The sequence below is a fragment of the Lissotriton helveticus genome, chromosome 8, assembly GCF_964261635.1.
Source record: "Lissotriton helveticus chromosome 8, aLisHel1.1, whole genome shotgun sequence".
Classification (NCBI taxonomy): domain Eukaryota; kingdom Metazoa; phylum Chordata; class Amphibia; order Caudata; family Salamandridae; genus Lissotriton; species Lissotriton helveticus.
The window spans coordinates 456,325,870-456,470,048 of NC_136069.1; positions in this window are offsets into that span (position 1 = coordinate 456,325,870).

Sequence of the window (144,179 nt, forward strand, 5' to 3'; positions counted from 1 at the left end):
AGTAAGGAACAGAAATCCGAAATCTGGGAAGTTGAGGGTAATTGAAGAAGAGGAGGAAGACGAATTACCGAGTACCAGTGATGGAAAACAAAGTGAAGTTCCTGAAGGAGTGAAATTGCTGAATAGAGAAGTTCCTGAGTCAATTGAAATTTCAGACTACGAAACTGAAGAAAGTGACGTGGATGGTGAAAGTGAAAACAGAAAGAAAAGGACTTGGAAGTCAGAATCAAATAATTCTGAACCAAAGAAGAAGTACGTGAGAAAAGCAGACTACTGGCCTGGTGGAAGATTGAGAGTCAGATTGATCAAGAAACCAAAAGAACAAGTTGAAGAAATCAGTAGTCAAAAGAGTCCTGGAAAAGAAGTTGGAGTTGGAAGAAAAATTGAAGTGATATCGAGAAAAGGGAAGAGAATAGTAAGACCAAACCAAAAATACAAGTCTCCTGAGTGGACTTACTTAGTAATTCCACCTGTTATTGACATATATGATAGTAGTGAAGAAGAAAACGAAATCCAAGAAATTAGTGACAATGATTGAAGTACAGAAATATTAAATTGGCAAAAGGCTGAAGAAAATTTGTTAGTTGACACAAGGTCGAAGAAAAACTGTTTAGTTGAAGAAAACTTATGTATGACATAAGGTGGAAGAAATCTTGTTTAGGGTTTTAAAAAAAAAAAAAAAAAAAAAAAAATATTTTAAAAGGGGGGTGTAAATATAAATTTAGAATTTTAAAATTTATTTTTATTTTATTTTGAGGCTAAACTAACCAAAAATGCCTTATGTTAAGGAGAGCACTTCAAAGTGTTCTGTTTTTAAGAGATGCTGTAAGATGACTCTGGTGTGTCTGCTCATTTTAGTTCTGCTCTGGTTGGTTTTAGCTGTGATTATCCCTTTGGAGATGAATAGAGAATTACACAAAGTTAACATAACAAGCAAAGCTCTGGTTAGCCAAACTAAACATAGTGCGTTCTCAAAAGTTATTGATCATCAGCCTAACATTCATCAAGATAAATCAATTAGTGATTTTTCAAGTAATACATTCACAAAGCTACTGAGTGAATATGTTAAGGTAATGGATGCAAAAGACTGCTACGTCTGCGTTAAGTTACCTGCTTCTGTTTCTGAGGGAGTAACATATAATATGCTTCCTCTCACTTATGCTGTAACATGTAGTGTGTTAACTAGTTTATTTTATCAAACTGGACGTTTAGAATATTACTATTCAAATTATGATGAAATTTTTGCAAATATTAAGATTGAAAATGCTTTAAATAAGCACAAGAAAGCAAAGCAAATGAGAGAATTTTTCCTTGTTACTAACGAACTTACTTATGAGTATGCTTATAAAAATAATCTAACTTGCAAATTAAGTGCTGAAGGAAAGAAATTTTTGAATATGGTTGAGGAGAGAAGAGCAATTTATAAGAGGAATGAATTAGTCAAGCAGACTAAGTCTAATTTCTGGCAGAAAGAGGATGAGAAGTTAAATGGCAAAATGCTTGAAAATATTGCAATTCACATAGACAAACCAGTTAGTGGAAAGCTTTGTATTAGAAGAGATAATACACTTTTTGATAATTACTTTGTAGGTGCAAGTAACTGTGAAGATACTTATCAGATTTTGGGAGGTTGGGGATTCAAAGGTGGAAAGGATCCAATCTTTCCTGGGATTTATTTTGTTTGTGGTGACAAAGCCTACTACAACCTTCCAGACCACTGGTATGGAACTTGTTATGTGGGAATTGTTTTTCCTAAAGTGTTTCATGTTGACAGAAATTCAGAAGGATTGTTTAAAATTCATAATTATGTAAATAGAGTTAAAAGAGAAACTTTTACTGAAGTTCTGGGAGATATTTTTCAAGCAGTAATACCTTTTGTTGGTATAACCTTAAATGCAGGGAGAATTAGAAAATTATCCACTATAGTTGATAGATTATCAACTGATACAGCTGATGGGTTTCAATTAGTGAATGTTGAAGTTATTGCAATTAGATCCATGGTAATTCAAGATCGCCTTGCTTTAGACATACTCCTAGCAAAAGAGGGAGGAGTCTGTGGCATTTTACATGTACAACATTGTTGCACATATATACCTGACGAAAGTAAGAATATTGAAATGTACATTAAGAATATTACACAAATGCATTCAGAGATAATTCCTTTAGAAGAAGATGATTTTACAGGGAAACTTTCAAAAAGGTTCCAAGCAATTAAAAACTGGTTTCACGATATTGGAAGTTCAATTCTTGGCAAGATTTTGGCACCTTTGATTATAATAATATTCATTTTTATTTTGACCAAAATAGGTTGTTTGTTACATAAAAGAAAGAAGCAGTTGAAGGAAAAGAAAAGAATCTATAAACTTAGAAAAGAAGAAGAAAGGGAGATCGAATTACAGGAGTTACATAGAGAGCGTTATGCTAATTCCAAAGATTATGCAGAAACAGACTTTTAGGTTTACTGATACAAATGAATTTGAATCGATTTCTCAGAAATTTAAATTACCAAAATTTTGGGTGCTGGTGTGGTGATTTGTTAATCACCAGATGAGGGAGTTGATGGAGCGAGATAGAAAACAAAATTTTGTTTAAACTCGTGAAGTCACATTTCCATAACATGAATAATAATATTAATGATTTGTGATATGTCGTGCTAATACAACTTAGATTAAACTTTACACATGGGGGGACTAACATGTGTGCTCATAAACGTGCATAATTGTTGCATCTTTTTGTTCGTGCAAAATAATAAAATAATTTATTGTTTTCGTTTTTGTCATTACTAACTGCTGCAAACTTAAAAGAAGCATGTGCTTGTTTTGCTTTTCCTTGTCTGTGTGATGTCATTTCTACTATTCTAGGTGCACATAAGTCTCATGGATTAATGAAGACTGGTAGATATAAACGCTGCTTTATTTGTTTGCATTGGCTAGGTAACATTTGATTAATCGGGTGGGTTAATTAATTAGTAAATCTTGGGGTGAATACAGAATCTACATTATTTCTTACATTAATACTTTTCTTGTGTTTGTTTTATACTAGAAAGCATAAGTTGCCTGCTTTTGGGCCTAGTTTGCTCGAGTTACAAAAAGGATGAATTTTACTTCTGCAAAAGTCACGAGACGCCCATTCTGAAATAAAATGTTCGTCAAAAGCTGCGTTCACAAAGCAAAAACTGACGTGCTATCATCATTCTGTCGGACATGGCCAAGGTCGAAAAAGAACATTTTGTCAGCCCTTAACTTGGCATCCGCGGAAGTCAATTGGAAGCAATGAGACATTTGTTGCAAACCTAGGAAGCTCCTGGTTGCATACAGAAAAGACAATGGTCCTTAAGAAAAGTGACCTAATGGAACTTTTGAAATGTGGGTGACATGTCACTTGTCACTCTCAGCCAATGGGACGTCGAAGATTTCTGAAAACTTTCCTTTGCGTAGTTTAGTTAGCGTAGAAAGGTATAAAAAGTCATGCCCCTAGGGATGGGCTGGCTGCTGCTTTCTGACTTTCCGATGAGGGTGAAGTGCTGTCGGACATTGCGTGGAGCACGTAAGAATCCTCAAAGAACTTTACTTTAATTTCTATCTATTTAGCTCAGTTAGGGACTTAGGTTAAAAAAAAAAGATGCTAAACTTTAAATATTTACTTTAATTTTGATTCACTTGCTTAAATTGTATTTTTCTCACGTTTCTCTACAATCATGCTTGCTTCAATGCTAATAAATTACTTTTATGAAACTATCAATTAAAATACCATAATTTAGTAAATAAAATCTTACTTTTGACAAACAAGCTGGTCTTGGTTATTCAGAAGTGCAGGTTACTATTAGCTAGATCACGTCGCCAATGGTGGTCGTTTAAATGGTTAGATTTTATTCTAATGACAATATTCTTTCCGCAGATGTATAAAATTGTATATAGTTTGTAGATAATGTGTATATAGATTTAATCTGACCACCTGATTCAGTAGGCCCAAAATATGTCAGGTTTATAAATGGGTCCATAATTTAGTATATAATTTTGTTTATAGGTTATGAAGTTGGGTAGCGTTGTTTATGATATATTTTCTATAGGCCGCTGGATCACTAGTCCCAGGTCTTGTATCTATTTCTTCTGCCTGGTTACTTAGCTGCCCTTGTTCAGGTGTATTTTGTGTTTCGCTTTCAACTGTCTTTGTTTCTATGTCCTGAACATGTTCTCCTAGTTCTGTCTGATCCTGCTCAAGCCCTTCGATCCCTTGATTTTCTTCTGCTCGAACTATTACACTATGTCTAGTCTGTCCCTTTTCGATATCAGGAGTCTGTGGAGGAGTATCAATCACTTGTTCTGTCCCTGTCTGACCTTCTTCTTCGTCCTCAGTTTTGATGTGAATCTCAATGATCTGAGGGTCTTCGCCTGTGCCTTGCTCGACCTCTCTATTCCACTCTCTATCTTCTCTTATTCGGTCTCTTGTTCTCAGTGGATCTCCAGTAAGATCGATTATGGGTATCCAATCCTCTGGCCAAATCCTTTGCAGCTCGTCATCAGCTACTTTTGGACCAACGTCTGTGGGCTCCTCGGCAGTACTGGTGCTTGGCCATACGTCATCGGCTGCCTCTGGACCAACGCCTAAAGGACCCTCAACGGGACTGGTGCTCGGCCGTCTGATATCAGCTACTTCAGGACCAACGTCTGTAGACCCCTCAGCAGGACGACCTTCAGCTCCAGGCTCCTCGTCTGCTATCACCTTCTGGGTATGGCTGGCATGGATCCACTTGGGAACACCTGCACACTTCACTGCTGTCGTCGTTACCAGGATTACTTGGCGCTTTTTTCCCCACCTTGGCGCAAGGCAACTTGAACGAGTATGCTTCTTTATCTTAACCCAGTCACCAGGAACCAATTTGTGAACTGGAGTTGTCGGGTTGGCGACGGCGTCTGCCCCAATCTGGCGAGAGATAGAACGCACTTGGTCACCCAGTTGCTTGCAGTATTCAAGTACCAAATCATCAGAAATGCTTAACAGTTTGTATCCTGGTACCCATGCTTGTCTCATCACTCTTCCCATCAATATTTCATGGGGGCTCAGGCCTGTTCTTCGATCTGGAATGCTTCTGAGTCCCATCAGAACAAGAGGCAAGGCATTTATCCAGTTCAAGCCAGTAGAGTCACACATTTTTGCCAATCTATTTTTTATAGTGCCATTTATTTGTTCTACCACTCCAGAAGCCTCTGGATGATATGCACAGTGTAGCTTTTGTGTGATCCCGAATGCTTTGCAAAGCTGGGCCAAAATTTCATTCTGAAAATGAGTGCCTCTATCTGAGTCAATAAAGACTGGAACCCCGAATCTAGGTATCAACTCTTTTAGTAGGAGCTTAGCTACTGTTATGGCGTCATTCTGTGTGGCAGGGTAAGCTTCCACCCATTTTGAAAATAAGCAGACAATGACAAGGACATATCTTTTTCCCTCACAACGAGGCATGGTAATGAAATCAATTCGTATTCTCACAAAGGGACCCCCTGATCTCCCAATTTTCATCAGTTCAACTTCTGTTTTCTTGCCAGCGTTGAACTGCTGACATGTCAAGCACCTCTGGCAAAGGGACTCTGCTACCTTCCTGAATTTCTTGTTGTACCAAGTCTGTTGAAATACCAGAACCATGGCGTCCCTCCCAAAGTGTGATCCCTCATGTATCAATTGAGCCATTGGGGCAAGCAGGTGTCTTGGTAACACAGGCATACCATTTGGGCCCACCATGACACCATCCTCACGTCTCGGTTTACAACCTTGTTCTTTCCATTTCTCTTTCTCTTCCCAGGGCGTCACATGCTGCCATTCTCTCACTTCATCCCAAGTAGGCACTTCTTCAAACATTCTAAGTTGGCAGCTGTTTCCAACCCCACCCCGATTGGGATTTATTCTCAGTCGATCCTTAGCACATTGTTTTGCCACCCGATCAGCGAAATCATTTCCCAAAGATACGGGGTCAAGGCCCTTCTTATGAGCAACACATTTGACCACTGCCAATTCTTTTGGTAATTGGATTGCCTCTAAAAGGTCTTGGACAACTTTTCCATTCCGAATGGGGGTACCTGAAGAAGTCAGGAATTCTCTTTGTAGCCATAATTGGCCAAAATCATGCACAACCCCGTAACAGTACTGACTATCAGTATACACTGTTACTTTTTTGTCTTTTCCCAATTTGCAAGCTCTTATCATGGCGATCAATTCAGCTATTTGTGCAGACTTTACTCCAAATAGATAAGATGCTTCTTCAATTTTGCTTAACGTGACCACAGCGTAGGCAGCACTTAGGCCTCCTAGTTCATGTCTTAGGCAGGAACCATCCACGAACCATTCCACATCATGTACAGGCAAAGGAGTTTCTTTAATGTCTGGGCGAGGTTTGGTACTGAACTCTGTCAGGTTAATGCAGTCATGCTCATTATCTCCCTTATCTTCCATTACCATTGAGTCAGGGAGTAGAGTGGCAGGGTTTAAAATGTTACATCGGGTATTAACGATATTTGCAGCACCCATGAGAATCCTCTCATATTTAGTCAGCCGACTAGGGGTGAGATACTGAGTTTTTGTACGAGTCAATAGGATCACAACTGCATGTGGAACATATACAGTTACAGGATGTCCCATAATGATAGACTCACTTTGTTCTAAACTGGTGCAAGTTGCAGCTACTGCTTTTAGACATCCAGGTAGTCCAGCAGCCACTGGATCCAAAGTGGCAGAAAAATATGCCACAGGCCTTCTGGTCAACCCATGCTCCTGAGTCAGGACTGACAATGCACAATTGTCACGAGTGTCACAGAATAAGCCAAACTCCTTGGAGTAGTCAGGCATTCCTAGAGCAGGAGCTGTACATAGGCAATTTCGCAACTGTGTGAAAGCTGTTAGGCTCTCGTCATTCCATTCAACTGGGTCCTTTGCTCCTTTCTTTGTCATTTGTATCAAAGGCTTTGCAAGAACTGCAAATCCCACAATCCATTGCCTGCAATAACCTACAACTCCGAGGAACATTCTGATTTCTTTCTGAGTACGGGGTAACTGCATATTTTGAATTATTCTGACTCTCTCTGAGGTGACTTTTCTGATACCTTTTTCTATCTGGTGTCCCAGATATTTCACTGATTTCGAACAGAACTGTAATTTTTCAGGGGCCACTTTATGTCCCTTTTCACTCAGGTGATTCAGTAGGGCAATGGTGTCAACCACGCAATCCCTATGGCTTTTAGACGCCACCAATAGGTCGTCAATGTACTGTACCAGAACAGATTTTCCAGGTAAGACTAAAGTTTCAAGGCATTTTTTCAAGATCTGATTAAAGATAGAGGGGCTTTCTGTGTACCCCTGGGGGACCCTGTTCCAGACATACACGTTACTGTTGAAAGCAAATGAGAAAAGAAATTTGCTATCTGGATGCAATGGGATCGAAAAGAAAGCATGACATAGGTCTATCACAGTGAACCATTAGGCATCCCAGGGAATCTGATACAGGATGACTGCTGGGTTTGGGACAATGGGACAGCAAGGGACCACAACTTTGTTTACCTTTCTCAGGTACTGCACTACTCGGTACTTGCCACTAGGCTTCTTAATGCCCATAATGGGTGAATTACACGGGCTACTCCTTACTTCCTGTATGATGTTAGCTTCTAGCAATTTCTGTACTTCAATGGCAACACCTGCTCTCACTTCGGCACTCATTTTGTAAGGCTTAGTGTTAGGGTAAACTGCATTTTCTTTCATTGTTATTTGTATGGGATCCACGTTTTTCATCAACCCTACATCCTTTCCAGTAAAGTCCCACACTTCTGACTTCACTGTCTGCTGGAGTTCTTCAGGTAAGTCCTGTATAGTCATTCGTTTTATTTCTGAGTCAGGTCTAATTAACATTAGCTTGTAGATACCGTCTTCATCTGGGGTTTGAATTTCGACGCCCTTTGGTGTGCAAAAGATGGTACAATTCATTTTGCACAGCAAATCACGTCCCAGTAAATTTAACGGACTGGTATCACAGACAACAAATCTGTGCATTTGTTTAAAGTTTCCAATTGAGATCTCCATGGGTTCGGTAACAGGTGTACTAATCAATTGATTAGATACTCCTACTACTTGGATTGCTTCTCTCGAGAGGGGTAGGTTTGGAACGTCCACTGTTCTCACAGTAGAACGGGTAGCGCCAGTGTCCAATAGAAAGGTGACATCATTTCCATCAACCTTTCCTTCAATGTATGGCCCTGACTGGTCTACCGGCAAAGAGGCGCCAAGTACGCACTCCTCGTCCTCCCCTCTCAGGCCCCGTCAGTATTGGTCATCACAGAAAAAGGTGTCGTTCAACAAATACTGCGAAGTTGCTGTATTTCTATCCTCATTGCCTCCCCAGACTTCTACATCATCACCCTGTGGTGACTTCCCTTTAAATATAGGCTTTGGCGCTCGAGGCACTTGAATCGTTTTTACCTGTTGCTGGGTCTTTCTTTGCTTTTCATTCTGCGTCTGTGGAATTAAATCAGGTGTTTGGGCATTATCAACTTGTAAATACGGACACTCGTCTCGCCAATGTCCAATTTCTCCGCACTGATGGCAAGGAAATTTCTTTTTGGCTTCCTCTCTACTCATTTTAGGTCGGGGCTTTCCTCCATTCCCTCCCCCAGGACCTTGGTTCTGAGCAACTTTATTTAATTTACTCAGCTGCTTTTCCTGTTGTTCTGCGAGCTTTACTTGAGCCCACATCAGCTTCTCCTTCAGGGCCTTTTTCTTTTCTGCCATTTCGTCCTCACAGTACTTGGCGTACCGTAGGACCTCATCTATCTTTTTGGTATGCCAACAGATTTTATTATCCTTTATCCACTGACAAATTTCGGGTCTTAAACCGTTTACAAACCTGTAAATGAAGTGGGTCATGTCCTTCATCTCGATGTTATCTATACCACTGTATGTCTTGAACACCTGCAACAGCCTTTCATAAAACGAGTGTACTGTCTCGTCCCTTTCCTGCGTGGTTCTATCTATCTTGGGCCAATCAGTTTCCTTTGCAGGTACCTTTATTTTCAAATGTTGAATTACCTGTTCATACTTCCTCATCACTTCCTTTGATGGTTCCCCTGTCTTGTCATCTCTCGGGTATTCCTCACTAGGCCAGGCGATGGCTATTTTACACTCAGTCCACAGATCTACAGGGACCACTATGTCGAAGAACCCATCCAGGTCTTTCCATAGGCATTTCTGCACTTTTACAAATCTCTCTACCTGCCGGTACCAGTCGACTGGTTTTTCTCGTAATTTTGGGAAGTCATTGGTGAAAGACACAATATCCTGACGGGACCATGGGACATGTACATATTTTCCCCCTGGTACTTCACGCATAGGGCATAACTGTTCTGGCTTTTCTGCTTCCTTTAGGACAAATTCGGGAGTTACCTGCCTAGACCTGGCCTCATCTTTCTTCCTAGCCCATCTGGCTTTCCATTTTTCCACGTCTCCCCATTTCTGCAATACTGTCAATAGTTCCTTGACCTGTGCCTTTTTCCCTGACACATTCAGGTTTTCCAAATCTTTGTCTGAAAATTCTGCTCGTAGGGTTTCTGCAAGGGTTTTGATTTTGAAATGTCTATTCCCATACTAGCAGCAGTATCGGTCAATTTTTCATGAAGTACTCGGACCTTGCGGGTAAGACTTTTGCACATAAACAACAGTTCTTCTTCAGAGTAGGTATTTAATCTGTCTAATCCTACGTTTCCTGCCATTAATTCTTCTATTTCTACTCTCAGTTTGTAGAGGTCTAAAGGTTTCATTTGTGAAGTTTGTTTCTCTAATTCTTGACTCCATCTTTCAATTTCTTCAGGTGTGACCAAAGTGACACTTCTAGTACCCGAAGTCGATTCCATTTGAATCTCCCTCGCATTGAAAGGATTATGTCTTTTCTGCATTCTCTTCCCTGTATTTCTAATGGGCAGATCCATCAGTGAGACTTCAGGCTCACACTCACTCGTCTGTTCATCTACAATTAAGGGTTCTGGTCTGGACTGTGCTCTTACGGGAGTAATGACTGGAGGTTTTGGACTTTCATGCCGATCCCCGTACAATGAAACTACGGGTCCGATTGTTACTGGGATTGTCAATGCTTCAGGACTGGTATTTAACTGGGTCATTTTCTGAATGATCTCAGCTCTCTGTTTTGCTAGAACCTCCCGCTTCTTTTCTTCCAGTAATCTCTCTATAGATTGGTCATGTAACACCTGCGGGGTTAGTGTGGGAGCATAACTTGGGGCAGTAGGATGAGTCTCACTAGGTCCTTCACCATAATTTGGTCTTGGGAATAAACTTCCTGTACCTAGGGATCTTCTTTCTTCCTCATACTGTGACTGTAATAACGGCATTCCTGAACTTGAGGGTCTCATCTCGCCTCCGTAGGGAGGTCGAGAACAAAAATCTCCTTCACGGGAATATCCTGTCTCCCCACTAACTGACATCCTGGGGTAAATGTTTCTTGTATCCACTGGTCCTAGACTCTCGGTATAGGGAGGAATGTGGTAACCCCCTCCTACACTTGCGGACCTAACTTCTTCCTGAGGAGGAAGTCTTCGGGAAATATCTCCTGTACTGGAAGGTCGATGTCCCTCATTATAAGGAGGCGGTCTTCTTGTACATAGGTCATCTAATAATTCATCATCCGACTCTCCAATGGGTACCCAATGTTTAGATTTTTCCAACCGTTTCTGTCCCCCAGTAGGATCATCTGCTGGCATCATGGGAAACAATCCCTCCACTATCATATTCTGCCTCCACTGTTTCATCTTTTTAGCTCGTGCTTCCTGCTTCAACTTTGGATAAAATTTAGTTAACCCTTTGTCCATCCGTGGCTTATCCCTTTCGAAAGCCTCGATTTCCCATTCCTCTAGCGCTTCATACTGCGTTAATCTAGGTCTGGGATGTAAATCATTCATTCGGGTTCTCAAATTAAATAGAATTCTGCTGTTAAATGTTCCATCTAACGGAAAAGCCAATACTCCGTCATCTTTCGTGTATTTCACCCAATTCTCCAACCATACACATGTGTTGTACCCTTTATCGAACATCATGAAAGATGCGGGAGTGTTGGGTTGCGGTATGACAACACCTTCTCTAGTTTTAATCGGCTTGTCCTTTTTGAAATAATTCTTCACCTTATTTACAAGAGATACTTTTCTCTTATTTCCGTACATAATGTCGTTTTTAACTCCTTTCCACTGATCGTTCTCAAATCCCATATAACGTGGATCAGGTCTGGTATGCGGTCTATACGAATGCCACATATGATTTTACGAGTGATTTTGTTTACAAAATCACTTCCAATCCGAGTGCGTCTATTATTTTCGTGCGACCAATGAAATGCACGGGTTCAAATAATCTCGACCAATGGGTGCGCAGCCCTTTCGTGAGACAGTTCTCACGCTCCGGCGCTTGCCCCTCCTTTACAATTCCAGCTCCGCTACCAGCCCGCTGCGTCTACCAATCCCAGCGCGGCACGGAGTGACTCCCTCCTTCACAAGGTAACGGAAACTTTCTTTCTTTCTAAAGTGCTTAGTGCTTGGTTATTTTACAACGAATACACATTCGCCACTGTGCTCAAGTGTCTAGACAAGAAAGATTTGTTTTACTGCAAGTAAACTACTTCCATTTACTTTTCACTTACTACGAGTAGATCTCTTCTGCCTACCCTTCACACTAGCATTGGAGAACCTGTTACTCCCCTAGACTCATCCACCTTTCCGGGATTTATCCGAGCCTAAAGTTTCCCTAGCGAACCCCTTTGCTTTCACTCGAGCTCCGATGAACCTGCTACTCTTCCGGTGTGACCCTCACTAGGTTATGCCACAGTAGGAATTTTGCCAATGAACCTCGTTACTAACATTTATTCAATCATACATTCAGAAAAACCCTAGTTAGTGCTTCCAGTTCTGCCTAACCTGCATCAACTTTCCTTGGGCCAGTGACCTCAAAGCAAGTGGATTCTATTCACCACTCGCTATTCAATTCCCCGGGGATTCTTAACAACATGCAAGACGTTTTACGTACGAATGGATTAATACATATAACAGTATGATAAGAAGAATAACAATTTTAAAACATTTCATAATTTTTCAAAGTAAACGATTTTCAAGTGAGTGATCAATTTCCCTTGAAGCGCCTACTCTTATAGCAGCATCCGACTTAGCTAGACTAACTAGTCCTACCTAACCTTTAACTATTCCCTAACCATCCTCTTCGCTACCAGAAAATTACTGCTAGAGATCGCGGGTCACCCGACCAATAATTTCGCCACTTCTGGCTTCGGGCCCATATATTTACTTTATCATATACATTGATCAGGTGCCCACACAATCTACTACCAATAATTGTGAGTTCCCTTTCGATTACTTCTAGTGTACCCAACTTACCATCCATCGTTATGGGTACCTATGACCACGATGGGTCAGGGAGCTAGCTGTAAAAGGAAAGGCAGCAAAATACAAACCCAACTTTTATACTTTATTTTATGAAATGACCACGGACAACTGGAAATTTTGAAAGCTTTATCTTAAATTCAAATAAGGGCAGTCATACAGCTTTATCAATAGAATACAAGTGCGACAGGGAACCCGCTAAGTGAGAGGAAAACTAAGATAAGGGGCAAGGTGAACACGCTATAAATCTGAGTTACTTAGTCAGTTTTTGAGAGAAAAACCAAGACCATATCAGGAAGTTGCAAACTGCAATACAGAAAATGATTTCTAAAAGGTAGGGTAACATAGGAACACGCTATGAAATCAAATGCAAATGACTTTATGAAATACAATGGTTGCAGGAGAAAGCATGGAAAATTATTCACGTGCAAAGGTATGTCTTTATTGAAGCAAAGACAGAAAAAATAGAAAGGTGCAGTTTTAAGAATTTCAGAGCAATATTTACCTAGACTGGTGTGAAAACCAACCCTGGCCACGGGTCAGTTAAGGACAGGAAAACCCTCAAGGAAGGATAACCCTCAGTAGGACAGCAGGTGCAGAATGGACACCCCAGGACAGGACTGGAAACCCAGATTCGGATCAGGACAGGACCACCAGGATACGACCAGCACCCGCAGTTCGGAAGCAACGCCTGCGCTCCACCCTCTCTGCAGCTATCAGTCAGGACCCCGATTGGGTCAGCGAATTCCCCAGCAAAGTGCTCCGCTAGCACTTAAGGTTCAGTAAAACCTTCAGAGTCTATGGTCAAATTTCGGACAGAGCGCTCCGCAGCACCTCTGTATCAAGTCACCTATTGAGTGCGTTGGGTCAGTGACAGGTCAGCTATTCAGACAAGTCGGACAAATTCTCTAGCTAAACCTAGGCTAGTTATACTGTTTTGGGACAGGGTACCACCCCCCAAATGTTGCAAAGTGTCAGAATCCCCAATTTGGATTGGTCCTAAGGTAGGCTTTGGTTAACACACCAATCAGAACAGACTATTCTAAGGCCAAATTTGCATCCTAAGGTGCCGCCTAGCAAGATTTGGGTTCCCACGAGAAGTCGCACGGAATACAATGAAAACGTATACATTTGTTACAATATAGGGACATTTGCTCCATCCTCTTGGGTCAGAGGTAATTCTCCCAGGAGCATCTTGACTGTGGCTGCCAGCTGGCTGAGTTCCACGGTCCAAGGTTGTCTTTGGCCTCGCATTTTGAGCATGCGCAGAAAGGACCTTCAAAATGGCTCACGACCCATTCGGACCCCCATTTCCCGTGATACATGAAAAGTAAGCGAAAACGAATTAGTACATAAAAATAAATGAATGTATTACATGTCATAATTTCACATTTTAGGTTCATCATTATAAAAATATACTATGCATTATTGATAAGTGCAACAAACAATTTCACAAGAGCAGCAGCACAAAGCTTCACCACGTTATCAGCGCATAGCCATCTTATTGCTTATTACGCATGTGCACCCTTTCCCTCCAAAACTATTTCTACACGAAGTCACGTGAGTGTGACTGACGCATGCGCAGAAGTGGAAAGTCAAGCAGCGGCCATTTTAGAAACACGGATTAATCATATTAGTAAAACACATAAGCAAGCTTCTCTATCATACATATATATCGGAAATAAAAGATATTAGTAAATCGTACAATCCGTTACGAGGTTACAACGGTTTCGAGGTTCATGAATCGAGCAAGTCGCGATGCGAAATCTTGCTCTATCACACTCCAATCCCAGTGCACCACGGGGAATGCGGGGCCTGTGTTAGTCCCTGTCTAATGCCCCAGCAATGGGCCGTATCTTGGAAACAGTTCTACGTCGGCAGTATCTGAAGTTGTTGGCAGTAATGTCTATATCATGCAAACAAGTTTTTGTAGTAAAATGTGTTAGTGTCCATTTACATTTTTGAACGGCAGAATGTGCAGTTAGTTCCATTCTCTGGCGGCTATTAGCAAGAAGGCTCTATAACACACGTGTTGTCAGTGATAGAAATAAGATTTTACACAGCAAATCTAAACACAATCAACAGCTCTTCCTGCTTCACAAATAAAAACTTGCCAATGGGCAAGGCCACTGACAAATTCAAATATCGCGAACAGAAAACTGTCTTTCTCTTTTGAGCACCTGTCTTAATTAGACATTTGCAACGCATTTACATTTCATAAAGTGGTCCAGGCTAGCACGTAGTTCCGGACTGAGGCTACGTCACTCATGCCTGCCGCCCAGTGCCCCAGAACCTCGTCCGACAGACAGCATGCTGTCCAGTTTGTCACAGTATCTCCGGTGTCCATCTTGTGATAGATGAGCCGGGCTTCTCACGCACAGCCATAATTGACGCTTCCTCTGCAGGTTCCTCGAGCACGGCGTGCTATCATCTTTCTGTCATAAAGTGCTTGGAGGAGAAGTAATTAGAGTTTGCAGAGAGCTAAATGTCATCATGCTGACCCGCCACGGATACTCAGGCTGGGAGAGGGCTAAGAAAAGGAGGCAGGTTGTCTCAAGCGGCCCCAGCTCTTGAAGTGAGATGACAAATTCGGCACTGCATGCTATTGGCCTACTTCCAAGCCCAGGCATTTGTCCGTGATGACCTCCAACATATTTCGAACCATTATAAAAGCACCGAGCAGATTCCAGATTTGTCTAACGCATTCGTTCCATACGTGTTCCGGGCATTGACTGGAGAGCCAAAGGTACTGTCAATGACATAAACTGTCTGACAGAAATTCCCAGTGCCAGGGTATGACTGACAAGGAAATTAGGTAGTTGTGAGATACTGAATATGTTTTCTGCTTCTCCGCTGACACTGATGTATTTCGCTCAGCAGGACCCGTCTTACTCACTCTGCACCCTGGTGGCTTGTAAATCACAGAATCTGTGGCAACGGCTTCACCGGAATCACTTTCCGTATCAGTGAGAAATGCTTCTTCCAAATTCGATTTGAGCACATTAGGAGATTAGGAATCTCTTGAGTCTAGGGACCAAGCCGGAACCTGCGTCAGACTTTAATCATGAAATGATGGAGCCTCGAGGAACACTGCACGATCTATTGCTATAGTACAGTTTGTCACTACTGTGGGTAGGGTTGTTGTATTGGCATCACAAAATAACCTTAGAGTCTGAGATCAGAATTACAAGAATGTGGCAAAGGCAAATTCAGTGTGTTGTAAAGGAGTAAATTATTCAGGTCAAATTGGGGATAAAAGTATCCACACAAAAGGTGATGGAAACCAGTAGGTGTTTTGGGGTGGAAAGTAGCCCTAAGGAGCAGAAAGAATGAATTTGTGCTCTTTCGCGGTACTTTGCTTCATGGAGGCGTACCATGTTTGGTAGGTATGTGGACGTTCCCATGCCACCACCCATGGGTTTTGAAACTGAGAGAGCGCAAACTGACTTAAATGTATGAGTGCACCACACTTACCTGTAGTAAGCACAAATCATGAAGAGAAATGCCATGAGTGCTAATAGTATCTGCAATTATATTCTAAATGTATAGCTAATGTAGAGATTTAAGTAGAAGTGGAACTAATACAGAAATGTGTGACACTATATGATTTTATTAGACGTGATTATTTTTGAATCTATGTCGTGTAGCTGTTAAAATGTAAGATGGTATGCGGTTAAACGCAGAATGTGGTAGGCCTCAGGGCCAGAGCTGGAGCTAAAAGGGAAGGTGGTTCTTTTCACGACACAGATTGTTTTAATGTTTGGTCATTGCATTAAATGGGCCATGATTTATAAAATGTTTATTAAATAATAGAATAAGAGTATTAACATGCTTTAATTAAATGAAGAAGTTGAATGCTATAATCATAATGAGAAATATTGTAGGCCTGAAATGTTTTAGCATTGATTTACACGTACATGTCTGGGCTGAGAAATGTTGCAAGCCTTTTTAGAAGTCTATGAGAGTTGGGTTCTTGGCGGCAGATATCTGTCTGCAACAGGAAAGGGGGGATCCAATTATAAATGAATGAATAGAGGTCTGTTCAGTAGACGGCCCAGACATGGAGGAGGGTTTTGGAATGTTTAAGGGGTATCAGCGGGCCGGAGAAGAGCCTGAGAAGCAAGGTCAACTCTAACGTCTGAGGCCCAATACAAAGCATCATGGAAAAAGCCTGAAGCTACACCACGTGAGAGGCGTTTCGCAAGGGGCGTCTCAAATGTTGTTGACTGTTTTGTATTAGGGACAGCACCCCTGGGTGGAGTTAGAGCAGATACCTGAGGACCCTTTAGAGAGCGGATGGGTAGGCAGTGAGGGGTCATGACTGGAGAACTATAGGTTTTCACCAAGAAACTTAGAGTGGGTGACTTCCCTTGGGGGTCATTCACTGCTGACACCTTTGTTAGGTTGGGATTTGGTTAAGTAGGGATACCATCTAGAACAGGGTAGGGACGCCTAACCTGTGTGTGTTTTCCTCCAACCTAAATGAAGGAGAGATATGCGTCTATGCTGATAGCTTTATTATTCTTAGAACTTGTGTTAGTGATTTCTGTTGCTCGTTTGAGGGCTTTTCGAGAGCACATGTATGTAATTGGACCTGTGTATCTCGTTAATCTCATTCTGAGATGCTTGTATTTGCAGCTTATCATTTCCTTACAATAAACTTTTGAAAGCTAGAAGTTGTCCGTGGTTTTTGGGAGTAGAGTCCTTTATTGGGTGAACTAACTTGCAGATGGGTGTACTGTTTTCCTCCAAGACAGGCAACAAAGGTTCAGTCGACCAGATCGAGGTTTAGATCAATAGATATAAGGTATCGATCAAAATCTCGCCCTTTCAGTTGGTAGCTATAGAGGATGGTTGCCTTCTTGAGGACGGTGACCTAGGCCAGGTTAGCTTACCCCAAGGCCCCTAGAATTCGATGATTGGAAGAACAGCCCGCCGAAGAAGATCCGGATGACGTGAGACAGAGAAAAAGCAGCAGTATCGGTCGAGAGTGAGTATAAAGGGTTATGCGTGTTAGATTGCGGTGTTTTTTGTATTGTACCTATGTTGTAATGTTTGGCGGAGTTGAATGTCTGTAGAGTGACTGTGGAACAGGTTGTGAGCGCGCGCAACCGGTGGAAATCTTAAGTTCAAGGAGAGCTTAAGTGGTTCGGGTGTATCGGACACCCAGAGTAATTGTCAACTAGTGTGAAGGGGGTCATGAGGTACCATTGATCACCCGAAAGACCGAGATAGGGGGAACGTAAGAGTGAGTGCGTGAGTAACGGACGCTGGTCGGAAGTTACTGTGTGTGTAAGCAACCTATCAGAAAGACGATAGACATCTCGTCAGTTGTGTTGACAATTACAGATAGACTGTGGACGTACAGTCGAGAGAAGTGACCGCTTGGTCGGAAGTAGTCATTTTTCGGTGTATGAATGGGACGCATGCATAACCGGGAGACGAGTTGAGAAAGGAGGGGTGCTGCTGCGAAGCGGAGAAAAGTGACGTCAGGTAGTGTCGCGCAGAGATTGGCCGACCGGAGAAAGACCGCGCTGTGATAGGCCAGCTAGCAAACACGTCAGACAGGGTCGCGACGTGATTGGCCGACCGGAGAAAGACCGCGCTGCGATAGGCCAAGCTAGCAAAGCCGCGACAGGATTGGTGGATTGTCATCAGGAAGTAAACAGAGTAGCGAGGCTGGATTTTGTGCGCATAATTATGAAGTGTTTTAAGTGGCTGAAAGCGGTGTTTAAAAAAGAGAAGCGGGGATCGTATGAAGGGGAAGAAGCCCCGCCGGAGGGTACGCCAGCTCGTTACATGGCAGTGAATGTTGGGCTGCATACGATCCTTTGGATATCAGAGTGGAGTAAGATTACTGAAGGAAATGAGGAACTGACGTTCCCGAAGTACGGGACGTTCAGATTAGAGGTGTTACATCGATTGAAATCAGTCATGACCTCAAAGAGACCCTTGCCTAGACCAACCCAGTTTGAAGCTCTTGATGCATGGATTAGGGCAGCGCATGAAAAGAATATGAACAGACGACAAGAAAGGGTGAAACGATCGGTAAGGGCAGTGCAGGATGCCAGGTGGGATGCGGATGCTAAAAGATGGAGAGTGCATAACATGGAAGTAAATAAACTGTACCCAGTGTTAGAGGCGCCAGTAAATAAAAGTCCCCTAGAAGAAGATGAAGAGAGCGAAACAGAGGACAGCCTGATAAACAGATTATTGACAGACAGGCCACCCCCGTATAATAGAGCAGGGGGGGAGGTCGAGAATACTGAAGGAGAAAAGGGGGGCAATGCAGGAGAGCACAGACCGCTTCCCAGTTCAGAGTGGGATCCTGAGCCAAAGAAAGAGCTGTCCCAGCCTAGTCAGGTGCAACAGGTGGTCGGGAGGTTTGTGGTACAAAGAGCGCCGGAAACAGAAAGCGCCACATCCTACCCATTACCAGATGCACTACAGGTACCTGTTACCATAGGTCCTATAATATCGATATATGACCAAGAAAGAGCAAGAGGGGAAGAACGGAAAAGGAAAGACAGAGAAAGAGCAGAGCAGGCAAGGAGGAACGATACCACTAATTCCCCAAGTCAGATGCCGATACCCAGAGAGTGGAGCACACCGATGCACACAGTAGGGGACCCAGGAGGAGATCCTGGGGGCCCTAGATGGCCAATGGAACTGAGGGGATCTGGACGAAAATCCTTTCAAGAGCTAAATGAGTACATGAAGCAGTGGGATGAGGCAGTGAAGGCTCAAAAGAGCATCAATGCTGCGGAAGCGGAAAGAGAAAGTCAGGACAGCAGAGCACGGACTCACTGCGGGGCTGGGGAGAGTAGCCCGGAGTGGGACTGTAGAGGGAGTAGGGGAGTCACCCATTGGGCCCGGAGTGGAGGTAGAACAGACCTGGAGAACGGGGGCCCCGAGAGTGGAGGGGTGGCGCGCCCAATACTCAGTGAAGGGGAGAGGAGAGCGCAAGAGTACAGGAACAGCTTTAGGTGTCCACACTGTGTACCCGGCACCAGAGAACTGAATGGGAGTTGTGAGAGGTCGCACCATAGTCCCTGTGATGACAGAAATGAGCGCAGCCCAGGGAATATGGGGAACCAGGAAGGATCGTATCGGATACTGAGCGATACGAGGCAAAGGGAGAGTAGCGACCAGAGGGAAAATAACAGAGAGGTGTGCAGTGAGAGGAGAGAAGAAGAAGAGAATGGGCAGAGCCAGAGTAGGGATAACAGGCCCGTGTTCCATCACCTTCCAAGATCGGATGGCCGAGCATGGGACCTGGAGAGATGGGAGCAAGGGAGACAACCCATTAACTCTCCCGAGCCCAAACGCAGAGCTCGAAGTTGGGATGGTAGGGAGACCAGTGAGCCCCCTTCGAAAGACATATTGCGAGCTGAGATAAAAGCCAAGAGACTTGATGTCTCCAGCTTAAGGTCAGATCTGGATGACATGGTAGATGGTACCCTGCCTTTAGAAAGAATGGAAATGTATGAACAGGATGAAATACTGTATATGGCAAAGGACATTACTCGAAAAGCGAGAGCAGTCCATGAGAAGTTAGTCGAACTAGCAGGCAAATATATGGTGGACTTGTCAAGAACCAAAGCATTACAGGGTAACCACAGGCTACATTATACAGACCGAGACCTAGATGAGAGGAGAACGATTGGGCTGAAAACGCACATAAGGGAACTGATTACTGGAATAAGGACATGGAGAGCACTAGATAAGTGGGAAGAGAGGTGGTCCAAGAAAGGGACCGGCAGGAGAAGCATGATTGGTATGACACCAGGACAGCAGGGAATAGAAGCTTACCCTTTGCGTGAAGTCGCAAATGGGAACTATGTACATGTCCCTTGGAGTAGGGGAGATTTAGCTGCTTTCACCACCTCCTTCCCCAAACTACGGGAAAACCCTGTGGAGTGGTACAAGCAAGTCGAGAGGTTTGTAAAAATCTCAAAGGTCCTATGGATAGATCTGAACACGCTGTTTGACATTGTAGTACCAGGAGATCTGTGGACAGCATGCAAGGTTAGCGCTGAGTGGCCCACAACGGAGCCAGAGAGAGATGCCAAGACTAATGGGCCGTCCGAGATTGTGATGGCAAAATTCGAGAGAGTGATGACTTGGCTGAAAGAGAAAGTGCCAATGCAAGACATAGATTGGGTCAGAATAGACCGAACGAGACAGGAACCCAAAGAGACAGTTCACGAATATTACGAGAGATTGCTGAAGGCGTTTAAACAGTATAGCGGCTTGGATGTAATGGATCCAAAAGACATAGGGCAATTTGTGTCCAAGTTCGTCCTGGGACTGAGACCGGATATTAGTTTAATGATTCAGCAACACTCGATTTGTTGGCAAACTAAACCTCTAGACGAAATACTGAGATATGCCAGGTACTGCTGTGATGAGATAGACTCTAAGGCTAAGAAACTAAAAGAAAAGTTGATGGTGGTACAGATGCAGGCAGCAGGGAAAGGGGGACAACAGCAACAGCAGCAGGGAACAGGTACAGGAGGAAAGAAGCAGTACAGTCAGAACAAGGGTAATGAGGAGAGTTCCACCTTTAGACCCAGAATAGACATAGCTACCTTGAAGAAAACGACTAGGTGCCACCAGTGTAACGAGCTGGGGCATTGGAAACGCGAGTGCCCCTACAATGTAGAGATAGGAGAGCAAGAGATAGAGGAGGAAGAGGTTCAGAGCGCGCCTACAAGAGGGGTAACGCCATACCAAGGAAAGGTGCTCAAAGGGGGGGGGGCTCCTCCCCGAGCCCAGTTCCCGCAACCTCCTCGAGTAGGGAGTATGGGTAAGACCTATAGACAAATGCCCCTGTTTGTAGAAGGAGAAGAGTGCTATTATGTGGACCCATTAACCGGACAGAGAGTGGAAAGAGAAGACTGCACCCTTGGGGCAGCCTTAGAGGTGGATCAGAGGGGACCCTATGTCGAAGCAGAAGTAGCAGGGTGCCCTACGACATTTCTGGTGGACACAGGAGCCACTAGATCCACGATCAGATCAGCTGCAGTTCCAGACCTGCCCATGTCTGGAGAGACCATACAAGTGGTAGGGGTCGCAAACAGGAGAATAACCAGCCAATTGACAGAACCGGTACAGGTGAAAATAGGGAAGTACAGCGATGAGCACCAGTTTGTGGTTTGCGATTCAAGCCCTGTGTGTCTGCTAGGAAGAGACCTGTTGTGTAAATTGAATTGTACTATATATTGTACACCTCAGGGAGTGGAGGTATTGACCAATGATGATGACGCAGATTTCAAAGTTGCAAACTCCAGAATATGCGTGGAGCTGTACCCTACTTTGACAGTAGATGAGCTCCCCTGGGACTTGAGAGAGACAGTGGCATCAGAAGTATGGGATTTCACTGGGGAAGAGATTGGATTGGTCAAAGGGGTGGACCCAGTGAAAATTGTAGTGAAACCGCATGCTGAGTTCCCAAGAACACCCCAATATAAATTGACTCCAGAAACGATTGCAGGCATAAAACCCGTGATCGAGTCCATGATTAAACAGGGAATACTGAAAGAAATCGTGGGTAGTCCATGCAACTCCCCGATTATGGGTCTGCAGAAACCAAATGGGAAATTTCGGATAGTACAGGACCTTCGAAAGATTAATAACATAGTCGTTTCGTGTTGTCCAGTGGTACCGAATCCATCAGTGATACTGTTTCAGATTCCATTCCAAGCAGAGTGGTTCACTGTGATCGATCTTTGTCAGGCTTTCTTTTCGATCCCTCTGGACGAGGAAAGCCATTTTCTTTTCGCATTTAAGCTGGAAAATCGCGTCCTAACATGGTGTCGTATCCCTCAAGGGTATACAGAGAGTCCATCGATCTTTAACCAGCTTTTGAAGAAAAATCTTGAAAGTCTAGTGCTGCCCCAGAAGTCAGTTCTGGTCCAGTACATAGACGACCTTCTTGTGGCGTCAGAAACAGAAGAAGCTTGCAGGGAAGACTCCATTGCTTTGTTAAATCACCTAGCTGCCAATGGGCACAAGGTGTCCCCGGGAAAATTGCAGTACTGCCTGACAGAGGTGCAGTACTTGGGACACAGAATAGAGAAAGGCAAACGAAAAGTGTCACCAGACAGGATAGAGGCGATCATGAAAATGAATGCGCCTAGGACACAGAGAGAGGTCAGGATGTTCCTAGGGATGGTGGGTTATTGCCGACAGTGGATCGTAAACTTTTCACTGAAAGCAAAACCCTTGCAAAAACTGACGCACAAGGAGGTGAGTGATCCGGTACCATGGGACAAAGACTGTTTGATGGCGTTCTTACAGCTGCGAGAGGACCTGTGTCGTGCTCCGGCATTGGGAATGCCTGATTACAATAAACAATTTTTTCTTTACTGTTGTGAGAGAGAAGGTTGCGCGTTGTCTGTGTTGGTCCAAATCCATGGGAATGCCCGTAGACCAGTTGCTTATTTCTCGGCTACTTTAGACCCAGTAGCCGCAGCGTTGCCCGGATGTCTCAAATCCGTTGCTGCAACGGGTGTCAGCATTGAGAGATGTGAAAATATCGTCATGGGGCACCCGTTAGAGGTGTGCGTGCCCCATTCTGTTGAACTGTTGATGACCAGGACCAAAACCCAGCATCTGACCAACAGCAGGCTCACGCGCTATGAGCAAGTTATTCTTGCTGCAGAGAACGTGACCCTCAAGAGATGCTCTGTTTTGAACCCTGCCACCTTAATGCCACTTCCAAATGATATCGATGATGATGATGAATGTACAGACCATGACTGCCTCGATGTGACTGAACTATGCACCAAACCCAGACCCGACATCGTAGATGAGCCACTGACTGACCCAGACGAAGTTTTCTTTGTCGATGGCTCATGTGTAAGAGACGAAGTTGGGCAGTTGAGAGCAGCTTATGCTGTTTGTACAATTGAAGGAGTTGTGGAAGCTGGGTGCCTGGAAGGAGTACACTCCGCTCAGGTAGCCGAGATTATTGCCCTGACACGTGCTTGCTTAGCAGGCAATCAAATTCGAGTTACCATATACACCGACAGCCAGTATGGGTATGGGGTAGTTCATGATTACGGGCAGTTATGGTCTCAAAGAGGGTTCATGACCTCTTCAGGCTCTCCCATTCGCAATGGAGAGTTTGTGCGCCTGTTGTTAGAAGCATTGCAGTGCCCAGCAAGTATCGCAGTTGTAAAGTGCACCGCACATACCAGAAGTGAGGACTTTGTTTCGAAAGGCAATAGATATGCTGATGAAGTTGCGCGGTATTGCGCGGAACAAGGGTATTCTTTCACAGAGGTGGATGTGGGTGGAATAAATGTAAGAACTGAATTAGCCATGATACTGGAAACTGTTGATACTTGGGATGAACTGTCAACCATGCAAGAAAATGCTCCTGATTCTGAAAAAGAAACATGGGAAAAGGCAGGATGTGTAATGGGTGAGACCCATTTTTGGGTCTCAGCAGACGGCAGAGCAGTGTTGCCCAATGAGATGGTGAGTCCAATGGCTAGACTCATACATGGTCCCGTACACTTAGGGAGAGATGCTATGCTGAGAGTGTTTAGACAGACTTGGTACAATCCTAAGTTTAGAATAGCAGCAGAAGCAGTGTGTCAGCGTTGTGTGACCTGTCAGCAGCTGAACGTAGGGAAAAGAACACCAGTTGCACTAAGTCACATAGGAAGGTCTGGAGGTCCATTCAATCGAATGCAGATAGATTTCATTGAAATGCCAAGGTGCAACCGCCTCCGCTATGTCCTGGTGGTTGTTTGTGTGTTCTCCAGATGGGTTGAGGCATACCCTACACGTAGGTGCGACACCCTCACAGTGGCCAAGTTACTGCTTAGAGAACTCATTCCTCGCTTCGGGGTGCCGGCCTTTTTGGAATCAGATAGGGGAACACATTTTAACAGCGAGCTTGTGAAGATGATTTGTGTTGCGCTAAATATCGACCAAAAGCTGCATTGCAGTTACCGACCAGAAGCCTCAGGGATTGTGGAGCAGATCAATGGCACGATCAAGAGCAGAATAGCCAAAGTTTGTTCCTCAACGACCCTGAGTTGGCCTGATGCCCTGCCATTGGTCCTCATGAGCCTTCGTAGTACCCCAGACAGAAGAACAGGGTTGTCACCACATGAGGTGTTAATGGGGAGAGCAATGAGGCTGCCATCTATTCCAGCTACTGCACTGTTAAATATCACAGATGATATGATCCTGGACTATTGTAAGGGGCTGTCTGACGCCATGCGTTCTGTGTCCCTTCAGGTGCAGGCTGCCGAGGTTCCAGCGTGCCAGGGCCCGTGCCATGACCTGTATCCTGGGGACTGGGTCCTGGTAAGAAAACACGTGAGAAGAAGCTGTCTGGATATTCGTTGGCGTGGACCCTTCCAGGTCATCCTGATCACGAACACAGCTGTAAAGGTGGGAGGCCTGCCCAACTGGATCCACGCGTCACATACGCGAAGGGTTCCAGCACCTCTGGAAACAGCTCCTCTCTCGGATAGACGTCCAGCTGAGGACCGAGAAGCCATAGAGGGGGCTAGTCAAGCTGTAGAGGTGCCAGCGGAAGCAGGGAACGAGTCTGACCCAGCTGAGGACGGTCAGTACAACAGTGAAACTGAAGACGCTACAGAAGGAGAAAGTAGCTGGGAGTACGAGTCAGACCCTGACAGGTCTGAGAGAGAGCGGGAACAGACAAGAAGAAGAAGGAGTAGAAGGGCACGTGGAGAAGCAAATTGGCCGCAAAGAAGGAGCTCTAGCCTGAGGTCAACTCCAGAAGCAACCCTTCCTCCGATATCAGAAGACTCAGACCCCGAAGAAGGTGCTCAGGGCGCTGAAGCACCCGACCGAAGAAGGTCAAGAAGAGTGCGAGTGCCTAACAGAAGATACTCCACACCTGAGTGGACATATCTGGCGACAAATGTCTGTGAAACCGGAGACAGGGAGGATCCGAGCGGTGGTGGTGTCCAGTTCTGAGCCCATTATCACCGTGGAAATACGACTGTTGGTACCCGGTGTCGAACAAGAAGGGTCACTAACATTCATGCTCCCCAGACCTCCCCGCCTCAGCAAGTTAAAACACATGTTTCTTACAGAATTGCAATTCCCCGACTTTGGTACAACGATAACAGCACATGAAGAGCACAATCTTCGTTTGGAAATACTGAACTATGCTATTGAAGCTGCAACCACAAATCTGATAGTAGACTGTTAAAGGACTTTGTAAATAAAGCAAGCAGAAAAAAGAAGATTACCTAGCGCCCAGGAAGCAGAGAATTTTAGGGAACTTCCCTTGAGTTGATGGAGAAGGGCTAAGGTTGTCTTTTTTGAACTGTTAAAGGACTTTTGCGAAGAAGGCTGTCAGCCTCCAGTTGTGTGGACTCTAAAGACAAAAGGATTGAAAAGAGACTGTAAAGGAACGAGAGGAAAAGAACTTTTTGCAAAGATAAAGAGAGAGCTATATTGTCTGACGAAATGGAGGCCGGCACCCCGAACCGCAGAGCTAAATGTATAATAGGTACACTAATAGTAGGAGTAATAATATTAATAGCTTTAGTGGTAACAATTTCTTATGTAAAGGGACATGAGGAAGAGGCAAAGGTAACTGATGTGAAATCTATAGAAACGCTTACACCTACTGTTGCTGGTGAGAAAAGGGAAAACACTCAAGAGAAAGCGTTATTAGCTGCAGAAGCCCGCAGGTTACATGTAGACGAGTCCCAAGGAGACTTTAGGTCAAATGCTTATGCTAAACTTTTATATGAATACGTGGATGCCATGGAGGTTAAGGATTGCTACGTCTGCATGCAGTTGCCGGCGTCTGTAGATGAGGGTATTAGATACCATCACCTCCCTCTGACATATGGCATTACATGTAGCTTATTGCTTAGTATATTTTATGAGAGAGATAGTTTTGAATACTATTTCTCAAATTATGATTCAGTGTTGCCAGAAGTCCCAAATTATAAGCAGATGAACAAATGGGATTACTGGAAGAGTGAAGACAGATTGGCCAAGTTCTTCATTCCTTGGATTACCTTAGATACTTCACATGCCCGTAGAAATAATCTGACATGCAAGGTGTCAGAAGTCGAGAAGAAGTTCATAGGGCAGGTGGATGGTCGTTACAGGAGACAAAAGATTTTGAAAAAATCAGGACAAGGGAAAACAGATTGGACCGAGGAAGAGAAGTCACACCAGAGAAAGGGTAGTAGTGGTCCAATAGCTTTAGATAAAGCGCAGAGAGGAAAGTTATGTCTTCACAGAGCCAAAACGTATTATGAAAATGTATACGTTGGAGAAGTGGACTGTGAACATGCTTTTAATTTAGAGTACTACACTAAGGATTTCCTGAAGGGAATGCAAGTGATTCCAAATGTGTATTTTGTATGTGGAAGAAATGCTTACGTGAGACTACCTGACAACTGGTATGGATCATGTTACCTAGCAATTGTCTTCCCCAAAATATATCATGCACAAGACTTAGTGATCATTGAGGGTCAGACATCATCGAGGGGAAGGAGAGATGTAGGTGATGCCGAAATGGTTGGAGATGTCTTTGGAGCTATGTTCCCTCTTTTGGGAATAATCCTTAATGATGTTAAAATTAGACGACTGGCAACAGTTGTCGACAGGTTGTCTGCCAGCACTGCTCAGTCCTTAATGCTGGTAGAAGGAGAGATGCAATCGATAAGGGCTATGGTTCTTCAAAATCGTCTTGCATTAGATGTCCTACTAGCAAAAGAGGGCGGAGTCTGTAAGGCTTTGAAGGTCCAGGAATGTTGCACTTACATTCCAGACAATTCAAAACCCCTTGAGAAGGTTATTAGGAACATAACTGATATTCACAAGGAGATCGAAGACTTGAGTAGAGAAAATGTTTGGGAAAAGGTGGGCCACGGAATGAGTACAGTTGGAGGGTGGTTTTCCACCTTAGGCAAAAGCTTTGTTTGGTATATCCTAAAGCCTATCATCATAATATTGATCTGTGGGATCATATTGTGGGGATTGGTGAGGGTATTCAAATGGTACAGAGCAAGAAGGTCAGAAAGGGCCCAAAGAGAACAGCTGCAGAGATTGGCTGCCATACAAGATAATCAGTACAGGAGTCTGAGGGCTCTGGAAGCGCAGAGAATGCCAGCAATAACGTCAGTTTAAATGTTAGTGATGACCCCGAGAGGTCATCAAAGGGGGGAACTGAGAGAGCGCAAACTGACTTAAATGTATGAGTGCACCACACTTACCTGTAGTAAGCACAAATCATGAAGAGAAATGCCATGAGTGCTAATAGTATCTGCAATTATATTCTAAATGTATAGCTAATGTAGAGATTTAAGTAGAAGTGGAACTAATACAGAAATGTGTGACACTATATGATTTTATTAGACGTGATTATTTTTGAATCTATGTCGTGTAGCTGTTAAAATGTAAGATGGTATGCGGTTAAACGCAGAATGTGGTAGGCCTCAGGGCCAGAGCTGGAGCTAAAAGGGAAGGTGGTTCTTTTCACGACACAGATTGTTTTAATGTTTGGTCATTGCATTAAATGGGCCATGATTTATAAAATGTTTATTAAATAATAGAATAAGAGTATTAACATGCTTTAATTAAATGAAGAAGTTGAATGCTATAATCATAATGAGAAATATTGTAGGCCTGAAATGTTTTAGCATTGATTTACACGTACATGTCTGGGCTGAGAAATGTTGCAAGCCTTTTTAGAAGTCTATGAGAGTTGGGTTCTTGGCGGCAGATATCTGTCTGCAACAGGAAAGGGGGGATCCAATTATAAATGAATGAATAGAGGTCTGTTCAGTAGACGGCCCAGACATGGAGGAGGGTTTTGGAATGTTTAAGGGGTATCAGCGGGCCGGAGAAGAGCCTGAGAAGCAAGGTCAACTCTAACGTCTGAGGCCCAATACAAAGCATCATGGAAAAAGCCTGAAGCTACACCACGTGAGAGGCGTTTCGCAAGGGGCGTCTCAAATGTTGTTGACTGTTTTGTATTAGGGACAGCACCCCTGGGTGGAGTTAGAGCAGATACCTGAGGACCCTTTAGAGAGCGGATGGGTAGGCAGTGAGGGGTCATGACTGGAGAACTATAGGTTTTCACCAAGAAACTTAGAGTGGGTGACTTCCCTTGGGGGTCATTCACTGCTGACACCTTTGTTAGGTTGGGATTTGGTTAAGTAGGGATACCATCTAGAACAGGGTAGGGACGCCTAACCTGTGTGTGTTTTCCTCCAACCTAAATGAAGGAGAGATATGCGTCTATGCTGATAGCTTTATTATTCTTAGAACTTGTGTTAGTGATTTCTGTTGCTCGTTTGAGGGCTTTTCGAGAGCACATGTATGTAATTGGACCTGTGTATCTCGTTAATCTCATTCTGAGATGCTTGTATTTGCAGCTTATCATTTCCTTACAATAAACTTTTGAAAGCTAGAAGTTGTCCGTGGTTTTTGGGAGTAGAGTCCTTTATTGGGTGAACTAACTTGCAGATGGGTGTACTGTTTTCCTCCAAGACAGGCAACAAAGGTTCAGTCGACCAGATCGAGGTTTAGATCAATAGATATAAGGTATCGATCAAAATCTCGCCCTTTCAACACAAATTCCTATCTACTAATGCTGGTAGGCAAGGGTTTGAGCCAAAGGTATGCGCCTCCTTGAAATAGTCATAACATTGGAGAAAAGTTTTCTTTTCTCAGAACTTGTATACCTTTGCATGAGCATGGTGCAAGGGCGTTTTCATGATACATGGCAGCTTAAAATGCGCTCACACAGGCAGAGAAATAAGCAGCCACATAACTCAGCAAATAATGGTGCAGCTCCGTGCTCTCCCTTTGATGCAAAGCCACGCAAGGCAGCCACTTTGGTTGGTATGCTGCATAAAATCTGAGTGAATTTAGCCAGTTTTCTATCATTAGCATGCCGGGTTTGAGATAAGATACTTGTTGGGCACAGCAATAATTAATCCAACATTTCTCTGAATCATTCTTGAGGCCATTCATATGCGGGGAAATCCCTGTTACTGAGTTCCTGAAGCCCCTGGTGAATGGTGCCTTCATGCATGGAGGCTGGACCGCTGGCTGTCTCAGTGTCACAGGCCCTTGGTTTCAGCAAACAAAACTACCTTCTGCAACAGAAATTAAGGATCAGCTAGTCGTAGGTTGCAAATTCCTGGAGCCTGTGGATCTGAGGATTGTATCTCAGTCCATATGCTTCCTATGTGCCATATTATGATCTATCACTCGCTGGGGGTGTACTTTGTTGTTTTCTATGGCTCTGTATGCTCTTGCAGTAGGATTCCATTTGCTGCCCTTGCCATTCTCTTTCTTTGGTGGGGCATCCATGTGGATGGGCACCATCTCTGCAGTATCAGCAGCTGCATAAACTCACAAAGGTCTGCAGCTTTTGAGGTTTATTGGGTTTACCCTCTGCTTTTAAATTTCGTTGGCATGTTCTATAGCCTTTTCCTTGGAATCCGCCATGACTGAAGCCTAAACATGTCCTGATATAAGGTGGCACCTCAGTCTAGTGGAAGCGTGGCTGCTAGCTTTATTCGAGGATCTGGTGCTGCAGTTGGGTCGACCTCCACCACATCAGAGAACGCAGTCTCATCTGTTCCTCAGAATCACCTATGGTGCGTCTGGTCACTACTTTCTGCAAGTGTGCATGAAACGCATCCTTGGTTCATCGGGCGCTTGGCATTCCAAGCAGAACATAAATATCTGGAGTCTGGGTTCACCTATGACACAACATAGTGTTTGAATGGAAGTTATCACCTTTTGTTAATTAACATCACACATATTTTCAGCTCATCTTCTCCAGCCGTGGTCCGTGCAGGTAATGGCGATGGGGCTGTGGGGCCGGGTAAGGAGGGATATCGAGGGAAAATGCTGAGGGAAAATTAATGATGTATTTATTTAATTTTCCCTCGGCATTGTCCCTCAAAATTAAACCTTACCCGACCTCACCACTGTTATCTGCACGGACAGCGGCCATCTTCCTCTCTATATGCAGCAGGAGTGAGTGCTTTGTCGTTTTGTCTGTCTCAGTTGTAGTAGCATGTTGATGAACCTTAGCTTCCATTGAGGCACATTCATGGGAGTTCTGTGTGTGCACAGCAGAGTGTAAAGGGAGGACTGTGGTGCTCACATCTAGGCCTTCACTACAGTACTAGCATCATCAACAATCTTCCCACCAAAACTAGAATGTAAATTAACCTACTAAACTATATCACTGACTTGAAATTGTCCTGAAGGCCCCAATGTATGTCTGTGCAAGCATAAATGCACTAACTTGATGCATTACCCTAACACATCGGCCACCTAGAAACTGGTGACAGACACCAGCCTGCATTATAAAGCAAGACCAAACAAACGTGAGTTCAGAGATATGAACACAACCTACTGCACGGCTCTTCTAGATAGAGAGAGGGAAAGTAAAGAATTACAAGATCATAAATAAGTATTTATCGGAGGAACTAGTTGTCCAGATATATAGGTCGTTTGGCAAAACACATATGCGCAGAAACAGAGGACAGGGATGTAAAGAATTAGCATGACCATATACATTAGGGCTGAGGTACTGTCTGTCTAAACATAGAGCTTAACTCCATTTAAGACTAACATTTCTTGCAATGATGACTCCAAACCAGCGTCGACTAGTGGTAGCTAAATGAACTCCATACACACAGTTGCAACCTTGTTTAGAAAACTGGGTCAATGTACCATTATGTGGATTACCATTTGAACAACAAATAAAATAAATGCTTGCAAAGATCAGACATGGAGTAGCCATATGGAAACCAGCCTTGCCCTTCTCCAGTAGGAACAGTCCAGTCCGACCTTCCAGGCCACGTCCTCTTGGAACAGGAACAGAAAAATTGCAGACAGGTTTCAGCCCTGTTGGGCTTCAACAGAGAGTTGCAGTTTGGATCCTTTGTCAAGTCGAGCATAGGACCGACGTCTGGGCATACGGTTCACACTCAGGATGTCACATTAAAACTGCAAAAAATGATAGGTGGAATGTGTGAAAAACCTCAGCCACTGGCAAATGCTCAAGTCACATTCAAGTCCATTGTGGATTACTAGTTGCATGTATTTATTTTAAATTGCCTTACAAGAATGAACTGAATGAGTCTGTAAAGCAGTAGCAGTACATTTGATAAGTGCATGGTCTAAGTGCAGGCACTTAAATTACATTACGTAATATAATGGCCAAGGTGAAAAATTGTGTATGAGCATAAATAAGGTATACCAGAAAGTGATGGATGGAATGCTTGAATTAATCTCAGCCACTGGTAATTACTCGATGTGCATCCCAAACCATCATGATTTTACACATCATGGCATTTCAGTTTTGTCCTAGCTATGTGCAAATCAGTCGTAGCCCTGCTCCAGTCGGAACAGTCTAGCCCAAACTGCTAAGCAATTTCAGGGTGGACTGTTCCCATGAGAAAAGGGATCAACACTGATTTGAATATAGCTGGGTACAAACGGAGGTGGCACGGTGAGCAAAAGAACAATGGGTTGGAGTGGTTCCCCGAATGATTGCAAGTGACTTATTGCAAGCAGCCTTCTATCACCTTTTGTGTTAGCATAAATAAGAGCAACAGGAGAATTATGAGTTAAAAAGAAAATCGAGTGGCAGCTCAGCATAATTACCTTTACCATAACTAAGATAAGGAGGGACAACCCCAGTACTACTAAGGAGAGTGGCAGGCACTAACGAGTTGAATTCGAAGAGGCAGAACTCCAGGTGACTAGTGGTGAAGGAGGAGGCACAGCTTTTTAGGTGCCTGCTAGCAGGGATAAGCATCAGGTACAGGGTCAGAAAGTGGAAAGGTATCACGGATAAAGTCAATGTACCTTGAACCATTCCATGTGATAGGGACGATGTGAGAAAAATTAACAATGGCCTGAAATGGCTGGTGCAGGATTCTATATCAATGCACTAGCGTGAGTCACAGGAGGTGGCAACTCTCCATGGCTGACCCAGGACTGACACTCAGGCCGTGGAAGAGGAAGACCTTAATCACCCTAAACATAAACATAGCCTTAACGCTACTTCTAATTTTAGCACTAACTGAACTATCCGAAAGGAGTGGAGATTGGTGTGATATCAGAGCTTCAAGAATGTGAGTGTAACAGTCACCATCACCAGTCACCAGTTGAATTCTCCCAAATGACGTCATGTCCAGATGCATACACAGAATCCGAATTGCAGGTGGCAAAAACAAGATGCACACTAATGAAAGTGATCTTGATGACACTGCATCATCTCCAGACAAACAACCTTTACAGAGAGAATACAAACTAGAGATCTTGCATTCACCTGCATCCCTTAGCCAAGTCCTCGCAGGACATTTTGAGGCACATATAAGTTGGGTATTCACTTTATTCTTCACACAGGAGAACACATGAAACTCTATGGATGAAGACATGCCTGCACACTTACCCTTAGGTACTGTTGGGACTTAAGCCATTGCAAAATATATTTGGTAACTCTCACTTCTAAGACACACTACCGGTCAAGACACAGGATGACACTTGCAACTCTGACAAGGAAGACACAAATGTGCACAAAGCCTCAAGAATAGCTGTATTGAGAGCTTAGTCAAAGTAAAATACATATCTATGTTCACTCACCTCAAATCCTAAAAGGAGGCTTTCTAACATTGTTCAGCAGCAGAACAGATTTTACACCAGTTTGCAAATTTCACACTCCATTAGTAGTAAAGAAGTACACTTTCCTTCAAGAGTTATTCCCATATTTTTTGGAAGGAAATCTAGAGTGACCAAGACCCAGATATGTGACCTTTTCCATTTAGGAACTCGTAAATTGCGATTTTTAGAGAATCGCAATTGGCGAGTTGCAAAAGGATATGTATTAATGTGTCTCAGACACATTTAGCAATTCCTAATGGGGTCGACAATTGACTTGCCTCATTAATAAGTAAACAACAAGGGGGACAATGAGGGCTTGATAAAGGTCCACCGTACTTGCCCTGGGTAGAACTAGAGGACAAAAGAGGTACGGTGTTCCTGAGTGGCAAGTTGGCCACCTGGTGAGTACTCAGAGTGGTGGTGAGATGGGGAATACCTCCTTTTGGAACTAGGACCCTCACACACCCAGCAAGCTAGGTGTCATGCTTCATCATATGGGTCTGCTCCTCATCGAGCTGGCGCTGCGATGCTTGACGGGCACCCATAAAGGGACTCTTTATCGGAGATCTTTTGTTCCTTGCCATATAGGTGTCGTGGGTGTGAGGGGCCTGGTAAGATGTAGATGTGGTGTGTGGGTTAAAACAGGTAAGGGAATCCTCTATAATTATATTTATTCTGGAGAGGTCACAACCTGATTAAAAAGTAAAAAGAAGAAGGAGGGCGACCATTTTGTTTTAAAGTGACACAAATTACGCTCTACCCCTTAGTGGTCTATGTCTATGTTCGCTCCCCTCAAATCCTAAAAGGAGGCTTTCTATCATTGTTCAGCAGCAGAAAAGATTTTACACCAGTTTGCAAAGTTCACACTCCATTAGTAGTAAAGAAGTACATTTACACTCAAGAGTTATTCCCATACTTTTTGAAAGGAAATTTAGAGTGACCGAGACCCAGATATATGACCTTTTCGATTTAGAAACTCGTAAATTGCCATTTTTAGTGAATCACAATTAGCGAGTTGCAAAACGATATGTACTAAGGTGTCTCAGACACATTTAGCAATTCCTAATGGGGTCGACAAATGACTTGCCTCATTAATATTCATGAGGTTGGTGGCAATATGCGACTCTTTGGGAATGGCCTGTAATCACAGCGATGGTGGCCTGCTGGGGTCTGCAGACCACCATGTCTGTGATTGCTTTTTAAATCAAGCAATTTTTTTTCTGAAATGCATCCTGTTTTCCTTAAAGGAAAACAGGATGCACTTAAAAAAGAAAAATTAAAACTTTCTTTTTCCTTTTTTAAGAGTAGGCCGTGGTCCGTGGAACCACTGCCTGTTCTTAAAAAATTTTGATGCCGACATTTGTAAAAGGGAAGGGGTCCCTTGGGGACGACTTCCTGTTTGTGAACAGGTTATGACCTCCTTCATGGAGTCAGTAAAACATGAATGTTTTGCGACCGCATTCCAGTTGCAAAACATTCATATATGCCACTGCAACTCCCTCTTAGGAAGGAATGCCCTTGAATTGCCCCTTCCTATTAGCGACTCATAAACCCTCTTTTGCGAGTCGGTAATAGGTTACCAATTTGCAAAATAGGATTGGTACATGCTGACAGAATTGTTAGCGGTTGCAAATGGCCTGATTCTCCATTTGCGACTGTTAGAAACGGTCATACATCTGACCCCAAGCCTTTTAACTAGGACAGAAGACCATTGAGGAGCTACACATGGAGAACGGCTGCATCCACAAGCCGCAACTCAAGAACCATGAGCTGTAGATATGCCTAAGGGACTGAGAAGATAAAAGACAGAGTCAGAGAGACCCACTGATTGGAACAATTAAAATACAACAGGCAAAAAGCAGAACAAATTTGGCCCTTGATCACTATGATGAAGCCCAGAACCTGAAATGCGCCAACGTCACTACCAAAGCCAGTTCAAAGACATCTGCTAAATGTCCAGCCACAAAAGAGTTGAAGTGGCAAATACTGATAGTGGATGTTCATCCATCCTATTTGGGGAGTAAAAATGCCTGTACATGATGAATAGGGTGCTCTGGACAGTCATTGTTTTTTGAAGGATACCACACAGGAGACAAACTCTAAATCACACCTATATCGGATCAAAGGCTAATAAAACAAGCATTTGCACTGCAATCGGTCCCGCATTTTTGAAAGTTAGAGCTATTGATGCTGTAAATTATATTGTTTTTTACTAGAAGAGTCTAGAGGACCTAGAATGTGGAATTCCCACTGGGAAGAGTGAGACAGTTTCAGCACTGCCTAGAGGACTTAGAATGAGGAATTACAACTCGGACCAGAGTAGCAGCTACGAGCACTGTCAATAAGTGGGAGGAGTTATCGATGGTCCAGAGTAGCAGGTATCAGCACTGTGTAGAATACTTAGAATGAGGAATTACCAATGGGAACATAGACATGAGTGTAGTACTGGCTAGAGGACTTAGAATGAGACAGTACTGCCGGGATGAGAGAAACAGCTAGCAGCACTGTCTAGAGGACTAAGAATGAGGAATTACTACTGGGACCATAGAAGGAACTGCAGCACGGTCTAGATGACTAAGAATGAGGAATTACCACTGGGACCAGCCAAGCAGCTAGCAGCTTTGGCTAAAGACTTAGGGCCCGATGTAAGTAATCCCACATTACCAATTCTTAAATACCGAATCATACCAATTCGGTATTTAAGAACTGGCAATCGGGATGTAGGTAATTTTACCGAATTAATTACCGAATCGGTATGATTCGGTAATTAATGAATCGGTATTTACCGAGTCTGTAATTGCCATTGATTCCTATGGGCCAGATTCGGTAAAATTACCGAATTTGCAAGGGGGACAGGGTGTCACTTTGACACCCATTTGCTCCCCTGATTCTGGCTTGTGTGCCATGTGGCACACATACATGCCCTAAGGACATGTATGTGTGCCACATGGCACAGGTGTACTAGCACAGATGTACACAGGAATTCGTTATTTACCATGACATAGTATGTCATGGTAAATAACGAATTCTTAAGGGCCGGTGGCACTGTTTTCAGTGCCACCTACATCACAAATTTGAGATTCTGTAAATTTACAGATTCGGTAATTTACAGAATCTGTAAATTTACCGATTCTGTAAAATACCGAATCTGTAAATTTAAGGCCCCCTACATCTCAATCACCAAATACCAGTCGGTAACGGCCGAAATCGGTGAAAGCTAAGGTGCGAAGGGGAGAACAAACTGTGAGTGGGAGGGGAAAGCAGTAGCTCTGGTTAGCTGTTCATATTTGCAACACTAGGCAGGCAATCAGAAAAAGTAGTTCGGGGAAACAAACTGAAATGGACCGAATCGAAATATGCCTTGCAACAGGGCCAGTCACTATGGGAGGGAACTACAGTACAAAAGGGGGGACAAATGGGCACAGTTTACTATTGAAAAGTAAGGAATTTAGAAATGCACCCAGAACAACCCATGACAAGCGATAGGCCGGATTGAACCCCATGTACTGAATACACCATGCCTCACAGAGCTGCGCATGTGCACTGCAAGGCTCGATCTAAACAACTGGAATTTTCTCTAAAGTAGTTTTTTGAGGGTCCAATACCCCACATGCGATCATGTGGATGCAGGAAGAATCATTTGTAACTGGTCAACTGGGTTTCCCCTATTGGCTTTTCAGTGAGTTTCTGGTCCTCAAGTATCTAAGAATCCCATCGAATTGTGCTTTAGGCAACATAAAATGCAGGCTTTATGGGTAACATTGTAGAAATGGTGCATTTTTAGTGGCATTTCTGAAATCGTGCAGATCTAAAAAAGTGTACAATTAGTGTTTTTTGTGAGTGTACAATAGATAGATAGTGAAAGAAGGTCCGTCCATAACCTGACTAATGGAAGCATGCATTGAAGCACATAAGATTTTTACAAAGGTTGTTGTCTTTATTGAAATTAAAGGTTTCTACTTCCTGGAAAACACCAGTAACGGATTTATTTTTAATTTGACCAGGAAGAAGATAGCATTTTGTGAATAAACATTTCACATTTGGCAATTTAGCAGGTGTAATATATAGATGTATATTGAGAAGATGGAATATCTATTTCCAGCCTCTGGCCTAATCCTTGCAATTTTTGGTTGTAGCCAAGGCACTGTATTTATTCGGCAATCGAGGACCAAATTGTGCGGCAGGCTAGACTAAATTGTGTGACACAAACAGGCTAATTATGCAGCAAGATGCAGCATATTCGATGGCAGAATTATTTAGCTATAATGTCATTTTAACACACATTATTACTGTGTGGGTAATGGATTCACGCTACTGATGCCAGTTTAACACTGGAACACAGAAATTAGCAAGTGAAAGCTGACCAGTTATCCTTTACACAGGGTCTGCCACTGCTCAGCACCACCTTTCACTCTTTTTTTTAGTAAAATTTGATTTATTGAAGCAAGAATTATTTTTTTGAAATCTGCAAATTATGCAGCAGATGGTGAATTATGTATCAAATTCTTAATTATAAGGAAAACACAGCGGCTGTAGAATCACTTATCGGTGGCTCCGAGTATAGTTTTGGGATATAAACAGGAATGCATTTGATATTTTTAAATATTCATCAAGGAAAGAGATGGCTTAGTCCTTGCTAGTAAATGGTCTCCTATAAACACTGAACAAAAGCCAAAAACATGTTTTTGCAGCATTGGCATATACACAAGTGGTGGCATGCAAAGAAACTGAGTTTTAAGAGACCTAAAAGTCACAGGAGTTGGGCTTAACCGGGGTGAAATCAGAGGCTAAATTGGGTTTCCAGCTGCCACTGTCAGAAGAATGGCTTTAATTTCCGACATCCATTGTTAGCAGTCAGAATAGTGAGATTTGCCCTAATTGTAAAGTCTTTGAATTCCGTTTGACTGAAGCATAGTGCTTTGTGCAAAGCAGCGCTTGAAATTCAGGTACTCGCTACACCAGAACGCATGTTTCTTACTGGGAAGTTATAACACCCACATGCATCAAAGTCAATTGCATTCGCAAACGGTGCAAATCGCAATTTTCGGCCGTTTGCGAATGCAATTGACTAATTTGGAATGCATCATGCATTTCGCATTTCGCAATTTTAGGAATCATGTTGCGATTTCTAAAATTGCGATTGCATTTAAGAAATCGCAATTTCAGATTTCTTAAATGCAATGCATGGTCATTTTTTAATTGCCAATTCGCAATTTGGAAGTGGTAAAATAGCATGAAGTTGACCTTCATGCTAATTTACCGAAAACGTTCAAATATGCACAAATTGCATTTTTGAAAGTATTAATTTACACACACACATGCCCTTGGGGCATGTGTGTGTGTATATTGCATTTGAAGTTACATTTCAGGGGTGCAGGGAGGGGTTCTTTGGAGCCTCCCCTGCACCCTTGAAATTGCATTCACATTTTGCGAATTGCAATTTGAAATTCGCAAAATGTGAATGCCTTCCCATTCATTCGGCCCATAGGAATCAATGAGAAGGGTTTTCCTTAATTGCGATTCGCAAATTGTGAATCGCAATTAAGGAAAAATACCGAATCGCAAAAAAAAGCGAATTTTTCATGCATTGCAGTTTGCGATTTCTAAATTGCGATTCCTTATTTTCGCAATTTAGGAATCGCAAACTGGTGCAATGATGCATGTGGCCGTAAGACTCTTCCATTAAACGTATTCTAAAGTACTACCTTTGCTCTAGCTTGATGAACTAGTGCAGACTCATAAAGAGCATACATATAAAACTGCCTTCTCTCTTACATTCAAATTCTGAATCCTTCAAACAGGTTTTGAGACTTAACCCCTGTTAAGGGTAGAGCAGTATAACCCACTATATGATATACATTGACTTTTTTCAGTTAATAGTGACTCTTTAACCCTCAGAATCTCCCTTATTCGCAAGAATGGTGCCATTTTAAAACATGTGTCCTAGAGCAGATCTTCCTTCCTTAAAAAGAGATCACCTGAGGCTTAAATGCATTCCCACACTCACCCTGTCTGCCACCTATTCCCTCAAGGGGTCCAGATGTTCTAGAGTACAAGTGGGTGCCAGGCGTAGGGAACACTTGCGCGCATTCCCAGGCTATGAAAGTGGATTATCCAACGCACAGGAGGGAGGGAAAAAGTCTTTGGATATAAACACCCCAAACCTCAAATCTAACACCTTTGTAAAATTTCTGGGAGCATCTCGGCCCCAATACTAAAACAATAACAACCTGCCCTGCCATCTGCCACAGTGACAGTGAGCTTAGCAAAGCCAAGATGGAGGTGACTTATTAAATCCCCCTAGGCCTGAGCTTGTTTATGCAAGGAGAATATTCACCAAAGCAAGTAATGACTGGGGGGCGTTTAAACTGAGGTCCATCACTTCTGCTTGTGCATGGTCATATTCGGTGATTCACAAATATTTCTGGCTATCACTTCTTTATAGTACACACATATGTGCGTGACTGAACAGTCGGCACACTGGTTAGCGAGTTAACGCTCACCTATGACACCTCACCTATGACAACTATTGAGATAGCAAAGGGTAGGGGGTAGGCCCCAGACCATAGGGATACCGGTTCTGAATGGAATTTGTCCGGATCCTTCTTTTGCCACAACAAAATTGAATTGTCACCTTATGCCTCTTAATGATTTTCTTTTCTACTCTCCACATGAGCACTTATCTTCACGCTTTTTCTGTCCCCTTTTGTCAATAACCGTGTCTAATGGTGCATGTTATGCCTGTGCATATATGGTTCACTCTGTGAAAAAATACTTAGCACAAATAAATTGATGTTGGCTATTGAATTAATTTTGTAGTGGCCTCTGTTTTATGATTTGATGTTTCTTGTGAATGTGCCTACATATTCCTATGAACTGGTTGCATAAATAGGATTTAGGTTTGTCTAGGACCCCTTGTTGCGATATCGATCGATACCCAGGCCCTTGGACTTTCCACTGGGTTACCCCATTTATATAATACCATTTCTAATTTAGGCAAATGTGGAATGTTGATGAGATCTTCGAATGCTTTCTTTGCCACCTATACCTGGAGAATTCAAATTTTAAATGTGAAGCTATCTGCACAATGTATGGTGATACCCACTAATTTACCACTGCATGGATGTTCACATTATTTTATATGAAGTTCCCTAAATGCTTCTCAACCGTTCTTACTTCAAAACTACATCTGCAAAGTATCTGTGCCATTACGCACACGCAGATCACGCACACACTTCTTGAAGTGTGTGTGAAGCATTTTGTGAGTTAGCCACATGCTCTATACATACTTGAATACATAGTTAATATTTTGCATCAATGCTCACCCAGGACATTCTCTCTACACCATTTGAAATGTATTTTCAATAGAAGTAATGCAGATTAGACTTTTTGATAGAGTATATCGGGAACTGAATTATCTTCTGGCATCCATCTAATACCTGCAGCATTACCAATCTCTCCAGTAAATTTATATCAACTTCAGAACTTCAGAAGAATGGAAGGCCAAATCAACCATATTAGGATTCTAACCTGCAACATGCTGGATTAATGCTGTTTGCAACACCAGGGGGCCCATTAGGATGGTGGGCGGATCGCCCCTGCCAGGCTGGCAGTATCCACCGCCGGCCTAGCGGGGGCGATCCGCCCCCATCCTACACAGAATGACCCCCCTCCATATTAGTATGGCGGGGGGATGCGGCGGACGGAAAGACCGCCAAAGGTTTAATATGGTGGTGGTGTCTATCAGACACCACCAGCCATGTTAGCATGGGCATTTTCCAATGCCTTTCCATGGCAGGTATGCGGAGACACCCTGCGGGGGCCCGTTGCGGGCCCCCAGGGACTCCGGTGGGGGGTGCACATGGGGGGTACCATAAGTACCCCCCAGCCTTGCAAAGTACAACATGGCAGGCACCGTGCCTGTCACGTTGTGCTTTGTAATGCACAACATGTATTTTTAGCATTGCAGCGGGCGGTGCTTTCAGCACCACTCGCCACAATGCTAAAGATACAGGATGCACCCGCCACTGTGGCGGGCACATCCTAATACCCCCAACGGGACCCCCGCCCTTATGGCGGGCGGTACCTACACACGACAGGATGCCCGTCATCCTAATGGGCCCCCATGCATTCACAGCTACCTCACTTTCTGAACATGGGGCTGGGAAAAGTATCACTGACCTTCAAAGTGCATGAAAGAAAATATGCTCCACATGGCTATGCATATCTGCCACTTCATTCTGAGACTGTTTATTTCCCCCCAAAACCAGACCATCTAACTTTGGTCCCTCCCAGCCTCCGGTGCTGTGCTTCTTCACTCTTCGGGTGCTTCCGCCCACCACGGACAGCGGAGCTGGCTGTACTCCAACACACACACGCAAATGCCGGGGTCACTGAGGGCAAGAGTGCTCCCGACCCCACACTCTGTCTGTCTACTGTGGAACCTGAAGCATGTGCCTGGGCTTTGACACCTACCCTGCAAGGGAGAAACTGAGTGTGCACTGCAAATGTCGACTTAGAGGCCTATTATTAGATCATGCCTTCGACTCTGTAGATATCAGCAGCACAAACGCACTAAACCAGAAACAAACCACAACACATATGTCTGGCTCCTTTCCTTGCCACTTCTCATCCTTCTCATGCATCCCGTCTAGTTCACTCGAGCCAAGTGATGTAGCAAGGGCTCCAAGGGCCCTCAGCAAGCAAACAAACAAAACATGTGACCAGTTACACATTTGTAGTTTTGTGTTGGATAGATCACAAAAGTGTACACTGCGCACACACTGAAAACTGAAGGTAATAAAGGGTGTAGACATCAACTGCAGAGACAGCCTGAGGTGGGAATGTTTATTTATAGCTTGTTAATAGTACTCTGGAGCCTGTTTTCTACAAAGTTACCAAAGAGCAGTGGCATATATTGCGATGCAAAGCTAAGCATTTATTGAAAGTAGATGGTGTTCAGGCAGGCTCGAAGAGGAGGGGCTGTGCGAGACAGAACAAGGCTGTGTTACACAGAAGAGTGGAGGGTCTGTGTAAAACACAAAGCCAGTCTGGCCATGGTGCAAAGTAGAGAGCTGCTGACTTTCGTACTTGGGAACCAGGTTCGAGTCTCGCCTCTCCCATGCCTACAAGAAACCAGCATTTGCAATGCAATAGGTCTCCAATTTACACAAGACCTATTGCATTGCAATTGGTTGGCAAAACGAAAGGGAGAGCGGAGGGGAGAAGGCCCGGACATCGGTAGGGAGGGAGGAGAAGGCACGGACAACGGGAGGGCGAGTGGGGTGGGGGAGTAGAGGAGAAGGCACGGACAATGGGAGGGAGGGCGGGGAGGGGAAAAGACACTCCACATTGACCTGGTCCATCTCCTGCAGCGGGCTCCGGCTCCAGCTGCTCCCTGGGCCTCGGGCCTTGGACTTCCAGAGGAATCACTCCACCGCAATAAAAGAAATAGTACACGCCTGTGTAACAACCAAGTAAAGGGGCCAGTAGCCGTGGGAGGGGAACATCGTTTACGACGCTTTTTTACACCGCAGTGCCTTTACCCCGCAGCTATTACAACGCAAGTCGTTACTACGACTTGCGCTGGATGGCGCTGTGGGATAAGGAATCTTGCAATTTATATTCCAACACCTTCCCTACTGTTACGGGGACTGGTGTTGGAATATAAAATTATAAGATTCCTAAATCCACGCCCTCCAACGCAAGTCGTTGTAACGACTTGCGTTGTAAGACTTGCGTGGTAAAGGCATGCGTTGTTACAACGTGCGTTGCAACTACGTACATCCGCCATGGGAGGATACAAATGATAATGACAAAGAGAGGAGCATGCAGTTCCTACAGAGATTAAAAGTGACTGTAAGTCTTCACAAATCCCAATGTAAGAGACTAGAACGGGCCTGGAGAAAAGATTACTCTACTGCTGCCGGGCTTACGTATAAAGCCGAATTGAAACGATACCACAAGGCCTGTGTTCATACCAGAGCCACCTATGCCACAAATCTGAATACAGAAGCCATGAATAAATCTAATGTTTTATTTAAAGTGGTAAAAGACCTTGCTGGTTCACAGACCGTCGCTATACCTCCTCCTCTTTCGAGTAAGAAATGTGACGAACTTGCTCAGTATTTTACATCTAAAATTGATACAATCTATAGAGATATCAAATCTCTTGATGAATCCACTGCCTGCCCTTGGTCACCCCCTATTACCACTTGCCCTCTCCTGGCCTCTCTGCAGACTTGGCCTGACCTTGTACCTGCCACTCTCTTAGAAATTCTAAACAATATCAAATCTGGTTCACCCATGGATCCGGTACCTATTTCGGTTTTACGCCAGCTTGAATCTTCCCAACTTGAAGTGATCTGTTCTCTACTTAACGCTTCCCTTGCTTCGGCTACGGTCCCCCATTGCTGGAAGCATGCAATGGTTACCCCACTACTCAAGAAACCCACTGCCGATCCTAATGTTGCTGCTAATTTCCGGCCTATTTCATTGCTGCCAGCCTTTTCAAAAATTTTGGAAAGACACATTCATCTTCATCTCTCACGTTTTGTCACTTCCAATAATCTTCTTCACTCATCCCAATCTGGCTTTCGCCAAGGCTTCTCCACAGAAACCACCCTATTAGGTGTTACTGAGAACATTCGCCAATTACTGGATCAGGGTCAAACAGCTGCACTGATTTTGCTTGATCTCAGTGCAGCTTTCGATACTGTCTCCCACAGTATTCTTCTCGATAGCCTTGCCTCTTTTGGCATTTGTGACAAAGCCTTACTCTGGTTTTCGTCCTTTCTTTCTGATAGGACTTTCCAAATCTTCTCCAATACTTCCACTTCCAACATTCACAATTCCCCTCACGGTGTTCCCCAGGGTTCTATCCTTAGCCCTCTCCTCTTTAATCTTTATGTTGTTCCGTTAGCGCATGTTGCACAGCTTTCTGGCCTTAATCTTTTCACTTATGCTGACGACTCTCAGATCGTATTTTCCTTATCTCAAGCTGACCCTTCTTCACCATCTTCTCTGCAATCCGGTCTTAGTGACATTTCTCGCTGGATGAGCCGTAATTTTCTAAAGCTTAACAGCGAAAAGACGGAGGTGCTTGTCTTCGGCAACAAGCCTGACCTTTGGAGTCCGAGACACTGGCCGTCAACCATGGGCGTTCTACCTATTCCATCTGAACGTGCTAGGAACCTCGGTGTTCTCATTGACAGGGATCTGTCGATGAAAGACCAAGTCAATAAAGTCTCAGCCACCTGTTTTACTATTCTCAGATGGCTGAGAAAGATCTTCTGGATTCTGCCATCTGACACCCAAAGATCTGTTGTGACGGCACTGGTGACCTCTAGATTAGATTACAGTAATGTGCTCTATCTGGGGGTTACCAAGGCGATCTTGCGTCGTCTCCAATTGGTTCAGAATGCTGCTGCCCGGCTCCTGTGTGGATGCCGGAAATATGATCCAATCACAAAACACATTAAGCAACTTCACTGGCTTAATATTGAAAATCGTGTAAAATTTAAGGCACTGTGCTTTATGCATAAGATTAAAATTGATGTTGCTCCCATTTACCTTCGAGCACTCGTCAAGCCTTATTTACCCACACGCTCACTCCGCTCTTCTTCCCAACATTTGTTCTGCGTACCTAGGTTCAGGCTTTCCAGAGTGGGAGGCCGTTCCTTTGCTGTACTGGGACCCAAACTGTGGAACTCTCTTCCCATGGATTTACGAATGGAGCAGTGCCATCTCCGTTTTCGAAAAGCTTTAAAGACCTGGCTGTTTGCCCAATAATCCTTCTTTTTTCAGGATCAATCATGTTGTCACTGTCAGTCAGCGCCGGGAAACCCTTACGGGTAGCTGTCGCGCTTTACAAGATTAATAAATAAATAAATAAATAAAATAAGTTAGAGTGCATAAGAGTGGCTTAACCAGAAGGGGAATGAGGAATTCCTCCTTTCGGATAGAGTGCCCTCACACACCCAACCCGCTGGGCATCATGCTTCATCACTGGGCATGCTCCTCGTCGGGTCGGCGGTGCAATACCGGACAGGCACCGTCAGTGGGGGTCTTTGGCGGAGATCTTTTTATCCTTGCCTTATGGTGAGTGTGTGTGATGGGCCCTAAAGTGTAAAAGTGTAGTGTTGTGTAGTGGTTACTAATAAGGACCAAATGAGTTAAAACAGGAAAAGGGGGTCAGCGCCACTAGTTTAATAATCCTGCCTTCCACCCTGATTAAAAGCTAGTAGTGGGGACTGTCTACTGTGATGTTATAGGCAGTTGCTCTGTGTGGTCAACATGTTTCTTGCCTATTAGTCCCAAAACTAGGATCAGGCGGCAATTCTTAAGGACCAAAAATGATATTAGTTTAAATCTACACTGACTCGCTGGTAGTGTGGTGCAATGACCTAAATATTACCAGTCCATAGGCACCAACGGTGTCAGTTGTCCGTAGGTGCGGTAGCCAATCTAAATATTATTCAAGAATGGCCCCATTGGTTGTCGGCAACTGTTAGAAGGGGCGATCCCAGAGGGCCAGGTTGTGTTCACCCGGTCACCCCAAGACCCACCTCTTCCACAGAACTTGCCGAGTCTTGATTGTGAGGTCCTCACCGGGGAGGACTTCGAGTCTAGGATCGTACACTGAGCTCACACCACACTACGAACAGACACCACACCGCTGGATTCTAGTAACAAGTTCTTTATAGAAGCAATAAATGAAGAAGCACTCTTATATACACAGTGGTCGAGGGACCGCAAAGTCTTTGAGGATTCAGGAAGGGGGTAGCGGGACAGTCTTTTAGTCTCTGGGTCAGTACGAGGCGTACCCTGCGCACAGCTCTCAATCCTCGAGCCGGGGGATACGGGATGATAGTCGTACCGACTGTTTCACCTCTGTCGGGTCGGCTCGGTTGTGATGGTGGTCTCGATGGTCCAGCCGGACCAGAGTACTCCTCGAGCCGCGACGAGGTCAGCAGGGCTTCGATGGTTACAGTTCAGCTTGAGCCGCGACAGCGTCAGCAGGGCTCCGATGGTTACAGTTCAGCTTGAGCCGCGACAGCGTCAGCAGGGCTCCGAGGGTTACAGTTCAGCTTGAGCCGCGACAGCGTCAGCAGGGCTCCGATGGTTACAGTTCAGCTTGAGCCGCGACAGCGTCAGCAGGGCTCCGGTGGTTACAGTTCGGCTTGAGCCGCGACACCGTCAGCAGGGCTCCGGTGGTTACAGTTCAGCTTGAGCCGCGACAGCGTCAGCAGGGCTCCGATGGGTACAGTTCAGCTTGAGCCGCGACAGCGTCAGCAGGGCTCAGAGGTTCAGGATGAGTCTTCTTAGGGTCAGCCGCGATCAGATCAGCAGGCTTCAGGTCCAAGATACAACTGCCCGCTAGTTGTCGGGCGGGCCCAGTTATAGTCCTTTTGCCCTTTGATCTCCGGACCCTCGCAGGCAGAGGTCTCCTGCCCGGGGGGCTGGTCATTGGCGGGGTCCGGCGGTCGGCTCTTTGATCCCTTTGAAAGATGGGTCCGGGAATTCCCAGACGCCAGCGGGTCTGGAGCCAGCCCTCGGGGAGGCCAGAGTGGTGATCGAAACTGGCCCACAGGGGAGGGCCAAAGTTGTGACAGAAACCAGCCCCTCAGGGGAGGCCGGAGGTGCCATCGAAACTCCCTGGCTTATCTCACTCGGGGAGCCCTTTACCCCCCAGCCGGGACTGGCGCGCCTTTGGAGTCTGGGGTTCGCTGGGGCCGGGGTCACGCTAGGCTCAGGGAGACAGGGATGGCGGGAAGGGAAGATGGCGTCTGAACCTTGTGGGGCATGCCATGTTAGGCGCTCGGAGCCGGACGTGGAGCAGGAAAGGCAGGCCTAGTCGAGGTTCTAGGGGGATCTAGTCTTAACTGGAGTAGGACGACCAGGCTCGGGGTGTAGGCTACACTAGCGGGGAGGCTGCGCAGGGGACTCGGGGTACAGGCCTACGCTCACAGGGTGTGGAGGGACAGAGAAGGACCACGCCACGAGGCCGGGTCCAACACGCGTCCCCCCCAGCTGAAGGCGGGGAGAACTACCCATCCTCTTGGGGGTTCTCTTCGCTGAGGCGGAAGAATCGGGACAGGCCGTCTGCGTTGGCGTGGTCAGAACCAGGCCGGTGCTCAACAGTGAAGTCCATCCCCTGGAGGGAGATGGACCAGCGCAGCAATTTGGGATTTTCCCCTCTTATCTGCATTAGCCACCGGAGAGGTCGGTGGTCGGTCTGGACCCGGAAGTGAGTACCGAACAGGTAGGGCCTCAGCTTCTTCAGGGCCCAAACCACCGCGAAGGCCTCCCGCTCGATGGTGCTCCACCTTTGTTCTCTAGGGAGTAGCCTCCGGCTAATGAATGCCACTGGTTGGTCTAGGCCGCTCTCGTTCACCTGGGACAGGACGGCTCCGATGCCATGTTCGGACGCGTCTGTCTGGACTACAAACTCTCGGGAGTAGTCGGGGGCCTGTAGGATGGGGGCAGTGCACATGGCGTCTTTTAAAGTTTCGAACGCCTCTTGGCAGGCAGAGGTCCAGCTGACTTTCTTCGGCTGGTTTTTGGCGGTTAACTCCGTGAGGGGGGCTACGATGCTGCCGTACCCCTTGATGACCCGTCGGTAGTACCCCGTGAGCCCTAGAAACGCCCGCACTTCCGTCTGGGTCGTGGGGGCCTCCCAGGCCACGATGGCATCGATCTTGGGCTGGAGGGGGGCTACGAGGCCGCTTCCGACCTGGTGCCCGAGGTAGACTACGGACCCTTGTCCGATCTGGCACTTGCTTGCCTTAATGGTGAGACCGGCCCTTCTCAGGGCCGTCAGTACCGCCCAGAGGTGCTGGAGGTGCTCGGGCCAGTGGGAACTGTACACTGCGATATCGTCCAGATACGCAGCACTGAACTCCTCCAACCCTGCCAGTACCTGGTTCACCAGCCGCTGGAAGGTGGCAGGGGCGTTTTTCATCCCGAAGGGCATCACCCGAAAATGGTAGTGACCATCCGGGGTGGAAAACGCGGATCTTTCCTTTGCTCCCTCGGTGAGGGCGATCTGCCAGTAGCCGCTAGTCAGGTCGAACGTGCTAAGGAAGCGAGCAGCCCCGAGGCGATCAATGAGCTCGTCGGCTCGGGGGATGGGATGCGCATCAGTTCTGGTGACTGCGTTGAGCCCGCGGTAGTCAACGCAGAACCTCAGCTCGGGAACAGCACCGGGGGCGGCCGCCTTCGGAACCAGGACCACGGGGCTAGCCCATGGGCTGTCAGAGGCTTCAACCACCCCGAGGGCTAGCATCTTTGATACCTCGGCCTTGATACAGGCCCGGACTCGGTCAGGGACGCGGTAGGCTCTGTGCCGTACCGGTGGGCTGTCCCCGGTGTCCACGTCGTGGACGCACCAGTTGGTGACGCCTGGGGTGAGGGAGAAGAGGTCCGAGAACTGTCCCAACAACTGGCGACAGTCCTCGCGCTGCTCGGGAGAGAGGGAGGAGGAGAGACTCACCCCCTCTACGGAGCCATCTTTTTCTTTCACGCACAGGAGATCGGGGAGAGGCTCAGTTTCTTCCTCTTCCCCGTCGTCCGTGGCGAGGAGCAAGCTCAACTCGGACCGGGCGAAGTGGGGCTTGAGGCGGTTCACGTGAAGGACCCGCAAGGGGTTCCTGGGGGACTCTACATCGATGAGGTAGGTCACCTGACTCTTGCGCTCCACTACCTTGAAGGGCCCGGTCCACTTGTCTTGCAGGGCACAGGGCTCCACTGGGGCCATCACCCAGACCTGTTGTCCGGGCTGAAACTCGACCAGAGTGGCATTCTGGTCGTACCACCGTTTCATTTCTTCTTGACTGGCCTCGAGGTTGGTTTCGGCCAGTTCTCTGAACTTCCTCGTCTGGTTCCGGAGGGCCAGAATGTATCAAAACACATCGGGAGGGGGCTCTGGGGCCGCCGTCTCCCACCCTTCCTTGACCAGGGTGAGGGGTCCCCTGATGGGGTGCCCATAGAGGAGCTCGAAGGGGCTGAACCCCAGGGACTTCTGGGGGACTTCGCGGTATGCAAAGAGGAGACAGGGAAGGAGGACGTCCCACTTACGCCTCAGGGGCTCTTCGAGACCCATGATCATCCCCTTGAGGGTCCGGTTGAATCGCTCAACCAGACCGTTACCCTGGGGGTGATATGGGGTGGTAAATTTGTACGTCACCCCACATTGCTGCCACAGGGACTTCATGTACTTGGAGATGAAGTTGGTCCCTCGGTCGCTGACGACCTCCCGGGGGAATACCACCCGAGAGAAGATGGCCATGAGGGCCCGCCCCACCACGGGGGTGGTCACCGTTCGGAGGGGAATGGCTTCGGGATATCGGGTGGCATGGTCCACCAAGACAAGGATAAAGCGGTGACCCAAGGAGGTCCGGGGGTCGAGGGGGCCCACGATATCAATTCCCACCCTTTCAAAGGGGGTACTGACCACGGGGAAGGGCTGGAGGGGAGCCTTGCACTTCCCCCCGCTCTTTCCGCTGGACTGACACGTGGGGCAGGACTTACAGTGGGCCTCCACATCGGAGCGCATGCCCGGCCAGTAGAAGTGGGTGACTAGGCGGTGATACGTTTTGTCTTGGCCCAAGTGTCCCGCCAGGGGCACATCGTGGGCCAGGTTCAGGAGAAAGCCGCGGAAGCGTAGGGGTACCACCAGCACTCGGGCTGACCCTAGCTCGGCGGATTTTTGTTCGCTATACAAGAGGCCGTTTTCCCAATAGACAAAGTGGGAGCCGGACTGGTCACCGGCGGCCTGGGCGGCGGCCTGCTGCCGCGGCCCAACCAAGGATGGACAGGAGGTCTGTTCTAGGCAGAATTCTTCTCGGGACGGTCCTCCTTCCTGGCGCCACTGGGCCAGCTCAGGAAGGTCGTCCAGGCTCGGGGTCGGTTCGACGCCGGGGCCGAGGGGCCCTGCGTCGGGGGTCTCAGAGGATTCAGGGACCTCGGGGTCCTCGGGGGTATCCGGTGCTGCCTCTAGGGTCGCCCCTTCGGGGGTGGCCTCTCGGGCGGTCATCGACCGGATGCTCACACAGGCCCACTCGGGCAGGCCCACCATCTCCAAGTGGGTCCTTTTCTCAACCCGCTGCCATGGGGAGCTCTCCAGATCGTTGCCGAGCAGGCAGTCCACGGGCATGTCTGAGCGGACCGCTACTCGTAACTCACCGGAGACGCCCCCCCATTCGAACGGGACTTGAGCTATCCGGCAGGTGCGGACGGAGTTATCAGCTGCGATCACCCTGCAGGAGATGTGGGGAACAATCTGGGCTTCGGTGACTAGGTGCCGTTTGACGGCGGTGATACTGGCTCCAGTGTCTCGGAGCGCCCCTATGTGGTGGCCATTGACAGTCACCTGCTGTCGGTACTTCTCGGTGTTGTCGGGTAGGGGGGCTCCCGGAACCATCTCTCTATCACCCAGGGAGACTAGCATCATAGCTGCTGGATCAGCCCCCTCGAACTCTTCCTCCCCCTCCTCTTCTAGGGCTACAGAGGTAATGTGGCGCACTGGGGGCCCTGTAGCGGCGGGCTTCTTGAGCAAGGGGCAGCGGGGGTCATTGGCATAGTGCCCTGGTTGCTGGCAATGATAGCAGGCTTGGCTGACTCGGGGCCCTGGCTTAGCTGGGGGGAACCCTGCGTGCGCAGTGGGAGGCGAGGTGCCAGGCTGGTTTCTGGGGGGACTGCGCGGGGACCCTACCTGGGATCCCCTCTGTCTATTCTGATTCCCCCCTCCCCTCTGGCGGGATGGTCCTTGTTCGTTTCGGCCAGAGTCTCCCCCGGGCCCCCGGGGTACTCTAGTGCTCACCCAGCGATCGGCCTCGACGGCCAGTTTCCGGGGGTCAGCCAACTTGCTGTCCAGGAGGTGCTGCCGGAGTTCCACAAAGCAATTCAGGGACAAATGTTCATACGCAATGAGGTCGATGAGTCCCTCAAAGGTGGATACTTTGCTGCCCTTGATCCACCCTTCCAGGGCCCGGCTGTAGAAATTGACATATTCTACCCATGTGGTGCCGGGGGTCTTCTTGCATTCTCGGAAGCGTTGGCGGTACATTTCTGGGGTGAGCCCGTACCTTGTGAGGAGGGCCTCTTTCATGTGGCTGTAGGAGGTCTGTTCGGCAGGCGGTAGGTCGAGTAGGGTATCTCTCCCCTCACTCAGGAATCGACCCCACAGCCCGGCTCCCCAATCTTTCTGCGGAACTCGATGGAGGTCATGGCGACCTCGTAGGCCTTGAACCATTGCTGGATGTCATCGTTTATGTAATATTCTTTGACCACATCCTTGGGGATGTGGACCTTGGGTTCCACCGGGGGAACGGACTCCCGGGTAGCTGCTGTTCGGTTGTCTTCGTTCCGGGCCTTTAGTTCTATTTCCAATACGCTGCGCTCGTGCTCCAGCTGGAGCTTCTTTCCGTCATGTTCTCGCTGGAGTTTCTTCTCCTCCAGTTCTCCTTGCAGCCGCAGCTGCTCGATGGCTAGCTTCTTCTCGGCCAGCTTGAGTTCTCCTTCCATTTTCAAACGGGCTAGTTCTAGCTCGTGGTTTCGGTTGCGTTCTCGGTCGGTCATCTCTTCTCGAGACAGCCCTCTCTCGGTGCTGTGAGTCCGCGTCGGGGACTCTGCTCTTTCTTGCTCTGGGGCGTGGGTTTCGATCAGGGGTGCTCCCCCTCCATCGGCTTCTGTCGGTGCTGGAGGTTGGGCTCCGGTCTCCACCCAGGCTGTTAGAGCTTGTTGGAAGTCCTCTTTGGTGTTTAATCCCGTTGACGGGATATGGAGATCTTTGCAGAATTGCTTGAGCTCACGGTGTGAATAGTCTCCCAGAAGCTCCATCTGGAAGGTGGTCTTGTCGCTCGTGATGCTCATTGTGGTTCTTCGTTTGGGTAGTGTGTCAGTGCTGTACGATCCCTAGACGTAGGTTCTTATCGCGACGCTGCCACCAATGTTAGAAGGGGTGATCCCAGAGGGCCAGGTTGTGTTCACCCGGTCACCCCAAGACCCACCTCTTCCACAGAACTTGCCGAGTCTTGATTGTGAGGTCCTCACCGGGGAGGACTTCGAGTCTAGGATCGTACACTGAGCTCACACCACACTACGAACAGACACCACACCGCTGGATTCTAGTAACAAGTTCTTTATAGAAGCAATAAATGAAGAAGCACTCTTATATACACAGTGGTCGAGGGACCGCAAAGTCTTTGAGGATTCGGGAAGGGGGAAGCGGGACAGTCTTTTAGTCTCTGGGTCAGTACGAGGCGTACCCTGCGCACAGCTCTCAATCCTCGAGCCGAGGGATACGGGATGATAGTCGTACCGACAGTTTCACCTCTGTCGGGTCGGCTCGGTTGTGATGGTGGTCTCGATGGTCCAGCCGGACCAGAGTACTCCTCAAGCCGCGACGAGGTCAGCAGGGCTCCGATGGTTACAGTTCAGCTTGAGCCGCGACAGCGTCAGCAGGGCTCCGATGGTTACAGTGCAGCTTGAGCCGCGACAGCGTCAGCAGGGCTCCGAGGGTTACAGTTCAGCTTGAGCCGCGACAGCGTCTGCAGGGCTCCGATGGTTACAGTTCAGCTTGAGCCGCGACAGCGTCAGCAGGGCTCCGGTGGTTACAGTTCGGCTTGAGCCGCGACAGCGTCAGCAGGGCTCCGGTGGTTACAGTTCAGCTTGAGCCGCGACAGCGTCAGCAGGGCTCCGATGGGTACAGTTCAGCTTGAGCCGCGACAGCGTCGGCAGGGCTCAGAGGTTCAGGATGAGTCTTCTTAGGGTCAGCCGCGATCAGATCAGCAGGCTTCAGGTCCAAGATACAACTGCCCGCTAGTTGTCGGGCGGGCCCAGTTATAGTCCTTTTGCCCTTTGATCTCCGGACCCTCGCAGGCAGAGGTCTCCTGCCCGGGGGGCTGGTCGTTGGCGGGGTCCGGCGGTCGGCTCTTTGATCCCTTTGAAAGATGGGTCCGGGAATTCCCAGACGCCAGCGGGTCTGGAGCCAGCCCTCGGGGAGGCCAGAGTGGTGATCGAAACTGGCCCACAGGGGAGGGCCAAAGGTGTGACAGAAACCAGCCCCTCAGGGGAGGCCGGAGGTGCCATCGAAACTCCCTGGCTTATCTCACTCGGGGAGCCCTTTACCCCCCAGCCGGGACTGGCGCGCCTTTGGAGTCTGGGGTTCGCTGGGGCCGGGGTCACGCTAGGCCCAGGGAGACAGGGATGGCGGGAAGGGAAGATGGCGTCTGAACCTTGTGGGGCATGCCATGTTAGGCGCTCGGAGCCGGACGTGGAGCAGGAAAGGCAGGCCTAGTCGAGGTTCTAGGGGGATCTAGTCTTAACTGGAGTAGGACGACCAGGCTCGGGGTGTAGGCTACACTAGCGGGGAGGCTGCGCAGGGGACTCGGGGTACAGGCCTACGCTCACAGGGTGTGGAGGGACAGAGAAGGACCACGCCACGAGGCCGGGTCCAACAGCAACGAATGAGCACGTTTAATCAATGTGGTTTCAGAGACTCGCGCCCAATCGGCGGAGGACCTAACCAGTGCTGCCGGTTCCAGAAGGCTACAAATGATGACATGGCTGTACTAAGGTGAGACTAACAAAACCTCACAATGAATCAGAAGACAGCATTTACAAACGACAAACACACAAGCCAATGAAAAATAAGGGCGTGGGAGTGGGCGGAGCTTCTCTCCGTTTTGAACTACCACTGCTCTTTGCAAAGCAGCATTTGCGCACTGACTCAGGCCCTACCTAAAAAGGAAAGAGAGAATAGCTCCTGAGAAAATGTTTAATTTCGACAAAACCAGTTACCTTAAGTTGAATTATCTGCAATCCAAACATAGCAGGTGTTTGAAGAGCAACTTGACAGAAGTAAGTGTTAATTAGCTTTGCCAAGCCTTCGCTCTTTATATCTTTTAAAAGGTTTCAGAGATTTTTGAGAGAGGAATTTATCTCATAACCTAGGTGGCTTCTTTGGAAAATATTTTTTCATATCTCATGCAGAAAAGGAGAAAGGGTGTTTGTACCAGTGGGCACTTTACCTCCACATGGTAGTGATGTCCCTTTAGCCATTAGTGTCGGCAACGCAGTTATTATGCACACATTGCACATATACTGCAGAACGCATTTTTCCCATCACAATTACCAGCAGGTGAAACCCTCCTAAACCTATTGGGGGAAACAGAAATACAAGTGGAATTTGGTGCAGTAAACTCTAATTTAGCATGGAGGGTTCTGTATTAAAACGTAGGGGTCCATTAGGATGTCACCGCGGTGCTGGCGGGGCGGAAAAACGCCTATTTCTGCCCGCGAGCAGCGGAACTCACGTCCGCCATATTAGTATAGCAAAACATAGGTCATTTCCTGTCCGCCACGGAGCGATGCGCACCGCCATCAAAGTGCACCTGCCACCCCGACGGTGGGAGCCAATGGAGACTCACTGCCATGCATAATGACGTCCGCGCCGTTCCACAAATTAGGATGTCCCAAACAGGCAGACGCACCGCAGCGGAGATACCGCTCACCCAGACACGGCGGAAACTCGATCATGGAGCGCGATAGCAGAGACCCGGTCGTCACCACCCGGTCATGAACGCCATGGACCCAGCCCTACATATTCATCCGGTCATGTACCTGCTACTGCACTACCATCAACAGGGCCGCCGCGGACGACGCCGCAGGTACGCCAATACACAAATACAACACACAATGCATAGGCCGACACAGAGTCCAAGTCCACCAGAGGCACCCTGCTGGGGGTCACAACACATCCACAAGGGCACCCCTATATCACCCACCTGCCAACAAGCCACCCCTCTGCATCCGGGACACACATACACCGGGAACTAGCAGCACCGTCCTGCTCCCAGTCACATCATCGCCGCGGTCAACACATGCGCACAATGCAGAAGGTAGGGCCACTACAAGACATGGGCAGGGCACACAGACCAAAGGGACACACCACCCCAACCACACATCAACACACACCAGCAAGTGACAGGCCAGCTGCCCATCCTGTGCACCCCCATGCACAGCAAGAAGCACAGGAACAAGCAAGCACAATACACACCCTGCACCACACAACAAACAACCAGGGAGACAGACACTGCAGGAGCTGCTGACAAGGAACACACAGCACCAGTGCCACACACACTCAAGGCTGACAATACTTCCCAGCACATACACACACCCTGGGTGTATCCACAAACATAACACACACACAGGGTAGCCTGAACAGATGCCTGCACAAAACTACACACAAACACCACAGGACATCAGGTTATGCACATCAGGCAATGCCAAGCCCACAGACACACAACAATGTATGCACAACAGGCAGTGTGTGCACAACAAGCCCAACTGCTACACACATACATGACTGACACAACCACAACACACACACCACGAATCAGCACAGCACAAAAACAACAGCACACCCAGGAAGTGAAGCTACATCACAGCCAACACACAGACACCCAACACAACAACAACAGGATGCACCACTCTGGGATACAACAGCACAACCTGCTACACCAGAACACTGGGCAGCACACTCAGCACAACTGCACAAGGGCAATCAACACGGATGAATACCACAAGAACATCACACATAAAACAGTGGGGCCATGTCGAGAGTGGAACAGCACCACAAGGCACAATCTCACAAATGAAGGGATGGGGAGCCGCATACCCATGGAAACAAAGGGAACAGCTGACATAAAAATCAACTGATTTGCATGTCAATTCCAGACATGTGAGGTGTGTTCAATACACAAATAGAGTAAATGCAGACCCACCATGGCTAGGCACAAGTGGCACACATAGGGGATGGCATCACACCACATACCATGCCTTACAGGAGGAGCAAAGTCACCATGTGCCTGCAGTGCTAGAGAAAGTCACACACAATGCCAGTGAGGAGCAGCAGGGCCACACAGTCCACACAAACACACACAACACACATTGATGATCAAACAAACACAACACTGATGTGCAAGTCACACACTTTGCACACTTATGAATGACAAAAACAACAAGGAGGAGTCACACTGAACTGCATGGATACACCAACACACTGCACAGTGCACAGCAGACAACTCACACAAAAGCATTACATCATTTACACAGGGCAGGACAATCAAAACAACAGGCACACAAATCCTGGCTGACACATGTGTGTCTATCACAATCCAAGGGCACACACACATCCACACCATCTACAAAATCACACCCTTCACACTGCATACCCCCTCACCACCCAAGAGCACACATCTCATGTATGCCAGGGGACCAGGACTAAGGGCCAACACAGGATGACCATACACATACACAGCTCGGCATATATACAGGAATAACACACATACATCATGACAGTGCCCAGCCTGCATGCAAACCTGTGCACAGCATCACACCCTGTGCTGGCAGTATACCCCAACCTCACATGGCAACAACGTAGACAACAACAGAAAACCACTCAAAAGATAACTGCATGACAGCTAAAAGAGCCAACACAGTTAACACAAGTAGCAGTGTCTGAATGGACCGAAGGCCCTGTCTCCCCTGTTAAAAAATGTGATGCGAAGAAAGAGATTGGCAATGTTGAAGTGACACATAGAGCATGGGGCACAGGCAACCAAATGCACACACAAAAATAACTTTAATCAGCAAGTACACTGACAAAACAGACAACAGGATTAACTCTCTTTTTTCACAGATTACACAGATGGGAAAGGATAATAACTGTACACAAGATCAAGGTACAAAATGCTGATCAAAAGCAAGATATCCTGCACATGCAAAGTACAAACAGGAAGGCCAGTGTCCATGGCACAGGGGAGAATCCAACACAGCAGAGCAACAGGGCCAGTGTCCATGGCACAGGGGAGACTCCAACACAGCAGAGCAACAGGGCCAGTGTCCATGGCACAGGGGAGACTCCTAAACAGCAGAGCAACAGGGCCAGTGTCCAGGGCAGGTGGCCCAGCAAGTACATGAGAGGCTGCACAGGTGAGAGTACAACACAGCAGAGCAACAGGGCCAGTGTCCATGGCACAGGGGAGACTCCTACACAGCAGAGCAACAGGGCCAGTGTCCATGGCACAGGGGAGACTCCAACACAGCAGAGCAACAGGACCAGTGTCCAGGGCAGGTGGCCCAGCAAGCACATGAGAGGCTGCACAGGTGAGAGTACAACACAGCAGAGCAACAGGGCCAGTGTCCAGGGCAGGTGGCCCAGCAAGTACACGAGAGGCTGCACATGTGAGAGTACAACACAGCAGAGCAACAGGGCCAGTGTCCAGGGCAGGTGGCCCACCAAGTACATGAGAGGCTGCACAGGTGAGAGTACAACACAGCAGAGCAACAGGGTCAGTGTCCATGGCACAGGGGAGAGTACAACACAGCAGAGCAACAGGGCCAGTGTCCATGGCACAGGGGAGAGTACAACTTAGCAGAGCAACAGGGACAGTGTCGATGGCACAGGGGAGACTCCAACACAGAAGAGCAACAGGGCCAGTGTCCATGGCACAGGGGAGACTCCAACACAGCAGAGCAACAGGGCCAGTGTCCAGGGCAGGTGGCCCAGCAAGTACATGAGAGGCTGCACGGGTGAGAGTACAACACAGCAGAGTAACAGGGCCAGTGCCCAGGGCAGGTGGCCCAGCAAGTACATGAGAGGCTCTACAGGTGAGACTCCAACACAGCAGAGCAACAGGGCCAGTGTCCAGGGCAGGTGGCCCAGCAAGTGCATGAGAGGCTGCACGGGCAAGGCCAGAACAGCAGTGAATGACAAGGCCAGTGGCCAGGGAGAAGTGCAGAGTCAGGGCATGAGAAGCTGCAAAGGCAAGGCCAGAACAGCAGTGAATGACAAGGCCAGTGGGCATGGCAAAGCGCAGAGTCAGGGCATGAGAAGCTGCACAGGCAAGGCCAGGACAGCAGTGAATGACAAGGCCAGTGGGCATGGCAAAGCGCAGAGTCAGGGCATGAGAAGCTGCACAGGCAAGGCCAGAACAGCAGTGAATGACAAGGCCAGTGGGCATGGCAAAGTGCAGACTCAGGGCATGAGAAGCTGCACAGGCACGAAGAGAGCAGCAGTGAACGACAAGGCCAGTGGCCAGGGAGAAGTGAAGAGTCAGGGCATAAGAAGCTGTACAGGCAAGGCCAGAACAGCAGTGAATGACAAGGCCAGTGGGCATGGCAAAGTGCAGAGTCAGGGATTGAGAAGCTGCACAGGCAAGGCCAGAACAGCAGTGAATGACAAGGCCATTAGGCATGGCAAAGTGCAGAGTCAGGGCATGAGAAGCTGCACAGGCAAGGGGAGAGCAGCAGTGAACAACAAGGCCAGTGGCCAGGGAGAAGTGCAGAGTCAGGGCATGAGAAGCTGCACAGGCAAGGCCAGACAGCAGTAAATGACAAGGCCAGTGGGCATGGCAAAGTGCAGAGTCAGGGCAGGAGAAGCTGCAGAGGCAAGGCCAGATCAGCAGTGAATGACCAGGCCAGTGGCCAGGGAGAAGTGCAGAGTCAGGGCATGAGAAGCTGCACAGGCAAGGCCAGAACAGCAGTGAATGACAAGGCCAGTGGGCATGGCAAAGTGCAGAGTCAGGGCATGGGAAGCTACACAGGCAAGGCCAGAACAGCAGTGAATGACAGGGCCAGTGGGCTTGGCAAAGTGCAGAGTCAGGGCATGAGAAGCTGCACAGGCAAGGGTAGAGCAGCAGTGAACAACAAGGCCAGTGGCCAGGGAGAAGTGCAGAGTCAGGGCATGAGAAGCTGCACAGGAAAGGCCTGAACAGCAGTGAATGACAAGGCAAGTGGGCATGGAAAAGTGCAGAGCCAGGGCATGAGAAGCTGCACAGGCAAGGCCAGAACAAGGCTAAACTTGGAGGCGATGTAAGTTAAGTATTTGCGCACGCACCCCAGCAACAACACCCAAAGGCCCACCACAAAGGAAACTCCACACAAGGTTATATAAAAATAGCCTTTGTATTACACCAAAACACATTAGATAAAACACACTTTACAATGTGCCAGGTCTAACACGTGTCCCCTCCAGCTGAAATGTGGGGGGAACTACCCTTCCCCAGGGAGTTCCACATCACTAAGGCGGAAAAACCTGGACAGACCGTCAGCATTGGCGTGATCTGTGCCAGGGCGATGTTCCACCGTAAAGTCCATACCCTGTAGGGAGATGGACCACCTCAACAGTTTTGGGTTCTCACCCCTCATTTGCATCAACCATCTGAGGGGCCTGTGGTCTGTCTGAACCCGGAAGTGAGACCCAAACAAGTAGGGTCTTAGCTTCTTCAGCGCCCAGACCACAGCAAATGCTTCTCGCTCTATTGCACTCCACCTACTTTCCCGTGGAAGTAACCTCCTACTGATGAAGGCTACGGGTTGGTCCCAGCCCTCCTCAGTCATCTGTGAGAGAACAGCCCCTACACCATGCTCTGAAGCGTCTGTTTGCACTATGAATTCCTTGGAGAAATCAGGAGCCAAGAGCACGGGCGCCATGCACATGGCAGTCTTCAGGGTGTCAAAAGCCTTCTGACAGGTGTCAGTCCAAATCACATTCCTGGGCTGCTTCTTAGAAGTCAGCTCTGTCAAGGGGGTCACAATAGTGCCATAGCCCTTGCCAAACCTCCTGTAATACCCAGTGAGCCCCAGGAAGGCTCTCACTGCAGTCTGGGTCTTGGGGGGTTCCCAAGCCCGGATGGTTGCAATTTTGGGTTGCAAGGGTGCCACCTTGCCACTCCCCACTTGGTGTCCCAAGTACACCACTGAGCCCTGCCCAATCTGGCACTTGCTTGCCTTGATTGTGAGGCCTGCCTTGCGCAGGGCCATCAACACTTCCCAGAGGTGTCGCAGGTGTTCTGGCCAGGTACCACTGAACACTGCGATGTCATCCAGGTAGGCGGCACTGAACTCATCCAGCCCAGCCAACACCTGGTTGACCAACCTCTGAAAGGTGGCAGGGGCATTCTTCATCCCAAATGGCATAACCCGGAACTGGAAATGCCCATCTGGTGTGGAGAATGCTGACCTCTCCTTTGCCCCATCGGTCAAGGCGATCTGCCAGTACCCAGACGTTAAATCAAACGTGCTGAGGAACCGGGCAGCCCCTAGCCGATCAATGAGCTCATCAGCTCTGGGGATAGGGTGCGCGTCAGTCTTGGTGACTGAATTGAGTCCTCTGTAGTCCACACAGAACCGGAGTTCAGGTGTGGCTCCCGGCGCAGCAGCCTTTGGGACCAAGACCATGGGGCTGGACCAAGGACTGCTGGAAGACTCAACCACCCTAAGAGCAAGCATCTTGGAGACCTCCTCCTTGATGCAGGCCCTGACCCTGTCAGTCACTCTGTAAGCTTTATGCTTCACAGGTAAGCTGTCTCCTGTGTCCACATCATGGACGCACCAATCTGTGACACTAGGAACCAGGGAGAACAGATCTGGAAACTGCCCCAGCAATTGGCGGCAGTCTTCCTGTTGCTCAGGGGTCAGGGTGGATGAGAGGTTAACTCCATCCACTGACCCATCTTTCTCACAGGCCACTAAGAGGTCAGGAAGAGGCTCAGACTCCTCTTCTATTCCATCATCAGTGGCCAGCAGCATGCCCACTTCGGACCTTTTCAAGTGGGGCTTGAGGCGGTTAACATGTAGGACCCTTAAAGGATTCCTGGGCGTCTGCATGTCCACCAAGTATGTCACTGGGCTCTTGCGCTCCACAACCTCAAATGGACCTGTCCACTTATCCTGAAGTGCACAGGGTTCCACTGGGGCCAAGACATACACCTCTTGTCCAGGCTGAAGCTCTACCAGAGTGGCATTCTGGTCGTACCACCGCTTCATCTCTTCCTGGCTGGCTTCCAGATTTGCCTCAGCAAGTTGTCTGAAGCGCCTGGTCTGGTTTCTGAAGGCCAGCATGTAACTGTATACATTCTGGGGAGGTTTCCTGGGAGATTGCTCCCAGCCTTCCTTTACCAAACTCAGTGGTCCTCTCACGGGGTGACCATACAGCAGTTCAAAGGGGCTGAACCCTAGGGACTTCTGTGGCACCTCACGGTATGCACAGAGCAGGCATGGCAAGAGGACGTCCCACTTACGCCTCATTGGACCTTCCAGGCCCATGATCATGCCCTTCAGGGTTCGGTTGAATCTCTCAACCAACCCATTTCCTTGGGGATGGTAAGGGGTGGTGAATTTGTAAGTTACACCACACTCTTGCCAAAGGGACTTCATATATTTGGATATAAAGTTGGTCCCCCTGTCGCTCACCACCTCTAGAGGGAATCCCACTCGTGAGAAAATTCCCATCAGTGCACGTCCCACCACGGGGGCCGTCACTGTCCTCAGAGGGATGGCTTCAGGGTACCGGGTGGCATGATCCACCAAGACCAGGATGAACCTGTTGCCCATGGCTGTCTTGGGGTCCAGAGGCCCAACAATGTCAATACCCACTCGTTGGAATGGAGTACTGACCACAGGGAAGGGTTGGAGGGGAGCCTTGTTCTTCCCTCCGCTCTTCCCACTTGCCTGGCAAGTTGGACAGGTCCTACAATGAGCATCTGAGCTCTTGTGCATTTGGGGCCAGTAAAAGTGGGTGACAAGCCTGTCATAGGTCTTGTCCATCCCCAAATGTCCTGCTAACGGCACATCATGAGCCAGTCCCAGTAGGAAGGCTCTCAACTTCTGGGGTACCACCAGCACACGGGCTGACCCAGGTTCAGCAGCCTTAGGCTCCGAATACAGGAGGTCGTTCTCCCAGTACACATAATGTGTTTTGGCCTGAACACCATTGGCCTGGTCTGCAGCCTGCTGCCGCATACCCACGAGAGAAGGGCATTCTTTCTGCTCCCTGCAGAATTCCTCCCTGGAGGGGCCTCCTTCTTGCTGCCAATGGGTCAGCTCAGGCAGGTCCCCCAGTTCAGCAATTTGTTCCCCAGTAGGCTCCAGGGCATCCCCCTCAAGGTCTGCTTCCTCCTGGACCGTGGGAACAACAGGGGCCGGCTTCCCGCGCCCCCTGCGCCTTCTCTCTAAGGCCGGTTCCTGGGCCTCTGCTTCAGGCCCCAGGACCTCTTGATCACCCCTACTGGCTGCCATTGACCGGGTGGTCACGCACGCCCAGTCAGGCAGACCCACCATTTTCAGGTGAGTCGTCTTCTCCACCTTTTCCCAAGGGGAGTCCTCCAAGTCATTCCCTAGCAAACAGTCTACAGGCATGGCTTTCCTCACACAGACCTGCAGAGTACCAGAGACCCCCCCCACTCGAAGGGAACTTGAGCCATCGGACACTGACTCTCTGAATTATCAGCGTTGATAACCCTACAGTAGGCATGGGGTACAACCTGCTCTTGAGACACCAGGTGATGCCTCACTGCAGTCACACTGGCTCCTGTGTCTCTAAGAGCCTCAGCTTTCTTACCATTGATGGTCACCACCTGCCCGTATTTCTTAGTGTTGTTGGGCAGGTAGTTGGTAGGGACCATCTCGCTGTCTCCTAGTGAGACTAGGGTCATCTGAACAGGATCTCCACCCCCCGGGACCATTACTTCTTCTCCTAAGTGAACACTGGTCACTTGTCGGGGCGGAGCACCAGTGGGTGCTGGTTTTCCAAACAGGCGACACTTGGGGTCACTGGCTATGTGCCCCGGGTCACCACATCTGAAACAATTGAAGGGCCCCTTTGGAACAGGTCTACCTGTCGGGGCCCCACTCTGCTTTGGGGGTGGGGGAGGCTGAGAACCTTTTTGCTGGTTCCCTTGGGGATTACTTTGGGGGCCTTTAGGGAACCCTTTCTGTTTACCCCTGTCCCCCCCACTCTTCTGCTGGGGACCCTGCCCACCCTTGGCGGAGTCTCCCACTGGACCCTTGTGGACCCTGGTGCTGAGCCAGCGGTCCGCCTCCTCAGCAAGCTTCCTCGGGTTGGACAGCTTGCTATCAATCAGGTGCTGGCGTAACTCAGGAAAACAGTTATCAGACAAGTGCTCCCATGCAATTAAATCAAAGAGACTTTGAAAATCATTCACCTTGTTACCCTTCCCCCAACCATCCAGGGCTCTGCAAAAAAAATTCACATACTCCACATACGTAGTCCCAGGACGCTTTGCACACCCCCTGAACCTCTGTCTATACATTTCAGGGGTAAGCCCATATCTGGTCATTAAGGCCTCTTTCATGGGGGGATAGGAACTCTGTTCTTCAGTGGGCAAATCTAGCAGGGTGTCCCGCCCTTCGCTAAGGAACCTCCCCCACAACCCCGCTCCCCAATCCTTTTCAGGGACCCGGTGGGAGGACATGGCTACCTCATATGCCCTAAACCACTGTCCTATGTCATCCCCCCTAAAGAACTCCTTAACTACATCTTTGGGGATGTACACCCTGGACTCTACCTGCACCGGCGTTGTGCTGCCACCAGAAGGAGTTGTTCCCAAACCTCTCTGCTCCAACTCCTTCATTCTTAGGTCATGGTCCAGCTGGCGTTGCTGTGCCTCCATGGCCAATCTTTGCTTGTCCATTTCCATTTGTCCAGCCAATTTTGCCATCTCCATTGCATGAGCCCTGTCTGATGCCCTGTCTGCCAGCTCCTCTGGTGACAGGCCTCTGGGGGGCTCCACAGCGCCATCTGGTGGAATGATATCCACTGGGGTCTGGGGATCTCTTGACTCCTTCCAGGCTCTCAGCGCCTTGATGTATTGGGATTTCTTCTTGCACCCAGTGTGTGCAGCTCTGAACTTTATACAGAGGTCTCTCAAATCCTGTGCTCTGTAGCCCTCTAGGCCTCCTTGTTCCCAGTCCACATCATCAATTCCAGAAATGACAGAGGGTGCCCTTCCAGCAGGGAGTGAGCCAGGCATGGCTCCAACAATGGCAGATGTCTCCACAAAATTTAAAAAAATGGAAACCTGTGGCTGCGTTATAGGTCTGCTCTCACTATGTGGTGATCAGTAATTCACTGTGCGTCAACTACAAATGCAAATTCGCAAATCCTCACCGCTGCGTCCAATGTTGGAAATGGGATCCCCGGCTGGCCAGGGCTTTCGCCAAAGTCAGTCAGAGACCACCACCCCCAAGTCAGGGCAAGGGAGTTACACGGCAAGATAACCCCTACTCACCCTCTAGGTAACGTGGCGCGAGCAGCAAGGCTAAACTTGGAGGCGATGTAAGTTAAGTATTTGCGCACGCACCCCAGCAACAACACCCAAAGGCCCACCACAAAGGAAACTCCACACAAGGTTATATAAAAATAGCCTTTGTATTACACCAAAACACATTAGATAAAACACACTTTACAATGTGCCAGGTCTAACACCTTCCATTACCAGCAACACAACCATGTGGCAAACGATGGTCAGGACTAGCACACCCCTATGAGAGACAGGTGTATGAGGGGGACTGCCACTCACATCTGGCTGTCAGGTGGTCTTGGAGCGGGCTGTGTTTCGGGTAAGCAGGAACACCTGACTGGGGAGACAGAGAAACAGGTGATGTAGGGCTAACAGTCGTCTGGTAAGCTGGAGGGCTGTTTGGACCAGGTGGTCTAGTGGCACGTGGAGGTGGAGTCATGCAGACCTGGGACACAGTGTGGGTAGGAGAGGTTGGAGGGGTGCCCTTCCACTTTTTGGGAATGCGAAATGGCTTGCCTGTCTTGGGGTTAATGGGAACAGGTGATGACACAACAGGTACACACACCGACAGGCCTGCATCTGGTTCAGACACTGGCACTCCCTCTGGTGATGTGCTGGATTCAGCAGGACTCTTTGTCTGGCCACGCCTCTGGACCACCTTACTCAGCTTGCCAGGTGTCCCACTTACAGTTCCCTCCTTTGCTTGCTTGCTAGGTGTCCCACTTACAGTGCTCTCCTTTGCTTGCTTGTTAGGTGTCCCACTTACAATGACCTCCTTTGCTTGCTTTCTAGGTGTCCCACTTACAGTGCCCTCCTTTGCTTGATTGCTAGGTGTCCCACTCACAGTGCCCTCCTTTGCCTCTTTGCCTGGGGTGGCCCCTACAGTGCCCTCCTCCACCTGCTTGACTGGGCTTGGAATCGGAGTTGATGAGGCTGATGTTTGCCTCATTGCTTTTTTGGCCTTGCTCTTCCCTGACGGGCTCTTGCCTTTGCATTCTGGGCTGGCTCTGCTCTTCTGGGGGGATGGTGTCTGTGAGCGGGACCGCTTGGGTTGTGTCTGCTTTGTGCTCCTTGTGCTGTATCATGTCTGTGATGCATGTGAACCATGGTCACTGTCCTCTGATGTGGCCACTGACTGAGGGGTGGACAAAGGCACCTGAGCAAGAATGGGAGCAGGTGCTTGTTGAAGGGCACACGTTACTGCGGATGACAACACCTGGACTGTACGGTGGAGCCGACCCACGTCAGAATGTATGCCCTCCATGTAGGCAACCACCTGCCCTAATTTTTTGTCATGGTCACTGAAGGCATTGAGCAGGGCAGTCTGGCCCACTCAAAGCTGGTGCAGGAGCTCTACACACTCAGCATTGATGGCAGCAGGGGGGACAGGTGCAGGCTCAGCAGTGCCAGGTGTGAATGTAACACGTCCCCTCTTACGGACAACAGAGGAAGTTGATGGGAGGCTGGACACTGGCCGTTGAGTGGTAGATGATGTAGCAGACTCCCATCCCCTGTGCTCGACAACATGGATGCATCACTACTCGCATCAGATGAAGTCGTACTCTGTGTCTCTGCCACTGATTCCTCCTGCATACTCCTGTCCCCTTCAGATGCGCTTGTGAGCTCTGTGTCACTGGCTTCCAGTGAAGCTGGAGTGCTACTCTCCCCTCCACTGGTTTCCGGCTCGGTTCCTCCGTGCCCACTGGCGATTTTGCATGTGAGACTGATGCAGGGTTGTATATATGACACCATCAGGACCAAGCTAATTTAACCATGCATCCAGGGGAAACCCACATCAACATGCAGACCACCACACCATGCATGAACATTGCTGCAACACACTACATACACTGCAACAGTGCCTGCAACACTGACTACCTGCCATGACTGAGCCATGTTTAGGCCACACAGCACAACACCTTGCCAGTGAAGTGTACCACATACAACTTAACATGCCCACACCTATCATGTCCCAACACTCAGTGACATAGACATGCCTTCTGGGAACCTGATGGGGGAACACACACACCCATTAGGACATGACAGTCCACAATGCCAAGTAGGCCATACCAAGCACCATGTGGTACTCTGGGGCACCTTGTTGTCAGACGTGTGACCCTCAACAATCATGGTGCATGCAAAGTAGGAATACATGAACTCACACTCAGATAGTGGACCCTTCTGTTCACCCCCTAATACATTTCCCACACCATCACAATGCAGAATGACCACGTGGATCCCAACACACAAGACTATGATAAAGCACAGCAGGGATAATCAACCTTTATAAGAGCTGTTAGGCTACCAATATGCGGCACATCAGTGGTGTTAAGTTTCTCCGTGCCAGACGCCCAGTGCGTGGTTGCAGCCCCAAGGTCATCTCGGCCATGTTTTTTGCCAGACGGCTGATGTTGTCCCACCTCTTGTGGCAGTGGGTGCGTCATCTGTTGGACACCCCCAGGGCCTGTACCTTGGCTGCAATGGCTCTCCACATGGCCTTACGCTGGTGTACCTTGAGCTGCAGGTATGGGAGAAAAGTAGGGTAAGTGACCAGTTACACAGTGTCATGTACCAACATCTATCACTACAGTAGCAATACACAGAGTCAGGACCAATTGGAATCCCACATATTCACAAACTGGGGGACACCTCACAAGGGCACTCTGCATGGGCCAAATAGTCATCATAGCAAGCAAACATGAGGGCGTAAAGGCTACATGCCAAACACACACACATGCAGGATGACTGCACTGAAAGCCCTCTGTGGGTCGCACACATCACCAGACCCAAGCATGTCTGACCCCCCTGCCCAATTGCACCCTCAATGATAACTTACCACTACATTGGAGCCACCATACAGCCTCGGGTACTGTGCCAGCACCTCGTCCACTAGCACCTCCAGCTCCTCCCTTGTGAATGGGCTGGCACGGATCTTCTCAGTTCTTGCCATCTCTGTGGACATGTGACACCTGTGGTTGAAGTGAGTGTTGATGAGTCCCAGGCAGCAGGCCCTTCTGGCAGCAGCAGGAGAGGGTCCCAGGCAGCAGCAGGAGAGGGTCCCAGGCAGAAGGCACTTCTGGCAGCAGCAGGAGAGGGTCCCAGCCAGCAGCAGGAGAGGGTCTCAGGCAGCAGCAGGAGAGGGTCCCAGGCAGCAGCAGGAGAGGGTCCCAGGCAGCAGGCACTACTGGCAGCCGCAGGAGAGGGTCCCAGGCAGCAGCAGGAGAGGGTCCCAGGCAGCAGCAGGAAAGGGTCCCAGGAGGCAGGCACTTCTGGCAGCAGCAGGAGAGGGTCTCAGACAGCAGGCTCTGTGAGCAGTGGAAATGTGTTGCTCACTCCCACAGATTTATAGCCCCCTGTGCTCGATTGTAATGTGCAAAGCATCAATTATTGGTTTTGCAGGACTGCCTCATTCAAACCCATCCAATGACCGGCTCTGCGGTGGTGGAGCACGCCTTCCGCGATTTTCAAACCTGCACCATGCCACCGCAATCATCGCTCCCATTGGCTGTAGGCAATGCCCCGTGGCAGTGATGCACCGGAGGGGCCCGGGGTGTGCTACCGCGATGGTGCATCTTTGAAACCCATCCAATGACCGGCTCTGCGGTGGTGGAGCACACCTTCCGCGATTTTCAAACCTGCATCATGCCACCGCAATCATCGCTCCCATTGGCTGTAGGTAATGCCCCATGGCGGTGATGCACCGCAGGGGCCCAGGGTAAGCTACCGCGATGATGCATCTTTCAAACCCATCCAATGACCGGCTCCGCGGTGATGGAGCAAGCCTATCACGATTTTCAAACCTACATCATGCCACCGCAATCATCGCTCCCATTGGCTGTAGGCAATGCCCCATGGCGGTGTCGCACCGCTGTGGACAGGCGGAAGCTACCGCCTTATGAGTGGCGCAGCATGCCCACCACCAGCAACCCATGTCTCCATGACAATGTCTACCGCAATTGTGTAGGGGGTGGTGCTGATGTCACACCGCCGTGGACAGACGGAAGCTACCGCCATATGTGTGGTGCAGCATGCCCACCGCCAGCAACCCATGTCTCCATGCCAATGTCTACCGCACTTGTGTAGGGGGTGGTGCTGGTGTCACACCGCCGTGGACAGGCGGTAGCTACCACGAATTTGGTCACATGCAATGGCGAATTCCATCGTGAACTCTGCAGCAACATGTTTAATGGCACATCATTGTGCACACAATGCCATTTATTGGTTTCATGTACAGGTGATCGCACGATATGTGTGACGCATATTGGTCTGTGGTCCCTGCAATATCACTGATGCATTTGATGGTTGATGATGCCTGACAGTGTTAAGCTTGTGTTAATAATGTGTAACCATCAATGTGTTGTGGGTCAGTGCTGACCTTGGTAAGGCTTGTCTCACTGTATGGTGTTGTTTAATACTTGTGCTACCATTTCATCCCATGCACACAAGTTTACCATCTACTGTGATCATTGTGCTCTTGATGTGCGCCAGCTTCACATGATACATTGAGGTGTGGCAGGTACAGCAGATGTGCGTGAGGCATTCATGGTCATCTTACACACTGTTGTGGATGGTACGAGATTAGGGGCCCGATGTAGGTCGGTCGGTAACGGCCGAAAATCGGTATTTTCGGCCGTTACCGATCGGTAAATAGGTGATTGGCATGTAGGGGGCTTTATTTTACCGAATCGGTAAAATTACCGATTCGGTAATTTTACCGATTCGGTAAAATAAAAAATCGGTAAATTTACCGATTCTGAGCCACCCATATGTAGGTGGGACTCTTCAGAGTCCCAGGAGCCTTACCGAATCGGTATTTTACCATCAAATCCAATTTGATGGTAAAATACCGATTCCGGTGTGCATGCACATGTGTGCATGCACACCTATGCCATGTGACAGGCAGACCTGCCCTTAGGGCATGTATGCCTGCCACATGGCACCCGAGCCTGTTTTGGGGGTGCCAGAGGGTGTCAAAGTGACACCCCCTGCACCCTTGTGAAAATCGGTATTTACCGATTCGGTAAATACCGAATCGGTAATGCCCATTCATTCCTATGGGCTTCAAAGCCCATAGGAATGCATGGGCATTACCGATCCGGTATTTACCGAATCGGTAAATACCGAAATCATCCGATTCGGTATTCCAGCACATCTGGAATACCTACATGTCGACCCCATAGATTTACCGATTTTTAATTACCGAATCGGTAAAATTCGGTAATTTAAAATCGGTAAATCTATTTCACCTACATCTGGCCCGTGGAGTGTACATATGGAATGTCGTGTTCCGAAACTGTGCATTTGCATTGACATTCGGTTATGATTGCGGCACCTGTGTATTGAAAATGGATTTGTGTGTCGTCTGTGTGTCTCAAATTTGAACACATGTTACCTTGTGTGCCACGCATCTCTCATGGAATTTTAAGGTTTTGCATGACATGCTTAATGGTTTGTGCTGAGTCCACCTCACGATGGTTGTCATTGATATGTGTCCATGTACATCTCAACTAGGAGGAGGCTAAATCTCATACGTCACCTGACAGTGCTGGGGGACATGGAGGATATGGCGATCATCAGAAAATTCCGCCTTGACAGAGCGACCATGAAGACCCTTTGTGATCTGTTCGAGCCCCACCTGCCGCCTCGTCGCCACTACCCAACAGCCTTCACATCCACATACAAAGTGATGGCAGCCCTCCACTTTTTTGCAACAGGTTCCTTCCAGGAGACCGTGGCTGGCACCGCAGGGATGTCGCAACCCATGTTCAGCATGGTGCTGAGGGATGTTTTTGCAGCCATGATGAGATATAAGGATTGTTACATACATTTCCCCAGGAGAGCAGAATTGCCAGGTGCGAAGGGGTACTTCTATGGCCTTGGGCACATCCCCCATGTCGTTGGTGCCATAGATTGCACCCATGTCAGTCTGGTGGCACCACAGGCCACTGAGCATATTTTTAGGAATCGCAAAGATTGCCATTCTGTGAATGTGCAGGTGGTGTGCCTTGCGGACATTACGATTTCACATGTGTGTGCAAGATTCCCCGGCTCTGCCCATGATTCATACCTCATGAGGAACAGCATGGTGCCCCGGATGATGGCTAACCTGCATCCCGATCGTGCTTGCATTGTGGGTGAGTATGCCCTGTGATATGGTGTTCTGTGTGTTTGTGACCTGCTTCCCTCTGCCTGTGCAACATTGCAATGTGTGTTTGTCACTCCTAGGTGACCCTGCATATCCCAGTCGCCCCTGGCTGCTGAGCCCACTGAGAAATCCCAGAACCCCGGCGGACGTCAGGTACAATGTGGCCTAGGGCAGAACCCGACGTGTCATTGAGCGAACTTTTGGGCTATTCAAGTCAAGATTCCGCTGCCTTGACAGGACTGGAGGAGCACTGGCATACTCGCCTGGGAAGGTCTGCAAGATCGTTGTGGCATGCTGTATGCTGCACAATTTGGCCATTCATAAGGGAATTCCCCTGCTCCTGGAAGACGGCGAGGAACCAAGTCCCGCACCTGCCCATGGACCTGAGTCCAGTGATGAGGACAGTGGAGAGGAGGAAGGAGTTGACATTCGTCAACAGCTCATTAACTCCTACTTCACTTGAAGGTGTGTACAGATGTACGAATTGTACATTGTCTGTTGTGGTGGTTGTTGTTGTGCAGGGCTATCTGCGGATGGTAGAGCCAGGCACACATTCAGTCACCTGTGTGTAGGAAAGGTGTCATTGACGTTCCATATGAGGTTGTATGCTGGACTATATTTGTTAACACCTGCTGCCCATTGTCTTGTATGCCAGTAGTCTCATGTGCATGTTTTGTGTAGTGTTCTGTCTGTGATGCCACAATGGGACCAGTGACTGTTTTTCTGTTGTGTCTCCCTGGGTGTTTCAGATTAATCCTGCCCTACATACTGTACATCATTTGGAAAAATCATGGCCATTTTCTAAACTGTAAATATTGCACTGAAAACGATACTGCACAAAATGTGGTGCTTCAAGTATTTTACTTGCAAAGTGGACATGTGAGGGGTGCGGAAATATTTACATGAAGGTGGGGAATGAGCAGTGAGTAGACAGTCATGGTAGATGAGATGCAAGAGTACACACCACATGGATGTGGTGATCCAGTCCAACAGACAAGTGCCATTGCCAAGGCAATGTGGGGAAAGACAGTCCAAACAGTCAATGCAGTGGGGAAGAGGGTTGCCATCAGGGCTGGCTCCGTGGCTGGCATGTGGCAGGTGCTTTGCCTCCGAAGACTCCCAGGCTCTTCTTTGGATGCCCCCTCGATCTTTTTGGCGGTGGGGGACCTGCTGAATGGCCAGCGGCGTCTGATGACTCGCCCCTCTCTGTTGGCACAGGGGAGGATGGTGCACTGTCATCCTGCAGCACAACAGAAGGGGTCGGAGGTGTTGGTTGTGACACAAGCCTGTCCCTCAGCAACACCACTTGCTGGGCCATGAGGTCCACTATTTTACCAATGCGTCTGTCGATGGACCTCATCAGCAGGATGAGCTCACTTAAAAGTTTGTCCGACAGGCCACTTTGTCCCTGGACCCGTTCATATGCACCGATGACGCTGGTGAAGTGGTCCAGGGATGGTGTGCCAACCTCCTGATATCTGGGGGTGACCCTGGCCCTCCCACCTGCCCTGCTGCCACGGACCTGTTGCCTCGCCACGGTGGGTCCTCGCACACTCTCCCTGCCCTCCACAGTTGGTGTTGTGTCCTGGTCATCCCCTGGGACAGGGAGGGTGCTTGTGGTGGTGGTGGTGGTGCTGGCAGAGGTGGCAGCAGTTGAGGCACAGGCCGTGACTGCAGGGGTCTGCTGTGCAGTTGTTGGTGCAGCAGACGTGATGGTGGCGAGGATGGGGTCCTGGGCACGGTTGGGCCTTGGCACACCAGATGGGCCGGCCAGGAGCTCATCGTCCAAACTGTCCTGGGAGTCTACATCCGAGAGTCCATGTACCGGGGTTGGAGACTGGCCCTGCTGGTCAATGTTGTCTTCAGCAGCAAGATCTTCATCACCTGTGGATTAGATGTGAAATGGCCAGTGTTGGGCGATGTGCAGGTATTCTGCTAGCTGCATGTCATCTGCTGTCTGTGCACTACACAATTGAGACAACTTTTGTAATATTGTTACAAGCAATACTGGCTGTTATTACATGGTGCATGAAAACATCATAAAATCTGACATGTACTGTGTCGATGCATTGCATGCAATTGGTGCCGTGTGTAGTGTTGCAGGTCTCACAACCACAAACAGCCAGACCTGTATCAATGCCTACCTACCTGTTAGGTGAGGGTGGACAGTGCAATGGCTGACACATGCTCCTGGGTGGGGTAGGCCTCCATGCTGCTGGATTGTGGGACAGGAGGCATGCTGGGAGTGGTAGTGCAGGCCTCCCACCCCCAAACAGTCCTACAATACAAGATGCCTTCCTACCTGTTAGGTAAGGGTGGCCAATGCAATGGCTGACACATGCTCCTGGGTGGGCGAGGCCTCCATGCTGCTGGAGTGTGGGACAGGGGGCATGCTGGGAGTAGTGACACAGGCCTCCCACCCCCAAACAGTCCTCCAATACAAGATGCCTACCTACCTGTTAGGCGAGGGTGAACAGTGCAATGCCTGACATATCCTCCTGGGTGGGAGAGGCCTCCATGTTGCTGGAGTGTGGGACAGGGTGCATGCTGGGAGTAGTGATACAGGTCTCCCACCCCCAAACAGTCCTCCAATACAAGATGCCTACCTACCTGTTAGGTGAGGGTGGACAGTGCAATGGCTGACACATGCTCCTGGGTGGGGGAGGCCTCCATGCTGCTGGAGTGTGGGACAGGGGGTATGCTGGGAGTAGTGATACAGGCCTCCCACCCCCAAACAGTCCTCCAATACAAGATGGCTACCTACCTGTAAGTCTGTTTGGTGAACAGTGTAATGGCTGACACATGCTCCTGGGTGGGGGAGGCCTCCAAGCTGCTGGAGTGTAGGACAGGGGGCATGCTGGGAGTGGCAGTGCAGGTCACCCACCCCCAAACTTGTCTCCCAGTGAGGTTGGCTTCCTACCTGTTAGGTGAGGGTGAACCATGCAATGGTGTTTGGATTGTGCAAGGAAGTACTTATCAGTGTTTTGGTTGCCATCTGTTTGTACTTACCAGCCTCCGTTCCCCCAGCTACTCCTTTGAGACTCTCAGGATGCTGTATGGCAAGCACCTCTCCTCCCATGGTGTGAATGTTTTCTGTGGGATGGGAGGGCCACTGCCAGTCCGGTTCGCCAGCTCCCAGTTCTTGCTCCTCTTCTCCTTGACAACCCTCTTGAGATTAACCCTGGGCGTAGTGAGCGTAGTGGGGCTACGCGAAGCTTTGTGAAGTGGGGAGTGCGCTACGCCCACCAACACACTTCGCGTAGCCCCACTACGCTCCGCCCGCCTCCCTCCTGCCCTCTTCTACATGGTTCCATTAATGTAAAATACATTTTAAAGTACATTAAAAGCACTGACCGTCTATGCAGCGTCCCGGGGCTCCATCTTCAGATGACCCGGCGAGTTCTTCTAGCCAAATGCGCATGCGCGGGCGCCCGCCCTTGCACATTTCTCACAAGAAATGCGCATGCGCGGGCGGATGCGCATTTGGCTAGAAGAACTCGCTGCGTCATCTGAAGATGGAGCCTCCAGACGCTGCATAGACGGTAAGTGCTTTTAATGTACTTTAAAATGTATTTTACATTAATAGAACCATGTAGAAGAGGGCGGGAGGGAGGCGGGTGGCGGGCAACTTCACTCAGTCCACGAAGCGTGCGTAGTGTTGCCTGCTACGCCTACTTTGCAAAGTGCGAAGTAGGCAACACTACGTACACTCCGTGGGCGGAGCGTAGCATTGCGCCCAGGGTTACTTGAGATCATGCCACCGCTTCATGATCTCCTTCTTGGATCGCGGGGTGGTCCCTACTGCATTGACCCTTTGGACTATCCTTTCCCACATTTGTGTCCTTGTGGCTAATGGTGTCTGTTGGACCCTACCAAACAGTTGTGGTTCCACTCTCACTATCTCATTGACCAAGACTGTCAACTAACCCTCTGTGAATTTTGCCATTTTCTGTGCTGCTATGGTGGTTGGTGTTTGCAGTGTTTGTGGGTGCAGGGGTGTGTGTGGTCGGTGTGGTGTTGAGGTGTGAGGTGTGTTGTGTGCGGTGGGGATGTTGGTGCTGGTGTGATGGCGGTGGTGATGGTGGTGATGTTGGTGGTTTGTGTGTTGTGTTGTTTTGCCTCTCCTGTCAGATATGGTGTTTGGCCTTCTCTTCTAGAGTGTTTCAAAGGATTGTAGTCAGTAAAGCGGCTATATTTATACTCAGCTGTGTGGGTGTGTCCAATTGACCCTTTGCTGTGTGGTGTATTGTGGGTGTTGTCCTGGGAATTGTATTTTTTTTTGCATTTGTTTTATCATTGGTATGTGTGTTGTGTATTTGTGGGGCATAGCTACTTTGATTTGTGCTCAGTTAGGCATTGTTGCGGTGTTTTAGCTTCGTCAGCCATGTTTATCATGTACTGTCCACTGCGGTGGCTATGCTACAGCTCTTCTACTGGCTCTCCCATTCACTGCAGTGTGCGACCGTGGTGGTCAGAAACAGCGGTTCATACCGCTGGACCATCGGGGAAATCCTAATTTCCCGTGCGGTGTCTCCGCTATGTTTGCGGCGGGGTGTAGCTTTTCCGCTGCTTTTCCAACTGCAGCGGTCGGTTTTGGGTCATCACCGCCCGTGTCGGTTGGGTTTTTGTTAGCCCGCTACCGCCGCAGTCTGACTTTTTTGGCGGTTGATCCTAATTTGACCGCCGGTTTATCCGCGGTCCCAGCAGAAGGTTGTTTTCCGCCTCCATGGCCGTCGGGGTGATTTTCCGCCCGCTATCCTAATGGGGCCCTTACTCTGAAGGGGCCATTCACAAAAGGCCTTTAAGACTATGTGAATTAGCGACCCTTTAGTGTCAGTTCGTGTACACGTGAATCCAATTCACATTGATTTGGGTGCGGATCTACTCTCAAATCTGCCTTATACCCGCACAAGTGTGCAGGATTCCACACATAAAGGGATACATTTTTTTAGTAAATCTGGGAGAATGTTTGAACATGGGAAATATCTATTTAAAATAGGAGGACTAAAGAAACGTTTAGGAGATTTACACCTAAAATGTGCCTATAAAGTTAAAAGAACTAACTTTATGGTTGTATTTTGGGTATTATGTGTCCCCATCACCATTTAAACGGGTGGGGGAATGTACTCCCACTGTTACTGGTAAATATATATACACGTAAATTGTAGAATTACATTCAGACTGAGTTTATTACCTAGGTGTGGGCATAAATATACATGTGCAATGATTTCAGTCCGTAAATAGGGTCGATGTAATTTCTCACCACCAAGTACCCCGGTCTTCAAGGCCCACGCAAAATCAGGGCCTCATATGTTTTTCCTAAGAAACGTAAAGAAACAATAGTAGCAAACAGTGGTGCTGTTCCTGCACCAACAGATAACCCATGACAATTATGTGGCAAAAAATACCTTCAAAACGTGTTATAGGACAGACTTGTGTTGAGTCCTACCACGTGGAAACAAAAATTATTGTCTGCCATTTCTGTAAAACCACGATAATAACTCATTTTATGAACGTCAGTTTAAAAAGCAAGTGCAGATTCACTCTATGACCTGACCGCTAATTACACTGCTAAAAAAATTTAACCAATTTATAACCCAAAGAATTCTGTTTACTATTTGTTCGTTTCTTTCGTGCATTATGATGAAGATGTTTCATTATAAGCCTGTCATTTCTTATAATGCAACAATTTACTGTTGCATCTTCCCGGCTCGGAAGCCTAATTGCTAGAGACAGACGCCCTGGTTTGCGGGCAATTGGAAATTACTTAATTTCGTAAATAATAACCGATTCATTTTGTCCTTAATGTATACTCAGATATTGCAACCTGTGTTGATGGTGCCAATGATTTTTTCAGATTTGGTCTCAAATGTGTACTGTATTTGTTTAGTGATTGCTAATTATTTGTTTCTGTTCATGCTGGCCGCTGCTTTAAAGGGAGTTTGCAAAATATTTCCCAGATCCCTCCACTCTCATTAGCTTGGTTTGTGCCCTGTATGGCTGCCCACCTGGCATTCTGATTAGTATGCATTCTGGCAACCTGTATGGCATCGTGTATGGCGTTCTGTGTAGGGTCTGTGCACATACTCCTTCTCGAATTACCAGATTCATAGTTTGAAGAAACTTCAAATCAACTTTGATTTTCTCAGGTAGTGAAGGTGCCCCTGCTAATACTCATTAACTATTTTTTTAGCCTCAAGATATCCATTTTTAGAGGTCGTACCATCTTTCCTCATGTCTGTGAAGAAACGATTTGTAAAAGGCGCAGCGAACACATTTGGAGCAATTTTTCCCAAACTACTGCCAAGCAGAAGATAAAACTGAGTTATTATCTTTTCTGCAAGTGCATTCAGAGCATGCTCAGGACATGTACTTTTTTAGGTTTTACTGATATTGTTTCTAAACCACTTTTAAATATACTAAAAAATACTGAAATAAAAATAACATAGGCACTCCGATACGCTCTTAAAATTATTAGGGCGAAAGCCTTTTGGCAGAATACAAAAAAAAAAATCTTGTAAGTAGTAGATGCATACGAAAGTCACATCATTTACTTTTTTGTACTTGACATGAAATCTCAAAAAAATGAAGTACAAATATGCAATATGTGCAACTAGAATTTAGCAATATACTTTAGTGCAAAATGGATCCTCACAGACCATTTTGGGCGCCAAGATGTACTCTGCACTAAAAAAAGCACAAAAAACACAAATGCGATAAACTACAGCTGCTTGCCTTCTGATCATTCCCGTTGTTCCACTGCTAAAATCTAACCATGAACTCTGTGTAATTGTGCCAAGTGCTGCAATTGTGCAATTTTGGGAATTCTAGGTAACACGCATATCACGAAATTCCCAAAATTACACAGGATTATGCCGTCGCAATGTACATGTCCCCTGGGTCTATTAAGTAGGGTGAAAAAAAGAGATACAGCTTGGTTTTAAAAAAAATGCAGATTCGCTCCCAGCAACACCCCAGGTGGACCACATATTCAAATTAGAATGAAATTTCAGCGGCCCCAAAATGGTAGCTAGCTGCCATTGGCTCTGTTGGATACCAAATAAAGGCTCACATATCTAATCCAGTATATAGATGTGAAACATGACAGAAAAATAAATAGAAAGCGGGTTTAAGAAGGGTCAGGGGGGAGTTTAGACAGAGATGTCACCCACCCACACAAGAGTAAGCCAATTGCTTTACTCTGGGGATGAAGACATGTGACCTAATCTTTTTTAGTAAGTTTACACTCAAAGTTTGAGAATATCGAAAGTAGTAAATTTACTACAAAGTCAAAAGTTATTCAAAAGTGTAACTTGTCATTGTGAATTTGGCCCACAATGTCTTCCCACATGCATAAACTATCAATGTTCTATTACGTAAAGTAAATGGACATTACTATTTATTATTTTGCAGCATCTGTAGAGAGATGCGCTGTAACCAAAGAAGCTTATCAAAGAGACTGAATCTGGTAATAGCAGCCAGAAGTCAACCGTAGAAGTGACCACTGCTTGCATAAAGCATCTTATTGAGGCCACATTAATTAGTCACAGTTAATTTTCCTGCCTGCCTTTGGTCCCCGTGATGTTCTCTTACTGCCGCCGCATTCCTGCAATCATTTGAATACCCCTGGTGGGACGAGGGTCCCAGAGGCTATACTGCAACAAACCTCGAGCCTAACACTCTGGGGTGGACCTTCAATCCCCAGAGTGCACTGCTGTTCTGCACACCTGCCGCGAGTGAGGGGGAGGCGGGGCCAAAATGCTTATAGTGCAGCCTCTCCCCCCGCGGCGCGGGTGTTTTCCTGCCTGCCTTTGGTCCCCGTCTCTTGCTGCCGCCGCATTCCTGCAATCATTTGAATATCCCTGGTGGGACAAGGGTCCCAGGGGCTATACTGCAACAAACCTTGAACCTAGCACTCTGGGGTGGACCTTCAATCCCCAGAGTGCACTGCTGTTCTGCACACCTGCCGCGAGTGAGGGGGAGGCGGGGCCAAAATGCTTTTAGTGCAGCCTCTCCCCCCGCGGCGCTGGTTTTTTCCTTCCTGCCTTTGGTCCCCGTGGTGTTCTCTTGCTGCCGCCGCATTCCTGCAATCATTTGAATACCCCTGGTGGGACGAGGGTCCCAGGGGCTACGCTGCAACAAACCTAGAGCCTAACACTCTGGGGTGGACTTCAATCCCCAGAGTGCACTGCTGTTCTGCACACCTGCCGCGAGTGAGGGGGAGATGGGGCCAACGCGCTCATAGCGCAGCCTCTCCCCCAGCAGCGCGGGTGTTTTCCTGCCTGCCTCTTGTCCCCGTGGTGTTCTTTTGCTGCCCCCGCATTCCTGCAATCATTTGAATACCCCTGATGGGACGAGGGTCCCAGGGGCTACTCTGCAACAAACCTCGAGCCTAACACTCTGGGGTGGACCTTCAATCCCCAGAGTGCACCGCTGTTCTCCACACCTGCCGGGAGTGAGGGGGAGGCGGGCCAAAATGCTTATGGTGCAGCCTCTCCCCCGTGGCGCGGGTGTTTTCCTGCCTGCCTTTGGTCCCCGTGGTGTTCTCTTGCTGCCGCCGCATTCCTGCAATCATTTGAATACCCCTGGTAGGACGAGCGTCCCAGGGGCTACGCTGCAACAAACCTCAAGCCTAACACTCTGGGGTGGACTTCAATCCCAAGAGTGCACCGCTGTTCTCCACACCTACCACGAGTGAGGGGAGCCGGGGCCAACGCGCTCATAGCGCAGCGTCTCCCACTGCGATGCAGGACGCAGCCCGGACGATGCCCGGACCAAGGTCGGGCCCGTCTGAGGCCGTCAGAGGCCGAAGGAGGCTGGGCCACGTTATTTGGTTCTGGCTTTGGCTGTGGCAGAACCAACTTATGATGTCCTGACCTTTGTTCTGGGAACATCCGGCCATAAAGTAATTTGAAGCAGTTTGTCAGCTACTGCACCAATTGCACTCAGCCGCGGCCGGTAGTGGAAGTACATGCGATGCAGTGCGCGCAACGAAATTCGTTTTATTTATTTATGTTTACTTACCTGTTAAGGTCCGTAATCCATACATTAGTTCCCCCCACCCTGCCCCTCCCCCTCCTCACGTCACCGCCCGGCAGGTACTCCCACTACCGGCCGCGGCTGATTGTACTGTTTGGCGGGTTTGTATTCGGGATATCCTGCCACCACTGATATAAAATGAGCAAGTCAAGAGGAGTAGCCGGGACCCTGGACGCACTTATTGTGAGGACTGAGTCACTCCTAACGCACAAATTTGAAATGACGGACCCTGCCATGCTACAGTCTTGTCTGTCGCTTGGGGGTCGAGTTTCTCCTATTGTAATGCGTCCAGACACAGTAAATACACCACCAGGGAGGACTGACACTGTCCCCTCCAATTCATCCTTGCTACTCCTGGACTCTCCTAACACGTCTGTCCCAGGTGAGTCCTGCATTAACACCAGGGGACATGCTGCAAAGTCACAAAGGAACACCAAATTAACTGCTCAACCTATTAAAAGGAAGAGAAACGCCGCCATTGCTAAGCCCAAACCCAAAAATGCTAAAGATTGTCAATCTGTTAGCAGCCCAAATGATCATGTGGCTATCACTACAAACTCAGTTGCGACCCAGACAGACATTACTTCAGAGCTTATGTGTAATGAAGCTGACATAGGCGCTGTTGTGGGAGCTATACTCACAGGGCCTGCAATGGAAGCACTTGAAACTACGCTGGCTAATATCAAGGAAATGATTGTTAAAAATGTTGATCCGCTTTGGGGCAAATTAAAGCACTTGGACTCTACTATGGACACTCTAAGCGGTGGGAAGATGAATAATGTTCCTGATGATGTGGGGGGGGGGGACTCTATAATATCTGTAGCTAACAAATACGGGCCTGATTTTCAAATGATGGGCACTATCCCCCCACCAGACACCCCCTTTGTTAATCCCTGTGTATGCTACCGCACCGGAAAGATCTTTCTGTGCCGGACCCAACTGCTGTGTGGAGGGTAAGCCAGGAGATGTTATGAGAGCACAAAATTAATATTTCAAACCCGGCCCTAGGGAGCATGAACTGTAATCAGCCACAGCTGGTTATTATTGTGGCTGACAGAAGTAATGATGCTGTGGACCGTCCTAGGGACACCCGCTGAAGCCCAAATACTGATGTATTGATCATACCACCGGCCTCCAGTCCTTACGTGCTAGTCCTGGCTGGTATTCCTAACCTTGCTGGGAGTCAGAGGGAGTCCTGGCCAGATCTTCGCAACAAATCAGTAGACTGGCTATGTAAACACAAAGGTTTCCACCCTTCCTCAATGGATGAAGTTATCATGGCCAGGAGAGTAGGGTGGGTTGGCCAATCGAATAAGAATATCAACGGTGACTGTATTGTCCTTAATTTTCGTAGACCACAAATGGTTCATCGTTTATTTATTGCCCGAGAGCAATCTTTCACACAAAACATCGGTATATGTGCACTCCACTTAGGCTATTTTTACAAACCACTAGCCACATCAGACAGGGATGCTTATGTATTACCTCTGGCAGCAAATAGGTTTCACGCACTTTCCAACTTAGACGCCCAGGACTGACAACCATTGCCGATGCCCAGCACACTGGATTATGAGTAGGATCAATTAGGTACTACACCCCCACCCCACAATGATAAGCCAGTTATAACCAGGGCTAGTAAGGGGGCTGACCTGAGTATCCTAAGCTGGAATGTAGCAGTGCTTAAATCTAGGCTTGGCAACCAGGACTGGCTGCGCATAATAAAGGAACATGATATAGTCATGTTCCAGGAGACCTGGGCTACTGACGATCTATTTATTGAAGGATTTCACTGTTTTAGTACAGTAGCTGTACTTGGGGACTTGGGGAGCAAGTTCTCAAAGGCCACCAATTCAATCCTTAGCCTTCCCCACCCAAAGACCACTGGTACCATTCTAGCCATTCAAATTCTTTTTAAATTACAGTGCGTTCCTGTGGCCACATATGGGGCTGAGATCTGGGGCATTGCAAACAGTTTCTGTGTTCAGCAGGAAGAAAATAGGTTTTGTAGGAAACTGCTGGGTGTCCCAATCTCCACCCCACAATATATTTGCCACAGAGAACTTAATCTTCATTTTATATCTGACTTCATACGTGCCCGACCTGCTCTTTTCTGGTTATCAGCATGGAAGAACCAGGCTGCCTCCCTTACTAGAGAGATTAATAATGACTGTGTTATGTGCGAGAAAGGGATGAACATCCCTTGGTTGAGTGGAGGGCACCAAAGCTTATGCAGTGTCAACAAGGAATGTATCTTTTCAAATCCAGGTATGGCTGAAAATGTGTCTAACAAGCATTTACAATGCAATGGTTTTGCCTTTGTTAAAGTTAGAGCTATTGGCATTGCTCTTGACATTATTTTTATTTATGTTTTTTTTAAACATAAATAAATGGCATTGTCATTTACAATAGCAGGGCAGGGCCCAGGGAAGGGGGGACGAGGAGAGACGAAGGAGAGATGCGGGCTCAGGAAAGGAGGGGGGGCGAGGAGAGACAAAGGAGAGCTGCGGCTCAGGGAGGGGGGGGGGCGAGGAGAGACGAAGGAGAGCTGCGGGCTCTTGTTGTAATGCTTGCATGGATGAGTTGGTGGATGCATGGATGGGTGTATGGATGGGTGTATGGATAGATGCATGAATGGGTGGATGGATAGATGCATATATACAGCCAATCCCTCAACAATTTATGCAATCCACCAACCCATTCAACCAACAACCCATCCATGTATCCACCCATACATCCATGCATCATGCATACATCCATCCATCATGCATCCATCCACCCACTGCGTCCCACTCCGACCCCTCTAAATATAACTCATTTTTTCTGTATATAGAGATGACTGTATTCACTAGTATATGCAGTAGACCTTTCTACTCTAACATTCCTATGTGACTCTTGCAGTACATCTACTCATATCCACAGGTTCCAAATACTTTAATACAGCCCTAGTTCATGCTTCACACAGAGGGCTGGAGCTGAGTATTCACAGGTCCCAAATACCTTAGTACAGTCCTGGTTAATGCTTCACACAGAAGACTAGAACTGGGTATTCACAGGTTCCACATACTTTAATACAGCCCTAGTTCATGCTTCACACAGAGGGCTGGAGCTGGGTAATCATAGATTCCAAAACCTTTTCAACAGCCCTGGTTCATGCTTCCCACACAGGGTTGAAGATAGGCAGCCACAGGTGTCAAATACTTGTGTACAGCCCAGGTACATGATTCCTACAAAGGGTTGGTGAAGGTTGCCCACATGATTCCAAATACTTCCGTGGAGCTCTGGTTCATGCTTCCCACACAGGGTTAGATATGTGCTCCAAACACCTTGGTATACCCTGGTAGCAGAGAGAGCGCATCGGATGACTCAAATGGTCCTATTACATTAATATGGTTATGACTCTTGCTCCACACAGAGACCTAGACCAGAGGACCAAGGGTCACTGGTACATTTTGAGAGCATCAAGTAGTGACTGTTACACAGCAGGAGTTTACACACAATCCCTGAGGCGGTGTCACCTTTGCGCAGCTTTAGTCACTGCTCTATCTGGGTCACTGAACTCGATGATTCGCAGAGCACTTCACCCAAGTGTACCCCTGTGCTATCAGAGGGGTCGCATGCCACCCTGCAGATTTATGATTTTAAATTAGGTTCTCTGCCTGCAGCAAGTCTCCTTACTGCCTTAAACTTCTTATTAACAGGAGGCAATATAACACATTTCACAGAGAAAAATAATTCTACTAAAACTTTTTTCACAAACAAAATTCATGCATGCCACACTTACACTCCCACGAGATTTCAAGACAAAGCCCACTGCATGAAGAATTTGCTAATAAAGGATCATCGACTCCAAGACTGCTGCAATGGTTGGGCATCAATGTGAAACACTTTAATTTGTTAGTGTAATTATGTGCAGAAATTCTGCAGCTTTTAGAACAAGCCAATGTAAAAGGCGAACCCTCGGTGCTTCAGGGATCACGGACAGTGAACATGCAGTTATATGTCCATTCCAGGGAAAGTTATGAACAAGCGATTTACGAAATGGGAGAAACTGCCCCAGTTCATGGAGACATGTCTGGAAGTGCCAGGAATGGCAAAAACGTTCAGCCTCTTGCTGCTTACGATGGGGCACAGGTCCACGCAGTGGCGTAGCTATGGGGAGGGGGGTGTTGCTGGCGATCGAATTCTGCGTTTGACGCCCCACGCGGCTGGAGGTAATACCCCAAAACTAATGCCGCCTGGGGCGAACAGTCCCCTCGACCCCACCACACCCTCCCTCCTCCCCCCCCGTGCTATGCCACTGGGTCACTGCTGTGGAAACAAAAGTTCTTTAACCCAATGACAAACTACACAATATGCCAGTGAATGATTTGAACCGCGCAATAATTGTCCCTTGTCCTCTTAATATAGGGAGTGTGGCCCATAGAGTTGTGCGGGGCACCAGAGCTGGGAGGGCTTTTCCTTAATTTCACAATCCCGCTTCCTTCGACTCTTTGAGCCGCAAATGCCAAGATTCTCCGCTGTGAAGTCTAAAAATGTCCCGGGCTCGAATCTGTTTACAGGGAACACTGGCAGATCTAAAGTTACAGAGCACGGGGGCTGGATAGAGGAGGATTCCAAGCCATCCTATGTGCAGCTTACATAACATGTGACCCAGCTGGCGCGCATGATGTTAAAGCTGGAGCGTTCATAGATTTGGGGATGTTGTGATGTTCACAGAGCCTCCCGAAGTGCCGCCTGACTAAACAAGCATTTTGTTGTCGCGTCCTTTTCTCAGGAACCATCTGATGGCTGAAGGTGCTGGGCGCGTTTTCTAATTACGTCATTTTGCATCGTGCTGCAAGACTCAATAATACACTGCCGTGCTGGAAGCGGTCCCTACATGCCCAAAAGGTATGTTTTTATTCCTTTATAGAAAAAGTATTTATCCTTGTTGCATTAGCTATGGGGCGTGCGTATCTGTTTCGACCCCTGTAAACAATGCTATAGGTGTGATGGGTTGGGGAGGATGAGGGCTGGGTTTGGGCGTACATTGCGTGCCTCGAAGTAAATAGACGTGCCAGTGGCTGGGCTCCCATCTCGTAATAACGCCTCAGCTGTTCGGGCAGTGTTTTCAAACACCGCCGTGATTTATTAATGAGGCCTGAGCTGACAGCGCTGTCCTGCCGCCCTCATGCCAGTTGATCCTTTCCAGGCGCCAGGTTGGGGCAGGCAGGCAGGGGGCGAGGAGCTGACTGGGATATTCCCGAGCACGGATTTAAAATAAGCGCTACCAGTTGGGACGAAGGGTGCACATTCAGTGTCCTGTTAAAAGGTACTATTTTACAATCGCCCCTTGGCCTGTTTTGTTAAAGGAACGCGGAGACACAAGGAAACGCACATAAAAATTTAATGGCCCAAACTAAATTTACCAGCTCCTTTCCTTACGTCACAGGCAGATTATATTTAGAATCTGCCCTAACCCTGTCAGAGGCTCGCTTCGTTCGGCATCGTTTACATTTTTCCGAAAGGGGAAGAAACGATAACAAGCGGGAGGGGGCGGGAAAGGGGGAGGAGAGACGCAGAAGACGGCCGGAGCAGGAAGGCGGGTGCCGGCTCAATGCCGGACCAGATTCGGGGGCGTTCCCGGCTTTTGGCTGACGTCGCGTGACGTCGGCAAAAGCCAAAGAATCTCGGGAACGCCCCCGAATCTGGTCCGGCATTGACGGACAGGCCCCTCGTCCAATGGCTAGCCTCCATTTATGGAGCTAGCCAATCGGAGGAGGGGGCGTATCCCGACCCACACACACAACTCAAGAGGTTTTTTGGCGCATGCGCAAAGCGCATGGCCAGTCAAAACCTAAAAAGGAATTAAGAGATGCCCTCCATTCTTTATATAACACAGAAAAGATTGAATTGGAATCCAAGAAATCTTCTGTTCTTAGCTATATGTCCATTGAACAATATTACTATCCTCTACCTATGTACCTTACTCTATCCATGAGTTATTGGGAAAGGAGCATATTATTCCGCTTAAGAGCAGGAACTGTCAGATTTGCACTGTGTTTCTCTCTTGGTTACCACTCTAACCTTGATCACATACCATGTCCCTGTGATGGGGAGAGTGGTCAAACAACTTATACTTTTTTATTTGTTTGTCATTATTATATAAAATACACAAAGTGGCTTTTATATCCATTTTTTAAAAAGAGAAGGCCTATTAGTCTGGTTAAAGCCTATTCTTGCTTAGTTTCTTTGGCTGACAAAGAGTTGATCCTTGGTATAAGCAAATTTTTAAGAATCGCTACTAGAGCACGTAAGTCCATGTCTGATCCCTGAAAATGTATCTTTGTATAATTGTAGGATGACATAATGTTTTATATAATAGTAATTTATTTACTAATTTATTACCAATGAAGTTATTTTTAACTTGTGATCTAATTCATCAAAATGTTACGGCTATATCATTGTAAATTTTTTCATTGCCTTGTATTTCTAAACTCTCCGCTTGTCATTTAACCTGTTACGATGCTGTGCTTTTATGGGTACCAAGTTACCCGAGTAAAGTTTATAAACTGAACTGAACTGATTAGTCACCGCGGCAAAACACCAAAAGATAGATACTATCACCTTCAGCGCACTATACAGTTCTTTTTAAGACTCCAGTGCTTTTGTTTGAGGAATCAAGCACACCTGTCTATTATCAGATAGTATCCGAAAAAACAGATTTAATACCATGACGCATTTAATACCATGACACAAACAGAGTTCACGTGGAAATGGTTCACCATATAGAACCGTCAGTATCCTTGAATCATGAGAAATTTTTCCTAACTGTTTCATGAAGTGCACTGAAAATTGTATTTGTCTTTGTATTTACTGACTTTAGGAGTGTTTCTAATGTCCTAGGCTATTAGCTTTTCTTATTTAAACTACCTATACCTATGTACTTTGCACTGACACATGTTGTAATGACAAGTGTAACCAAAACAATGCTGTCTTGGGAAAAGAAGGTAGGAAATAAGGGGCATATTTACAAGGACGGAGTTAAAATTATCGCCGCTTTAGCGGCAGAAAACTGCTGCTAAAGCGACGATAATGGGCTTGATAATAGGCCCTTGAGAATTCCAGATAATTCCAATAGAAGCCCATGTTCTGGTGTAAACTTGGGCTACTATTGGAATTCTCTGGAATTCTCAAGAGCCTATTATCAAGCCCATTATCGCCGATTTACAGTTTCCTTGTAAATATGCCCCAAACTTTTTTACTTTTCATATTTGACTTAATTCTCTATAGTAGATGTTTGATAGCACTACAGTGACAATCACTTACACATTTTACAACATATTGACTTTGTTGTACACTAAAGTTGTCCTTTCGAATTATACTGGAATTCTTTGGGCATGAAGACGTAGAAGTGTGGGCTTAGTGGATGTTTTTGCCGTCCTCATGGCCAACCGTTGGCAAGGAGCTTTTGCAGTAGCGGCTGGTAGGGGACAGGAGTGGTTTGGGAATTACAAAATAAATTAAAAATATCCTCGGCGCATCTCTCTTCAGTTGTCTCTCCAATGTCATCTCGCCACTGTTACCAGGAAGCTCACAGGCTCCCTCCACTAACCCAATCACAACACTGCAATGCAGCCTTGTCATTTGTCTGAGCGCCGTGGATCAGCGCTCAGGTGGAGAATGGGCGGCGGGGAGTGTTCCCCACCATACTGTGTAATGCAGCCTGGTGGGGAGCAAGCAAAGTGCTCAGGACTGCTTGGCCTGCTCAAGAGGGCCCACCAAGCTGTCCTGCGCACTTTGGAGTGCAGCAACCACTTCTTCTCCCAGACGTCAAAGTAGTCCCAGCCACGCCCAACCTGGCTGGAAAAAAATAAAGATAGTAACAGAAATAATTTATGTTATTAACATATTATTTTTTTACACTGCTCCGCTAGCAGTGGGGTGACGCTCCTCCGTCTTAGCGGTGGAGCTGCAACTAGGCTTTTGGGAAAAATCCTGTGTACAGGCCTGAAGAATGCGCAAAGGGGTCTGTATTGCAGCCATCATAGCCACACGTTCCTAGAGGATGTGTCTAATAAAGTCATGTATACCATAGTTCATGCAGCATAGGCCCTTCTGGGTGTACGAAGTCCCTGCCATATATATCTTTATAGATATATATATATATATGTATATATTACCTACTGGCGGTCGCCAGTAGGTATATATAGTTAGGATTTTTTCCCTATGGGATTTTTGAAAATTCTATGTCTAATAACTTTGGCGTTTGTGGACGGAATTGGCTGAAATTTTCAGGAAAATGGCACATTTTGTTTCTGAGCAGCCCTTGAAAATTTGGGGGGGGTTCGTCAAGGGGGGGCCGAGAAAAAAGGGGGGTCCCAAAACGTGTTTTTAACATTGAGTTTTCGATAGGGCGGTTGGCCTCACTTTTAGCTCGAAGGGCTGAATGGATTTGCACGAAACTTGGCAAAATTGTAGGGACTGGTAGCCCGATGTGCCTTTTGTAGGTCTCAATATATGTGCTTCAGTGGATTTTGAGAAATTAACGTTCAAAAAAAGATATATATCTGTAACAGCGGACCGGGCAGCGCTCCAGTTCGCGTACTTTTCGCGCAACGGAGCTTTGTGAAGCGAAGCTGATTGGTTCTCCGGCGTCTGTAAACATTCCAAACAGTCCGTAGCGGCCGCCATCTTGTCTCTCGGTAGGATCGAGAGACAAGAGGAGGCCAAAGCGAAGGGGCAAATGACCATAAGGGGGCATAGTAGATTCTCGCTGACCCCCTAGGTTTGATGTGGAGGTTTTAAAAGGGCCCCGCGGGGCAAAAAAAAAATAAAATAATAATAATCGAACGGCCGAATGGATTTGCACGAAACTTGGCAAAATTGTAGGGACTGGTAGCCCGATGTGCCTTTGCTAGGTCTCAATATATGTGCTCCAGTGGATTTTGAGAAATTAACGTTCAAAAAAAGATATATATCTGTAACAGCGCTCCGCTTCGCGTACTTTTCGCGTTAAGGAGCTTTGCGAAGCTGATTGGTTCTTCGGCGTCTGTAAACATTCCAAACAGTCCGTAGCGGCCGCCATCTTGTCTCTCGGTAGGATCGAGAGACAAGAGGAGGCCAAAGCGAAGGGGCAAATGACCATAAGGGGGCATAGTAGATCCTCCCTGACCCCCTAGGTTTGATGTGGAGGCTTTAAAAGGGTCTCGCAGGGCAAAAAAAAAATATATTGTTTTTTTAGTTTTTTTGCGTGGAGTGCGCCCGGTTCGCGAACCGGGAAGCGTTCTGGGGAGCGTACTTTCTTGAAAATTAGTGAAAAAAGTTAGAGTAAAATAATAATTGTGAGTGAATAGATGTAGGGTAGCTCTGAGAAGAGCTTTTGGGTTTATGGTACATTTAGGTACTTATAAGTAGGTACCAATGCACAGTCTTAAATTCAGAGTGAAAATTCTGTTGCCCTCATCTGAGAAGTGAACTCCATCTCCTCTGTAGATATCTTGCATGTAGTAACGCAAGTTATTGTTGTACAGGGAGCCCATTCCATGGTCTCTCATGTAAGCTGAAACAGATTTGTTTACATGCTTCCTCGATTTCTCAATTTGTGGACAAAATTGGTTCGACCACCTCCATTTTTGTCTTTGGCATATATTTGAATATACCAAGGCAGTCTGAGGAAAAAGTGCCATCAATTGCTCAAAGGTGTCCTTTAAAAGCATTTCCAGACCTACCCCAGTCAAAGTGTCCAAATCATTACCTCCACAGTGCACAATTAACAGGTCAGGTTTTGGCAAATGCATAAAGGTTTTCACCAATGGTATCAATTGGTGACATTTTAATCCTCTGTGGCCAAACCACTTAATTTCCACATCTTATAAATTTAGGTTAGGTAAATTCCTGTTTTCAGCGTACCTCTGAGCCCAATAGATGTAACTATGTCCAACAATCCAGACAGAAAACATGGCGAGAGAAGGTTCTCCTGCAGTCAGATGAAGTGTGGCAATGAAATGGCAGTTGAAAAAATGAGAGTGTAAAATGAAAAAACTGAGGAGTTTCTGTGTTAATGAAGCAGTAAGAGTGATTGGTGGATTTTGATTGCTGAAAACAGAAAGTTAGGGTGCATGGATGAGTTCGTTGAAAGATGTATTTTGAGTGGCGAAGAAAAAATCATTAAATGAAAGATTGCATTGGATATGCAGGTGCACTGAGAGTTCAGAGTTCAATTGCAACATTGTTTTGTGAACTTGGAAACACCAGAGGTCTTGCAAGAGGTGGTTGCTATGCAGAAAAAGCAGAGAGGGGGCAGAGGGGGGAAGGGTTTTGATTTGAAAAAAAGTGAGGGAAGAGTTTTGATTGGGTGACATGAGAGATATGTGTGAAGAATTACAGCATTTCTGTGCTTTTGATAGCTGCAGACTCTGGAGTGCATACCTTTTGCTCTGCTGAAGACAAATTGGTGTGTTTCTGAGACTGTTTTGAAACTCAAAGTATTTGCTAAGGTGAGAAAAGATTTCTTTAATTTAGATAGAAAATAGTGTGCTTTAAGGAGAAAATTATGAAGAAAGTTGTGTTTTTCAAATGTTGCTTTGTCTCAAGTGTTTTACAAATAGATTTTGTTTCTTTGAGAAATTGTAATTGGAGAAAATGTGAAGTATTAGTACTGACAGGGTTTTTATGTGCATAGGAGCTGTGGAGTGTTTTCAAATTATGACTTGTAAATCGTTTTTGAGAAAAAGCAATGGTTTTAATATTGATGACAAGGACATAATGGTGTCTGCTTCTTTATAAGGTAATTGAGAGTCTCTGATGTTATTTTTCCCATTTCAATGTAAGAAGTTTGTCTGTGGAGCAAATTGCTTGTAAATATGCTCCCACCTGTGCATGGCAAATTTAGATTTTGAATGTTTGCGTTACATAGGCATGTTAAAGGTGACTGAAACATGCTGCAAAGGCAATAAAAAAACGCTTTTATGTGTCTTAAGGACATTTTAAGTAATTTCCCCATGTGCAGTGTTTTCAAATTATGAGTTGAAAATCGTTTTTGAGGTAAAGGAATGTTTTCAAAATTTATGTGCGCCATATGCCCCCAAATTTCTTTTTCAGGGGTGCAGCAGGGTGTTCTTGAGACACCCCTGCACCCTCGGAAAAATTCGTAATTTGCGATGAGGTAATTGCTAATCGCAAATTGCACCTTCATTCCTATGGGCCTCCTGCTGCATGGAAATGAATGGGTAATTTGTAATTAGCAAATAGCTCATCGCAAACTAGGAATGGTAAAGAATCGCTATTTATTCCTTAAAGTTCGCTATTTAGGAAATGCAAAAAACTTTGATGATACATATGGCGGTTCATCTCTAACAAGATAAGAAGCATAGGGATAGATTTATGATGACTGGCGCATCACCAGGGATGTGTTAGTCATTCTGTGCCGCTGTTCCGTCACCTATGGTGTGCTGCATTTACAATGCGGCGCATCATGGGGCAAAAACAGCACAGATGCGTGACGTATCTGTGCCGTAAAGGTGGCGCATTGCTGGAGTTGTATCGCAAGTGTGATGAAGCTCCAGCAAGGCTCAGGGGTGCCCCTGTCGCAGGGTTTCTGTTCTCACACAGAACTGTGGACAGAGGATTGGAACCTCGGCGAATTAGGGTGCCCCAAAACTCACCTTAGTAATCAAAAACCCCTTAGCAAGCTAGGTACAGTGTCACATTGGATATAACAAACTCTCAATGTTTAGACAATCCAGAATATGAACTTATAGTACCTCAGGATACGTGGAACTCATGAAGAGTCGGTCGTTATATATTTCTTAGAAACCAGAACATGGAGTTAAGAAGAACACATGTGTATTTGAAATGTTTATTTACTAATGCCGTCTTCTCAGGCGTAGTATCTTAGATAATACAAGTACACATATTATCAGTAGCAAAATTACCAGCATAGTTACTAGTACATAAAAAGCGAATGGTGACAGTATGTTAACATGCTGTAAATGAATAAGAGTTAGCAACACTTATAAGCAGCCGCGGGCCGTGGAGGGAGTTACGTTGGGGCAGGGAGGCGGGGAGGGGGAGGGGCAGGGTGGAGAGGGCTCCACCCTGCCCCTCCCCCTCCCCGCCTCCCTGTCCCACCGTAACTCCCTCCACGGCCCGCGGCTGCTTATATCTGACCCTTCCTAATACACATATTATATTATTTGCTAAGAAGGTCTCTTTGTGTTGGTTTAGGGCGTGCCCATACTTTAGTGTCTTAGATTTGAAGGAATCACATCAGCATACACCAGCTCTCTCTTCATGTGAACCGCATCAAGTGTTGTGTATGTGTGTTCGGCAAAGCAATATAAAACCTGCCTTATGTCGTGGAGATCAGACCTCATAACAATTCTGTATCGTGTTGTTCTTGAAACTTCAGCAGTCGCTGTACAGATATAGTTTAACAAGCAAAGCAGATAGTAGAGCAATAACATATTATTCTCATGTAAACCATGATGAACTACTAGGTTGAAAGCTAAAGCAACAACTAAGTGTCGTGTGCAGAAGTTGCAAAAAAGGAAAAATGGCGTTTAAACCGGTAATGAGCCCATGCTAACTTAACACGGTGTAAAGATATCCAGGATCTAGATGACACCTCCCCATGATCCGGAAACGAACTGAATAAGATAATAGAAGTGGCATCTCATGAGAGCAGATTGCAACTTTATATGTGGACGGTCCGCAAGGTAAAACATTAAAAACTAGGAAAATTTAATGCTAAAGAAAAATAAAACAGCCAATTACTTTATCGAGGCTTAAGCCAATAGGCAAGCTAAATAATAAAAACTTGACAAATAAGTCAATGAATTGTCAATGAAATGCTAGTACTCAGCATATCAAACATGAAAAAGGTCTATGACATAACTGTGTATGCAAAATAAGCTGCAACAGCCTCCAATAGGAAGTCACCGTCTTCATCCGAAAAGAGTTCAGCCATCCAATTTAAAAGCGGAAAAGAACATACGTGCTCTCCCAGCACCGGATCCTCTATCACCATCAGAGGACAGCTCGGTGGGTTTTCAAGAAAGCTCAGTTCCAAGAAAGACTGTGTTGCCGCCAGTAAATTCCAGGGACCAATTAGTCCATGCATCAATGCCACAGCCATAATCCTTTCGCCAGGACAAACCAACTCGTGAGTAATGATAGGAGTCATCAGCTGATTAAAGTCGACGTCAGGAGAAACCGGTCCGCAGAGACACAAATCAATGGCCCAATCGAAATCACAGGTCAGGCAGTGAAATACAGGCTGGACACAGGTGAAGTAGGAGAATCGAAAAGATAATCCATATGCCGTGCTTAATATCGCCAACGGCATTGTGCCATAATATTCAAGCATGCGATTGCGGAACAGCGTCAGCAGCTGCAGGGCGGGAGCTTGCACAGGAGGGACATCCATATTTAAAAATGTAAAAAAGCACAAGAGCGTCCGCTGGTAATGCAAGTAAAAATGGGAATCCACCAAGCACAGTGGAAAAAATAGAATGAAAGAAAGCAGGGATGACTCCAAAGATTTTCTCAAATGAAGTCACGAGACCACTGGTAACAACTTTAAAAAAGTACGCCAGGCCCTTTGTGGAGGACGCGTTAAAGATAGTCCGAACCATCTTGCTGAAATGGAAAGGCAAATCTGTATTTAAAAGGGTCTGCACCTCTGTACGGGTGTTCGCTATGTGAAGCACGAAAGTTTCACGGGCCGAACTCAAGGCCACCTCTCTCTGAGACAAAAGAGCTCTTATTCTTGCCATGCCGTTGAAATCTGCTCCCAAGGTTGGTATTTGTGGCCAGATTGAAAACTCCCTATGTTCATGTGTGGGAGGAAATAGAACATTTCTGCAGCAAATAACCCGTTCACTTATTGTTACGATAAAAGGAATACTTTTAATTAACCCAGAACAATCTTCATTATTGAGCATCAAATAACTACCATTTTCCAACAACTTGAACGTGGGGATGATAGCAGGAACTGGCGTGCCTTGCAACACGCAAGCCATATTTGGTCGGTGTTTGTTGCATGAACCGTGTAACTGTATGTGCCTACACATTAGTGAATGATCTGGCGTCTCAGTGCATTCCTCTCCATTCAGATAAACTTCTTGATCATCTTTGAAACATCTGTATGTGTATGGAAGCGACCAGACCTCATGAAGAAAACCACTACCTAAAGGTGCATAACGACCTATTGGTATATATTTCATACAATTTGAAAACTTATATAAAGCAAAAGGCAGCATTATTAAACCGTGGATAAGGCACGTTGCCAAAGCAGCCAACCTTTTGGATTTATACTGGAAATGTTAAAGGAAGAATTATGGAGTAGGGCCTGTAAATTTTTAATGGACAACCGAGTAAAATTACTCCAACCATCATATTCCTCTAACTCCGGGATAGTAGGGGTGTTTAATTTTTTAGAAGTAGCCAATCCAAAGCATTTGGTCTGGGAAATTGTTTCATTCACAAACAACATATGATTTGGGATGAGATATGCACGGTGCAAAGCCTCAGTGCCTTGTACCTGCCAGGTTCGTGAACCCCAAACTGGTGTAGATCCTGGATATCTTTACACCGTGTTAAGTTAGCATGGGCTCATTACTGGTTTAAACGCCATTTTTCCTTTTTTGCAACTTCTGCACACGACAGTTAGTTGTTGCTTTAGCTTTCAGCCTACCTGCGTCAAGATCTATGCCTGCTTCAAGCAGGCGCAGGGTTTTGATACAGCTTTGTCCTATCTGATTGTAAATGCGGCAGACCGTGGGTGGCAGAGCAGCGGTGCACGTTAACTGGTGCATCTCTGGGGATGTGCTAGTTAATATAAATCTGCCCCTTTCCATACATACTGAGCATGTCATGAATGATGTAATATGTGACATCATCAGCAGTGGATTACGGGTAATAGTATCTCTAGTTTACTCCCCTATAGCTGTCTTTCTTTTAACATAACTGTCTGTTTCCTTCCCTTATACTTACTGTTTTTTGGTTCGCTTCCGGTTCGCGTACCGGCGAGCGAACTGGGAAGCGAACTAAGAGAAATAGAGGTTGGCACAGTTCCAAATATTGTACCAATTTTTTAATACCGGGGAGGTAGTTTTATTGTTTTTGTTGTTTTATATTTTTTTTATTATTTTTCTGAACATTTTTTTACTTTTTTTGAATTTTTCTGAACAGTTTTATATTTTTTGGGTTTTTTTTCGGAGGGGGCAACGAAAACGATTCATTGTAAAGGGCTCAACAGGAGCAACAAAAAAAAAAAAAGAATTTATTGTTTGGGGCGTTTCGGACAAACATGAGCATGATTGTCAATAGCTCTGTTGATCAGAGTGATGCTTCTTTCTCCGTAGCAAATGAATCCACTGCAATGTACGCAGACTTGTTTTACTTCACGAAATCTCGTTTGTATATTTGGCACCATCTCCCTGCCCTCTGGTCCCGTTACTTCCGGTACAACAGATCTTCTGGCCATAATAGGGAGATTATCTAGGTCGTTACGAAACTGTGCAGCACTGTAGTTTTTAGGATGCCACCTAGTCATATGGCGATGCATTGTGTAGTTTCCGAAACTGTATTTTTTCTCGGTCCCTCTGGACAGTCTATCTTGACATATAAGGCAAGTTACGTATCTTGCATTTACTTTTTTCTGACCTTTGGGAATTTTAAAAAATTGCCAAATGAAGTTTTCTTTCCGGTGAGACGTCCTGGGCTCCTCAGGCAAAAAGTGCCTCTCTTCGTGCTCGTCGTCCTGTTCCTCTTCTTCCTCTTCTTGCTGAATTATAACTTCAGCAGGTGGTCCACTCTTCCTTGGATGTGGTGGAGGTGGTGGGGAAGCACCAGCTGAAGCTACTAAAGAAGCCATTGCTCACTGGTAACAAAGGGTCTTTCTCTCACAATGATGAAAGTCAGAGTGAGGAAAGAAGGAGGGATTTTCATCATTTGGGAAAAACAATAGTTCTCAACCAATGAAAAGTGTTCATTTTAGATTATATGACCTAGTCTTACATCATTAGGAAACCAAAAGTGAAATGAACCAATGAAAAGTGTTATTACCAAGTCACATGACCTGCTGTGTTTACGTTACGCGCTTTGCAGGGCCTCCCGGTTTGCTTCCAGAAACCTGCGCTTTGCGCCTCGCTTCGCGTACCAGTTCGCTAACGTAGCACGTCATATGACGTATCACGCGACAACGCGAAACGTCATGTGGACGGGAGACGTCACGATGTTGTTTTCTAACGCGGGAGTTGCGGTAAAGAAACGTTTACCGGCTCGCGGTCTATTTCGCGGCATCAAGGTCAGCTAACGGGAAGTTTCCCGATTCGCGAAGCGGGAACGAAGAAAAAAAAATATAATTTTTTTTATTTATTAATAAACATATAAAATATATTTTTGGATTTAAAGAAGAATACATTTTACAGCTACAGATATTAGCTGTTAAAAAACCAATGAAATTCACTGAAAAAACCATAGGTTATAGACCATATATAGTTAGGAATTAGCATTTACAAAACCTTGAAAATTCACTGAAAAAACCATAGGTTATAGACCATATATAGTTAGGAATTAGCATTTAGAAAACCTTATTTCACTCACACAAAACCATTGAAATTCCATATATAGTTAGTTGCACTAACTATATATCGCGCACCCGCAATCCACTGCTGATGATGTCACATATTACATCATTCATGACATGGTCAGTGACATCACTGATGACATCACTGATGACATCTCAAATGACATCACTGATGATATCTCTTTTGACATCAATGGTCACATCAATGATGATATCATTAATGTGACAATACAATGCATCTCCTCACACTTTAATATAACCTCTGTTACACCCAGTGTTAAATACAGAGTATAATTTTTGAAACCATTGACACACCAATACTAGTTACTACATACGCACTCACTGATTCCTACATCTACACACACATTCACTCATTCACCCATACAATCATTCATACATACAATCACTCATCTTTACAACACTATCATATGCACTCATACACCTATACAGACACTCACACTCTGCCACTCATCCATGGAGTTACTCACACACCTAGTCAGTCCTGTAAAGAATCAATCACACTTCCATTTTCTAATCTACACAGTTAAACATAGAGTACTTTACATTTTCAAACATATACTAACACATACTTACTCTCTTATAGAATCACTGATACAAGTACACATTGATCTGCACAGAGTCACACACCTCCCAGCCAGCCATACACACACTCAGTCTCCCATACAAATACTTGTGCAACCAATCAATAACCCATATAGCTACTTATATAGCTACTGATCAACACATGCAGCAGCTTGCACAACAACAGACATACTGATGCACACTTTCAGACAGTTTAGTCACTAACCCGTGCATTTAGTAAGACGCATTTAATCACTCACTCATACAGTCAATCACGCACCTACTAAAACCTTCATTCAGACACTTATACATCCACTCATTGTTCAATATGTAAAACATATTTAAACTTTACAGAAACACATAATCACTGGATGTTGTCATCAGTGATGTCATCAGTGATGTCACTGACCATGTCATGAATGATGTAATATGTGACATCATCAGCAGTGGATTGCGGGTGCGCGATATATAGTTAGTGCAACTAACTATATATGGAATTTCAATGGTTTTGTGTGAGTGAAATAAGGTTTTCTAAATGCTAATTCCTAACTATATATGGTCTATAACCTATGGTTTTTTTCAGTGAATATATATATATATATATATATCTATATATATATATATATATATATATATATATATATATATATATATATATATTGCTTGAGGGCCTTAGGAAGCCCTGCTGTGGAACTGGAATTGAAGGTGTAGAGTGCCCCCTTGCACCAGCCCTGCCAGCCTTATCGGACCACGGACATATCACCCTCACGCTGCACCTCCCTCCTGCGCAGCAGTCCCAGCCGTACTGGCGTCTGTGGGGCTCACTCCTGCGATCCCCGTAAGTGGTAGAGGATCTCCGTCGTACATTTACTGACTATGGAGCGCGCACCGACGATGGTACCACGCCCTTGGCCTCCGTTTGGGAGGCGCTTAAGTTAGTTTTGAGGGGGGGCTCTCATCGCCAAAGCGGCCTATGATAATAAAACCAGGAGGGACAAGAGTCAAGATGGACCGGGTCAAGGATCTCGAAGCCATCCACAAACGCACCGGTGCTCCCCGAATTTGGTGCCAGCTGGAGAAAGAGCAGCTCCAGCTGAAACGCCTGGACCTTCACAGAGCTGAATATGAGGTGCTCTGATTGAAACATATATATTATGGAAGCTTCAATAGGGGCGGCCGCATGCTGGCGCATTGCCTCCGCAGTCAGCAGCAGGCCGAAACAGTGAAAGCGGTTCGGGCCCCCAAGGAATGGTGGTAATGGAGGACTCTGATATTGCCGCGGCCTTCACGCTTTCTATGCAAACCTCTATTCTGCCGAGTCCCCCACCCTTGCAGACCCGCTTGAATATCTACGAATATGAGGCACAGGGTCAGACTGATTTGCATATGACCATGTCTGAACTGGGGTGGCTGAGTGAGCTAAAGAATGGTGATGGATTAAACCCAGATCAGTTGACTGGGGGTGAGTGTTTGATTTGCTCAAACGCTCCGTCCATCATCCCCTTTTGTATCGCTTTGTTCGCCCTAAGTGTGACAGGGTATGCTCAGACGTGAGTCCTTTGCTCACTTGGCCACTGGATTCAAGATAGCCTGGCTGATGAGGATTATGAATCCGAAACCGGTCCCAGGATGCATGTTTCCGGTCCAGGGAAGACATGGCTTGGCAGTTTGGGCTGTACTGTTCCCATGAGGCACAGGGTCAGACTGATTTGCATATGGCCATGTCTGAACTGGGGTGGCTGAGTGAGCTAAAGAATGGTGATGGATTAAGCCCAGATCAGTTGACTGGTGGTGAGTGTTTGATTTGCTCAAACGCTCCGTCCATCATCCCCTTTTGTATCGCTTTGTTCGCCCTAAGTGTGGCAGGGTATGCTCAGACGTGAGTCCCTTGCTCACTTGGCCACTGGATTCAAGATAGCCTGGCTGATGAGGATTATGAATCTGAAACCGGTCCCAGGATGCTTGTTTCCGGTCCAGGGAAGACATGGCTTGGCAGTTTGAGCTGGACTGTTCCCATGAGGCACAGGGTCAGACTGATTTGCATATGGTCATGTCTGAACTGGGGTGGCTGAGTGAGCTAAAGAATGGTGATGGATTAAACCCAGATCAGTTGACTGGGAGTGAGTGTTTGATTTGCTCAAACGCTCCGTCCATCATCCCCTTTTGTATCGCTTTGTTCGCCCTAAGTGTGGCAGGGTATGCTCAGACGTGAGTCCCTTGCTCACTTGGCCACTGGATTCAAGATAGCCTGGCTGATGAGGATTATGAATCCGAAACCGGTCCCAGGATGCTTGTTTCCGGTCCAGGGAAGACATGGCTTGGCAGTTCGGGCTGGACTGTTCCCATGAGGCACAGGGTCAGACTGATTTGCATATGGCCATGTCTGAACTGGGGTGGCTGAGTGAGCTAAAGAATGGTGATGGATTAAACCCAGATCAGTTGACTGGGGGTGAGTGTTTGATTTGCTCAAACGCTCCGTCCATCATCCCCTTTTGTATCGCTTTGTTCGCCCTAAGTGTGGCAGGGTATGCTCAGACGTGAGTCCCTTGCTCACTTGGCCACTGGATTCAAGATAGCCTGGCTGATGAGGATTATGAATCCGAAACCGGTCCCAGGATGCGTGTTTCCGGTCCAGGGAAGACATGGCTTGGCAGTTCGGGCTGGACTGTTCCCATGAGGCACAGGGTCAGACTGATTTGCATATGGCCATGTCTGAACTGGGGTGGCTGAGTGAGCTAAAGAATGGTGATGGATTAAACCCAGATCAGTTGACTGGGGGTGAGTGTTTGATTTGCTCAAACGCTCCGTCCTTCATCCCCTTTTGTATCGCACCATTTGAAAAATGGCTTTTTCTGAAAAAGGATGACTGCAGGCTTGTCTCTGAATTATGCACCTTCCTAGCATGATGAGTTAATGGAGCTCGTTCCGCAGGACAGAGCAGGTGGGAGACAGAGATAGGTCGCACCCTCTCAGATAAAGAATGGGAGAAAATGTTTTATAGATCACATCATTTTGCACACTCTATGGGTCACACAGAGACGGCATTGAAAATGGTATCCTTCTGGTACTATACCCCGGCCCGGATTTCTAGGTGGGGCTCTCAGAGCGATGGCCTCTGCTGGTGTGGATACGGGAGTCTGGGTACCCTTCTTCACTTGCTGTGGCACTACCCAAAGCTTACAAGGTACTGGGACAAAATTCTTGACGAACTAGACAAGGCCTTTGACACCACTATCCCGAGATTTCCCGCATACACCATGTTAGGACTCCCCAACACGCTTACCTTCCCTCTGCGCTCAGTCAAGGGTAAGCAAGTCGCCTTGTCTCTGAATGCCGCACACTGAATTATATTGGCAGGCTGGAAGACCGATAAGACCCCAGGCCACTCACAATGGCTGTGCCAACTATGGTCCCTTCTACGTATGGAGTGGTTGCCTATGGCTACACATGGGAACAAGTCTGAATACCCTAAGGTCTGGGCTCCTTTCATCACAATCTTATCTTCTGAGTACCGGGAGCTCACATGCGCTGCTTATCTACGGCTTCTAAAGCTGATACTTGAGATCCAGGAGGAAACCTAGGGTGGGCGACTCCTTCCGAACTTGCTTATTCCCGGTGGGACTAGCATCCTTTTCATAGGGTCATATGGGTTTGTCTGAGCTTACGGGGGCTCACCGAGCGAGAGGACGGGTGGGGGCGGGTGAGGGTCTGGGTTTACATGTTAGTAACTTGGTTTGTTCACTTGTCTCCTTCTTTCTTTTTTGATTTTTTTAAAAGCAGTCTTACCGTAAGCTACCGTGTGTCCTTATAGCACGGTCATGTGTATACAAGTGGTGCTACAGAACTTTTTTGTGTTACTTTCATGACGCAATAAGTTTATTACTTGCTCCACGAATCTGAACGCGGCCAGCCCAGGTTGGGTTATAGGCGACATGCTGTGTTAATTACCTGTTTAGTTATCTTACGAACCATAAGCTCTGTTTTTCACTCTTTGCTCGTGAGGTCGCCGGCCCAGTGGGGTTTCCTGTCAATTCTAAAGGAGATTAGAGTTACTACTCATTTTTTCTATACAATCTTGTATGATTATTTTTTAATAGGGCTGTACCAATTCACTCAATAAAAGGGGTGCATTTTCATATTAGCCATGATTCGAATAGAAAAATAGGTTGAGGCCTCGTTTAACAATAAAATTATGTATCATCAACCATTTTTGCTAGTGTTTATGCAAATAAGCCAGGTTATTTTCCTAATATACATAAAATCATGTATCATCAACCATTTTTGCTACGATTATGCAAATAAGCTAGGTGAGTTTCCTAATATACAATTAGAAGAGGACACATTTGACAGTGAATGTCATTTTAAATATTCGGTAGGCGACTGCTGCTCGGAGCATTTATGCGACCCAGTGGAGTTCAAGTATTTCCTTTCCACTAAATGAGCCTAAGTTAGCCTGCATGTGTTTAACCAACGAGGGATAATGGTGTCTGCGATGTCTGGCCAGAATCAGGCACAGATGAATTTTCTTGCTTACTGCAGGCCTTCATTTCGCACAAGCCCTGAAACTGCGGAGATGCAGCTGTCAGAAAGATAATTGTTTTGACGAGAACAACCTAACCATAGGGAGAGTTTCAAGCTACACCCAAGGTTAGGCAGAGACACGCACAGTAAAAATGGAAAAAAGGAGACTAATACATTCCTGCACCAAATAAAATAGCCAACTAAAATATAATGCTAACTAAAACAAATTAATGGCTTAGTACCCTCTTGGAGGTGCAATAAAATAAACAAAAATATATGTACCTAGCTGTGTCAAAGAAAAAAGGAGAACACATCAACATGAAAGTAAATCAAGGCACACACCTTGAAGAGCCAGAGGAAATCCCAAAGGGCCTTCGATAACAACAGTGTGGAGATAGTTTTGTTTGAGAGTTGCTGCAGTTTCAATAGATAAAAATAAGGTGAGACTCTCCATACTCCGCATTGGAAAGAAAAGAAATCGTCAGTGCAACAATGCAAGGAGTGAATGTATCTTCTTACCTGGCACCAGCATGGTCAAGGGTCTGTTAGCAGGCCTTTCTCTGATTCATTCGCTCCTACCCCAAGGAAGCTTGGAGTGTACCTAATAGTTATACTGTCAAGATTTACACAGCAGATCTAACAGCCTGTGTGGTTTGCAAGGGTTTCAACCATATTACTGAAACAGGCCTCACCTGATACCTTGAGATGGATAGTTTGGAGGCTGTCAAATTTGCCAATCTGAACGTTTTATACACCAGCCTACAATACTACACCCATTATAGGCCCATTTAGATTCAAGGCCAAGAAACTTGGGCTAACCAGTGCCTAAGTCAAGTTCCAGATCTTAGTGCATCAAGTTTTATGTGGTGCAGAAAGTTTTAGGGGTGCTTACGTGGATGCCATTGCTGGATTCATCCCCATCCAGAAAGATAATCTACTTAATATAGAGTCTGTGTTTTGGCATATTACACAAACCAGGCACTTTACCAAGGCCAATTGGTGCAGGATAGGAGATGGATTGGTGGTCTCCCAGTGCTACTAAAATGTCAGTGATGAGATACAATCGTTCTATACCACACTGCAGTCCATTTGTGACTTGAGATCACCCAAGACACAACCGCTGGCAAGAGTCCTTGCCAGCCTCAATGGGTATTATTGGATTTTTTTTGCATGTTGGCACCTTTTTTAAAGTTAACTGTCTGGAACTTACTAATGTCATTGATTTGAGCTCAATACTTTTGGTGTTCCCCTTACCTATATTGATTTAAACTGCCAAGTAAATAGTTTGTTCTATACCCAAAATAGTCATTTTAATTGATTTTGGAAATTTTTCTTCATATTCTCAATCAGTAAATAATTCAGATGTTCAACGCATCAATGTTTTTGACGTAGTAAAATGCTCAATTCCCAGAATTAGGCTGTTTTGGGTCCACAAAAAACGATTTTTATTATGTACCAGCACCAAACTGCAATCCTACAAAATCGCAATTTGTGTTTGTGTTGTGTTTCGGGATTGGGAAGAGACGTGTTTGAGGCATCTCTTCCACATACAGAATCGTGGTAGAATGTATTAATATTTTGCGACTGAGTTCCTGTTGCAAAACATTAATAGTTTACAACCTCCAAGGAGGTGGTAAGCCATTCACAAACAGGAATGATTCCCCAAGGGACCCTTTTCCCTTTGTGAATGTTGATAAAACAATTTATAGGAGAAGGCAGTGGTCCTATCAACCTCTGCTTACTCTTAAAATATTATTCTTAGGCTTCATATATTAGGAATAGCATTTTCCTAATTGCAATTTGGAGGAAATCGTAGTTGGGAAATCGTTATTAGCAACGTTACTACAAAGAGCCGTAAATGATTAGCAATGGCTCAGAAGGATTGCCTTATCTTGCCTTTAAAGGGTCTGTCTGACCAGCCTATGAAAAGCATTTCTTACAAAGATCAATAGGGTTAATGACTTTGCCACTTCCATAGATCAGTAACAATTTAAAAGAAACATCCGATCAAACTTGTTGGCTAAGACACTTTGGAATGTCTGGGCAAAGACCTTTAAGCCCTGTATCAGGATGTATTGTCCCATTGTATTGATTATGGGAAAATGATCCAAAAGATACATTATTATCTCATTGGAATTGTTGATCTCCAATAGATGTTTCTGAAAAACATCCAAATTATGTTTTAATACTCTGATCTGCCATGCTTTTGAGATGTTTTTTCTTCATCATATTCCTTCTTCCTTGGTTCTCATTCTATATATTTCTATTACTTCAAGCACCAGTTTACGTTCTCTCTAACCAGCTGTAGGTCCTCTTCCTCCTGTTGACTGCTTTCTTGCTCCAACCAAGCTCCTTCTGGTATATCTTCTTCTTGGAGGCTTTTTGACGGCTGACTTTTTTGACTTGTGGGCACTTGTTGCTATATGCTAGCAAGTGTCAGCAGCATTGCCGCTACCAGAAAGGGGTGCCCTTCCTTTTGGCAATCCAAAACCAAGAAATTGGCTGATGAAAAACGCCACCAGAGGGTTCTGTCTGACGGACTTTAGCACCTACAAGTGCATATTCCTGAAGAAGAAATAGATGCATCACAAACCATGGCCCAGACCATTCACTTAAGTAAAACTTTAAAAATTCTATCTCCTGTTTTCCTTTATTATATTTTATAGTACTGGAGTCATTTTGTTTATTACATTTTACTTTATTTTTCTTATTCATTTTGGGATTTTTTTATTGTTTTGCATTTCAACTTTATTACTGTTTTAGTAGTGCATAAACACTTCACACATTGCTTCTAGGATAAGCATGTCTGCTCTGAGCCATAGCTACCAGGGGGTTTAGCTCAGGTTAATTTAGTGACTTTTAGTGGTTCACCCTGGCAAGGATTGTGATTATTCTTTGTTGTGTGTACTCACCTCCGTCAACTAATAACTCAGAGCAGATTTACAAGCCCCTTGCGTCACTTTTGCGCTGTCCTTTCGTCACTTTTGTGACGCAGCGGCGGCCTAAAATTTGCGGCCTATTTACAACGTGATGGATCTAGGGAGATGTGTTGCATTTTAAAGCCCTGCGTGACATTAAACCTGTGTCAGGTATAATGTATGCAGGGTAGGCATTCCCACGCAGGAAAGCCTTGTAAAAATGAAGCAGTGAAATCTACAAGATTTCACTGCGTGACTTTTAGGACGCCACTGCGAAAAAACCTTCCGCCTGCTTGAAGCAGGCGTAAGGAGTGACGCAGTGTATTGGTAATAGGCGGCAGTACGGATTGTTGGAGTTGCGTCATGCTTGCGACATGACTCCAGCAATGGGTGACTTTTCCATCAACAGATGCGTCAGAATTTCTGACGCATCTGTCAATCCTGGCCCCATGGTGCACCGTATTGTAAATATGGTACATCCATGGTGACGCAAAGGTTTTACATGGTGATTCAGAAAAGGGGGTGGTGATGAACAGAGTGCCTGAATTAAGCAGACCACTCTTACCCAGTCCAAAGATCAGGGCTTGATCCATCACCGTTTTTTAGCTCACTGCACCATCCCAGCTCAGAACCTGGCTATATGCAAATTAGTCTGTTCCTGTCCCAGTGCATGATGGGAACAGGGCAAACCAAACTACCAAGCCAATTCTTATACTGGGAAGGAAACAAGCTTCCGGGGACCGGTTTCTGCCATTTCAGGCGTCGTCGGCCCGGCTTGCTTTTTGAAATTATTTTGGCCACCATGAGTGTGGAAGGGTATGCTCAGACATGAGTCCCTTGCTCACTGCACCATCAGGATTCAAGCAAGCCAGGCCGAAGACGGCTGTAATGCCAGAAACCGGTCCCCGGAAGCTTGTTTCCTTTCCAGTGAAGAATTGGCTTTGTAGTTTGGTCTGCCCTGTTCCCATGATGCACTGGGCAAGGGACAGACTAATTTGCATATAGCCAGGTTCTGAACTGGGATGGTGCAGTGAGCTAAAAAACGGTGATGGATCAAGCCCTGATCTGTTGACTAGGTAGGAGTGTTCTGATTAACTCAGATACTCTGTCCATCACTACCCCCTTTTTGAAATTATTTTGGCCACCATGAGTGTGGAAGGGTATGCTCAGACATGAGTCCCTTGCTCACTGCACCATAAGGATTCAAGCAAGCCGGGCCGAAGACGGCTGTAATGCCAGAAACCGGTCCCCGGAAGCTTGTTTCCTTTCCAGTGAAGAATTGGCTTGGTAGTTTGGTCTGCCCTGTTCCCATGATGCACTGGGCCAGGGACAGACTAATTTGCATATAGCCAGGTTCTGAACTGGGATGGTGCAGTGAGCTAAAAAACGGTGATGGATCAAGCCCTGATCTGTTGACTGGGTAGGAGTGTTCTGATTAACTCAGATACTCTGTCCATCACTACCCCCTTTTTGAAATTATTTTGGCCACCATGAGTGTGGAAGGGTATGCTCAGACATGAGTCCCTTGCTCACTGCACCATCAGGATTCAAGCAAGCCGGGCCGAAGACGGCTGTAATGCCAGAAACCGGTCCCCGGAAGCTTGTTTCCTTTCCAGTGAAGAATTGGCTTGGTAGTTTGGTCTGCCCTGTTCCCATGATGCACTGGGCCAGGGAAAGACTAATTTGCATATAGCCAGGTTCTGAACTGGGATGGTGCAGTGAGCTAAAAAATGGTGATGGATCAAGCCCTGATCTGTTGACTGGGTAGGAGTGTTCTGATTAACTCAGATACCCTGTCCATCACTACCCCCTTTTTGAAATTATTTTGGCCACCATGAGTGTAGAAGGGTATGCTCAGACATGAGTCCCTTGCTCACTGCACCATCAGGATTCAAGCAAGCCGGGCCGAAGACGGCTGTAATGCCAGAAACCGGTCCCCGGAAGCTTGTTTCCTTTCCAGTGAAGAATTGGCTTGGTAGTTTGGTCTGCCCTGTTCCCATGATGCACTGGGCCAGGGACAGACTAATTTGCATATAGCCAGATTCTGAACTGGGATGGTGCAGTGAGCTAAAAAAACGGTGATGGATCAAGCCCTGATCTGTTGACTGGGTAGGAGTGTTCTGATTAACTCAGATACTCTGTCCATCACTACCCCCTTTTTGAAATTATTTTGGCCACCATGAGTGTGGAAGGGTATGCTCAGACATGAGTCCCTTGCTCACTGCACCATCAGGATTCAAGCAAGCCGGGCCGAAGACGGCTGTAATGCCAGAAACCGGTCCCCGGAAGCTTGTTTCCTTTCCAGTGAAGAATTGGCTTGGTAGTTTGGTCTGCCCTGTTCCCATGATGCACTGGGCCAGGGACAGACTAATTTGCATATAGCCAGGTTCTGAACTGGGATGGTGCAGTGAGCTAAAAAACGGTGATGGATCAAGCCCTGATCTGTTGACTGGGTAGGAGTGTTCTGATTAACTCAGATACTCTGTCCATCACTACCCCCTTTTTGAAATTATTAAGGTTTTACATGGTGGCGCAGGGAAAGTGACGCATCTCTACAGATGCGTCACTTTCTTGTAAATCTGCCCTCAGTGTCTTACACATTTGTAAAGCATTTCCTGAACAAGTGTAAACAGTGAGTGAGCTCCTTTAGACTCAGGCCATGGTAAAGAAATTATTGTACCATTGATGCTAATCTTTCGAGATCAGAAGGAAGTTTTATCACTTGATCTAACAGCTTCCTCAAAATATGCTATGATTCTTGGAATCCCCTGTTTGGCACGTCACAACGAGGCCTGGGCAAAATGTAACTTAAGTTAGTGAAATTCACATCATTTCAGGAGTTTCGCACTACGCCTGTTTTAGCAAAATGTATTAAATGACACCATTACGCCTCTTTGTGTAAATATGTGAACTACGCAGCAAACATTTACTAGGAATGGCACTTTTCTCAGTAAAAGAATGACTGCAAGTGCACAGGACCGACCAAACACAAGTGGCTGTTGTTCACGGTGCCTTAGTGTTAGAAGCGGCTGTCTCTAGTTGGCAGAGGTATACACTTCTGACAAATAGGGACACACCTTTTCTAGTCAGGGCAAGGAGATCACACACTTAGATAACCCCTGCTCACCCCCTTGGTAGCTTGGCAAAGCAGACAGGCTTATCTCAGAGGCAGTGCGTTAAGCATTTATGACCACATACAGTAATAAAGTGAATACACTACAAATGGACACGACACAGTAGTATTATAAAAATATGGATTTTTATATAAGGTTTAGCACAAGACCAATTAACGACAAAAATATACCACAATCTTAATAAATACTCTTGGAAGGAAAAAATAATAGTTCAAGCACGGTTTCTTCTTAGCACAAAAGTCTTTAGTATCAAAAGCAACTCTTCTTCTCTAAAACACAGTTCTTGGCAACAATGTAACCCACACGGGAGTCACACGACGTCGAGGCAAAGTTAATCCAAAGGTTCGGCGTCGACCGCGAGGAGCGCTACGTCGAGCCCGGAGTCGCACAGACCCCAACAACACAGTACCTTGGAAAAAGTGAAGCACTCGATGATCAGCGGCGTCGAGATGCCCGGCGTCGCGTCTTCGGCGTCGATCGGGCCTCGGAGTCGGGGCGATCTGCAGCGGCGTCGACCGAAGTCAGGCGGGAGCAGCGCTCACGGGATGAAGCAGGATACGACGTCGTCGATGTCGATGTTGCAAGAGTGAGCAGCGCTCACGGCGTCGAGAGGGCTCGAAGTCGATGCGATCAGCAGCGGTGCAGACACGGGGTCACTTGGAGCTGGAGCCGAACTCACTACTCACTGGCGTTGCTGCTGGCGTTGATCGGGCCCGGCGGCCGGCGTCGAGGAAGCGGGACACTGGAGCCGTTACTCACGATGTCGAGCTGGATTCGGCGGCGTCCGTCGGCGTCGAGATTGCTGGATTCTTTCAGAGGTGCTGGATTCACAAACTCCAGCAAATAGCACTTTAAGCAGATGAAGTCCTTTAGCCCTGTGACTTCAACAGGAGACTGGCACTCTTCCAGCCCTTGGAGATTTTCTCAGCAAAGAGTGAGAGTACACACACAGTTCCTCTCTCCTGGTTCCTTGGCAAAAATCAAGAAGCAATGCAGGATTCCCCCAACAAACAGCACTCTGGCAGAAGGGGTAGGCAGTCCTTAGATCAGCAGGCTTCTTGTCCTTGGTTCAGGTTTCCTTGTCAGAAGTGATCTGAATTCTTGGTTCAGGGGTCCTTCTCTTATACCCCTTTTTGGCTTTGATCCCTTTGTCCATGCAGGGGAATTTCCCCCCATCCTGGGTTTGTTGTGGGTGTTGCCAGGCCGAAGCACCTGGCCTATTCACTGGGCAGGGCAGAGTCCTCAGCCGCTCAGCAGGAGCGGAGCCAGCATTGTCACTGGCAGGGGCAGGGCCATCAGCTGCCCGGCAGGAGGCGGGCCAGGAAAGTCCCAGGCAAGCACAGAGTCATCAGTCGCCTGGCAGGGGGGCGGAGCCAACATTGTATCAGGCAGGGCAGGCTATCAAGAGCTACTCTTCCCCTACTCTCAATGCAAATGCCCCACTCATCCCACACTGACTCATTCAGACTCTTTGGAGCCACCCAGCTCCTGTCACACGCACACCAGAACCAGCAGAGACCAGTAGACAGTTAGACAAGAAAATAGCTACTTTCTAAAAGTGCTATTTTCAAACACAGAGTCCAAAAACCATCCACACAAACGGATGCATTATTAAACCCTGAGTCCAGGGATACCAAACTCGACATTGCACCATGCTCCCCGAGCCCGCTAGGATTATAGCGTTAATAATCCTGGCAGCCCATTCTAACTGAGGGAGAGCAGGTTACCTTACAATAGTGAAAAACGACTATGGCTGTAATTCACTATTAGGACATGCCAACCTTGTCAGGCTTGTCCGACCTTATGCTTACAATGCACCCTGCCCGTGGGCCTACCATAGGGGTGACTAACATGAAGTTAAGGGAAGGTTTAGGGGCTGGCAAGTAGGTGTACTTGCGCAGTCCTCGTGACAGTCAGACTGCACGTGGTCTGGCAATGGCAGACCTTCAGACGTACTTTTACTAGGCCGCTCTTGTGGGTGGCACAACATGTGCTGCAGGCCCACTAGCAGCATTTGTATTTACAAGCCCTGGCACTCCTGGTGCACTCTACTAGGGACTGATAGTAAACCAAATAAGCCAAACATGGAAGTCAATCAATACAGCAATTTCACATAGGGAGCACTTGCACTGTGGCACTGATCAGCAGTGGCACAGTGCCCAAAGCATATACCAGCAAAAACATCGTAAACAGAGGAGGCAAACAGAAAAAAATGGAGGAGAGACTCATGCCAATGATGCCAGGTCTAACACGTGTCCCCTCCAGCTGAAATGTGGGGAGAACTACCCTTACCCTAGGGAGTCCTCATCACTAAGGCGGAAAAATCTGGACAGACCATCAGCATTGGCGTGATCTGTGCCAGGGCGGTGTTCCACCGTGAAGTCCATCCCCTGTAGGGAAATGGACCACCTCAACAGCTTTGGATTCTCACCCCTCATCTGCATCAACCATCTGAGGGGCCTGTGGTCTGTCTGCACCCGGAAGTGAGTCCCAAACAGGTAGGGTCTTAGCTTTTTCAGCGCCCAGACCACAGCAAATGCTTCTCTCTCTATCGCACTCCACCTCTGTTCCCTGGGAAGTAACCTCCTGCTGATGAAGGCTACAGGTAAGTCTCGGCCCTCTTCATTCACCTGAGCTAGGACAGCCCCCACGCCATGCTCTGAAGCGTCCGTCTGGACAACAAATTCTTTAGAAAAGTCGGGTGCCTGGAGTATGGGTGCTGTGCACATTGCAGTTTTCAGGGTGTCAAAGGCTGTCTGACAGGCGTCAGTCCAGTTCACAAGTCGTGGCTGCTTCCTGGAAGTCAGCGAAGTCAAGGGGTGCACAATGTTACCATAATCCTTGACAAACCTCCTGTAGTAACCCGTGAGACCCAGGAAGGCTCTCACCTGAGTCTGGGTTTTGGGCGGTGCCCATGCCAGGATGGTATCAATCTTGGGTTGCAGGGGGGCCACCTTGCCACTCCCTACTTGGTGCCCCAAGTACACCACTGAACCCTGCCCAATCTGGCACTTACTGGCTTTGATTGTGAGGCCTGCTCTGCGCAGGGCCAACAACACTTCCTGGAGGTGGCACAAGTGTTCCTCCCAGCTGGCGCTGAACACTGCGATGTCGTCCAGGTAGGCGGCACTGAAATCCTCCAGTCCAGCCAAGACCTGGTTGACCAACCTCTGGAAGGTGGCAGGGGCATTCTTCATCCCAAAGGGCATAACCCGGAACTGGTAGTGCCCATCTGGTGTGGAGAATGCTGACCTCTCTTTTGCCCCATCGGTCAAGGCGATCTGCCAGTACCCAGACGTTAGATCAAACGTACTAAGGTACCGGGCAGCCCCTAACCGATCTATGAGCTCATCAGCTCTGGGGATGGGGTGCGCGTCAGTCTTGGTGACTGAATTGAGTCCTCGGTAATCCACACAGAACCGAAGTTCCGGTAGAGCACCAGGCGCTGCAGCCTTTGGTACCAAGACCACGGGGCTGGCCCAAGGACTGCTAGAGGACTCAACCACCCCTAAGGCAAACATCTTGGAGACCTCCTCCTTGATGTATGCTCTGACCTTGTCAGTCACTCTGTAAGCCTTGTGCTTGACAGGAGTGCTGTCCCCGGTGTCCACATCATGGACACACCACTGAGTGACACCAGGAATCAAGGAGAACAGATCAGGGAATTGTCCCAACAATTGGCGGCAATCCTGCTGCTGTTCAGGGGTCAGTGTGTCAGAGAGGACAACACCATCCACTGACCCATCTTGCTCTTTTGCATACAGGAGGTCAGGAAGAGGCTCACTCTCCTCCTCCATTCCAGCATCTGTAGCTAGGAGCATGCCCACTTCGGACCTTTCTAAGTGGGGCTTCAAACGGTTGACATGCAGGACCCGCAAGGGGTTCCTGGGAGACTTTAAATCCACCAGATAGGTGACATCGCTCTTCTTCTCCACAACCTCAAATGGTCCAGTCCACCTGTCCTTGAGCGCACAAGGTTCCACAGGGGACATGACCCAAACTTTCTGTCCAGGCTGAAGCTCTACCAAAGTGGCCTTCTGGTCGTACCACCGCTTCATCTCCTCCTGGCTGGCCTCCAGATTTGCCTGAGCAAGATCCCTGAAGCGCCTAGTCTGGTTCCTAAAGGCCAGCATGTAACTGTATACATCCTGGGGAGGTTTCCTGGGAGATTGCTCCCAGCCTTCTTTGACCAGACTCAAAGGTCCTCTTACCGGGTGACCATACAAAAGCTCAAAGGGGCTGAACCCTAGGGACTTCTGTGGCACCTCACGGTAAGCAAACAACAGGCATGGCAAGAGGACGTCCCATTTACGCCTCATTGGTTCTTCAAGACCCATAATCATGCCTTTAAGGGTACGGTTGAACCTTTCAACCAACCCATTACCTTGAGGGTGGTAAGGAGTGGTGAACTTATAAGTTACCCCACACTCCTTCCACAGAGACTTCATATAGTTGGAAATGAAGTTGGTGCCCCGGTCTGACACCACCTCTCTGGGGAACCCCATTCGGGAAAAAACACCCATCAGTGCCCGTCCCACCACGGGGGCAGTCACTGTTCTGAGAGGGATGGCTTCCGGGTACCGTGTGGCATGGTCCACCAAGACCAGGATGAACCTGTTGCCCAGGGCTGTCTTGGGGTCCAGTGGCCCAACAATGTCAATCCCCACCCGGTCAAAGGGGGTACTGACCACGGGAAAAGGTTGGAGGGGAGCCTTCTGCTTCCGCCCGCTTTTCCCACTTGCCTGGCAAGTCTGACAGGTCTTGCAATGGACATCTGTGTCCCTTCGCATCTGAGGCCAATAGAAATGGGTGACAAGCCTGTCATAGGTCTTGTCCTGCCCCAGATGTCCAGCTAAAGGAACGTCATGAGCCAAACCCAGTAGGAAGGCTCTGAAGCGCTGGGGTACCACCAGCACACGGGCTGACCCAGGCTCAGCAGCCTTAGGCTCGCTATACAGGAGGTCGTTCTCCCAGTAAACAAAATGTGACCCTGACTGATCACCTGAGGTTTGGGCTGAGGCCTGCTGCCTCATACCCACAAGAGAAGGGCACACTTTCTGTTCTGCACAGAATTCTTCCCTGGAGGGACCACCATCCTGCTGCCAGTGGGTCAGCTCGGGCAGGTCTCCCAGTTCAGCAACTTGTTCACCTGTGGGTTCCAGGGCATACCCCTCAAGGTCTGCCTCCTCCTGGACCACGGGAACTACGGGGGACGGTTTCCCGCGCCCCCTGCCTCTTCTCTTCACAGCTGGGTTCTGGGCCATACTTTCAGGCTCCAGAACCCCATCAACACCCTTACTTGCTGTCATGGATCGAGTGGTTGCACACACCCACTCTGGCACACCCAACATTTTCAAATGTGTCTCCCTCTCCACCTTAGCCCAAGGGGAGTCTTCCAAATCATTGCCCAGGAGACAATCAACAGGCATGGCGGGCCTCACAGCAACCTGAAGAGTACCTGAAACTCCCCCCCATTCAAAGGAAACTTGAGCTACCTCACACTCTCTCTGGGAGTTGTCAGCAGCTATCACAGGGTAGAATGCGTGGGGAACAACCTGCTCTCTGGACACCAAGTGACACTTGACAGCTGTCACACTCGCTCCGGTGTCTCTGAGAGCTTCCACTCTATGGCCATTAATGGTCACCCACTGCCTATATTTCTTAGTGTTACTAGGCAGAGGGGGTGGCGGGACCAATTCCATGTCTCCTAGGGAGACCAGGGACATCTCTGCGGGACCCTCCCCACCATGGGCAACCATCTCCTCCCCTCCCAGAGCTACACTAGCCAACTGACGGGGGGCGGCACGTGGTGGTGCACCGGGTGGTGCACTAGAGTTCTTCAAGGGACACTGAGGATCATAAAAACGGTGTCCCACCTGCTTACAAGCGAAGCAAGTCATGGGGCCCCTACGACCAGGTTTACCTGTCGGGGCCTCTGATTTCTTATCTGGGGGAGGCTGGGAACCCTTCCCTTGGTTCCCTTGGGGATTACTTTGGGGCCCTTTCTGGGACTCCTTCTGTTTACCCTTGTCCCCCCCACTCTTCTGCTGGGGACCCTGCCCACCTTTGGCTGAGTCTCCCACTGGACCCTTGTGGACCCTGGTACTGACCCAGCGGTCCGCCTCTTCAGCAAGTTTTCTAGGGTTAGATATCTTGCTATCAATAAGGTGCTGGCGCAGCTCTGGAAAACAGTTATTAGACAAGTGCTCCCAAGCAAACAAATCATAAAGAGCATCATAACTTTCCACTTTGCTGCCCTTTACCCAACCATCCATGGCTCTGCAAAAATATGACACATACTCCACCCATGTGGTACCAGGCAACTTCTTACATTCTCTAAAGGCCTGTCTGTACTTTTCTGGGGTGAGGCCATACCTTAACATTAAAGCATCTTTCATATGAGCATAAGACGTCCTATTCTCAACAGGCATGTCTAACAGGGTATCTCTTCCCTCATTCACAAAGCGACCCCACAACCCCGCTCCCCAATCCTTCTCAGGGACCCGGTGGGCCAACAATGCTAACTCATATGCTTTAAACCATTGACCAATATCCTCATTCTTCTGAAAATCTTTGATCACATCTTTGGGAAAATAAAACCTACTTTCTGCAGGCACAGATGGGGTGCTGCCACCAGAGGGATTCAATTCTAACTTTTTAGCTTGGAGCTCCAACTCCCTCAACTTGGTATCACGCTCAAAAGCTAACTTCTCTCTTTCAAACTCTAATCTTTTGATCTCCAAATCAGCTTCTCTCCTGCCTCTTGCATTCTCTATCTCCAACTGCCCATTTATCTTAAGTTTTGCCATTTCCATGTTGTAGGCTCGCTCCTTCGCCCTTTCTTCTCTTTCTTCAGGGGAAAGACCTTTGGAGGAAACACTGCTGCCAGGAGGGGATACAGGCCCAGTCACGGGCACTTCCTCCTCCCCTTCCTCTGTCGGTACCACCACCGGATCAGAGGGATCTCTGGCCTCTAACCAGGCCTGCAATGCTTTAAAATAATCTCCTTTCTTGGAGAGGCCTGGAGTAGGGACTTTCAATTGCTTGCAAAAGTGTTTCAGCTCCTGTAACTTGTAATCCTTTATCTTGTTTCTATCAAACTCCTCCACAACAGCAACAGGGGCAGTGACTCCGGCGTCACTCATGGTCAAAACTGGCAGTTTCAAAAATCAAGCTTCAGGAAATTGGAGAACAAAAATAGAATCCTACCAACACAGATTGTGGCTGCGCTATGGTCTGCTTTCACTATGTAGCGCACACTAATCACTGCACATGGGTCATAAATGCAAAGTTCAAAATCCCACCGCTGACCCACCAATGTTAGAAGCGGCTGTCTCTAGTTGGCAGAGGTATACACTTCTGACAAATAGGGACACACCTTTTCTAGTCAGGGCAAGGAGATCACACACTTAGATAACCCCTGCTCACCCCCTTGGTTGCTTGGCAAAGCAGACAGGCTTATCTCAGAGGCAGTGCGTTAAGCATTTATGACCACATACAGTAATAAAGTGAATACACTACAAATGGACACGACACAGTAGTATTATAAAAATATGGATTTTTATATAAGGTTTAGCACAAGACCAATTAACGACAAAAATATACCACAATCTTAATAAATACTCTTGGAAGGAAAAAATAATAGTTCAAGCACGGTTTCTTCTTAGCACAAAAGTCTTTAGTATCAAAAGCAACTCTTCTTCTCTAAAACACAGTTCTTGGCAACAATGTAACCCACACGGGAGTCACACGACGTCGAGGCAAAGTTAATCCAAAGGTTCGGCGTCGACCGCAAGGAGCGCTACGTCGAGCCCGGAGTCGCACAGACCCCAACAACACAGTACCTTGGAAAAAGTGAAGCACTCGATGATCAGCGGCGTCGAGATGCCCGGCGTCGCGTCTTCGGCGTCGATCGGGCCTCGGAGTCGGGGCGATCTGCAGCGGCGTCGACCGAAGTCAGGCGGGAGCAGCGCTCACGGGATGAAGCAGGATACGACGTCGTCGATGTCGATGTTGCAAGAGTGAGCAGCGCTCACGGCGTCGAGAGGGCTCGAAGTCGATGCGATCAGCAGCGGTGCAGACACGGGGTCACTTGGAGCTGGAGCCGAACTCACTACTCACTGGCGTTGCTGCTGGCGTTGATCGGGCCCGGCGGCCGGCGTCGAGGAAGCGGGACACTGGAGCCGTTACTCACGATGTCGAGCTGGATTCGGCGGCGTCCGTCGGCGTCGAGATTGCTGGATTCTTTCAGAGGTGCTGGATTCACAAACTCCAGCAAATAGCACTTTAAGCAGATGAAGTCCTTTAGCCCTGTGACTTCAACAGGAGACTGGCACTCTTCCAGCCCTTGGAGATTTTCTCAGCAAAGAGTGAGAGTACACACACAGTTCCTCTCTCCTGGTTCCTTGGCAAAAATCAAGAAGCAATGCAGGATTCCCCCAACAAACAGCACTCTGGCAGAAGGGGTAGGCAGTCCTTAGATCAGCAGGCTTCTTGTCCTTGGTTCAGGTTTCCTTGTCAGAAGTGATCTGAATTCTTGGTTCAGGGGTCCTTCTCTTATACCCCTTTTTGGCTTTGATCCCTTTGTCCATGCAGGGGAATTTCCCCCCATCCTGGGTTTGTTGTGGGTGTTGCCAGGCCGAAGCACCTGGCCTATTCACTGGGCAGGGCAGAGTCCTCAGCCGCTCAGCAGGAGCGGAGCCAGCATTGTCACTGGCAGGGGCAGGGCCATCAGCTGCCCGGCAGGAGGCGGGCCAGGAAAGTCCCAGGCAAGCACAGAGTCATCAGTCGCCTGGCAGGGGGGCGGAGCCAACATTGTATCAGGCAGGGCAGGCTATCAAGAGCTACTCTTCCCCTACTCTCAATGCAAATGCCCCACTCATCCCACACTGACTCATTCAGACTCTTTGGAGCCACCCAGCTCCTGTCACACGCACACCAGAACCAGCAGAGACCAGTAGACAGTTAGACAAGAAAATAGCTACTTTCTAAAAGTGCTATTTTCAAACACAGAGTCCAAAAACCATCCACACAAACGGATGCATTATTAAACCCTGAGTCCAGGGATACCAAACTCGACATTGCACCATGCTCCCCGAGCCCGCTAGGATTATAGCGTTAATAATCCTGGCAGCCCATTCTAACTGAGGGAGAGCAGGTTACCTTACAATAGTGAAAAACGACTATGGCTGTAATTCACTATTAGGACATGCCAACCTTGTCAGGCTTGTCCGACCTTATGCTTACAATGCACCCTGCCCGTGGGCCTACCATAGGGGTGACTAACATGAAGTTAAGGGAAGGTTTAGGGGCTGGCAAGTAGGTGTACTTGCGCAGTCCTCGTGACAGTCAGACTGCACGTGGTCTGGCAATGGCAGACCTTCAGACGTACTTTTACTAGGCCGCTCTTGTGGGTGGCACAACATGTGCTGCAGGCCCACTAGCAGCATTTGTATTTACAAGCCCTGGCACTCCTGGTGCACTCTACTAGGGACTGATAGTAAACCAAATAAGCCAAACATGGAAGTCAATCAATACAGCAATTTCACATAGGGAGCACTTGCACTGTGGCACTGATCAGCAGTGGCACAGTGCCCAAAGCATATACCAGCAAAAACATCGTAAACAGAGGAGGCAAACAGAAAAAAATGGAGGAGAGACTCATGCCAATGATGCCAGGTCTAACACTTAGCAAATTGAGACATCTGCATTTTGCATAATTACAAATAATTTAGATGTACGTTTGCACGAAAGCAAATAACATACGCTTTGCTCATCCCTATCACAACTGGGTAACCAAGATTATTTCTTTATCTTCTCAGTTCTGCCATGAGAACTGTTACACCTCAGAAAATTATTGGTCCCCAAAAAATCTAACCCAGGCTTAACCAGTGGAAACAAGCACAATCAATGCCTTCAGTCAATACCATTTCAGTAGAAACAGTACTTTCATATATTTAAAAACCCAATCAAGTGATCTTACCCCCTTTTGGTAATTTGATTGTGCCTTACCTTTGACATTTTTAGTTTTGTTACCCTTTGGTAGTGTATACTTCTTGTCCAAAGTCCAAAGTACCATCCACTGCAGTGGCACTGTAAAGCATGTCTCCAGGCCTACCATTGCATCATGGCAAATCCCGGACAGCGCTTTACTCGCCCGTCCCCCCTCGAGGAAAGATTGACTCCCCTTCCTCCGCCGATCACACTAAGATCAGCGCAGATCCATCCACGGACCACGCGGCTCTTTAAAACTTATTACTCCTAAATTTGATTGGTGTTCTCCCTTTCCTCCCCATCCCGTGGATCACGCTGAGACCAGCGCAGACCCATTCACGGACCACGCGGCTCCGGACACTCCTTTAATTCATTAATTGCTCATATGTCCTTGAAGTACTGATCATGTGAGTCTGGACCCTTACTCTGCCACGGGACGTCCATCGAGGCATCCCTACAGACGCACCACTCACCGAAATTTTCCCCGCCAACCCTTGTTACCTACCTGTTGCCTAAACGCACTGCTTCCGGCCCCCTTTGTCCTGATGATGATCCCAAATCCCAAATCCTATGGATCGAAACGCCGTCGACTCTCCAGCGAGATTCTAGGCGCCCCTTACACAGAGGTTTTCGCAAAAAATGGAAAATGAATAACAATCTTCTTGAACTATTCTGAAACCACTTGGTTGTTTTTATTCACTGTACATAACTGCTCACTATACACTTTGCGCCGTTCACGCTGCTCTCACTGTCACTTGTGTCGCTGTAGTGTCACTCACCTTTGCACTCGTGCACCTTGTACAACTTTGGGCTGTCACGTATTATTCAATAATTGCAGTGTTGATATCAACTGTTAATTACAATTGCCCTATACTCCTCAGAATGCTTATAAAAATGATGCCTTGAGCACATATGAAAATCGAACTGAGTCTCCTTTCTCTGTTTGGATAATACTGTATAGATATCCTCAATAACTGTCTGCAAACAATACCGGTTGGGATATTGTTCCTTGTATATAATTCTCTACCCCAAGCCCAACAATGTTGATGGGTTTATACTCCTGTTATCTTTTAAAAAATTTAATTACAGATGACACCCGAGTCACGTGCTTGTAAATTGCACAATATCCGGCTCCCGAGTAGCTCACAGACTCCCGGCTAAACCAAGGAAGGAAGTGCACCTTGGCGCTCGTTTTGAAAGTCGGCCCTTATTTTGGTCCATGGTATGTGGCCATAGCGGTCACGCTCACTGGCACGGAGTTTTAGAAACTCCTGCAGGCCCTGCACCGTACACCTGCCTCAGCACCCTTTCACTCCCAGGCCTATTGCCGTGGCTCGGCACCCTGGCCAGATTGAGTGGTAATATTCACCTGCCTTCCACGTGGGGGCTGGGGGGGAAATAATTGCACTGAAGAAGGCTGTTTCAGAAGCGCCTGGAGAAAAGCACAGCTCCTCTCAGACCCTCGGGAGTCACGCATATTGACCGCCTCCCTTCTCGGGCCTCAGGCCCTTTGAAAATGATTTAAAGGTCGGGTTCCAGGTCGATGGATTTACAGCAGTGCTGCAGAGCTCAAAGAGAGCATCTTCTGGGCCGTCAACAGCATGCAAACAACTTTAAACAACAGCATGGGGGACACAGCCTGGAGCTGACACTTGTAAGTATGTACAGCAGCAGTTCCTCAATTGCTGTTTGTTTCTTTTGGCATTTGGCCTCTTGGCAAAATAAACATGTAAAAGGAGCTGTTTTGATGATTTCGGTTTCATGTCAGTATGCTATTATAGTAGCAGTGGGCTGCATCAATATCTAGTGCATTGTAATTTGAGATTACCGCTTCCACATTTCAGGGGGGAAGCAGCCAAAAGAAAGCAATTTTTGCTTTAAAAATCAGGAGTCTTCAGTTTGAATCAGATCTATTGAAATGTATGAATCATTTGAATTTATTTTAAGCATTTCTTTTCTGTCTTTGTTTACTTTATCAGTCAAGGATCATTATTGCAGCTCAAACATATTTTTTTTAACTTTCCTATAATTACAGTTAAAGTGGTTTCAGATGAGTGTCAATAATACTGACTCCTGGTGATAACGTTACCTTTTGTTGACTGTTTAAATAGATGTCATGAAATGTGCATAACGTTACTGGAGAGTACTATGCTCAATGACACATGAAGCCATTTACTACTCGTATAAAACGGTTGTTACAGTCATGTACCAAGAGCGTAAAAGAACTATGGTCATATTTAAGATGTTGCTTACTACTGATTCAGCATTATTTGCTTACATCGTCTCGTAGGAGTCCTTCCAATGTAAAGAAATCTTGCCCACTCAAATGAATTTCTACATTGAGATGTTCACAGTGCCATGGTCCATGTGATATCTTGTCCACCTCATCCCTTTCCCCCAAAAAGTTAGACATGGGCTTATATTTGTTAAAATGTGGTTAGTTTAGCTTAACTACGTGTGTTTAAACACAAGGGTCTAAAGACCATCCCATTGCTCAAATGGGTGGACTTTCTGATATATGTTTCCTTCATCGTCATTGCTTGATTTTGGTGCACAGACATAATATCGACTCCAAAATATCGACTGGAAAGAATATCGAGTTTTAAATATCGTTTGGAGAAAATATCGACTAGACAGAATATCGACAGTCAAAATATCGTTTTTAAGGTAAGTGAAGTAATATCGACTGTAAATAATATAGACAGTGAAAATATCCAAGTATATAATCTAGATAGTAAAAAATATAGTTTTTTAAATAATATTTAATTATTTATAGTGTTTTTATGTTATAATATATGTGAAAAGTGTCATTTTTTAAAATAATTATTTTTAATTAATAATTTTTTTTAATTATTGTGTAATTTTATTCTGTAGCGGGTTGTGGGTTTATAGGGGAATAGGGTGGGAAGTAATTTAATTATAATAAATTAAATATGTAAATGTATTAATTGGTAGTAATAATTAATTAATTGGTAATTAAATAATATATGTTAATTATTTACAATTTAATTGGTAATTAATTTAATTTAATTGATTAATTGCTAATTATGTAAATTAAAATAATGTATTTTCTGTAGCGGGTTGTGGGTTTATAGGGGAATAGGGTGGGAAGTAATTTAATTATAATTAATTAAATATGTAAATGTAATAATTGGTAGTAATATTTAAATAATTGTTAATTAAAAAATATTTTTAATTAATTAAAATGTAATTGGTAATTACTTTAATTTAATTGATTAATTGCTAATTATGTTAAATTAAAGGGGTATTTTTAGGGTTCAGGGTCAGTTTTCAGTTTTTGGGCAAAGGGGTATTTTTAGGGTTCAGGGTCAGTTTTCAGTTTTTGGGTAAAGGGGTATTTTTAGGGCTCAGGGTCAGTTTTCAGTTTTTGGGTAAAGGGGTATTTTTAGGGTTCAGGGTCAGTTTTCAGTTTTTGGGCAAAGGGGTATTTTTAGGGTTCAGGGTCAGTTTTCAGTTTTTGGGCAAAGGGGTATTTTTAGGGTTCAGGGTCAGTTTTCAGTTTTTGGGTAAAGGGGTATTTTTAGGGTTCAGGGTCAGTTTTCAGTTTTTGGGCAAAGGGGTATTTTTAGGGTTCAGGGTCAGTTTTCAGTTTTTGGGTAAAGGGGTATTTTTAGGTTTCAGGGTCAGTTTTGGGTTTTTGGGGTACATATACAATATTGCCTATTATTTAATTAAATTTTGTTACTATATATATATGTTTTAAGAAATATGATGAAAAAAAATTATTTTTTTACTTTCATTAATTATTTAATTATTAAAAGTTATTTTAAGTATTGTTAATTATATTTTAGTAATTAATTTTTTATATTAATGTAATTAAACATTGTTTTTAGTAAAGTCGATATTTTTTACAACGATATTTTTGTAAACGATATTTTGTACTCAATATTTTTGTACTTACCTGTTTGTAGATAGAAACTCGATATTTTGACTGTCGATATTTTCTCAACGATATTTTGGGTAGTCGATATTCTTTCAGTCGATATTCTTTCAGTGATCCCTTGATTTTGCTGACGAGAAAGTGTCACTCATAGTCGTTGAAATGTCACTCATAATCTTTATTTTAACAACATCTTGATATACTTGGTGTGTCAGCACAATCACTTTCCTTGCAGTGAAGCAGGAATCTAGATTGTGTGTCTTCTCAACACCAGTCAATCTGCAATAGTGCGAATTTTTTATCTTACTCGTCAGGGCATTGCACATGAAATACTGTTCTATAATCTGCATGGTACACATTCTTTGCATGAGGCAAAATGTTAATAACACACCTGAGAATGAACCTTATCTGTAGAGAAATTGCTAATGAGACTGTTCGTGATGAGTGACCTGGGAAAATCTAAACAGCCATTCACAGCAGTGTCTGGAAGACACTCCTAGCAAGCATACGGTTCATGGTAGAGTTTATCAACAGAGCCTAACACTGCTCTGTGGGATTCTGCTTTTGTCACATAGATCTTTTTATTACTGTACAGTTTATAAGTTATAACCTAGGACATTGGGCTATGAACTGCCATCAAAGTCCTGCATGCAGCCAGCATGGTACAGGTTGGAAAGTTATGTTTTCCCCAGTCTTTGACTATCCTAATTTTACTAAAAAGGGTTTGTTTGGGAAGAAATACATTGTAATTAGGAAAGTCTTTTTTTCCACAGTAACTCAATGGACCAATACATACATTAGAAAATCAAAATCAGTTCAATCAGACACATGATCAGAAAACATTCCCCAAATACCTAAACCAATATTTTGTTTCTTGATCCCTTTAAATGAATACAAACTAAACTTTAACAAAAATTAATTATACATCTTAGCCCTCCATCGTTCAAAGGAGGGAGGTGCAACCTGTAACCACTCAGCAGCGAAACAAAGTCGGGTAACAGTCATTGCAATAAAAATGAAATATCTGTGTTTATATAAGGGAGTACCCTTACCAACTTCCAGTCCAATACCCAAGAGCATCATTACGGGTGTAATAACAATAGAAACCCCTATTACTCTAGACCAAAATTGCTCAATGCATCGAATATAATTTGTCAAACAAGCACACAATTTTTTATTTTTTTAGTAAAGTCAACCATAACCACTGTGTAGCGCTGCAGAAGTTGCATTAGTTGTTTTAGCCAATTTATTACAAAATAGTGCTTTACATGCACTTTTGCATTCATTTTTTTCAAAATTTTCTCAGGGACAGAGGGAACCTCCTATCAAAATCTTACCTGAGGAAGGCTCCCTTGCTGAAATCCAGATCGGGTGTTACATCTGGCTTTCAGAAGCGCCATTTGAGGATTTGGGTGTAGTCAATCGCGTACGTGGGTTTTGCCAGTGGTGGAAGTGTGTGGAGCCGGGGGGAGGTGGGTGCAGCCAGAGGAAGTGGGTGTGGCCTCCTAAAAATAATTGAGCAACTGGACCTAATATTTTACAAATTGAGCACTGGCGGTCATCCTCCTGCTGCTGGTCATAAATGTGTCAAGGCTACTTTAGAAATAATACTTCAATACTTTTAGTGGCCATCCATTCAGAAAGATACAGAGCCAAACATCATTTAATGCCCAGTGTGTACTCAAGTGCAGTCATTCTAAACCAGCTGGACAGCTTTAACCTCTACAAGTACCTCAAGACTCTGGCATACCATTTCAACTGATTTAATTTTAGCCTTAACTCCATCTGAGGAAAATTGAGTAATCATGATCATTGAAGACTTCGGGGCAGATATACAAGAAAGTGGTGCATCTGCGAAGAGGCATCGCTTTCCCTCCGCCACTTTGAGAAACCCTTGCGGCACTATGGGTGTGCCGTATTTACAATGCAAACACAACAATGATGGACAGAATGTGGATCAATGTCACACATTCACCCCAGTCCAAAGATCTGGGCCCAAATCCATCGTTTTTCCACTCCACACCACCCTGGGTTAGACAATGGCGATATGCAAATCAGCGCTGACCCTGTGCCCCATGGGAACAGTCCAGTCCGAACTACAAAAGCCATGTCCTTCCCAGAACGGAAACAAGCATCCGAGGACCGGCCCGGTTTCGAGGTAACACCTCTCTTCAGCCCGGCTAGCTTGATTCCAGTGGTGTGGAGTGCCTGGGACTCACGTCTGAGCATCCCCAGTACACTTAGAGCGGTAACTGCAAACACAACAATGATGGACAGAATGTGGATCAATGTCACACATTCACCCCTGTCCAAAGATCTTGGCCCAAATCCATCGTTTTTCCACTCCACACCACCCTGGGTTAGACAATGGCGATATGCAAATCAGCGCTGACCCTGTGCCCCATGGGAACAGTCCAGTCCGAGCACAGGGTCAGCGCTGATTTGCATATCGCCACTGTCTAACCGATGGATTTGGGCCCAGATCTTTGGACTGGGGTGAATGTGTGACATTGATCCACATTCTGTCCATCATTGTTGTGTTTGCAGTTACCGCTCTAAGTGTACTGGGGATGCTCAGACGTGAGTCCCAGGCACTCCACACCACTGGAATCAAGCTAGCCTGGCTGAAGAGAGGTGTTACCTCGAAACCGGGCCGGTCCTCGGATGCTTGTTTCCGTTCTGGGAAGGACATGGCTTTTGTAGTTCGGACTGGACTGTTCCCATGGGGCACAGGGTCAGCGCTGATTTGCATATCGCCATTGTCTAACCCAGGGTGGTGTGGAGTGGAAAAATGATGGATTTGGGCCCAGATCTTTGGACTGGGGTGAATGTGTGACATTGATCCACATTCTGTCCATCATTGTCGTGTTTGCAGTTACCGCTCTAAGTGTACTGGGGATGCTCAGACGTGAGTCCCAGGCACTCCACACCACTGGAATCAAGCTAGCCGGGCTGAAGAGAGGTGTTACCTCGAAACCGGGCCGGTCCTCGGATGCTTGTTTCCGTTCTGGGAAGGACATGGCTTTTGTAGTTCGGACTGGACTGTTCCCATGGGGCACAGGGTCAGCGCTGATTTGCATATCGCCATTGTCTAACCCAGGGTGGTGTGGAGTGGAAAAACGATGGATTTGGGCCCAGATCTTTGGACTGGGGTGAATGTGTGACATTGATCCACATTCTGTCCATCATTGTTGTGTTTGCAGTTACCGCTCTAAGTGTACTGGGGATGCTCAGACGTGAGTCCCAGGCACTCCACACCACTAAAATCAAGCTAGCCGGGCTGAAGAGAGGTGTTACCTCGAAACCGGGCCGGTCCTCGGATGCTTGTTTCCGTTCTGGGAAGGACATGGCTTTTGTAGTTCAGAATGGACTGTTCCCATGGGGCACAGGGTCAGCGCTGATTTGCATATCGCCATTGTCTAACCCAGGGTGATGTGGAGTGGAAAAACGATGGATTTGGGCCCAGATCTTTGGACTGGGGTGAATGTGTGACATTGATCCACATTCTGTCCATCATTGTTGTGTTTGCAGTTACCGCTCTAAGTGTACTGGGGATGCTCAGACGTGAGTCCCAGGCACTCCACACCACTGGAATCAAGCTAGCCGGGCTGAAGAGAGGTGTTACCTCGAAACCGGGCCGGTCCTCGGATGCTTGTTTCCGTTCTGGGAAGGACATGGCTTTTGTAGTTCGGACTGGACTGTTCCCATGGGGCACAGGGTCAGCGCTGATTTGCATATCGCCATTGTCTAACCCAGGGTGGTGTGGAGTGGAAAAACGATGGATTTGGGCCCAGATCTTTGGACTGGGGTGAATGTGTGACATTGATCCACATTCTGTCCATCATTGTTGTGTTTGCAGTTACCGCTCTAAGTGTACTGCGGATGCTCAGACGTGAGTCCCAGGCACTCCACACCACTGGAATCAAGCTAGCCGGGCTGAAGAGAGGTGTTATCTCGAAACCGGGCCGGTCCTCGGATGCTTGTTTCCGTTCTGGGAAGGACATGGCTTTTGTAGTTCGGACTGGACTGTTCCCATGGGGCACAGGGTCAGCGCTGATTTGCATATCGCCATTGTCTAACCCAGGGTGGTGTGGAGTGGAAAAACGATGGATTTGGGGCCAGATCTTTGGACTGGGGTGAATGTGTGACATTGATCCACATTCTGTCCATCATTGTTGTGTTTGCAGTTACCGCTCTAAGTGTACTGGGGATGCTCAGACGTGAGTCCCAGGCACTCCACACCACTGGAATCAAGCTAGCCGGGCTGAAGAGAGGTGTTACCTCGAAACCGGGCCGGTCCTCGGATGCTTGTTTCCGTTCTGGGAAGGACATGGCTTTTGTAGTTTGGACTGGACTGTTCCCATGGGGCACAGGGTCAGCGCTGATTTGCATATCGCCATTGTCTAACCCAGGGTGGTGTGGAGTGGAAAAACGATGGATTTGGGCCCAGATCTTTGGACTGGGGTGAATGTGTGACATTGATCCACATTCTGTCCATCATTGTTGTGTTTGCAGTTACCGCTCTAAGTGTACTGGGGATGCTCAGACGTGAGTCCCAGGCACTCCACACCACTGGAATCAAGCTAGCCGGGCTGAAGAGAGGTGTTACCTCGAAACCGGGCCGGTCCTCGGATGCTTGTTTCCGTTCTGGGAAGGACATGGCTTTTGTAGTTCGGACTGGACTGTTCCCATGGGGCACAGGGTCAGCGCCGATTTGCATATCGCCATTGTCTAACCCAGGGTGGTGTGGAGTGGATAAACAATGGATTTGGGCCCAGATCTTTGGACTGGGGTGAATGTGTGACATTGATCCACATTCTGTCCATCATTGTTGTGTTTGCAGTTCCTGCTCTAAGTGTACTGGGGATGCTCAGACGTGAGTCCCAGGCACTCCACACCACTGGAATCAAGCTAGCCGGGCTGAAGAGAGGTGTTACCTCGAAACCGGGCCGGTCCTCGGATGCTTGTTTCCGTTCTGGGAAGCACATGGCTTTTGTAGTTCGGACTGGACTGTTCCCATGGGGCACAGGGTCAGCGCTGATTTGCATATCGCCATTGTCTAACCCAGGGTGGTGTGGAGTGGAAAAACAATGGATTTGGGCCCAGATCTTTGGACTGGGGTGAATGTGTGACATTGATCCACATTCTGTCCATCATTGTTGTGTTTGCAGTTACCGCTCTAAGTGTACTGGGGATGCTCAGACGTGAGTCCCAGGCACTCCACACCACTGGAATCAAGCTAGCCGGGCTGAAGAGAGGTGTTACCTCGAAACCGGTCCGGTCCTCGGATGCTTGTTTCCGTTCTGGGAAGGACATGGCTTTTGTAGTTCGGACTGGACTGTTCCCATGGGGCACAGGGTCATCGCTGATTTGCATATCGCCATTGTCTAACCCAGGGTGGTGTGGAGTGGAAAAACGATGGATTTTGGCCCAGATCTTTGGACTGGGGTGAATGTGTGACATTGATCCACATTCTGTCCATCATTGTTGTGTTTGCAGTTACCGCTCTAAGTGTACTGGGGATGCTCAGACGTGAGTCCCAGGCACTCCACACCACTGGAATCAAGCTAGCCGGGCTGAAGAGAGGTGTTACCTCGAAACCGGGCCGGTCCTCGGATGCTTGTTTCCTTTCTGGGAAGGACATGGCTTTTGTAGTTCGGACTGGACTGTTCCCATGGGGCACAGGGTCAGCGCTGATTTGCATATCGCCATTGTCTAGCCCAGGGTGGTGTGGAGTGGAAAAACGATGGATTTGGGCCCAGATCTTTGGACTGGGGTGAATGTGTGACATTGATCCACATTCTGTCCATCATTGTTGTGTTTGCAGTTACCGCTCTAAGTGTACTGGGGATGCTCAGACGTGAGTCCCAGGCACTCCACACCACTGGAATCAAGCTAGCCGGGCTGAAGAGAGGTGTTATCTCGAAACCGGGCCGGTCCTCGGATGCTTGTTTCCGTTCTCGGAAGGACATGGCTTTTGTAGTTTGGACTGGACTGTTCCCATGGGGCACAGGGTCAGCGCTGATTTGCATATCGCCATTGTCTAACCCAGGGTGGTGTGGAGTGGAAAAACGATGGATTTGGGCCCAGATCTTTGGACTGGGGTGGATGTGTGACATTGATCCACATTCTGTCCATCATTGTTGTGTTTGCAGTTCCCGCTCTAAGTGTACTGGGGATGCTCAGACGTGAGTCCCAGGCACTCCACACCACTGGAATCAAGCTAGCCGGGCTGAAGAGAGGTGTTACCTCGAAACCGGGCCGGTCCTCGGATGCTTGTTTCCGTTCTGGGAAGCACATGGCTTTTGTAGTTCGGACTGGACTGTTCCCATGGGGCACAGGGTCAGCGCTGATTTGCATATCGCCATTGTCTAACCCAGGGTGGTGTGGAGTGGAAAAACGATGGATTTGGGCCCAGATCTTTGGACTGGGGTGAATGTGTGACATTGACCCACATTCTGTCCATCATTGTTGTGTTTGCAGTTACCGCTCTAAGTGTACTGGGGATGCTCAGACGTGAGTCCCAGGCACTCCACACCACTGGAATCAAGCTAGCCGGGCTGAAGAGAGGTGTTACCTCGAAACCGGTCCGGTCCTCGGATGCTTGTTTCCGTTCTGGGAAGGACATGGCTTTTGTAGTTCGGACTGGACTGTTCCCATGGGGCACAGGGTCATCGCTGATTTGCATATCGCCATTGTCTAACCCAGGGTGGTGTGGAGTGGAAAAACGATGGATTTGGGCCCAGATCTTTGGACTGGGGTGAATGTGTGACATTGATCCACATTCTGTCCATCATTGTTGTGTTTGCAGTTACCGCTCTAAGTGTACTGGGGATGCTCAGACGTGAGTCCCAGGCACTCCACACCACTGGAATCAAGCTAGCCGGGCTGAAGAGAGGTGTTACCTCGAAACCGGGCCGGTTCTCGGATGCTTGTTTCCGTTCTGGGAAGGACATGGCTTTTGTAGTTCGGACTGGACTGTTCCCATGGGGCACAGGGTCAGCGCTGATTTGCATATCGCCATTGTCTAACCCAGGGTGGTGTGGAGTGGAAAAACGATGGATTTGGGCCCAGATCTTTGGACTGGGGTGAATGTGTGACATTGATCCACATGCTGTCCATCATTGTTGTGTTTGCAGTATTTACAATGCGGCGCACCATGGCGCAAGGATTGACAGATGCATCAGAAATTCGGATGCATCTGTTGACGCAAAAGTCACGTATTGCGGGAGTCATGTCGCAAGCACAACGCAACTCCAACAATGCAGGGGTTTGCCTATCCTCATTGTGCTGCGTCACTCCTTAGGCCTGCTTCAAGCAAGCGTAAGAATTTGATGCAGTGGCGTCCTAGAAATGGTGCCGTGAATTCTTGTAGATTTCAGTGCGTCACTTCTACGAGGCCTTTATGCGTTGGAACTCCCACCCTTCATACATTATACCTGACGCAGGCATAATGTGACGCGGGGCTTTACAACATGACGTATCTTCCTAGATGCGTTACGTTGTAAATGGGCTGCATTTTTACGCTGCTGCTGCGTCACAAAAAGTGATGCAACTGAGCGCGAAAATTAGGCAAGGGGTTTGTAAATCTGCTCCTTCATTTCCAAAATGATTCATTTCATCACCTTAAAGAATTTGCCTTCTGCAAAGTCTATGGCTCAGAGATTCTTAAACAAAATATTTAGACTACATGGCTTACCTCAAGTCATACCTCACCCTTTTGGAAAGTATTTTGTCTGTTCTATGACAGAATATCAAGGAAAAAACTTTGTGCCAGAAATATCATTAAAAAAATGCAGAGGACCAAACTATCAAGAAAGTAAGTGCAAATACATAAGTATAGATTCACTATTTTTCTCCAATATTTTTGTCCTAGATATATCTGCATTAATATTTGTGTGCCATGATGTTTTCCACTCAATATTCTGGTCAAACACCCATTTTGTTCGATCCTTCAAAGTGACACCACTCTATCTTCTGAATATTGCCAGCAAACCAAGGGCCAGACTGAGTGTGTCAACCAGAACCTGTAACAGCATTTATACTGTGCTAGACCTAACAACCTTAGGGTGGTGTTCCCGCAATTCTTTGCCTGACTCCCTCCATTAGTCTGACCTTGCTTTTGCTGGCTTTAGGACTCTGCGCACTTTACCACTGCTGTCTAGCGCTAAGGTGCTTGTGCTTTTTCCCCTAAACATGGTAATATTGGCTTAACGCCAATTGGCATATTTAATTTACTTGTCAATTGCTTGTAAAGTGCAGTACATGTGCCCAAGACCATTAAAATAAATGCTGCTAGTGGACCTGCAGCACTCATTGCACCACCCACTTAAGTAGCCCTCTAACTATGGCTCAGGTCTGCCACTGCATAGCCTGTATGCGCATGTTAATCTGCCACTTCAACCTACTTGCCAGATCTAAATCTTCCCTTTTTATACATATATGTCACCCCTAAGGATCTGTCTAGCCCACAGGGGACGGTGCAATATATTCAAAAGGCAGGCCATGTACGTTTAAGTATTACATGTCTCGGTAATGAAAACCCCCCAATTTCGTTTTCCACTCCTGCAAGGCCTATCTCTTCTGTGTAATAATATTGGGATTACCTTATTACATCTTTTAAGTGCAATTCCCAATTGTGAAGAGATAGACTTTTCAAGTTTAGTGTCACTGGATTCACAATTCAAAATCATAACTCGTGGTGAAGTTGGATTTTAACTGAAGTTTAGCACATTACACTTTTAGAAAGTTGGCATTTACTTAGTTTAGCCATGTGGTGCCAGTCTGGGTTGGGTGGCAGCTGGGCTTAATGTATTCCGTCTAGACAGCCACACACAAATGGTACTTAGATGTGTCTTGATGCGCCTTCCTGGGAGATGGGTGGAGGAGCTGGGCACATTCTCACACCTACACCTGAATAGGCTGTGTCCTGTTCACACACAAAGGGCTGCATACCCCCATGTAGTGAGTCTGATGTCAGGGCAGGAAGGGAGGACCTCTGTGCACTTCTTCCCCACTTCAAAGGCACAGCTGGGTATAAGTACTGGACCCCAGACACCATGACTTTAGTACACTTCTGGACCTGTGACACTCTACCAGGAAAAAAACTGCTGTGCTGCTGAAAGGACTGCCACTCTGCTAGACGGCACCTTTGCTGGACTCTTGCCCTGCTGTGCTCTTGCCTTGCTGAGCTGCCCTGCTGCCTGCTGTTCTCCTGCCTGTGTGAGATATATATCTCTCATAGAGGTGCATAGGGGGTTCCCCGATATGTGCTTCAGTGGTAATTCCTGACATGAGAGGGGTAGCGTAACCATGTTTGGTATGTTTGGAATAGTAGGACTGGACCTGCATCACTTGAACCCAGAGTGACTCCAAGGGCTTGCTGGCTTGCCTCCTGTTCAAAGTCGAAAGGACATCAAAGACTTTATGTCATCTTTCTACAGCACCTAGACTTTGTTTGCTGCATCTCTTGCCCTGACAAGTGGTGCCAAACCAGTCCTAGGCCCTTGGAAGTGTATATAAAATGTTGCTTCAACCAGAAACCACTCATCAGAACCAGTCAATTTTTGACTTTGCATGAGCCAGAACCAGAGAATCCTCATCATCTCGTTAAGCACATCACCTTCATAACCAGTGCATTACCTTCCGAATTGATGCATCGCCTACTGCGGGAGCCACAGCCGAGTATCGAATTCTGAACCAGTGCCTTGTATTCGGAACCAACACTTCACTGCAGGTGCATGGAGAAAATCAACGCATCTCATCCACTGTGAGGCTGCACACCAATGCATCGCTTCGGCTGCACTTCGCATATGTGTCGACAACGTCGACAACGCATCCCAGATCAAGTTGGTTCAAGTGGGTCAATGCATCTGGCCTGCGCTTCATTGTAGTCAGCCTGAACTTATGACTTTGCCCCTGTCAGCGTGACCAGATAACCCATTGAAATGCTGTTGGACTTGGCCCTATTTGAGGGTCATCCCAGCACGTTTTGCCTTCCTCCTGTATTTTTTCCGATCTGTTGTTAGTGGTTTTGTGACTATGGGCACTTTATCACTGTTGCTAAAGTACATGTGCTCTCTCTTGTAAACTTGGTAAGATTGATCTAAACCTTTTTAGCATATTTAATTTACCTGTGAGTCCCTTGTACAGTGATATCCCATATACCCATGACCAGTAAATTAAATGCTACTGGTGGGCTTGCAGCGCTGCTTGCCCCACCCACCGAAGTAGCCTTTCAAACCTGTCTCAGGCCTCTGCCACTGCAGCACCTGAGCATGCAGTTTACTGCCGCCGTGAAGTAGTACTGAAAGTAGTTGCCAAGTCTGCAACTCCCCTTTTACTACATATCACTCACCCCTAAGGTAGGCCATAGCTAGCCCTATGGGCAGGGTGCGGTGTGGGTAAAAGGTAGGACATGTGCTTTAACTGTGTGGCATGTCCTGGTAGTGACAAACAGCCTTTTTTGGTTTCTCACTGCTGTGAGGCTGCCCTCTCATAGAGATGCATTGGGGGTTCCCTGATATGTGCTTCAGTGGTAATTCCTGACATGAGAGGGGTAGCGTGACCATGTTTGGTATTTTTAGAATAGTAATGATAAATCCTGCTTATTGGTGAAAACAGATTTCTTATTACTATTTTAGAAATGCCACTTATGAAAGTGGGCATTTCTGTGTGCTATGTGTCTTTGTGCCCTGATGTGTATTGACCATTGGTTTCTGACTGACAGGGGAGAGGGGATGTGCATTCACTCCTACCAGTCCCTGAGGGGGGTGAGGTGAGTTGTGTCCTGCCATGCCTTTGTGACTCAGCGCTAGGATGAATAGACCTTGGCTGAAGTTAGAGTGGCGGGAGGGGTTTCCCTTGCACCTGAATATGCCTGGTCTGCATTTGGAGTGGTGGGAGGAGTAGTATCTGCACCTGAATAGGGCTGTGCCTGCCTTCTACAATGATGGCTCCGCCCCCCTGTGGTGTGTCTGGGGCCAAGTCTTTCACTGTGAATACGGGGCGTTGTGCACTTGTGAATGTATTTTTAAGTGCCCCAGGACAAAGACGTCTGGACTATAAGGGAAGGGGCTGTGACCCCATATGGAGAAGAAGATACTGCGTGGACTGCCAGAGGATTGCTGTGTGCCAGGAAGTACCGGTGTCTGGGATTACCTGCTGCCTGCTGGGTGGCCGAGAGGACTGCCCCTCTGCTAGGGGATCCTGTGTGCTGGCCTGCCTGGGCCCTGTCCTCTGCCCCAGTGATCTCTCGGGGTCTTGTGGCTTTGGCCCAGCGCATGTTGAGCACCTTGGGTTCTTCCCCCAGCCTGGTGAGGACTGGAATCCTGAGGTCACTCTTTACACTTTGTCTCTTAAATTGAGCCTGACTGCTCCTGTGGTAAGCTACCAGATGGTGAGCACAGGTTAATTTAGGGTGTGTTGTACTTACCCTGACTAGAATTGTGGTTCTTGCTTGAACTGGGGGGATATTTCTGCCAAACAGAAATCCAAATTCTAACACACTGTTTTGCAATTCCACTCAAAGTCTTCTTACTTTGATTTAGCATGATTTCTACAGAAAAACACAAATCACAGAGCTACTGTCCATTGTATTGCCTCTGAGGTCTTCACCTTCAAATCTCTGACAAAGACCTTAAGTAACCAACATGTACCTACAGATACCAGTTTCATTAAATATCTGCAGATCAAAGATCTTAGAAAACTATGAAACTCAAAGATATATATGAAACTTTATGCTGTTCGACACTGTAATATTGCCCCTCTATACAGGCTATACTTGGGCTTTTTGCCTTCTTATCTCACTGCCAACAAATTCAAATCACAATAATATGGGACTTTCAGGATCATTCAAAGTATAAGGTCAGTGATTTTCAGACTCCACTTCCCAAGACTAGGAAGGTACATCCAGTTTTTCATTCATCACAACAAACAAACACTTTTTGCTTCAATCCTCTCCATAGTTTGCATCCGCTATCACCTCCAATAATAGGTGACGTGCAGTATTTGAAATACAAGAAATCTGCAATTCTTGACTCTTCAGAGGAAAAATCCAATATCCCATTAACCAGAAGAACTACTCATCCAGTGAACAGTTTTGTGAGAATGGCTCATCAGTTCATGCTCCATCATTGTTGATACAATTCTCCAAGCAATTCCTAAACAAACAGAAAACGTTGGAAGAGGAGCATACTGTTATGCCCTTACACCTTTCTCACACTCCCTACCTTCTACAGATAAACAGCTTCAGTGAGATGAGAGATAACAGGGTGAAGCAGAGCAGTGGCAGCAGCAACAAAGGACCTACCAGAAGGCGTCTAGTCTGCTGCTGAGAACTCTCATTCAGTCTCTCCTCTTCGGATGGTCTGTGTCACAACTTGAACTCCCAACACAACATTTCATGTTCCCACAAGGCACTGGGAGTTGTAGGAAGGAAGCACTCACCAAGATGGTAAGTAGAATTCTGAAAGAGATCTTCTCTATCCAAAGCCAAGATGGAAGCAACAAGAATCTTGGGATAATTTCTCGTTCATCCCCTATATAAGTAGGGGCCTTCTGATAATTGCTTGCACTTTCAAGAAATGTTTTCTTTGTTACGTTCCTCATTCCCTGGTTCTTGTTCTAGATATTTCCATCAGATATTGATCCAGTTTCCTTACTTTCTAGCCTGCTTTATCTTCTTCTTGAAGGTTTTTAGCCAATTGACTTCTTCTTTACTTGGGGCTCTTGATGCTAGAAGTTAGATAGAATCAGCAGCATTGTGGTTACCTGAAGGGTCACCTTTACCTCAGACACTCCAGAACCAAGAGAGGTGCCACTGGACAGATCAGTCTGACAGTTTTTGCCCAGTGCATGGGGGCCTTTGTGAGTGATAGTTGCTGTGAGGAGTCGGATGACAATTGCGATTCTCATATTTACATGACTAGAGAATCTGGATTTCATTAAAGACTCGGAGGCTGACATTATGCATACAACTTTAATGCAGATCCCAGCAGCCGCATCACAATAAAAAGTTCCAAATGGAACAAAGGCAACAGCTAAATGCCATGAGCCAACAACACACAGCCTCTTTTAAATGAGGACATCAAAGAAGATCAAGTTCAAAGTTCAAATGCTTGAGGTGGAGAAGAATCAAACTTCGGAACGTAGGAGAAGGAAAAAAACAGCATAACTTGAAACTTGGCTGGAGAAGGCAGGAAAGGAATAATTCCAGGGAGGACGTAGTCTTGAAAAAGGTGTAGTCAAGATCAGGCATTATCTGAAAAAGATAAAGGAATTAGTCTAAAAAAATCTCAATAGACACTATTCAAAACATGTCATGAGAAAAGATCAAATTCAAAGGCCATAAATCAAAGTACAGAAGAATTAACATTACAATAAATTGTACAAGGTAACAATATCTATTGGAATGCCTCCGGAGGAGGGAGGGAGGGATAATGTCAGCCTCCAAGTCTCTAATGAAATCCAGATTCTCTAGTCATGTAAATAAGAGAATCGCAATTTCATTACAAGACCGGAGGCTACATTATGCATGTTGGAAGCTTCCTAAAACAGCATCAGAGATGTGTTGGATGGGTTTACAATAGTGACAAGCGAAGGTACCTGCATTGGACCAATCAGCAGCTTTCAAAATGTCATCCAACTTACCTCCTGACCAAAGTGATTTGCTAGCTATAGCACCGCTAAGAGAATGAGCTTGAAATTCACTCAAGTCAACTCCAGCTAGGTTCATAGCGATTTTAATCCATCTAGCAATAGAAGAGGAACTAATACCTTTATGAGGTTTAATAAATGAAATAAGCAATTGATTAACACCAACTGGACGGAGTCCAGACATTCTAAGGTCATATTCCTTCATGCACTCAACGACACAGAGTTTAGGGTGCAGATCGAATCGTGGGTAAAATATGGAGTCAGACATGGTTTTAGTACGACTATGAATATCAAACTTGACGCCAAAAACATTGTATGAACGATAGGAAATATCAAGAGACCGGATATCTGAGGATCTTCTGCAAGAAACCAGGCATAAAAGAGTAGCCAGTTTAATGAAAAGATTCTTCCTGTTGAGGAGAGAATTAGAGGGCCAATTACTGAAGAGACGAAGAATCAAATTAACATCCCAAAGTATATCATACTTGGGTCTAGGGGGTCTCTTAAGACGAATACTCTTCATAACCCTACAAATAATGACATTCTTCCCAATGGTTTTACCATTAACGAGGGTATGCCCTGCAGAAATTGCCGATCTAAAGCAATTAATGGATCTATAACTAAGTCCCCTTTCGAATCGTTCAACTAGAAAATTAGTCACGTCAACGATAGGGGCTTCCAAGGGATCCAGGTCCCTTTCCAAGCACCAACGAACCCAAAGTTTCCAGATTCTATTGTATCTGTACTGTGTGCCTGGTGCCCAAGACTCCCGGAGGAGAATTGAAGCCGCGTCCGAAAGTCCTGGGATTTCGTTAGATCTCCTGACACCTTCCAGGCAAGAAGGGATAAAGTCTGATTGAGAATAAGAGGATGTATCCGACTGTCTGAATCTGTGAGAAGATCTCCCAGAGAAGGGATCATGAAAGGAATACAGCAAGTTAGTTCCAGAGCTGTTGGAAACCACGCTTGGGAGGGCCAGAAGGGAGTTATCAAAATGAGGAGACACTGTTCCTGTCTCACCTTCTAAAGCACTCTCTGAATCATCGCAAAGGGGGGAAAGGCATATCCCCGGACATCCCTCCAAGACTGGAGGAAGGAGTTGAATGCCCGAGCACCCGGGTCGGGCATCCAGCTGAAATATTCTGGAAGTTGGTTGGTGAGTCTGCTTGCAAAAAGATCCACCTCCAGAGGGCCCCAAATCTGATTCAAGGTCCTGAAGACAGAAGGGTTCAGCTTCCAATCGCTGAAATCCACAAGGAACCTGGAGTTCCAATCCGCGGACGAGTTCGCAGCGCCCGGAAGGTATTCTGCCTTTAGAGCAATCTTGTGCTCTAGGCAAAACATCCATAGTTTCTTTGCTAAATCCGAGAGGTCTGCAGACCTCGTGCCTCCTAGGCGATTGATATAAGCTACCGCCGACATGTTGTCCATCTTTAAAAGGACAGACCTTCCTTGAAGCGAATTTTTGAAGCTCATAAGAGCATAAAGTCCGGCCGTCAACTCCAGATATTTTATGTGGTGGAGAGACTCCTCCTGAGACCAAAGTCCTCCAGTGTTTATATTCGAGAGGCAAGCACCCCAGCCGTGCAGGCTGGCGTCCGACTCAAGTACAAATTCCGGGGAAGAGCCTAAAATGGCCTTCCCGTTCCAAGCCTCCAGATTGTTTAGCCACCAAATCAATTCTGAACGTGAGTCTGAGTCCAGAGAAATCTGATCTCCGTACCAAAGGCCTGACCTCAGAGCTCTCGCTTTGACCCTCTGAAGAGCCCGTTAATTGAGTGGCCCTGGAAAAATTGCTTGAATTGAAGATGAAAGGAGACCTAGCAACCTGGCTAAGTCCCTGAGGGAGAGAGACTGTCTACTTAGAGCATGTTTTATTTGCTTCTTTATTTTCGAGATTTTTTTCGAAGGAAGAAGGAGGAGACAACGGGTGGTGTCGACCGTGAAGCCTAGAAACTCTAAGGATTTTGAGGGAATCAGGTAAGACTTCTCCCTGTTTATGATGAAGCCTAGACTTTCTATGAGTTCCATCGTAAATTCCAGGTCTCGAATTAAGAGAGATTTTTCTTGTGCCATAATTAGAATATCGTCTAGGTAGATAATTAGACAAACACCCCTTGATCTTAGGTGGGAGATAACGGCTCTCATCACCTTTGTAAAGCACCATGGTGCGGAAGAGAGACCAAATGGTAGAGCTTGAAACTGGTACAAGCGACCCTTCCATAGAAATTGGAGGAAACGTTGATGAACCTTGGCCATGGGGATAGTAAAATAGGCGTCCTTGAGGTCCAGTTTGGCCAACCAGTCTCCTTCTAGGAGTAGATCTCTCAGGAGGTGAATACCCTCCATTTTGAAGTGTCTGTAAGAAATGAATCTGTTTACTTGACGAAGGTTTATAACCGGCCTCCAACCCTTGTCTTTCTTTTTGACTAAAAAAAGGTTGCTCACAAAACCAATGAGTTCCATAGGAACCTCTAAAATCGCACCATTTTGAATCATTGAAGAGATTTCCTCTTCTATTAAGACTTGTTGTTCCGGGCACATGGGAATACGTTTTGGAAGAGAAAGCTGAATAGGTTCTTGATCGAAATCTATTGTAAAACCCTTTACAGTGTTTAGAACCCAAGTATCTTGAGTAATGGATTCCCAATTTTTTTAGGAAATACCTCAGTCTCCCGCCCACCTTTGAGGGGAAAGAAAGGGAAGGTAGAGGGGAAACACTCACCTGAGGGGTTACTCTGGGTATTCAATCCAAGTGCTCTGAATCCTCTGCCACGCTGTCCTCTGCCCCTTTGAGGGTAGAACTGGGGACTTGTATATTGGTATTGTTGGTATTGCTGGTAGCCTCTGCCACCTCCACGTGATCTAAAATTGGGCCTCTGGGAAAAACGGCCGGAAGGTTGGCCTCGTCTTCCGGCCCTTCCAAAAAGATTATTTCCAGTATTGAAAACTTTGCGCATATTTTGTTGCGCTCTGTCTAAGGCAGTAAATGTGGAAACATTCTTGCCAAGAGATTTAATTAAATCTTCGCCAAAGAGAAGCCCTTTTTGGTTATTAGTAGGTTCCTTATCAGCAAGATCGGCGAGTTTAGGGTTAATACGAGTAAGGACCACTCTACGCCTTTCAGCATTAATGCTTGTATTGGCATTCCCCAAAAGAATAATAGCCCTTTGGCTCCATCCTCTTATAAGCTCAGTATCGAGGTGAGTCCCCTCTAAATGGGACTCCTCTGCAGAGTCGAGGATTCTCGTGAGAGGGCCAAGGACGTCGAGAAGACAATCCTGACAGGTTTTGAAGGATTTCTCCATACCCTTCCTGGGGTCACGCCCCAATTTAAAAAGAAATTTGATCAAGTCAGGATTAAGGTTGGGGGTGTAACAAGTCTTATCACCGACCGAGGGTCCTGTACATTCTGCTCTCAAGATGTTACGAGTTTCTCTCTCCAAGGGATATCTAATCCATTTTTTAACAAATTTGGAAACATGTTCTTGAGGGTACCACTCTGAGCTCCGTGGGTGTTTCAAATTTTGAGGTGAGAGCATCTCCTCACCCAAAGGGTTGCAAATCACGTCCTTAGTGGAGGAATTTGTATTTTCTAGACCCTCGCCAAAATCATGGTTTTGGTCATTGAGATCAAGTACATATTCGTCTAAAAATTCAGATTCATCTGAGGAATGATCATCATCATAGTGAGCATTTCTAAAATGTGTGTCGCTTTGGACATCCTTATTCTTTGTGCCGCCAAGGGCACCCAAGCCACTTGAGGTGCGAAGACCTCCCTCGCTCCTTGAGGTACTAGGACCTCTACTAATAGACGAGGTCCTAAGACCTCCCATGCTCAAACCAACATTATTGCTCTTCTTTAGCCTCTTACCAGAGACTGTGTTATCTTGTTGTGTAGGACGTTTAGAACTCATGACACTAGAAAGTCCTTCTTTTAGACAAGATCTCATCTCAGATTGGAGCAATTTTTTTAATTTGTCACTGGTGATATCTTGAAAAGGTGCAGAAGCCTCCTCTGAACCAGAGCTGGACATGGTTTATATGAAGAGAAACAGCCAATAAGTGAGAACTCTAATCGGTAATATCCTAAGAGTGAATAGTCTCTTAGATTCAGGCAACCAGGGATATTTTAAATAAACGATCTCTTATTTCCAAAAATTTGTATGTCGAAAAAACCACTGGCTCGTAAATATGCCAACTGTCACTCGCCGGTGGAAACGAGCGCATGTTGTCATTGAGGGGTTGTTATAGAAACGCCCTTGTATCCTACGCCGATGCGATGTGTGTGAAGGAAATGCCCTTAGCAACCTGACGACGCGGCGTCTCCGTTGCCCAGGGTCATTCCTTTAATGCGGTCGAGTCTCTCGCTGTTGAGCGCGAGGGGAAAGCCGATCAAGAAAAGGAGTAAAAGTAAGTAAATAAAGATACTTACCTTATAAAAAACGATGTTTATCGCCAAATTGAACACGTGCCAGGCACTGACAAGGGGAAGACAAGGTTTTAAATATTTCGAAGAGTCGAGCGAGTCGAGTGAGAAAGATACAGACTTAAGGTAGAAGTCTTAAAATCATTCAACCAAACTGCATGTAAGCGAGAGGGGGGGGGGGGGTTGCAATGAGGGAATCTCCATATATTGGAGATCGGTAGTGGAAAGGGTGTGAAGGATTACGGGGGAAGGGAACTGCCACACCATAAGTACACACTCATAGTAATATCAAAGAAAAACCCCAATATACTACAAATGTAATATATAAAACCTCTAAAAAACCAGAAAACAGAGATAATCATAGAAGAGTATAAGGCTAGACTTATCTGCTTGAGAGCCGCATTTAAAAGAGGCTGTGTGTTGTTGGCTCATGGCATTTAGCTGTTGCCTTTGTTCCATTTGGAACTTTGTATTGTGATGCGGCTACTGGGATCTGCATTAAAGTTGTATGCATAATGTCAGCCTCCGGTCTTGTAATGAAATCACTGTGTTGCAGTGAGCAAGCTTCCAGGTTGGAGGTTCACACTGGTGGGGCCACCGGCGGCTCTGCCAGGGTAAATATGGTGCTTTTTCCCAACCCCTAGTAAAAGTAGAGGGACACATCTTTGGGGATGTTGGAGCGCTGCTGAGTTAAGTCAGTTTTCCCACTCCATCAAGTTCGAAATCCGGTCCCAAATCTCTTGATAAGTGAGCACCTGACTATCTTTTTGAAACTAGAGATTGGATTGATGATTAACCTTTATAGGTCAACCCAGGGCTAAATTCAGACCAACTTCTTAAATGTGCATGATTTTAATCAACTTCCTTTTGTTTTTCTTAAGTTCTACATTGTACTTGTTTGCTGTTTGTTTGACCTGACATCATTGGCGTGAGTCTCCCTTCCATTTTTGACAGATTGCCTCCTCTGTTTTGATATGTTTTTGCTGGATTTATGCTTTGGGCACTGTGACACTGCTAATCAGGGCCACAGTGCAAGTGCTCCTTATGTTAAATTGATATAAATATTGGATTCCATGATTGGGTTATTTGCTTTATCTGTCAGCCCCTAGTACAGTGCACCACGTGTGCCCAGGGCTTGTAGATCAAATGTTGCTGGTGGGCTTGCAGCACTGGTTGTGCCACCCACAGAAGCAGCTTGTAAAGTCTGCCTCAGCTGAGTTGTGTATTCCTTGTCTGGGTTGTGTGTGACAGGGCTGGGAAATTCCAATAGACAGGCTGGGGCAGCCCAGTGGTGAATAGAGAGATCTGCATCTAGATGGGAGGGAGGAGTTGCACCTGGTACCTGAATAGGGCTGGGCCTTCCCTCTACAATGCTGGCTCCACCCCCTGTGGCTTGTCTGATGTCTCTGCCCTGCACTGTGAAAGGAGAGGAGGAATCATGTCAACAGAGTGCTCCAGAGCTGTATCTTCCCTCCCCTCTACTGGCTCCACCTCCTGTGGGGCGGCTGATGTCTCTGCCCTGCACAGTGAAACGAAGAAGAGAGTCATGTAAACAATGTGCTCAGGAACTGGTTTGAACTAGGCAGAGACCTCTCTGCTTTCAGAGAACAAAAGATTTTGGGGTATAAATATTGGGACCCTGATCCCAAGAAATTAGATCACTTCTGGAACAAGAAACCTTTCTGCCAAGGAGAAGAACCAAGGAAGCTGCAGGAGTTTCGACTGACCCAGCAGCCAGTGTGCTGGTTGCTGGGTTGGCCTGCAGTGGTTGCTTCATTGCCAAAGGAAAGGAGAAGGAACTTTTTAAGGACTTTCATCTACAGAATATTCTCCAAGGGCTTGAACTGTGCTCACCTCCTGCTGAAGTCTCAGGGACAAAAGACTTCACCTCCAGCTCCCTCCTGAATTTCCGTGCCGCTGGGAGCTGGAAGCGCAACGCATCGAGAAGAAGCGTGTCACAGCTGCAGCTGAAATCTTCGCAACGCCGGAGAAGCAAGCCTTCGCTGCATCTCCCTGGAAGCGTGTGTTCATCGAAGCTGTCTGCTGTCGCATCACCGGAGAAGCGTGACACCATTGTGAGAGTCGCCATCGCATCACTGGAGAATCGTGTCACAGGGCCTGTCACGTCTCCAAAGTTAAGTGTCGTCGCAAGGCTGCCAGGGCATCATCGCATCATCATCGTATCGCCGCATCAAAGGCGCCATCTTCTCGCATCGCAACCGGATCATTGCATCGCATCAAGGCACCATATTGCGCACTGCAACGGGCCCGCAGACCGAGAATCTACGCATCACCTCCGCACCGGTAAGGCTCACGACGAGTCCCCTTCTCTGCGCAAGCATTGAGAAGGATGCAACCGTTCCCCCGGGTCACGGACCGACGCATCTCCCCTTTTGAAAGCATTTTGTTCACTTTGCGTTACGCATCCAGGTACTTTGTTGAGAACTTTGTCGCATTTGCCAACAACTTGAACTAAGAGACTTTAATCATCTTTTAAGTAATCTTAAGGGTAGTATTGTGGGGTTTTGTCGTTTGTGGTCTTGTGTTATGTCTATATTAAGAATTCTTATTTTTTTTAAATCTCTGTTGTGTCCATCTGTAGTATTATCACTGTATTACTGTGTATATTCACAAATGCTTAATACACTGCCTCTGGGATAAGCCTGTCTGCTTCTGCCAAGCTACCAAGGGGGTGAGCAGGGGTTATCAAGGAGTGTAATCCCCTTATCCTGACTTAGAAGTAAGGGTCCCTATTTGGACAAAGGTGATAACCATTGCCAACTAGAGACCCCCAGATCTAACACTGTTCCTTCACCCTATGCACATTTTGTTAATCAGAATTTATTCAATGTATTGTTTTAGACTCAAGCTACCGCTAATCACTCTTTTTTCAAATCTGTAGCACTGAGAACAAAATATTATTATTTTCTGTACTAAATGAATAGGCTGCTTCCTGGTATAATGATGAACTGAAACAGCTGCGGGGAGCATGTAAAAGGGCTGAGAGGAAATGGAGGTGAGCCTACTCGGATTCTGATAAAAAAAAGCGGTGAAACGGGCTCAGACCCAATATAAAGAATCTATTTCTAGGGCCAAAGCAGATTATTATGCCGAATCCATTCTTCAAGCCCCTAATAGCACAAAAGCGCTCTTTACCATCGTTAGGGATCTATCCAGCCCAGCCACTACAAGTAATAAGGTAGTGGCATCACAAGAACTCTGCGGTAAAATTGCCTCCTTGTTTAAGGACAAAATTACCAACATTGTCTGTAAATTACAATCTGATGGCCCGGCTGACTCGGCTTGGAAGCTTGATACTGTTTCCCAGAGTACCACTTCCTTGGACATCTTTTATGCCCCTTCAGAGGACTCTTTTAACCAGCTCGCTCTAAGTGTGTCTTCAGGCTCCCCATTAGATCCTTTTCCTCATAAAATCTGGAAAATCCTGGGCAAAGAAACCTTTCATGGGCTATGGAGGATTTGCTGTCAGTCATTGGAGGAAGGGGAGGTTCCGGGGGTATGGAAACAAGCAGTTGTAACTCCCTTGCTGAAAAAACCTTCCCTGGATCCCACTGATCCAGCAAATTTTAGAACTATCTCCCTATTGCCCTACCCAGTTAAAATCCTGGAGAAGGCTGTCAGCAAACGTCTATCATGCTATCTTGAGGATAACTTCTTGCTGGACAGGGATCAATTTGGCTTCCGCTCGGACCATGGGACTGAGACGGCACTGGCAATGGACAATCTGCGAATGCGTGCTGACAATGGCAATTCCTCGGTCTTAGTACTATTGGACATGTCAGCCGCATTTGATACGGTGAGCTATGTCGTGCTGGTTGCGAGACTGGAAGCGGTACAAAAGGGGGTGGTGATGGACAGAGCATCTGAACCAATCAAACACTCACACCCAGTCAACAGATCTGGGTTTAATCCATCACCGTTCTTTAGCCCACTCTGCCACCCCAGTTCAGACATGGCCATATGCAAATCAGTCTGACCCTGTGCCTCATGGGAACAGTCCAGCCCGAACTGCCAAGCCATGCCTTCCCTGGACCGGAATCAAGCTTCTTAGGACCGGTTTCTGGCGTTCCAGCCGTCTTCAGCCAGGCTTGCTTGAACCCAGTGGCAAAGTGAGCAAGGGACTCAACGTCTGAGCATACTCTGCCAACTTATGGTGAACAAAGCGGTACAAAAGGGGGTGGTGATGGACGGAGCATCTGAACCAATCAAACACTCACACCCAGTCAACAGATTTGGGTTTAATCCATCACCGTTCTTTAGCCCACTCTGCCACCCCAGTTCAGACATGGCCATATGCAAATCAGTCTGACCCTGTGCCTCATGGGAACATTCCAGCACGAACTGCCAAGCCTTGCCTTCCCTGGACCGGAATCAAGCTTCCTAGGACCGGTTGAGAGACTGGAAAGCATGGGGTTTAAAGGACAAGCCTTACAGTGGCTACGATTGTACTTGTCAGGAAGACAACAGGCTGTATCCTTAACGCCGTTTATCTCTGACATGTCTTCAGTACATCACGGGGTGCCACAGGGCTCGGCAATAAGCCCAATTCTTTTCAACATCTATCTGCGCCCTCTATTCCCCTTCATTAAGTCCTTTGGGGCAGACCTGGTCAGCTATGCGGATGACAATCAATTGATATTCTCCCTGGAGGGGAAACAAGCTGTGTCTATGGATCCCTTCCAGGAGTGTATGTGTCAAACTGCAAGTTGGCTGAGGAAAAACCCCCTACAGCTTAATGGGGTAAAAACAGAGATGGTGTATTGTCCAGCTACCAGAGTGTCTGGACACTTGCCGATAGAATTCAAACTCACTCCGGAGGATAAACCTCTGGCTCCAGCCAAAGTGGTACGCAACCTGGGAGTTATGGTTGATGAAAATCTCCAAATGGACATGCAAGCCGATAAAACTGCCAGCGTATGCCTTTCTTTGCATCGAGTATTGCGTAAGATCCTTCCCCTTCTTCCAGAAGACTCTCGACCGCTCGTAGTGAGAAGTGTAATACTGAGCAGGTTGGACTACTGTAACTCTCTATATCTGGGAGCACCACAATATATTGTGCAGGGGCTACAGAGAGT